The sequence below is a fragment of the Camelus ferus genome, chromosome 36 (genome assembly GCF_009834535.1).
Source record: "Camelus ferus isolate YT-003-E chromosome 36, BCGSAC_Cfer_1.0, whole genome shotgun sequence".
Classification (NCBI taxonomy): domain Eukaryota; kingdom Metazoa; phylum Chordata; class Mammalia; order Artiodactyla; family Camelidae; genus Camelus; species Camelus ferus.
Genome location: NC_045731.1, coordinates 17,801,625 through 17,923,223, shown reverse-complemented (window position 1 = coordinate 17,923,223; position 121,599 = coordinate 17,801,625). Strand labels below are relative to the sequence as shown.

General features: G+C 34.8%; 6 protein-coding genes and 8 pseudogenes across 6 annotated transcripts; 7 read left to right on the top strand and 7 right to left on the bottom strand.

Annotated features, from left to right (window-relative positions):
* Positions 1-4,199: 4,199 nt before the first annotated feature.
* Positions 4,200-5,507, bottom strand: LOC102517230 (olfactory receptor 8H1). The gene has a single exon (XM_006189657.2). The coding sequence runs from the start codon at positions 5,317-5,319 to the stop codon at positions 4,372-4,374; it is 948 nt and encodes a 315-aa protein (XP_006189719.2). The 5' UTR covers positions 5,320-5,507; the 3' UTR covers positions 4,200-4,371.
* Positions 5,508-12,740: 7,233 nt separating this feature from the next.
* LOC116661686 (olfactory receptor 8I2-like) lies at positions 12,741-14,969 on the bottom strand. The gene is given in 3 exon segments (XM_032474192.1): positions 12,741-13,105; positions 13,108-13,678; positions 14,955-14,969. Coding segments are annotated over 3 exon segments (951 nt in total).
* Positions 14,970-26,856: 11,887 nt separating this feature from the next.
* LOC102516483 (olfactory receptor 1052-like) lies at positions 26,857-27,967 on the bottom strand. Its single transcript, XM_014563653.2, is given in 2 exon segments — positions 26,857-27,495; positions 27,498-27,967. Coding segments are annotated over 2 exon segments (996 nt in total). The 5' UTR covers positions 27,898-27,967; the 3' UTR covers positions 26,857-26,899.
* A 9,984-nt stretch (positions 27,968-37,951) lies between these two features.
* Positions 37,952-40,256, top strand: LOC102516232 (annotated as a pseudogene).
* Positions 40,257-43,387: 3,131 nt separating this feature from the next.
* LOC116661685 (olfactory receptor 4A15-like) lies at positions 43,388-44,362 on the top strand. The gene has a single exon (XM_032474191.1). The coding sequence runs from the start codon at positions 43,388-43,390 to the stop codon at positions 44,360-44,362; it is 975 nt and encodes a 324-aa protein (XP_032330082.1).
* An 8,777-nt stretch (positions 44,363-53,139) lies between these two features.
* On the top strand, positions 53,140-54,303 carry LOC102519853 (annotated as a pseudogene).
* Positions 54,304-60,402: 6,099 nt separating this feature from the next.
* Positions 60,403-61,332, top strand: LOC116661684 (olfactory receptor 4A47-like). The gene has a single exon (XM_032474190.1). It carries the CDS (start codon positions 60,403-60,405, stop codon positions 61,330-61,332), a length of 930 nt encoding a protein of 309 aa, XP_032330081.1.
* Positions 61,333-67,405: 6,073 nt separating this feature from the next.
* On the top strand, positions 67,406-68,332 carry LOC102505252 (annotated as a pseudogene).
* Positions 68,333-74,786: 6,454 nt separating this feature from the next.
* On the top strand, positions 74,787-75,562 carry LOC116661726 (annotated as a pseudogene).
* Positions 75,563-77,826: 2,264 nt separating this feature from the next.
* On the top strand, positions 77,827-78,895 carry LOC102507478 (annotated as a pseudogene).
* A 9,469-nt stretch (positions 78,896-88,364) lies between these two features.
* Positions 88,365-89,294, bottom strand: LOC102507728 (annotated as a pseudogene).
* A 10,899-nt stretch (positions 89,295-100,193) lies between these two features.
* LOC116656671 (olfactory receptor 4C46-like) lies at positions 100,194-101,441 on the bottom strand. Its single transcript, XM_032474236.1, is given in 2 exon segments — positions 100,194-100,577; positions 100,580-101,441. Coding segments are annotated over 2 exon segments (924 nt in total). The 5' UTR covers positions 101,214-101,441; the 3' UTR covers positions 100,194-100,287.
* Positions 101,442-108,677: 7,236 nt separating this feature from the next.
* LOC116661724 lies at positions 108,678-109,884 on the bottom strand (annotated as a pseudogene).
* Positions 109,885-118,160: 8,276 nt separating this feature from the next.
* On the bottom strand, positions 118,161-119,091 carry LOC102515927 (annotated as a pseudogene).
* Between the last annotated feature and the right edge of the window lie 2,508 nt (positions 119,092-121,599).

The window sequence follows — 121,599 nt, the reverse complement described above, 5'->3', positions numbered from 1 at the left end:
TGATGTCTTTGCAGATGCCACCACTCCTCATCGCCCAGGCTTAAGGACCAACGTACAGAAAGCATCCCTACTACGCTCACTTTTACTTCTGCTCCCAGCAGGCCTCATTTTTATTGCAAGGATATGTGCCCTTCAATGATCATTTTTTCCTTAATTTCTTCCTCCTTCCCTTCCTTTCTTTCTTTTTGTTTCTTTCTTTTTCATTTCTCCATTATTATTATTTGTGTTTTGTGAAAATCCTTTTGATTCCAGTCTTAGAACATAGAATACAACTTACATATATTTCCCTAAACTGGGATTACTAAGTTTAAGAACAACTTGACAGTATAAACAGAGCATTTCTTAATGAAACAAATCCTCCCCAATTTTTCTGCATTTCTTTTTCCTATTTGGAAAGCTCTCCCCACTGCTACTTCACATGATCCTTTCCTTTAAATCTCTCTTCTTAGTGAAGATCTTATATGACAGTTTATCTGCTTTATATCTCCTCACATTCCTTGTTTATTAAATGCATCATTGCATTTTTAATTATTTTGCATAATATGCAGTTTAATTTCTATTTGATTTGTTGTCTAATCTATTTTCCAGAGTCTAGAACAATGTCTAATACATACTGTTCCTCATAAATATTCCCTTAATGAATGAATATTACAGGTTAAAAAATGTGAAACCATTTTTTTCTTAATTCAACTCAGGGAAACTTGTAAAATAGAGACAGCATTTTTTGTGTCAATGTTAGTTATTGTTTAGATTTTCTGGTTTATTATTTCCTTAAAATATTTTCCTCTTCTTTTCATTAGTCTATTTTGCTCTTCTTTTCTAGTCTTCTGTATTGGATATGGAGTTTCCAAGGAACACTATGTCAGTGACGTCCCTCATTTTTTAAATATGTCATATTTTTGCTATAAATCTATCTGGTATTTTTCTTATTTGTCTTTCATTTGGGAGTGGTTTAGTAACTTATCTTTTAATGCCTAACTGAAATACTTATTTGTAACTGAAAATGTTTTTATTTGTCATTCATTTCTAGACAGAATAAAATTTTTAAATATTCTGAATTCAGAATATTGTTTTCACTAATTATGGCAGTTTTTATACATACTGCAAGTACACTGGAAAAGAAACTGAAATCCTTCTTATTTATGGTCAATGCTTAATATCTATCTATTAATTTCAATAAAATAATCACATTTAATGAGTGCTTTAAGTTTTTAAGTCCTCTTCAATGTTTTCTTGATTAAAAAATTTTAACTGCTGTGTATTAGGCTTTCCTAATATTGGTATGATTCCATGTATTTTTGTCTTTTCATTTCCTCTGTGAGAAGTTTCCTGTTTTAGAATATTTGTTGCTACATGACTATTTGCAAAGATGACAATTACCTCTAAGTTTTCATTATGAATTGAAGTCCTTCAATACAAAGTATCCTTTTCTATTTATTTTAATCTTTCCTGCAATCTGCATTTTTGACATTAAAATGACAACCAATGTTTTGTTTTCATTTGTATTACCTAAATGCACATTTGCCCATACATTTATTTTTAACTTTCTGAAACAATTTTTAATATATTTGCCTTTAAAAAAACTATCTGGAAAGTCTTATTTTAGAGATATGTTATGTGCAAATATATTCTGTATTTTGAATCAACATTATACACTGATAGATTGGATGTGAGATATGTGAGACAATTTCAGGATTATTTGTGTGTCTTTGCCTAAATGAGTACAAAGGTGGCTTCCCTTTACATATGACTAACATTTAGATATTGCTGGTACCTACCTGCAAGCTATCTTGTGAAGATAAACCATGTTAATTTTATCTCTAAAGCCCTTTGAACGTTGTCTGGCACATAGGAAGAGCCTAGCAAAGTATGTTATCACCATTATATCTATCCATTTTTTTTTTGAGGCAAATACAGATATTTATGTTTCTGACATGCTCTATTCTTGTCTTATTTTCTTGATCATATTTTTATTAAATAGCATTTTGGCATGGCACCATGAAAAAGAGTATTATGTTGTACGTTGCTTCAGGCTACATTTTACATAAACTATGATATGCACTAATGTAACAAGGAATGTTCAGGGCAAATGCAAATAGTCCAAATCTTTCTTATTGCCCATAGATTGTATTACACCTTTGTAATGGTATAGTAACCATGGTTTCTAAACTGAATTGTAAAGAGGATAGGGTAGTCTTAATTTAATTAGAATTTAGTTGAATTTAATTGTAATTTTCTCTACTTAAGTGTAGTCCACAAAATCATAGAATCTGTAGACCATATTTGCCAACACAAAACAACGGGATACATTTCCTAATCATAGAAATAATTGAAAGCAAAGTAAAAGCATAGTTTATAAAAAAGACCAGGAAAATGAAAAGGGTCTGTAAACGTATGAAACAACATAATGCTTACAGAAGATGAGAGAGGAGCCAAAGAAGCATAATTTAGACAATTGCAAGACAAAACAAATAGTGTTAGCTGTAAATATAGAGGCTAGACAGCATGGATATCAGAGCAAAAATAAGTCGTAATAGTTTTAAATGGCATTCATATTAGATGAAGAAATATTTAAAATAAATTAAGTAAAGGAAAATAATTTATATTTAAAAGACTTGAATAAATTAGTTGACAGTTTTGAATTTGTAAAAATTTTTTAAAAATTAACTCCTAAAAATTTGCACTTTTACATCTTATTTTTAATATTTAACAAATATTTAAGAAAAATCATCAACTATAATTTTATAAACAATATAAATTTCAAAAAATAAAATTTTTACAATCATTTTTTAGTAAAAGCAATCTATATAGTTACCAAAATTCACACTCAAAAAATCTAATACTTGGAAAACAGAAAAATATGTTCTTAAATAGCCTTTAAATAGCAAAAAACATGAAATTTCCAATTCTAGATTATGTAGAAGAAAAATTTAAAAATAATGGAAATTTTAGAAGATTATCTGACTAAAGTTTTTGAGTTGCCACAAAACTTGAATTCATAGTAAATTCATAGCTTTACAATTTATCTTTGTTAAAAGATTTAAAAGAAATGAGTCAAACATTTAATTCAATATTTACTTTAATGATTATAACAAACCTACAGAAATCAGGAGAAAGGTAATGATTTTTTTGAAAAACATACAGATTTTCAACAAAGAAGCAGTTTACTGAAGCTTGCAGATGAATCACACAAAGCTTGCACATAAATCACACAATTAAATGCTTTCAGGTAGCCACCACTGCATGCAGATTTTTAACGTGATGAATTTCAAACATGTCATGTCCAAAGCATTGCAAAGTAACAGTCTGAATTTTTCTCATGTGCAAAGAACACATTCATCTTAGGTCTCAATGACAAAGGAATAATCAATGGTTAAACTCGTAACTGTACACAGAAAGCTTCAAAAACCTACATAGGAAATATCAGAAATATTGCTTAAGTTTTTAATATATACATGTACATATGTAACTATCCATCTAGAAGAACATATACAAAGCTGTTAATAACTGTTAGGACATTTCCAGTATTTTAAATTTTTCAATATTTTTCAAATTTTCTCCAATGGTAACATATACCATTCTAAGTTCAAAATTGTGAAGCGCTCAGTTTTTCCTTTGCCTTTTGTATTTTTGTTCTTCAAATCAATCGAAACTAATTTATAAAACAGAAAGAAGTGTTCTTTACAAAAAAGCTCATGTGCATTAAAAATACTCAGGAAAGTGAGTGTTCCGATTATGATGGCCAGCATTTATTAGTACCGCCTTAAATGTTTTATATCCATTATCTGATATAATATTTATATTAACTATATGGATGTGGAATTGTTACTTATGTCATGTGTTCGAAGACACTTGAGACTGAAAAGATTCAGTGATTTATTAAAGGGTTATGCAGCTAAAAGGACAGCAGATACAGAGTCTGAATTCTGGAGTGTTTGCTTCCAAAGCAAATGCTCATAATCACTCTGCTATATTGCTTCTCCATAAAATATGAAATAATCGATAAAAGTGTTATCATTGTTCCTCCAATGGAGCTTATTTCCAAAGTGAAATTCTCTGAAGTTGGAGTATGCATGGGAATTTGTATGATACAGGTTAAAAGATGACAACTGTATTTTGTTTCATTTTGCAAGTCAGTTGCCCTTAAAAACAAGTATTTAAACCAGAGATTTAACATTTCATAGTTTCCAATTACTATGTGAATTTCTAAAGGCATATTCCTGGTAATTCCCAGATCATAAATGGTCAAATGAAAGATAGCACAACAGAAGGAAAAAGAAAAAAAAAGGATTCTACTGTCTCTGGAAAGAGAGCAAGGAAATACACCATAAGCAAGAAAAAATAGATGAATTTAAAAGTTTAGCATCACTGTTATTTTAATTGCCTGGATCCCTCTCTCTTCTGAGTGACTCTACAGAAAGCATGTTTTACTTCTTTGTTCCTAAGACTATAAATGAATGGATTCAGCATGGGGATCACAATGGTATAAAAAACAGAAGCCACCTGATCCTTTCCCAAGGAGTAAGATTTACTTGGTTTCAAATAAGTGAAAATCATAGTGCCATAAAAGATGGTGACTCCCAGGAGATGTGAGCCACAGGTAGAAAAGGCTTTTTGCTTTCCGGAGGTGGAATTAGTTTTCAGGACAGTAGACAGGATGAACACATAGGACACAGATATTGTGATAAGAGACACCATTAGGGTGGTGCCAGCGACAATGAATATCATGATTTCGATGTCATGTGTGTCAGTGCAGGACAGGGCTAAGATTGGGGATGTGTCACAGAAGAAGTGCTGGATTATATTGGATTCACAGAAATGCAATCTGCTTATGCAAAGGACATTGACAAAGGAGTCCAGAAAGCCAATCAAATAGGACCCAAGGATGAGGAAGCAGCAGCGTCTCAGGGACATAACTATGGGGTAATGCAGAGGGTTGCAGATGGCTACATAGCGATCATAGGCCATTGAGGAGAGAAGGAAACATTCAGTGGCACCCAGGAAGACAAAGAAGTACAACTGGGTGAAGCAGTTCATCCGTGAAATAGACTTGGTGGAGGTCAGTAAGTTCTCTAAGGTTTTAGGGGTGATGACAGTTGAGTAACTGAGGTCAAGGAATGAGAGGTGACTGAGGAAAAAATACATGGGGGTGTGAAGCTGGAGATCCAGGCGGATTATCAGTATCATCCCCGCATTCCCCACCATGGTGATCAGGTATATCAGGAGAAACAGCGTGAAGAGGGCCAGCCGGATCCCTGCAGAATCTGTCAGCCCCCGAAGGATGAAGCTGGACACTTGCGTGTTATTCCTTTGACCCATAGTGTTCAAATGCTATAAACTGTTGAGAAATCAAAGCTAATACTTAACAGGAAGTACTTCAAAAAGATTTGGGTTTATATGAATGCCATGACATTTGTATTAGTTCAGTGTTAATAGAAAGTGATAATAATATAGTGTACAGAGTATGGAGAGAAAATCCTTAATTTGATTGAGAAATATAGGAATAGGTATAAACTGAAATTTGGATAAAATATAATAAAAGTTAATATAGTGGTTAATTACAATAACCCTGATACTATTCTATATGCTTCCTGTTATTAATGCATTTAATCTCCATAAAATTATTATATCATAAGTAGTACATGTAGCCACATTTTTTAGGTGAGAAAAAGGCAAAGAGAATATAGGTAACTTATTCCGAGTCAGTTATTCAATATTGACTCTGGAATTCTAACAAGATCGATTAACTCCAGAGAGCATGCTCATAATACTATGTTCCTATTTACAATTAATTTCAGAAAACCTGATGGATAAATTCTAGGTACATAATAAACAAAGATAGAAAAATAGTTTTAATGCATCATGTATTGTCCTTTTGTTTCCAATTTTATTTAACACAAGATGACAAATTTCAACCCTAGAAGACTCTAGTAAGGTGCATTAAAATTTTGGATCCCATATTAGTATTAATTTTCAAAACATATAATATTTTCAAAGCTTGACCCTTCAAAACAATTTTTTTTCTGAAAATATGCACATTACTTGTAAACCATGATTCCATCAATTCTATATCTCTGATTCCATGAATCCTGGGGTTATTGCAAGGTAAGATCTATATTCTGTACGTACACATGCTCTTCTGGTTATGTCCCCATTTTATTTTATCCTGACTAAAACCTTCTAATTTCGAGAACAATACTCACTGTGAGCCAATGTTGGTGAAAAAGTATCGTCTTCCAATATTATCTGTCTAGAAACATGTCAACCTCAAATTTTTCTCACAAATAAAATGTGAAAACCATTTAAGTTGAAAATTTCTGTAATATAGTATTTGTTTGTTTGGATAAGTTCTTTTTAAATTTTAGTGCATTCATTTTGTTTTATTCTGGGGTAAAAAAGAAATCCACCTAGAAATTTTGTTCAGGTCCTGATCAAATGTAAAATTTGCCAGGAAGTTATGTCTCAAAAGAATATCAGCGATCCACTGTGCATGTGAGCAGAGCAGAGTATGGCTGGCCTCTCACCCTGATGATGCCAGGGTACCTCATATATTGGGGACTGATGATAATGCAACATTTGGTCTTCCCTGTGGACCAATTTTCAAGGAAGACTGCTTGGCAGGATTCCAAAGACAAAAGTTTGAGGATTACCTGCAGTTCTGCTGGGTTTTGAGAAGCTAGTATTCTTTTCCCTTAGAAGCCACACAATGAAGAGCCCAATGGTTTGGGCTTCCTTTGTGATGCTCTAAATTTATGTCTGGGGCAGTAGAGAAACTATTTCTAGAGAAATAATTATCCTATGACTGAAGCCATCAGGGATGGAAAGATACATTTTTCATAAGGAAATTTTATATTTTAATGTGTGATGCTATTAAATGAGTAAATATATTCATAAAAACAAAATTAGAATATAACAAAATTCAAAGAATGGTAAGAAAACATTCAAAACTGATGTAACATTTTGATAAATTTCTCCCAATTACTTTTTTCATTTATAGAATGTTTATTTGTATACCTCTAGATTTGCATAAATATTATGAGCCTGTATAATCAGTACCCATCCTAATTTTATAACTAAAATTTCATAATATACTATGACCAATGTTATATTAGTCATTCATTAGACCCATAATTTCATGTATTATGCATTGATTGATATCCTATGACTAATTTCCCTCTATAAATGTTCATCAGATGTCAATGGTTTTATTGAACATTACTTATCCAAGATGAGGAAACAAAAGAAGGCTCTAAAAAGGGTTAGACTGAGAATCAGATTAAAATAGCCTTTTGAATCTTTCATTAATTCATGATAATAAAATCAAGTTTCATGTAGATTTAAAGATGACTCTTACAGGAAAGTCTGCTCAAACTCCTGAATTTCAGGAGATAATTAGTTGGTATGGATAAAGGAGGTAATTTTGCATATATTGTATCTTTGATGAACTTTGGAAGGGCAATTTTACTCATCAAAAGTTAGTGCTGCTCAAACATGTGTCAAATAATATTCATATTTTATGAGAAGGCAAGACAAATTTAAACACAAAAAAATGTTCTCTGCCTTTGGCCTCCTCTCTCCCCTCACTGTGCATTGTGTGTCTGCAAAGTGCTTCAGCCAAACTTCCCCCAACAGCAGAAATACCTGCTCAACCATAAAGAGCAATAATCTCCTAGTGTCAATAAGAAAACTCCTTAAAACATAACATTCCTCCTTGCTCTTATTAGGGGCCATGGTGACCCATGCCCCACTACTCGGTTTGTATGCTGACATCTGGGTTGTATAAACTGTCAATAATATGTTATTTAATGTACAGTCCTCTGTTTCAAAAATTTCTATTACTGTCCTTTGACTTCTATTGGGTGGAACAGTTCTTGGAAGTTTCTGAGAGGTTGTTCCCAAGTTATAATCCTCAATTTGTCTTGAATAAAATTTTCCAACTATTTATTAGATTGACTGATTAATTTTTCATCAACACAGGCTTACTTGGAGATTAAGAGGCCAGCATAAACCTATTTGACACTAGGTAACTTTGGAAGTCAAGCCAAAAGAGAGACTAATGGTAATTTCCAATGCAAATGCCACCTCAATAACCATGGTAATTGCAAAATTACCAGGAGCAAGTTTTTCTTGCTTAATATTTTCCCAATTTTGAAGTAATTTTGTCCATGTTTAGTCTTGTTGATGATTTCAGGCTATTCTTATACCATTTATTGTGTCATTACAGAAATGAAAGTCTGATCAGAGATTTTAAATCCTTTTTAATTTAATGATGATATAGTTTAATGCCTTAGCTCATTACAGCTTTAACTATGCATATATATATATATATATATATATATATATATATATGTTTTTTTCTTTCTTTCTTTCCTGGGTTATTCTAGTTATTTTCATTTTCTTTTTCCTTTGACACATGAAAGAATGATTCTTCTTACTTTTTTGGTTAAGTGTTATTAAATTACCATTTTGCTTTCTAATTAACTAATGGTTACCTGTTTTATCACTTTTTCCCTTACTTTATTAGATTTGTGGGGGACAACAAATAATTTTCCTTCTACCCTTCTAGGTTTTTAGCTGAGACCCACTTTCTGTAATAAAAAACCAAATAAGAGGAGAAAAACAAACAGAAATTTAATAACATGTATACCATTTGTAAACATGGGACACACCCAGGACAACTGAGGAACATCCTCCCCAAATGGTCCAGCCCACCACCTTAAGTACCATCTTCACTTAAAGACACAAGAAGATATTGGCAGGAAGAATAGGAACCAGGAAAAGCATTGGAAACAAGAGTGTGTTTGTTAATGCATATTCAATTTCCTGCCTTCTTCATTGATAAGAGTTTCTAGAGATTTAAGCATCTTTCTCTTCCTGGTACAGAGACATCCTTACAAATGGAGATATCTTTTTTAAATGTAAATGTCTCTTACAAAAACATAATTTCTATTTAATTTTCAGAGCTTCTCCTGTGTCTATTGCTTCTTGAAAATAACCAGCTCAAGACAACCTTTATGGCAAAGAGGCATAGTTTGGCACAGAAAATTCTGCTCCCCTTCATACTGAATTATGTTTTTTCTCTAGCACCTGTTAATACTTACTTGTTTCATTTTCTTTTGATACCTGTTTAGTAATACAGGAATTTAATATCTGCATTATTCATCTGAGTGTTACTTTAATTTTAATTTATATGTAGAGATATTAATTATTATCATTGTCATATAGTATATAGGTAATTTAAGATAAATTTTAAATTTTCCTACTTGACTAAGACAATTCAAGACTTAAAAAAATTTGTTCTTAATTTTCAAGCTGAAAAATCTATATTTTTAACCTTTAAATAACAATTTTAAATTGTATTGCATTGCAGTCAGAAAATGTAAGTCCTTTCAGTTAAATTTTGTAAATTTATTGAAATTGATGGATTAATTGAAACCATTAGTATAAATGATTCATAGATGCTGGGGAAAAAAGTCAAATGTTGATATGAAGTCTGGCCTTATCCATTATAGTGTTATAGATTACAAATTCTAAGCTAGGTTGAAACAAATAAACAAACAAACAAACAAACAAAATACAAAATTTTGTGATATGTTAGAGGGTAAAAAGTACAATAAAAATAAATACAATGTAAAACAGCTTAGAGGATGGGGGTTCTGGAATAAGGGCATGAGGAAACAATCAGAAGTAATATAATCAAGATAGGCTGAAATTTAAAAAGTTGGAATTTAAGCAAAGATTTGAAGGAGGGAAGAGTTGGTCATGCAGGTTCATTGTAGGAAAGAGGTTCGGATAGGGGATCATCCATGCCAAGGCCCTGTGCAGGGAACAGTCCATAGAATTTGAGGGACAGAAAGGACTATCTAGTAAGGGTGTTATTCTATGATGAGAGGGGGGTGACAGGAGCAGTATTTGTATGTCAGTGGTGGTAAGTGCTGTGGAGAAAAACAAGTGGAGAGGATGCACGGAGACAGTTGGATTTTTCCTTCTAAAAATACATTTCTTCAAAGAAATCTTCAGTGATCAGGTCACACTGAAAGAAGTGAAGTAGAAAATTATACAGATATCTGGAAGAAGTGGTAAACCAACAAGTGTAATAAAAAATGTTTGATGGAAATACTTTATCCTAATGTTTTCCATCACTTTATTATGGTAAAATTTGTGTAAAAACTATAATATCCTGGAGTTTATATGTTGATTCACTCTGATAATCTTTGTTTTTTTAGAGGAATTTGTTACACTTTATAAATATATTTTATTTTTATAGATATATAATGTATATATTATATATTATTTAATTATAAAAATATATATTTATATTTTATAAATATAAAATTATTTATTTTTTCTCTAATATATTTATATTTTATAATACCGATATTTCTATACTTTCTTTTTCTGAGATGTATTTTTTCTTTCTTATTTACTTTCTTTAGCTATTTTTAGATAGTTTTTCTACCATCCCCTTCCCCCATATTTTGAAAAGGCAAATATCCTGTGCAAAGCCCTAAGTTATTTTACACTGCTTTCTCCAATTCTCAGATAATAATCTGAAATTCATTTCTGAATGGACCTCTAATTTTTGTGTAATGGCACAAGAGTAAGTCTGACTCTACCTGCTATCAAAAAGCCAGTCTTGTTTTATTTTCATGGAGGAATTTGTTTCTTCAGGAATTTCTGCAAAGGTTCTTAAAAATAAAACAAGTTAAGAAACAATTTTACTTTTTTCTTTATTTTCATAGAAAAAGGTGGTGAAAGGTGATGAAATGGAACACAATCTTAAGGAACACAGATGGTTGACAGGAACATTACAAAGGCACTGCACGCTTACTAGACTGACTAAACTGAGTCAGATGGAATTCCTGACCTTCATGGATCTGTCACCATGCTCCAAAAGGAAAGAAAATATTTACTTACATATTTCATATGTGGTACATTTGCTACACATTTTGTTGTGGAGCACAAGTCGAATAAACAAACTTCTCTCAAAGAGTGAAGGACAGTTCTCTCAATCTTGGAAAAAAAAAGAACTATTATAAGCACACACATTTTCTTTTAAAAGCAGCTCATCAAATTAATCTTCAGTTCCTTATGTTACCACAAAAAGTACAGACCCCAGTTCTCATCATACTCAAAACATAAGTTTACAGTTGGGAGATGGTGCATTGTGTAGCAAGAGATTTTAAAAGATTTATTTAGAAAAGGAAAAGTGCACCCCCAAGGATGGTAGGTGGGCTGCCCCAAGGGAGGAAAGTGCTCGTTTTTGTCAGCACTTTCCCTTATGCCCTCGCTCAGAGGTGGCCTTTTGATTGATTGACAGCTTTTACCCCTGGAGTGCTTAGTCCTGTCTGGCCCCTTTGTGCACATCCTTACCCATGGTGCACACACCCCATAGGAGGTGGCAAACAGCAGTGTTAATTAGAATACAGTGAACATTGGATCATGTCTGGTCAAGTCTTTTCCGCTACTACGCAGTCGGGGCTGTCGAGTCCTACCCGGTTTCTTGCTGGCACTCATTTAGAAAAAATAAACCCCCTTTAAGCTGCATGTGGGCATAATGTCATTTTCCAGACCGTCCTCCCTCTCCCCCACCCATCTGCCTGGTGCCCCCACTTGTCTAACTATCTGACACTTCCAACATACATTTTAAAATGTGATTGCCCAGCTCCTCTGGTTATGACTCAATGATTCATGCACAGGAAAGCAGTCCTGAGGGTTACATCTTTTCCATAAATCCATTAAATGGGATTTATGTTGAAGTCTCTTTTCAAAGAAAAATAAAACAAAATCCCATTCCTCCTTCTAATACTATAGACTTAATGAAGCTTTTTCTGCCTGATTTGAAGAAATGAGAGTCTCCATCGATACCTCCAAAACGCTTCAGGAATTTTGTTACAGTTAGTGCTTCATTTATACACACACACAGACACAGACACACACACACAGACACACACACACACACACACACATTTAAGTTTGTCAAGTCTTTGAACTTAGGAAGGTACATTATTGTTGCTATGAAGTAGAACTCTGCTGTTTTTGATGAAGACCATACTCCGCTTCATAGACCCATAATTTTCTATGTAATCAAGGATCATGATCAAGATAAATGATCAAAATTTTAACTGTTAGGACAAGAGGAACCCACATTACCTGGAGATTTCTCTGTACTACCCAGTGTCGCTTGTCATCACTAGTATTTACACCTCACTGAAATGACTTCAACCACTACCCCCTCCAACCCTGGAATTACATTTGCTTTTGTTAACTCTGTACCCTTTCCTTTGCTCTTAGGCCATCAGCCATCATTTCTTGTTAACGATATTTAAGAGTCATCGTCTCAATCTACTACTCATTTTCTACACTCAGCTTGATGATGGCTGAGAAAACAGAACGTCAAACCATATGGACAGTCAGTATAATTGCTGTTTAACGTGTGTGGTGTGATGGCATGCTCACTGCAAGAATGTGCAGGGAGGGACTCAGTCCCTGCTTTCCTTACTTGTTTGTGCATGTCTATGTCTGAATAATTTATGTATTGAAATGAACTCCTAAGACAGAGATTCAGTATTCCATATAAACAAATAAAATGATAATTCACCTCCTTTATGTCATGATTCTAAGTTATTATTCAGTTTGTGTTATGCCTTTGGACTTACTCTAGTCTTTTCCTAATTGTTGTAGCAATTGAATGCCTGAAACCATCCAACTTTTCTTTAATTGCAACAAGCAGAAATTTGTCATTTAAAAAGTTTTCTATGTATGACTCTCAGGAGAGCCTTTTTTACGTCTTTGTTCCTCAGACTATAGATGAGCGGATTCAGCATTGGGATGACCACCTGTGCCTGGGTCAAGGATGATGTGTTATTGGGCTGCAGATATGTGAAAATCAGGGACCCATAGAAGACGGCCACACCCAGGAGGTGGGACGCACAGGTGGAAAAGGCTTTCTGTCTGCCTACCGCAGACTGGATCTTGAGGATGGCTGAGATGATGGGCGTGTAAGTGATGGTGATAATGAAGAGGGAACTGAGAAGGGTGAAACCAGCTAAAACAAAGATCACCATTTCTGTGCTGAAGGCATCTCCACACTACAGGGCCAAAGAGCTGTGGTGTCACAGAAAAAATGGTTGATGCTGGCATTACAGAATGCCAAATTGCTTATCATGCAGATGGATATCAGAGAATTTGTGAAGCCTATTGTATATGGCATGACTCCCAACCAGCTGCACACTTTCTGGGACATAACCACTGAATACAGTAAGGGATTGCAGATTGCCACATAGCGGTCATAGGCCATTGACCCCAGAAGAAAACACTCGCTACACACCAAACCCACAAAAAAGTTCATTTGAACAAAGCAGCCAATGAAGGAGATGGTTTTCTGTTTTGACTGGAAATTCACCAGTGCCTTGGGGATTACAGTAGAGGAATAAAATATGCCTATGTGTGCTAAATTGCTAAGGAAAAAGTACATAGGAGTGTGAAGCTGAGAGTCAATTCCGATTAACATAATTAGCCCAAGGTTCCCCCATACAGTGAATAGGTATATAAAGAGAAATATCCAGAAAAGGCTGACTTGCAGTTCAGGGTGATTTGCAAATTCAGAGAGAATGAAGAAAGTCACCTCCGTGAAATTGTTCCCAGCCACTTTTATCAGCCTAGGCCTTTGACTTACCTGCTGAGTAACAGTGATAGAAGTTAGAGAAGGATTCAACCCTAAAGATAACCAGCATTGACTTAGACTCCCATAATGAAAGAGTGACAGGTGGGGAGCAAATATTTAATGACTTTAATTTAATTGAAAATTTATATATAATTTTCTTTTTTTTTAAGAGAATTGACATGCTGATTAAAAAAAAAAAAATTCCAAGTTCACAATCCTGTGGAACTCATTGCACTCAAAGATATTTATGGAGCGTGACATTTGAAGGATTCCTCCTGAAATATACCATCTTCAACCCTACTGTATCTCTGGGCCCCAAACCGTATACTTGGGAATTTACCTACTGGATTAGTTGTAAGGTATTCTCAGAAAATATAAAGTTGTTTAGGAAAGGAGGCTCTGTGATTTGTGAATTCAATGATATCTTTGTGTGTCAGTCTTCTTAATGACACTTTTCAGGGTTATTATAAGAGCTTAATAATATCTTAGATGGGCACAACAAATATTTCCTTGGAATCAATAAAGCTTTCTTAAATTTTATAAAATACATATACAAATTTTTATATGATTTATAAAATATATTTTATAAATACATAAAGCATATAAAGCTTACACACAGATAAAACAGGAAAGCAATTTTTTGCTTTTTTATACGTTAATGCTAAACTTCGGTATACTTTTTTCTACCACATGTCCTTTCTTTCTGTTGGTTCGCTACTACCAAACGAGGAAATTACCCTGTCACATAGCCAGATTGTTTGATGTGTGTGGTTAGTGACCATGTTTGTTTCCAGCATGAAGCACCTGGTTATCTACAACTTCAGGTAATATCTAATTCATTGCCAAATAGCAATTTTCAAAAATAAAAAGCCTACAAATGGTAAAAGGAATATGATTTGTTATATTTAAAACAATTAAAACATAAGGTGATTTCACTAGAAATTAGAGAACTTATTTGCCCAACTCAATTGACACAAGTATGTGATAAATAAAACTGAAACTAGCATGATATTACTGCAAGTTCATTTGAGACATTTAGCACTCTGCTTGGTTAAGTATACTTAATCATTTAGGGTCTCCCACGTTCACAACGCTCCTATTTGTTTATCCATTCATTCCTTTAAGTAGCATTTAGTCCATGAAGACATTTTGTCTTGCCTGGCATTATTCTTAAAGCTTACTGGAGATGCAGGCATGTAAAAAGAAAATGTTTCTCAGTGTAAGAAACACACACACACACACACATGCACACACACAACAAAGAAAAGAATGATAAAATTAGACTTACCTGGTATTGAGTCATCAAACAGAAAACCCCTTCTCTCTCAGCTCTCTTCCATCTATTTTCAGGTTTATGTTCAGACAATAAGAAGAGAAAACATTTTGCAACCTTTGCAAAATCCACCATTAGTTTTTGGCATATGGCTAGATCTCTCTCCTCTATAAATCTGAATCCCATGAATTCTCAGTATAATGGCTTGTGTCTGTTGTGTTTGCTGTTGCTGCTGCTGTTAGCACAGGGCTCTGTTTCCTATATAATGCACCCCTATTGGTATTAGGAATTTTATGGAAAAATGTGGATAGTTTTGATGACAGTTCTGGATAATGCATGTATTATCTTCCATTGATAGGATAAAAATAACAGAATTAACAAAATAATTATTTATTTTTGTGTGTCTTCTTGAGAATTAAAATCTATTTTTTTTTAGGTCAAACTTAGATTTGTATTCAGGATTAATTTTGTTCTTAGTGTATTTCTAAAGCAGTCCCATTTAAAAAAAGGATTGTCTTCTGAAATCTAGTATACCAGCATCTCTTTTTAAACTTGCAAAGTTATATGATAAAGAAATTGGTCAATTAGCATTGTTGATCTCTTGAGGGTTGTATTTTAATTGTGCCCCAAGGTTTGTTTTTAATTTTCCTAGAATGCATCTCCAGTGGAAAAGTTCGGAAGTAAATGTTCCTCAGCTGTGTGTATTTAGTTTAAATGACTATAGACATACTGAGTAATGTAATTAATGTAGTTTTAAAAATTATCTTTGTTTTGATTTATGTATGTGTGTGTATATATATATATCTCAAACATCTTTTATAAAGCATTACGAAATATATGTGAAATACATGACATTAGAGAATATCAGATAACCATTGCTCCTGCCTGGGGTTTTGCTGGTCTCTCAGGTAAAGCAGTGAGCATTTCCAGCTACTGATTTAATAGTGTTAGTATACGTTGAGATTATGTTACCACCTATGTCAATCTGTCATGTATGTATTTATTTTTAAAACAGGCATTCTGTGATTTTTAACTGACTGTGCTTAATGGTGCATACACACAAAATAGGCTGAGAATATGTATGTCATCTAGGAAAATAAGCAAAAAAAAAACCTAAAGTAAAATTAAAGGTCATGCTCTCAGTTTCATGTTCAGCTGATAGGTCAGTACTTTGAAAAAATTTAATTACATTATTATTTCATTTGTTGTTGTTGTTGTTGTTGTTGTTGTTGTTGTTGTTGTTTTTAAGCAATTTCCTAAGCCACACCCCTATAATGACTGAATTGGTAGGTCTGAGATTGATCCAAAAAAGTAACTTTTTCAGAATGCCTCAGGTCCATGGACTATTTTCAGACACTAGCTTAAAAGGATCTCACAGACTTGCCTAATTAAGTGACTGTTCTACTGTTATCATTATATTCTCTTATTTTACTTCTTTTTTAGAAGATATTTACTATGATAAATCATATGTTGAGACAAGACAGACTCTTCATTGGGGAGGAAAACCATGCATCTCTAATCCTACTTGACACATTAGAGATTTAAAGAAAAAGAATAAAATCTATTATAAATGGGCCATATCACTTACTGGTGATCAACATATTTAGATATTAGGACAAAAGAAATGATTAGTACTCTTTTTACCCTCTAGTATGTGTCTTGAGAAAAGAAAACTTTGAAAATACTGAATAATATACCTGTAATCTCAAATTTCCATCCATTTCTTACTTATTCTTTCCATATACTTTAAGCACTATTAAATGACAGATACTATGATTTGTGTGGGACTGCAAAGATGAGAATATTGTCTCTACTTTCAGGCTACTTAAGGTTGATTGCTTCTTTCAAGATTCAAGATTCAAAATTTGTCTCAGTTCTTTAATAATCTGATATTTGTTGAGTTAATAGGTTCATACCTACCAGTGTATACCTGATATTAGGGCTAGAGTTGACTGCTCTATAGGATTAATGGGCATGTAGTAAATGCTTACTTAATTCAATTCATATTTCTTATAAACCCATTTTAAGTTCTAGTTGTTAACCAGCTATATTTAACTTTTTAGTTAATTTTATTCAACTTCCAGAGTTTCAACATGCTCTTTACTCAGTTTCATGAATGTTAACATCTTACATAGTCATTAACACAAAGAAGTTCACACTGATACAATAATGTTAACAAAACTACACATTTTATTCAATTTCACCAGCTTTCCCCCAGCGTCCTTTTTTCTCTTCCAGGATCCAATCCAGAATATCACACTGCAATTAGTGTCATGTCTCTTTAAGTGTTTCTATCTGTGACTTTCCCATTTTCTTTCCTGTTCTTTCATGACTGACACTTTTCAAGATAACTGGTCAAGTGTTTTACCGATGTCTCTCGATTTAAGTTTGCCTGATGTTTTCTTATGATTAACTTGAAGTTAATCATTATGAGAAAAAGGTACCAGTGAGGTGATATGCATGTCCTTTTCATATAATTAGAGGATACAGGATGTTAAGTAGTATTACTAGTAATGTTAAACTTGATCACTTAAAGTACTGTCTGCAAGTGCAAACTGGAGGCTATAGCTTGAGTGGTAGAGCACCTGCCTAGCATGCATGAGGCCCTGGGTTCAACCTCCAGTGCCTCCTGTGAAAATAAATAAACAAATTTGATTACCTCCCACCTGACAGAAAAGAATTATAAAATAGTGCCTGCCAGACTTCTTTACTGTAAAGTTATGATTCTTTTTTTTAAACTTTTTTTATTGAGTTAGTCATTTTACAATGTCATGTCAAATTCTAGTGTAGAGCACAATTTTTCAGTTATACATGAACATACATATATTCATTGTCACATTTTTTTTGCCATGAGCTACCACAAGATCTTGTATATACATCCCTGTGCTATACAGTATAATCTTGTTTGTCTATTCTGCATATGCCTGTCAGTATCTACAAATTTTGAACTCCCAGTCTATCCCTTCCCACCCTGAAGTTATGATTCTTTACTACATGATTTATATAAACTAACATGTATACAGAATATTAATAAATTTTACTTAATTTTCTTTCCTATGTAATTTACATAAATTATATAAATATGGAAGACAATTTAGATTATGTAAATATTTTGTTTATACTTGTTGGCATCTATCAACATATTGCCTCTAACAATTATGGTGGTGTTTTCATAGTAAATTTCCATTTCCCTTAGTCTTTCAACATATTTTAATTGAAATGAGTCTGTAAGGAAGAGTCATCATTTCTTATTTATTTGTTTATAGCAGTATATACTCTTTGATAATTAGTTTGTTTTGGGGGGTTATTATCCAATACCCCCATCACTTCCATTGCTGCTCAATTCATTCTAGCTTTGCTAATGGAACCGTCATTGAATTAACTCCCACGTGCTCTGCTCTTTGTTTGTTTGATTCATCTCCACTTCTTACATCCTGACAGTGCAGTGTGCTCCAGGTTTATGATATATTTTCCTGGACTATGCTCTAGAAAGTGCCACTTCTCAAAGGATCCCTGTTATTATTATATTATAAATTTTTAAATAAAGATAATGACATTGATGAAGTCATTAAGTTTTATATAAATATTTTGGAAAGTAATTTAGTAAAGTGTCAAGATAAAAAATATGCATTTCATCAAAGAATTCAATTATTAGACAACTATCAGGATGAAAACAAGTAGAAAAATGAATAAGTTTTACACACAGACTTTATCATTTTGCTATAAATTACTTTGTAAGACATTAAAACCTGAAGTGTACAACCCAGGAGGTGGATATTTTGGCTGGCCCAGTGTACATTAGAACTTTAGTTTGTGATTATGAGACATCATTCAGCACTTTCCACATCCTAACGAATCTCTCATTAAGTAATAGTTTTGCTTTTGAAATCTTGGTTTAACATTAACAGTGATTACTTATTTTTTTGAAAATGCATGGCAGTTGTGGTGATATGCAATCAGAATATTTAACAATGGGATTATTATGGAAGAAAATATAGGCCACATAGAAACAATGAAATACAATTTGCTTTAAAATACTTTGATACATATTGACATAAGTTTAATTGTCAAGTAATAAGAAAAAAAAAAAGAAAAGCCCACAGACTTACAGAGTTTGACAGATAAGGTTTATTGCTAGGCACTATGGGTTATTCCATTTGATAAATATCAGCATTCTTTCCACAAATTTGAAACTGTTGTTCACTAAGCATTGCAAAGGTGTCACCAGCAAAGACTGTGTTCTCTCTCTTAACAACTGTAGTGATGACAGTGGTGCAGGACCGAGTTTCTGATGCATGTCTGAGTAAGTGGGACTATAATATGAACATAGCAATGTGGGAATCTAAGAGTCATTTTGTTTAAAAAAAAACTTTCAGCATTTTCAAGTGGCTGTACTATTTAATGGAAATTTCCTAAAGGCTGATTTTTTGTGTGTGTGTGTGAATTCCAATATACACTGATATAACAGAAAACCTCTGCATTGCTATTTTGGTATTTCTGTTAAACAACAGGGAGAAATAGAATTGTCATAAAAATAAACACTTCTGTGCCTGTGGCATTATTTTTAAAGTAAAATATTCAAATTTTAAAAGTTCCAGGTAAATATGGCAAACAAAATGCATGCAGAAAATTGTGTTTCCTTGTGTAAAATGGGAGAAGGTCTGTGGACAAGTACACAAATATATGTGTGTTTGAACGCTACTTCTCAAATGTTGGATGCTGTCTGATCTCGGGTAAGCTTTTAACTCCCTTGATCACTTGTTTCCTCATCTGTAAAATGGGTCAGCTCTTCTAGAGCTGTAAAGAGGGAAGACTGATTTCACTCTCTGTAACTGATTCTTTTTGAAGTATCTGTATGCGCATGTGTGTGTGTGTACGTGTGTGTTTCTGTATGTGTGTTTGGGTGATTGTCACCTACTGGTTCTTCTATATCCAATTAAAACTGAAAATCATATTCTGTAACTAACCAAACTGTAGAAGATGGTGTCAATTTATTACCTAAGAAGTTAGTAGAGATTCAAAGTAATAATTGAGGAATCGAAAGAATCTAAATTATGCAATGGCACAAAATTATTTTAAACTGGAGCCACTTGGGATTCAGTCGATGCAGAGAGATGTTTTCTCTGAGCCTCCTTTATCTGACTAAAGGCAGAACTTCTGAGAATGAAGCTGCCATAAATCCTCTCTCCCTGGACTGCTTTGTCTTGAAGAGGAAGTCAGAAAAGACCACTTGCTCCTGCATAAACAAATGATGTCACAGAATTTCCTGTCTCTCATTTGCTCCCTTAGAAACCCATTTGTTTTTCCCATAGAAGCCATGTCTCCTTCTCTCTTTCCTATATTGTTGGGAGATAAACTTCATCTCTAATTTTTGAGCTAGCCACTTTTTTTGGTGCACTCATATACATATGAATGCACTTTGTCTATTCTCCTGTCAAGCTGCCTTTTGTCAGTTTATCTTTTTTAATTAAATATATTTATTTATTTATTTTTAATGGCTGTACTGGGGATTGAACCCAGAACCTCATGCATGCTAAGCATGTGCTCTACCACTGAGCTATCAGTTTAATTCACAGGCCCTTAATTAGTAAACCTAAAAACATGTAGCATCAATCAATATTTCTTAAATTTTTTCTTGAAATTTTATATTCATTGAGCAAATTTTTTTGCATAATAATTCTTTTTATTGCTTCTTTGTCCTCTGTGTTTCTTATACTGTATATCAGGAGATTTAATATTGGTGGCAAAAGGGTATAGAACACAGACAGGATTTTGGCTCTATCCTGTGGGTAGCTAGAGCTGGTCCCCAGATAAGTAAACATCACTTTTCCGTAGAAAAGAGTCACTACCATTAGGTGGGAGGCACACGTGGAGAAGGCTTTGTATCTGCCCCTCAAAGACTATCTTCAGGACAGTGAGAAGGATGCTCAGATAGGAACTAACCATCATCAGAAAGGTAGCCACTGACACGGTCCCAGAAAGGACTGTAAACAAAGCCTCATTGTACTGGGTATCAGAACAGGAAAGTTGGAACAGCAGTGGGATATCACAAAAATAATGGTTGATGACATTGGGACCACAGAAGGACAGACTGAGCAAGCCACTCAAATGGGTGAGTGAGTAGGTGCAACCTACTAGGTAGGACGCAGTCACCAGTTGGATGCAGAGTGTAGGGGTCATGAGACCTTTGTAATGAAGGGGGCGGCAAATGCCATTGCAGCCAGAAAGAAGTATTCTGTGGTCAAGAGCATGCTGACAAAGGAATACTGAAGGGGGCAACTGCAATAGGAGATGGCTCTCTGTCCTGCTATGTAGTTCATCAGCATCTTAGGGATAAAGACCAAGGAATAGCAGAAATCCAAGAAAGCCAACTGGCTGAGGAAAAATTACTTGGGAGAATGGAGCTGGGCACTAGCCAGGATGACTGCAATCAGCCAAACGTTGCCCAACACAGTGATGAGATAAATCAAGAGAAACAGCACAAATAGGACATATTCAGTTCAGGGTCATTGGTCAGCCCCAGGTGGATGAACTCAGTTATCTCACCGACATTTCTGTTAGCCATTTATGTGGCTCCTTTCTGATGGGTCTACAGAAAATGAGAGGAAACAGAAAATAAGTAAAAGGTGCAGATTGAACATGAATTTGTTCTACCAGCATCTTTAGAAAACTGCATGGTTTTGGTTAATAATAATAATCCATAGTCAATTCATTTCTTGCAAGTATGAAAGTTAGCCTGATTCAGAACCGTATTTGGATCAAAGTCTCACCAGGGGCTGTGAACTGGTAGTAGGTTCCACATAAGAACCCCTGGAGAAAGTAAACTCCACGTGAAAAGCTGTAATAGTGATCTTAGTTCAACAGATACAGTTCAGAGGTGGATGTTGGATAACAGTGCGTCTCAGATTCCAGAACACAAGACAAGGACCTCATGTTTTAAGGAAGAAGATCCCTTAACAAAGAACAAAAAACTTAACGTTTAACAGGTAAATTCTTGGGGCATCTGGCAAAATTATTCTCTATGACATCTTTTTAACTTAGACTAAAATACACATGACATGTTAAACAATATAAATAACAAGCGGGCAGAATATACATATATGTGTATATAATGTCATCTAATACAATTGATCATTATCCATAGAAATGGAAAATGAGAATTAGGTGTGTCCAGACTGAATGAAACAACTTAAAACATTTTCTCTCAATATGATGTCACTTATTCGTTAAAACTCAGTTATTCCAGGAAGTCATTCTTTGTTATGCCAAAAGATATTTATCATTCCACGGTTGGAATTCTTATAGCATTTATTACCAAATGGCCTAAATTAGACCACAGCAGATTTTTCTGCCTTAAGATTGAGTCAAACACGTGTTTGAACCCCTACAGTCAAGAAATCTCAACTCTAGATGGGGTGGATGTAGCTCAGTGGTAGAATGAGTGCTTAGCATCCATGAAGGCCTGGGGTCAATTCCCAAAACCTCTATCGATGTAAATAAATAAATAAACCAAATTACTGCCCCCCCACACACACACACAAAGAAAAAAAGATTTTAAGTCTAAACTTTAACTTCAAGGACAATGCATGTGATTTTGGCACATTAGCTCACATATGAATCTGGGGTTTTATCCAGGAAAAGTTAAATCATTAAATCAATTTTATTTTAGCTTTTATCTTATCACCCAAACTATGTGAGAAGCAACATTCTGATATCTAATATATTTGGGAAACACTTGGCTAAATAACTTTTAAGGAAAGCTTTCTTTACTGCAGGACTTATAGAAATGCATAATATTTGACTGTGCTTTGCAAGTTCCAATAAGATAAATAAATACAGAACACATTTCATATTAATTTGACAGTCAGATCTATCTTCACTAAATATTAATGAAGATGATGTTCCATAATCTGTGCTTTGGGAATAATATTTCCTTGATATTGAATACAGAGTGTGTGGGCTTGGATTTCTAACCTTTATTATCAGTGTTATACAAAGAAAGTTATTTGATGACAATTCTGCATATCATGGTGTCAGATAACTTTATGTCCGTTGGCTAGGAGACCATCCCGAGTCTAATTTTTCTCACACTGGATATAGAAGATATAAAAAGAATGGCTAGTCACTTTATACCACGTTGAGCTGTGATTGCAAGTCTAACTCTTGGTTTCCTAGCCTAACTATTAGATTCATGTCTAAACCTTTCTCAAGCAGTAGTTGTAAGACTTAAATAAGAAAATATGTGGAAACAGGGTGGCTCACCATGGGTACTCTCAAATGTTTGCTGTCTGTTCAAAGTAAAACAAATAAGGAAAACAGACTGGACTCTGCTGACCTACTGGACAGATGCCTTTGACTAAAGTGATTATTTGGATTTTTGCTTTTTTGGTTTAGTTTTGATGAGTTAGCTTTGCCTTGACTTTGTTTTTAAACAAACCAATTTGTTACTTTGATGATGAATTTCTTCTTATTTCACTGATTTTGTATTTCTCTTTAATTTTCACTTCATAACTGGTACATTTCATCTGGACTTCCTTTCACTGTAAAGTCAGTTATGCAGAATAAATTAGTCTTTGAGTCTAAAATTTAGCTCTGCTAACAGGACCAAATAAATGGCTGCTCTTTTCCTCAGATTTAACACAATTCAACAGTTTGCAATAGTCAATCTCAATGAATTTCTGTAAGTAAATTCCCTCCTGTAACTGGCACAAGTATGTGACGCTATAAACACAGCTACCTGAGGAAATACGGAATAAGCCCTCTAATGACCTCAAGCAAGCCGGTTGACCTGGTCATGGTCTAACTGGGTTTCAATTATCTCAGTAACTGGGACGGATTCAAGGAGACGATTATCTTCACATTTCATTCACAGTGTCTATTGAGAGTTGCTCTGTTTGAATACAGGGAAAGGCATTTATAACTCCTTTGTTAGAGCACACGAATGCAATCCCTACCTGGTGTTGAGAGGAATCCTGGTCACTCCTATTGGTTTCCTGACTTGTGCTTATATTTGGCTTAGGGCATTTGGGGGATGCCATCCACAGGGGTCCTGTGAGCACCTGGTCTCAACAAACAGCTAGAGTCCTGGGAGAGTAATGTCCCAGCATGATCTTGTCAAATGATAGCAATTCACGTATTTGGCCTTTTCTCTGTTTTAGAGAAAATTGTCACATGTGTCTTATCTCACTTAGATGAGTCTCTACAAGGAAAAAATGAATTATTAAAAAATGAACTCCACTGGTGTCTATAGTTATGATTTACAGAACTTAATAATATGTACATTGGCTTTATATATGTTTATAATACTGGTTTTAAAGAGCACTAAGCTCCCGCTGTTGGGGGCCATGTTCTTCTATAAATACATTGTTACTGATATGAACATGGAAAACACACACATTTACATCTGAGAGAGCTCAAAAGAAGGGGGAGCAATGACTAAGCAGAACTCAGGTCTGTGTGTGTTTTTATACACTGGATTGCCTTTTAATATTGGGGTAATTCAGTCAGTTAGGACACTAAAATAAATATCAGGTTCAACACTTTTGTCACAATAGCGGCTGAACATAAAAATAAATTTTAGAAATACTGAGTAGGTTGATATTTGGGGGATAGACTGGGAAATAAAAAGGAGGTAGCTGTAGAGTGAAATGGTAGGCTAAACTTAAAAGAGGGGGACGGGATATTCTCTTGTAAGACTAAGTCCCTAAGATGAGTCAAGTGCACCAAACCAATACACACAGCATGAGAAAAGGTGGGGAAAATCTGCAGTAATTTTAAAATGAAGCAATACTGAAAACAGACCAACACACAGGGGATGTTAGAAGGAGTTTTATTAGCAAGAGTATTTCTTTTTCCTTGTCAACTGTTCATTTGCTATTGACTAATTATATCTGCCATTTAAGGACATTTGGAACCTGCTAAACTCAATTTCACTTCCTTTCAGAATATTTCATTTTAATGGTGTATTAAAGTTAAAATTTATAAATTTTAATATTTATACATTTCATATTAATGGTACATTACTCATTTTCCAATCTACGTTCTACACGTCTGCACACGCACCCTCCATTTGCCTCAGAATTCTAGGACCGGAATGTTTTTTCTCATTTAAGCATCAAGTCCCTGTTTTATAGTATAGTAGTTGTTTGTTAGGGTTAGTTGAAGGTCAGTACTAGAAAGAAACAAAAATCTTTCTTTTCCATAAAGTAACACCCCCTACACACACACACTCATACTTAGTAAACTGTGTTCTTTTGTCTGCATGCTGGGAGGCCACCCCCTTCTCCTATAGGGTGTATATTGTAATAGAATTTATTAAAAATTGTAAACAGCTCAATTTATTTTTCTGAGTTTCAATTCTTTTGCCCCTATAATATTTCTTGTGTTTCATACTCTCAGATATAAGACACTTAATGCTCCCGAAAAGTTGTGATGAATTATGTAAAATTATCGTTATTATTTTATTTTTATCTTATTCTGAAAATGAAGACTTACATACAAATACATTTACATCAATGCCTCATACATAAATGCAGACTTGTAGCACCCAGTTTTAAATAATATATTAAATGATTTTGGAAAATTGTGAAGGACTGTATATATAAATGTTATATGCTGTCCTTGGTGGTGGTGGTGGTATGATTGTTTTATTCTGGAAAGTAAACTTTCATATGAATTTCTTTTCATGAATGTCTAATACAATAAGCATTTCAATTTCCTAACTTCACAGACACTGGAACCATTCATTTATGTGATTTTGGCTGTCACTGAGAAGAAAAAATACAGATTAATCCAGGCTCACTGCCTTGTAAAAACATGAGTTAATAATATAGAGCATCCAGCTGTCTCTGCACTGCTTAGCCAAACTGCCACTATTTATGTCAGTATTTAGAACAGACTCCAAAAATTAAATATAATTTTATTTGTAAATACAAGTATTCTTTACAATACTGTTTTTATTTTCCAGGCAGGATACTTTGCAGCAATTTGGGGAAAAGAGATCATTATGAAGCAATCAGTATTTAGGGTTCTAATTTTATCATTATGTCCCTGTACATATAATTTGAATCACTGGGAAACAATTGACCTCACATGCTTTCCCTGCTTAGAATACAGAGCAGCAGTTGTCTCCTACCTAGATGACCTTCAGGGAAGTTTTTCATTTAATGTCTAAAGAAGATGTTGGAAGAGACTTAAAGGAAAAGGAGAATTGAGTCTGATTAGTGAATATTCTCTGATTAACTTGGAGGCGTCCTTCCTAAATATGAAGACAAGTTCTTCAGCGTAAGTTTTCTCTGAGAATTAGTGGCTCTTCCATGGGAAATGGTAATAAAGCTGTGGCATTCCATCTTGCTCAGTTTCATGTGTAGTAACGGACACCAAGGGCAGGAAAGGAGAAATGGTTTAGGATAACCTCTGTGAGTGGAAAGGTGTCAAAACCAAGTCCTCCCTCTATTTTTGAGCACGTCTTTTATTTTGTAGAATACCTGAATATAAATAATCAAGGCTAATTCTTGGAGCATGTATCTACCAGTTTTACTCGATAATTCAAAAACTAGTACTTTCTGCTTTTAAAGTATTTTGCTTTTTTCTATGCTCGAGAGAAAACCTGTTAAGAGATATTTTGCTATTTATGAATATTATGTTTGTATCTCTGTGTGTGTTTGTGTGTCTATATATCTGTGTGTATATACTCATTTCTACCCACATACAGGAATGAAAATGTTAACAACTGTCCAGAAATAACTAACCTAGATTTAGGATGGTTTATTAGGTTAGTTTACACAGTAACCAGCCAACTATGACATTATTCCAGGCCTTTTTCTTCCATTGTAAAGCAGAAGTTTCCAATTAAATAAACTCTAAGAGCTCTTTGGATTCATAGTTTTAGTAAATTCATATAAATTTCATTATCCAAGGCACTTGTCTGTCTATTATTTTAGAGCACGTATGGTATGAAATTAACAAGGAATATATTTCATTTCTTTAACTCTTTTCACAGCATCCTTCACTTCTTTATTTCTTAGGCTATAAATCAATGGGTTTAACATAGGGATCACCAGAGTATAAAACACAGATACCACATTTTCTTGTTCTAAGGAGTATTGGGAGCTTGGCTGAATGTAACTGAAACTTATAGAGCCATAAAACAAGGTAACAGTTGTAAGATGTGAAGCACATGTGCAGAAGGCTTTGTGTCTTCCTGCTGCTGAGTGGATTCTCAGGATGTCAGCGACGATGAAGACATAGGAGATCATCACAGTCAGGAAAGTGGTCATGGCAATAACTCCAGAGAAGATTAGAAGCAACAGCTCATTCACGGATGTGTCAGAACATGACAGCTTCAACAGTGGGGGAAGGTCACAGAAGAAGTGCCTGATGACATTGGGCCCACAGAAAGACAGTTTCAGCAAACCAAGCATGTGTGTCAATGAGTTGATTAAACCTACACACGATCCAATTACTAGAGCGACATAGACCATTTTTGTCATAGCCACCGTATAAAATAAAGGGTTCACAATGGCCATGTAGTGGTCATAAGCCATAGCTGCCAGCAGAAGCCCTCCATGGTCAGAAGTGACACGAATAGAAAATATTGCACAATGCACACAGAGAATGAAATCGTCTCCCGTTCAACGAAGAAGTTCATCAACATTTTGGGTGCAAAGACTGATGAATAGCAGGCATCAACAAGTGATAGGCAGCTAAGGAAATGATACATGGGTGTCTGGAGTTTGGGAGTTATCTGGATGAGAAAGAGCATGCCTAGGTTCCCCACCAAGGAGATGGTGTAGGTGAGCAGGAACAACAGGAAGAGGACCACTTTCATGTCAGCACGATCTGTCAGTCCCAAGAGGATAAATTTGGTCACCAGTGTGAAATTAACATCAGCCATGTGCTTACTTTTCTTGGGACTTTTTAACAATAAGGAGATTGGAATAAATTGAGAAGTAACCATGTGGCATTATCAAGACTATCTGGAATCCCTAACTAGTGACTTGAGTTGTTGACTTCTCTGCTCTACTTATTTTAAGAATAAAATTATAAAATTTTAACTAAAATTTTCTAGTCTCTTTAAGCACTGTTTATTTGCCTGCTCCATTGGGAAATTCCATGCATGAAGAAAGAAAACATTAAGGTCTCAGTTAGGGATGAATTCAGAAGACATTCAAAACCTTAAGTGAATTTCATTCTAAAATATGTAAAATCTAGTTTATAAAGCATAAATGACTGAAGTTGAAAATTTAATCTGTGGTACCATTGAAGCTCTCTTTGAAACATCTTCCTTGGGATCTCATAGTAGCCAATGTCAACTATATCAATATATAAGAATAAATGGTATTGTGACATTTAAACTTGAGTTTTCCCACTTAATGACTTCATGTTAAGTTCACACTCCACATTTTTTTTTAAACTGGGTTATGAAGAAAGGCATGTCCCCAATATGAATAAATTCTGGAGTCATTCTCCAAAAATAGCCAGAGGCAATAGCTCCTGAAAAGAGTGCTCATTAGGCATGTGGGGAGAGGGAGCTCTGAGCTGGAATATGAAAATGGTGAACAGTAACTTATAATTGGCCTTTGATATCCAATAGAAATACCTTACTCAGGAGACTCAGGAAAAAGAGTCTTTAGCTTTTTCTGACAAAAAGTAAAGCAAGCTTATAAAGTAAAACAAGCCTACAAACCATTCAGCTACTGCTTTGTAATACTTTGTTTTCCTTGACATTGCAACTCCTTTCTTAGAATATACAATACCTTTTTCACTTAAGCCAAGCATATTTATTGATTGTGACCTCATTTTGCCTGTAAAATTGAACTATTTTTTAATATTTATTTTCAAAATAAATATTTTAAACAATTTAGGATACTAGTGACTTTACCTCTGCAGAATATAGGATGATATATATATATATTTTTGGTGTCTTAATCATCCTTTTCACTTAGGAGATGCTATTCCTTGTGTACAGAGATAAAACTTAGAATAAGAATAACATTGCAAGATTACTGGATTAATATGAAATAAGGAAACATCTATGCTACATCTAGAGTATCTAGAGTGACAGATGAAACATCCCCATGGGAATACAGAGTCATGATTTAGATTGCAATTCATCCTTTAGGAAATATTCCAGATTGAATTTAAACACTGATTTTTCATTACTCCAATAGAAGTTGCATAACAATTTTGATGCTAATATAGAAAAAGAGACTGAAGTGTAAGACAAAAGGTGGGAATAACAGTCAAGTTACAAATTTCTCCCTCCCCTATAACTTGAAGTCTTCATCACATTAAAATCTGAACCTTTTTTTCTTCGTTTTTTTTTTTTTTTTTTTGGTTATTTTTAACTGATTAGCAGAATGTATGTAGACTGGATATTTAAATAAGTGAATTTTACTTACCAGTGGAAGAAAAAAATAGTCAACACCTTAGTTCATTTATGAACCTCATCAACACTGATCCTCATAGCTTATTTTTCTCTATTTCCCAACCAAAACAAACAAACCCAAATCACACAAGAATAGTGAATTGACTGATATTTTCAGTGATACATATATTGGGTAAATAATAGTAGTTACTGAGTAGCAAGATTGAAATTCAAACTTATTTAAATGTGAGAACCAAAGCCACAGACTCCAAGCTGTGAAAGCAAGAGAAAGATGATCAAAAACAATCATGTTAGAAGATAGATTTTGTTAAAAAGTTCAGTTATATATCTCCCTTCGTTCAAATGGAAATACAGTCCCTGGAGTTAATCTTGTGATCCAAAGATATATTAAATATATTATTAAAAGTTCCTCTGTGCTTCTTGAGGGATTTAAGAAACTCTCAATAACTTAATGGCTCCCTTAAGGCATTTGATTTCCTGATTGTTAAAAAGAATAGAAGGAAAAATGGGCAAGTATAGAGAAAGAACAGAAATCTACAATCTCTGAAAATTAAAAAAAAAAAAAAAAACTGCAATAGAATTGGTAGTGATGCCTGCTCCACACCTCAGCAAGGGAAGCTTTTCAAAAGAACCTATTATTTGGAACTAATTGTCAAACACACACACATACACACACACACACACACACACACACACACACACAAGCAAAGTGGGATGTCAGTGGGCTTTAATGTAGTAGAGCAAGACTAGATAGAAAACAATTTTAATCCTTTACTTCTTTGGATTGCAAAAAAGTCATACAAGAAAATTAAAACTACTGCTTCTTAAAAGGCTACCTTGTAGTGAATCCAACCACCTATCTCTTGAATTTGATTCTTCCAGTCTAGTTATGTGTCTGTGGATAGAAAATTTGAGGGGGGGTGGCTTTAAAATGAATTATGATGGATTCTGGTAGCAGTATTTCACACTCTTCCATTACATAGACATCTAAATAAGAATCATCCTTTATTGCTTATTCTAAAAATAATTACATTTTTCTTCCTAAATGCAAATTTCCTAAATCCCTAAAGTAAAAGCTGATGGGGCAGGTGGTAGTGTTACTAGGTCCCAAAATCATTCTGCTCACTGCTCAACAGGCCAATAAGTTGGGAGACAAAGTGTTAGGGCAAGGAATTACAACTTATTTGGAAAGCCAGCAGACAGAGAAGAAGGCCGACTAATGTCCTGGAGAACCATCTTACCCAAGTCAGAATTCAGGCTTCTTTTATACTAAAAAGGGGAGAGAGTATGGTTGATTGTTGCAAACTTCTTGGTGTCAGAATCCTTCGTTCATGCAGCTGCCCACATAGGTCAGGTCATGGTGTCCCAGAAGACCTCCAACAAGACCAATGTTATTTTCAACTCTGCAACTTTTTATTTATATAAATGGGAAAGAATTATACCCTTAAAAGTCAGTGCCTTGAGAATGGGCTCACCTTTATATTTCAGGCTGTAGGCAACATTCTTTTACAAAAGGTGCACAATCAGCATGACTCAGCACGGGAAACAGAGCACAGGGTTAGAGCCAAAGAAACAGGTCTAGCAAGGAGTCAGATTTGTTCTTCCCTCTTACAGTAGGAGGGGGGTTAGGTGAGATTCTGTGGCTGAATTAAGCCAGAAGATAAGCCATTATTTTAGAAGGCCTAGGACATTTTTTTAAGTACCTGATGCAGTCTCTGTTTTAATTTTTAAATATAAAATTCATTTCCAGTCCACATATGAAAGTGTGAAGGAAAAGCCAGGCTGGGCTAACAAGATAACTCACAAGTCTAGGAATGTGAAGGAAAAGCTGGGCTGGGATGGCAGGATAACTCACACATCTAAGTATCGGAATACTGATCTGAGTTCTGCTGGACTAACTCATAAATCTAAGTTAATTAGTGTTGGTTTGCTGTTCATGTTTTTTTTTTTGCGAGCCATCTGGATTTTCAAAGAGATGTATCTGGCTTTGGAATGTTGGTTTGCTGCCTCCCTGCCTCCACTTTTGTGATAATGATGCTGCTAAAGCTATTCCATGCCTATTGGCCGAATACCCCAAGCTTGTACTTTACCCTATAAAACCTCATGTGCACGTCTTGGAGGTGCTCAGAGTTTCAGAGCAGAAGCCCCTCTGAGTCCGCCAGTGTAATACATCTGTACTCCAACCCTCCGAGTGGTGCTTGTTTCTTGGCTGGCTTGTCATTTCCCTAACACTCCGACATTTAAAATAAATCTTGATCTTACCTCTTTTTTATAGGAACTTGCTTTTGCTAATATTAGATTGTAATTTATATGATCTCTATATCAGAATTGAACTTATTCAATTAAATTAATTAATTAGCCAATACTATTCATGATACAAAGACATCACAATATGAGAATGCATGTGTAGTGTATAAAGGAATATATCTTTTAATTTGAGGGAGAGACAGGTCTAAAAATCAGTTACAAACTTCAAACTTACTGGAAAACATTGGATGAACTTGCTTCCTATATCACTGAGGACTAGCTAACAGAAGAGAGAATTTTTATTTACCAATTTGGCAGCACCCATTCAGTTATATGCTACCTCCCTCCTGAGTCTTATACATGCATTTTCTGTACTCCAATCCAAAGGCAACCAACCTCATATACACTGGACCTCATCTCCTTATATTTTACATGAATATGTGGGAGCCCATGACTTGGTTAACAAATTGCAACAGAGCCCAGCCACTTGTCACCTTTAGGAAGAACAAATGTGCTTTAGTAACTGCTTTGTTAGCAGGTGTCTGTGCATCGCACTCCTGTCTCCTTGTCATAAAAAGCAGGGGCAATCCCTTGCTTGCATAGTTGAGGTGTTAGATAGCACTGTGCTCATTGCAAAGCAATGACCCAGGCCCTCAAACTATAAATGTTGGGTGTGCCTGATGTTTAGATAGTCTGTTATGCCCAAGACAAGGAACTGGCTGGCCTGGTGGTCTGCTTTTTAATTAACATACCTAAAGAATATACCTTGTTCCCCTCTCCCTGTGACTTCCCTAAAGATAAACTAAACCTTTGTACTCATTGTGATTTCTACAAACTCCATCTCATCCTGTCTTTCCCTAAATTCCTGCATTCCATCACACAACTGTTAGTGATTTTTCCTTTGATTGTACACAATAAATGTGGGAGCATTTGAGAGGTTTGTGGAGTTGGTCCCTGACTCCCTCTTGCTCTCATGACTTTCCACAGAGTCTCGGGTAATTCATTCTGTCTCAGTGGGTCTTCTGCTGGTCAGAACCCTCATGAAGGTATTGGTCAAAAATCTCTTCTATGTCTCTTATTTCATCTATATTTGCCATTTCTCTGAATCATTTTACATCAGCAAAAAGCAATCTGTTACCTCACTCATTCTTAAAATAAAATCTTTCCTGGTTCCATTCCCTTTATCTTCTATGACTTCATTTCACCCTCTCTTCTTTGTAACAAAAATCAGGAGGTTCTATCATGTTTGTCTCCCATTTCTTTCCTTCCACTCTCTTTAACCCTATTCAGTCACACTTCAATTACTAACACTGAAAATGCTCTTTTCAATGTCACCAATGACCTCTGCATCACTAAATATACTTGTTATTGTTCACTTCTCATGGTAAAGAATCCATCAGCAACATTTCACCCAATCTTCCTTGACACACTTTCTTCAGATGACATGATTCCCCAATTATTACCTCCAGCTCAGAATTTTTTCTTGAGGTTGAGACCTGGAAATCGATCTTCCTCCATGTTATTTCCTCCTGAATGACTAATAGATTTCTTAACTAAGTCTGTGTCTTGGTTCTTCCCTCATCCCCAAACCTACTCCACTCACAACATTCTCTGTCTTAGCTGATGGTACATTTGGTCTCTCCTCTTCATCCCACATCCAGTATATTAGGAAATCTTTTTGCTCATCCTTCAATATATATCCCAAATTCAATCACTTCTAATCACTTTTAGACCTGCAACAAATTACTATCTTCTTTCCCTGAATCCTTGCAATTGCCTCAAACCTACTCTCTTTGCTCTATTTTAGCATCCTCTGCCAAATAATACTCTATCCTCAATAGAACACTCACAATTATCTTTTAAACTCATAAGTCGGATCACATCACACCTCTATTCAGTACTCAGCAAACAGTCTCCATGTAACCCAGGGTAAAAGTCAAAACCCCTACAATTAGTAAAAATTGTTTCTCTTTTATTCCACTCCTTACTGACGGCTCTGGCACCATTCTGTGCCTCTTACTGGTGAGGTGTGTTGTTGCTGTTGTGCCTTTACGTAGGCTGTTCTCCCTACATAGCACACTTTCTCCCAGACATCTGTATGACTAACTCACTTCATAGTGGTAAATGGAAATAACTAATATGTTAGTTAGTTCTGACCTTGGACCTGGACAAGCAGAGACACTCTTCTTATCTCTACATCTTGAAGTGTCTTCTGAGAAATTTTCTAAGTTCTCTTTCAGTGTCAGGGACTGGGAAGTGCCTTCTAGTGGGGCACTCCAGCCAGGATTAGACTGCCTGGGCCTCATCCCTGCTTTCCCCTCCAGGTGCTCTTTGGTGTTCTATCCCTCACCTGGGGTCCACCAGATACCCCTGGTTACTGGATCTGCCTCTGTGAGGTTATCTCTGGCCCTGTGGCCAGGACCTTAGTTCCAGGAGGGCCGTCTAGGAAGTAAATGTCTTCTATGAGCTGGTTCATTATTTCTTTCATAATATTGTACTAAGCTGATTACTAGATTGGTGTTTACATGCTGCTTTTGGGTGACACAGGGCACATTCAACGATCTGGGTTATAAATGGTCCTCTATTGACCTTTGGCTTGGGCCAGATGTCTGGGCCCTTCTTAGCTGTCACTTATCTGAGGTCTGACTGCATTGTCACCACCTACAGTAGTAGATGCAGACATCTTACATCCTGTGCATCTCTCCTGCAGATACCCAAGTAGGTCACCCCAGCCCTTCTACAAGCTCTGTGCCATGTGTCAGTCAGGTCTTCAGATGTGGCTGTACTTAAATCTTGCAAGGCTTTGAAAGCATTTGTTCTCAATGAGGATTGTTCCTCTCTCGCCTCCACGGATGTGGTGGAATTGTGCTCTCTTGTGTTGTTTCTAAACCATGTGTGATGAGGAGTATCATTAGCATGAATGGGAGCACTTTTCTTTGCCTGCATTCAGGTTTTCCATTTGCTCTGCCTGCTGGTGGTGGTGTGTGGATGACAGGGCTGTGGTCAGTGGTGAAATCTATCACTTTCCAGAAATGCAGCCATTGTGGTATTAAGAGTTCAAGGGAAGTCATGGCTGGAGGATAATTCTATATACTCCTAAAATTCCAAGTCATTAATTTAACATGACTGGGGAATGAATTATTGTTCATATTTTCCTTCAGACTGTGGTCCTCAGGTTTGTACTTGTGCTCATTAATAAAGAAATATTACTGAGAAAGTAACTGGAAGGCAGTATTCATGGGCAGTCCCATAAATTATGCAGCATCATTAGTTATGATGTAAAACAGCAAACTATCATCCCCTCCAGGAGTGCAGTCCATGTCAGATGGTTCTTCCATGTCAGGAAAAACACCTAAAATTTTAATTAAAATAAAATAACATTTGTCCCTGAATACAATAGTCTAGTGAATTCTAGGCACTCATGGACTTTTACTTTTCTAATGAATCAGTTCAATACTGGTTTTTTTCTGTGGGGTGTGAATACACATAAAAATAGGTAGGATTCAAGAATGTATAGAACAGCAAACTCCTTGGCATAGACTCTCTCTGAAAGGCCTCATAGACTAAGTCCAGGTTTTCCATCAATCTTCAATCCCAGTGCTACATTCCATCAGAGAAAACAGGCCTGTCATTCTTTAAAAAAAAAAAAATGGAGAGGGTTAAGTTTGTTTAATCTCTAGAAATTGTGCTTTTATTTTTAAAAGTCATGGCATATTAAGATCAGGTACTGAAAGAAGAAAAGAACAACTTGGATTAATGTAAGCATTTTTGTACATGTATGTATAAATTTTGTTATTCTGGAATAAGAACGAATTTCTCCTCTAGTCACCAAATAGCATATATTTGTGTGGATTGATGGTGTATCTCATCCCAGAACTCATCTTTTGCATTTTATAAGTATAAGAGCATTTCACCCCAATTCTGCAGAGACACTATATTCTGACCCAGTTTACACAGTTTTCTATTTCTGAACATGATGGGAAATAAAAGCATCTTCAAATAGAAGCCCAGGAGAAGATAAAAAAAGAAAGAAAGAAAGAAAGAAAGAAAGAAAGAAAGAAAGAAAGAAAGAAAGAAAGAAAGAAAGAAAGAAAGAAAGAAAGAAAGAAAGAAAGAAAGAAAAAATATCTAATTGGTTGGGGACATAAACATTTTGCAAACACTTGAATAGGTCAGACCACAGATAACTGTGTCTTGGAAAATTGTAATGATGGGAAATTTATAAACCCTGAGGGGAACTGAGAGGTGGTTCTGCAGGATTATGACCTTTCAGGGAAATCTGAACACGACCATTTGGAAGTCAATGAGGAAACTTCTGCTTCTTTATTTATGTTTAGCTTGAGACCATGTTGAAGACAGTGCTTGAGAAGCAGTGGGGAAAATTCTTTATCTCATCAGCCAGAGCTGCCTGTCCTCATTCTTAGAAGTAGACGTGAGACTTGGAACCATAGTTCTAGCAGATGGGCTTTCCTCCATAGAGAATAGAAGATTGTCATTATCAGAATTTTCAAGGAATGGAGACATGGTGAGATTTATCATTTGCATTTGTGCATATTCCAAGAGGGTTTTAAATTGGGATGTAGTACTAGAAGTATGGGTGTCTTGATGCAGGCTGCCAAGTTTAAGGCAAGCTAGGGTCTATCATGAAACTGTGTACACTGGGCTAGTTATATAACCATTTTTTGGCCTCAGAATCTTCATTCTTAATGGGAATTATATACTAATAACCTCAAATGATTTAGAAACAAAATAATAATGTGGCTTTGATTGGACAGCATTTGACACATTTTAAATGCTCAATAAATAACAGCCATTTGAATGCAAACTTACTTTGGAGTCCAGGGCTCCTTGTTACTGCAAGTCTAATGGAGTTAGACCTACCTTCAGTTTATCTTCTCCAACTTCAATCCAAATAATTGTGAAATGCAACAAGTGAATATTTTTGTCAGAGCTAGTCAATAGTTTTATTTATTCTTTCATAGCATACATTTATCATTCATCCTCTAACATTGTCCCTTTTCCTGGTGATTTAGATTAAAAAGTGGGATTATTCTGAGGCTACGTAAATAATACTGATGTAGGAGCACAGTAATGCAAGTGCTGTTTACCACTCACAGCACTATTAATACGTAACGTAGCATTTAATGTTCCTGCAACGAAACACTAAGGAATGGCCTAGGGCATGAAGGGTAAGGATGTTTTACTCAAATCGCAGAGTATAGCCTTCTTATTTTAAATTCATCTACTTAATTTTCTCTAAGTGCATTTAATGTTGCTAAACAAAAATTGGCACTTGCCATCTGCCTTTACGAGTATTGGATTACATTGGCACTTGTCATCTAATTTTGTTTTGATTAAATCAGGAGCCACTGCAGCCAATGAACCTCCAACACACCCTGAAAGAAGTTCAGGATGGAGGTCAGGAATGAGGCATTCTGTGTTCAAGGAAAACTGGCTGAATGGGCCTTCAGATAGTTAGATATTTTCAGAAGAAGATTTTATATGTCCAACTTCTTGCCTTTTCTCATATCTAGAAAAGCACTAAAGTCATTACCAGTGACATTTGTTCCTCATGATGAGGAGAAAGCCTCTGCCTAAGTGTGTGCTTGGCAGCATGTGCCCCCTTCACTGAAAAATATGGTACTGAGTATCCCCCTGACTCTTTGAAGCAGTTTCTCAGAGCTTTCTGGGATGCTGTCTCCTGGGCTAGAATCCTCATTTTGCCCCAAATAAAAGAACCCACAATTCTCACATTGTGGGATTTTATTTCAGTCAACAATGTCATAAATAGAACTATATTTCTGCCAGGATTGTTCAAGAGTATTTAATTGGGTGAAGTTCTGAAGTGCTTTAGGGCCATTGATCGTGGATTTGTCTCTCTCTTAAAATGAGCTAAATCACTAAGACAGCAGATGGAAATAAGGCCCAGGCATCCATCAGGAAGGACTCAGCTGGGAACGCTGAAAAGTTATTTTTTTCAAAATTCCAGAAATAGAAAGAGTATAAAAGTTGAGACATTTAGGGAAATTGGCTGAGCAATATTGAAGGGAGAGAAAAGGATCTGATATATGAAGAGAACATATTTCTTAGATTAACAGGGAAAAGAATATGCTTAAATAGACAGATAAAGAATAAATCAGTGCTGAAGTAAATACTAACCCTGGACTAAAAATGCAGTAGATTTAAGGAGCTTAACAGGGAGGTTAATTAGAATGGGATAATATCTTAATTTAATATTGTCATAAAATTACAAAACATTATAATGGCAATTCTACTACTAATTTTAAGAGTTTTGAATCTTATATATACTTCAAAATTGAAACAGGAATTTGCATTATTTTCATAATGATACTAGAATAGTATCATTGTCAAAATGAATGGGAAGGAAGCAGTGGGCAATGGGAATAGTGGGGAGGCAAAGTTTCCAAGGTTATAGCCCCAAGACATGGCCCAGGGCCTGTGGTTTGAGGGGCCCTGAGCAACCTCTGTTAGAGCCCCAGCATTTAAAGAACATGGCTGTCAAGAAAGGAAAGACCATGAAATCATCTAGGAAAAATGTGAACAGAACATGGCATCTTGTATAAGAATACATGCAGTTAAAATTGATATCAGAATGAGTACAGAGGTTAGGGAGGGCTGTACCAATAATTCGGCTATCTGTGGATGGTTTAGTGTAGCTGAAATTTTGTAGTTTGTTAGTTCCACCTATGAAAATTAATTCTACTGGGTAGAATAAAATTATCATTAAACCCCATCTTCTTTTTCTGAACAGTTTAGATGATGGAAGATATAGTGTTGTAGGTTTTAAACCTGATTTTTGATGTTAAAACTTTTTATAATTATATCAATATAGATAATTGAATAGAAAATAAACCCATTGTTCTCTGCCTATTTTTTCTCATTCTTTATGCTTCATTCCTTTTCTCACAAAATTAAATCTGACTTACATTCTTAAAGTATTCTGATCCTAACAAAATCATATATAGCTTCAAATTTGGATTTTATTAGTGGGATTAATCTGGCCAGAGTTTCCTAATTATTCACTGGAACTCTAACCTTTGTGAGATATAACTCTCATGTATCCTAACTGGCAATGACAGTCAAACTATGGCCACTGCAAGTCTAAAATTGGAGAAATAATTTTTTCTTAAAGCATAACCCAAGAAAGATACTGAAGAGGTCAGGAATAATTGTGCAAACTGGTGTCCAAATCAAAAAATAGTCTTGGTCAAGGGAGAATCTCCAGAAGCATTATTTCTAAATTATATATGAGTATTGTTTTTCAGTAATTGAGATGCATACACATTATATGCATGCACATAAGCTAACATATGCATATGCTTAATAAAATATCTTTAGAATCTCTGTCATATGAAGAAAGAGCTTCAAGACATTAAAGTGACCTGATCGAGATCATAAAGCAAAGTCGCTGGTGCTCAGAACTTGGCAGAGAGAATAATCACTTAAGGGCTTTCCCCCACCAAAAAAAAAAAAAAAAAGAAAGAAACTTAGTCCCCCTAGAAAGACCTTGAATCAATGTCCATGCTTAAAGCATAAACATCAGCATTAAAAATAAAAAAGCTTCCCAAGTGAGTATAATTTATGGGCAACTTTGAGAAACACTGAGTTCTAGGTGTTGATGGAATTAGAAACCTGAAAGTTGTGATTTTGAGTCCAAATACACTGGTATTGCCAAGTCACCATTTCCCCAATTTTCTTTGCAGATGAACCATTTCTCAGCTGTGTCTGTCCTACATTCACCATAAAAGCAGCATTATGAATAGGAGCATTAGTGAGTTCATTCTGTGTGGGTTAACACAGGATGTTCTAAAGGAGAAAGTAGTACCTGTGATCTTCTTGCTTCTATACCTTGCAACTCTGTTGGCAAACTTCCTTATTGTGATGAACATAAGATGTAGTCAGACAAGTGGGAGCCCATGTACTTCTTCCTTTCCTGTTTATCCTTTGCTGATGCCTGTTTGTCAACAACCACTGCTCCTAGGTTGATTGTAGATTCTGTATGTGAGAAGAAAGTCATCTACAATGAATGCCTGACCCAGATCTTTGCAGGTCACTTCTTTGGGTGCATGGAGATCTTGGTGATAATTCTCATGTCCTTTGATCATTATGTGGCCATTATTAAGCCCCTGAGATACACAACCATCATGATCCAGCGTGTCTGTGGTGCATTGGTGAATCTGACCTGGGTGGGGTCTTGCATCCATTCTTCAACACAGATCCTCTTGGCTCTGAAATTATCCTTCTGAGGTCCCAATGTTACCAATCACTATTTCTGTGATATGCAGCCTTTACTGGAACTTGCCTGCATGGATATTTATGTCATCAATCTACTCATTGTGTTTAACAGTGGGTCCATATGCATGGTGAGTTTCATAATGCTGCATATCTCCTATGTTTTCTTCTTACATTCTCTGAGTACTCAGAGTGCAGAAGGAAGAAGGAAAGCCCTCTCCGCCTGCACCTCCCACATTATTGTTATCATCGTATTCTTTGTACCATGTATATTCACATACATTCACCCTCTAACTGTATTTCCAGTGGACAAGATGGTGGCTGTGATTCACACGATTGGGACACCTTTGCTCAACCCTCTGATTTATACTCTGAGGAATGCAGAAGTCAAAACTTCCATGAGAAAGTTATGGTGCAACAAACTCTGACTTAGGTGGTAAAGAGCAGAAGACACCAATTGCTAATTCTGTCACAGTTTAAATAAAACTGGATTGATAGAAAAGGCAAAATGTTCTCATCTCAGTGTGGACAATATTATCCTCTTCCAATGGGACCTTGTATGGAATAGGCAGACTGAGCACAGAGCAAAGATCTATATTGTTTTAAACCAATGTCTCATAGAGTGACAAACCATTAAGTACAGTCATATTTGTGGAAGCCCAAGCCTGTTCCTCATGTCTGCTGTCTGCATTGATATTTCTGCTCTTTTGAGGCTTGTGAGCCAGATCTTATTGTTTCTCTAGTTTACCTTATTTATTTATATATTGTTCTGGTTTGTATTTTTCTTTTTCATGTTTATTATCCAAATTTAACAATTTATTACTAATTTCTGCCATCCACTTTGTTGGCAAATCAGTTACTGTTGCCTCATGTTACATAAAATTTAAAGAGGAAACTTTTACACCATATATATATAACACATTTGGAGAAAGAAAAGGTTTTTAACAGGAGACATTCACCCATGACTTGAAATTTGATGTTGTTATGAGTTGAATTGTTTCCCTTAAGAAAAAAGAAATGTGTTGGAGTCAATTCACAGTACCTCCAAATGTGACCTTTATTTAGAGATAGGGTCTTGTGGTGTAAGAACCTGGCAGCTTTCTGGAGTGTAATGTAAGCACCTGACATTAAGCTTTTGATTGTCCAGCCATTCATTTCAAAGATACTCATCTTAATAAATACATTGGCATAATTAGATACTGATCCAGGCATTTTGTCCATGAAGTTCCCCTTTTACAAAGCCCTGGGTGACCTATAATTGACCATTTGAGTGACCTTGCTTTCCCCTTCCTATGATTTAGTCCTTCTCTTATGTTTTAAATTAACTAATAGAGAGAGACCCCAAGAAGATGTAGGCATTCCACCCTTGACCTCAGTGAGGGCAGAACCCCAGGTTCTCTTCTCTCTCTCTCTCTGAACCTGTGGCATCCCTGTGTGACTTCAGGCATGCAGTGTACTGTACTCTTCATGACCACTGAGGAATAAACCTTGTTTTTCCAAAGTTCCCTGCTGGGTGTCACTTGTCATAAAAAGCACAAGATTCCATCCAGTGACAACATTGGTTCTGGTTGGGAAAACCTCTATGGGGGCTCCCCACAAGTGGTAAGCTCAGATAAGTGTGGCCAGGGATTCCTAGTTAACAGCATTATTCTCCATAGACTGAGACTGACACAAAATAGCTATTCAAAGAGGTAATGAAGTCAATTTTTTTTCCTATCAGGGTGAAAAGATGACATCCTTTTAAGAATGGATACAAAAATTTTAGGAGGTCATTTGCTAGACTTAAAGCAATGCATAAAAAAAGGGGAAAAAAAGCAGACAAAAAACCAGTGTAAGAATGTCTCACAGAATCTCAAGTCAACTGGTCTGGCCATACTGACATAGTAAAATGAGAAGGGCTAAACAATTGAATGGTATTTTTCTAATTTGAAGCTTGTAGGAAAAGACCTGACTTGAAATAAATTTCCCTGGGAAATGGCTAGTTGCTATCTTCCTATGTAAACATAGATTTGCTTTCCTTTTTGTAACATTATCCTAACAAGGTAATTGGGGGGAGGGTTGTCTGTGTGTGCTACTTGGAATTTCTTTTAAACAATTCACATTGCAAGTAAAAAATGTCTTCTGAATCATCAGAAAACTCCAAGGAGAAAATGGACAGAGAGCTAAATAAAATCAAACATCTCCTCAAGAAATAATGCAGCCTTTCACCCTCTGCTGTGATATTAGATGAAAGAAGAATCCCAGATATCTATGAATGAGTTAAAAAGTCTCCCTTCAGGTAGTGAACAAGGTTCCACAAGGTAAGACTAAAATAAATAGTAGAAACCAGTCTACACAATTGTGTAAATTTATTATGTAAGAAAGTAAATCATTTTGAAATAAATCAAACTTAGATCCCATTTCTAGTTTGACCTTAAAAATGGGTGACCTTGGGGAAATTCATGAGATGTTCTGAGCCTTGTCTTCAAATATGAAATGAAGATTACTGTTCTTGTTAATGTAAATGTTAGATGTGATACGTTAAATTGTGAGTGCATGATTGGAAACCATTGTAGGAGATGTGAGCAATTGAGTGATATAATCAGAATAAGATTTAAAGAGAATCATTTGAGCTGTTTCAGGAGAACAAATTGTTGGAAGCCAGAATAAAATTGCAGACTTGACAGGAGGCTTTAGCTGTGGGCCAGGAAGAAGATGGGAGATAGCAAATGATCAAATTTGTGACATATTTTGAAACTAGAGACAACCAGATCTGTCAAAAGAATGAATGAGTAATATGACCAATAACAGGGTGAATAACACTATGAAATTTATTGACTGAGCAATTATAATGGACGTGGTACCATTTAATGAGATGGGAAACACCTTATTTATTGTGGAAATTTAAAGTATTATTTTATAAATACTAAACTGACATCCAACTGGAGATGTCCAAAATTGAGATGTTCTTCAGAGAAGTGTTAAAATTAAGGGTAGAGATAGGGGCTGGAGATACAAAACTGGAGGAAAGACCCTCAGAAAGATGTCTCAGTTCTGAGACTGTTCAGGGCAGTGACCTTCTATTCACAGTTTGATCTACTCACACTAAGTATGTAAATTAGCTTAAATGGGACTCAATATTACACCTTTGTGAATTTATAAATGGTGTACCCTTTCTTGGAATTCCCATCCCATCTTTTCTTGTTCTTTGCTTTTTCTTTAGAACTGAGCTAAGCATTGCTTTTTCCAGGAAGTCTTCTCTGATTTCAGTTTGACTGACACATTCCTACGCCATGAACCTTAGCTTGTGTGAATATACTTATAATGCTAATTATTACACGAGTCTGGGCTGTTCTGATACCTAGTCTTTAATATATCCCTGAAGTCAGGGAACTATGCCTTATTCAGTTTGGTATTCACAATATCTTTGACACATTGGACTCAAATATATACTCCATACAATTTATTTTAATTGAATGGATAAATTAAAGGTTAAATTTGTAATGCATTTGAGTGTTTTCCCTATTGTTTTGTAGGTAAATCACATCAAATATGTGAAGTCAGCTCCTCTACAGACTAGATGAAATCAAGGAACAATGTAACTGAGTTTGTCCACTTGGGACTCACTCAGAGCCTCCAGGGTCAGAAAATATTATTTGTTGTGTTCTTGTTCATCTACATGGTGACAATGGTGAGCAACCTACTCATTGCTATAACTGTGGTGGTCAGTCCAATCCTGAATTCCCCTAGGTACTTCTTTCTTGGCTATTTATCATTTATGGATGCTGTTTATTCTACTACAGTCACCCCAAATATGATTATAGACTTACTCAGTGAGAAGAAAACCATTTCATTCCAAGGCTGCATGACTCAGTTTTTTATAGGGCACTTACCTGGTGGTGCTGAGATTTTGCATCTGATGATCATGGCTTATGACCGCTACGTGGCCATCTGCAAACCTTTGCATTATTTAACAATCATGAATAAGCAAGTGTGTGCTCTGCTGCTGCTGTTGACTTGGGTTGGTGGGTTTTTACATGCTGTAGGTCAACTTCTCTTTGTATACAACCTTCCCTTCTGTGGCCCCAATGTCATTGATCACTTCCTCTGTGACATGTGCCTTTTTTTAAAACTTGCCTGCACTGGCACCTACATTATTGGCCTCACTGTGGTTGCCAGTGATGGGGCAATGTGTATGGTCATCTTTATGCTCTTACTCATCTCCTATGGGGTCATCCTGCACTCCCTGAAGACTCTGAGTCTGGAAGGGAGGTGCAAAGCCTTACCTACCTGTGGCTCCCACATTACTGTGGTGGTCCACTTTGTCCCCTGTATTTTTATGTATGTGAGACCTCCTTCTACCTTACCCATTGATAAATCCTTGAATTTTTTTTGCACCATAATCACTCCTATGTTGAACCCTCTAATCTATACTCTGAGAAATGGAGAGATGCAAAATGCAGTGAAAAAGCTCTGGACCAGAAAAAGAAAAGAAGGCAAAATAGATCACCTATTTTCAATGAAGAATTGCTCTTTCCAGGTAAGCCATGTGTGATTCTTTAATTGCAGTAAATTTCTCCTCAGATTTGATAACTTGGGCATGATGAAACCATTTATTATGTGAATACTTCCAATGATCAAAATATACTTTTAAGATTTTCATAATTTGCTAGTTCAAAGTATGCATTTTGTTTTTAAATATATTTTTAGGATTTTCACAATCCTTAGGAAAATGTATTTAGTTTTAGATTTTCACAATTTCTTAGGAAAATATATTTAGCTTTGGGGTATATAATGATTATTGAGATTGTAGATTTATGTTCTATATGATGAATTGAGCTATTTTAAGACTGTAAATTTATTTTAGTTAGTAGAAGATATTCTCATGTTTCTCTTCTAAATAATATAATCTTTCAGAATTATGGGACTTGATACAGATTTCAGAAAAATTAAATAAAAATAAGACATAAAAACTTGGTTTATTCTTCCCGTAGATAGCCCATATTAATATTTGAAGTCTGTATCTTAATTTTTGTAGCTGCAAGATACTTTACATACATTATTTTATTCCTAATGTTTATGTTAATGTTGAAGAATAATGATGTTTCAGAGTTGTAATATTAATCATAAGGAAACTAGGTATATAAAAACGATCTGAATGAACAAAAGATATATACAGAAAAATAACCAAATCATACTAATTTTTCCAATTGGGCAATCACATTATCTTCTCAAGTGAAGCAGATTTGTATGGAGTTATATTTCATAAAGATGATCCATTATCTTCCCAGATACTTTAGGATGTCTGTTTACACCTTTGCTCTTTTTCAATAGTCCTACTGCTTTTTTGTTTAAAGTGTTTCATAGCCTTCTGTAAATACACAGGCTCTGCCTTTCATGTATGAATGTAGCATAATCCATAATCCATAAACTAAAAAACTTGACACGTGATATCTTGATCATCATTGTTAAGAAAGATGCTGACAATATATGCCATTCTTATCTCTCTTGTTAATGAAAGGTAGTTTACTTGGTAGTAAAGAGTTCAGAATATATTGTTTTACGTAAAAGACATCATTCATAACATTCTCTCTCTTTCTGAATCAGACTTGAAACAAAATATTATCATTATCAAATACCAGAAGTATGTGGTCAAAGAACTTACTATTCTGCCTCCCTTGCTTAGCCTGGATTCATCAAGAGCTAAGGCTTTGGAGCAATCATTTCTTTTCACTGGTGAATCACACTGTATGAGAAACTTTATGTCCTGCTTTTTATATTACATGAAGATTTAATATACCAAATTCTTATAAAAAAAAAAGCAATATTGACCAAATAATATCAAATATTTGAGTTGATCAGAATTTATATAATTCATTCCTCTACTTCTGGTTGTTGCTGTAAACTGAAAGTTTGCATCACCCTTCAAATTCCTAAGTTAAGTCCTTTATAATGTGGTGGAATTTGGAGGTGGTCCCTTTGAGCTATGATTAATTTAGGAAGATGGATCCCACATGAGTGGGATTCATGCCCTTATAAAAGATATCCCAGCGTCTCTTGACACATCTGCCATATGAGGGCACAGCAGATGGTGTCTGAGTACTAGGAAGTGGATCCTCACCATAAGTGGAATCTGCTGGCATCTTAATGTCTGACTTCTGAGGCTCTAGAATTGTGAAAGATTATTGTTTACTGTTTAAGCCACCATGTCCATGGTGTTCTGTAATAGGAACCCAAATGGCCAAGACAGAAATGTAGTTAATTTTTAAATTTGCATAGTTATTTCAAGTGATGAGATAAGAATCTTTGTTAATTTTCTTTGTTCATTGGTGTATAAGATCCCTGAAGTCAGGAAAATTACTTAATTGTATTTGTGTTCTCTGCTCCTTGCACAATGTATGAGACATAGAATTCACCCCTCAACTTTGTCAATTATATGTGTCCTTGAGTTCTTGAATTATTGGGATGAGAATTTTTACTGATAAATTTTGATTAACTATACATATATTTGCTACAAATTTATATTTATATTGTTATGTTTTTATGTTATAATTATGAGTGTTTTTATATAAAGATGTTATATTTTAATATTTTTTACTTTTCAATTTTGTCTATCACATCAGTTTTGGAAAATTCCATTTCCTTCCAGTGATTTTATAAATTTTAATCTTTTTAAAAAAACATTTTAAATGCAATTTTTAACACATTTTAGATTTTTTTGATGTGAAAAAATAGCTAAGCCTCTTTTCCCTGAACAAGTAAAATAATCTGCAAATACAATTATTAATTTTAGTAATACTATGGAAATTTTAATTTAATATGTCAGGTTTTACACCATCTAGAGGATCCAATTTCTGGCTGTTTCTCCTCCTCATGCCCCTCCTTTCTTTTCTTCTCTGCTTTCTTCTTTGTTATATTCCTCCACCAGTAACATATTACAGTGATTAAGGAATTTTAATGTGTATTTATACCTAGTAGGGGTTTGTTCCCATACTCATTTTTTCTAAAGCTTCTTACAATTCCTAAATATTTGTTTTTCCTGATAAACTTTAAGATAATTTTGCCAAGTTTGAAAATTTCCCATAAAATATATATTTAGGATGTCATTAATCTAAATATTTATTTTGAGGAAAATGCCATGTTTAATATCTTGTTTTCCCATCCAGAAAAAGACATGTATTATGAAGGACTGATTGATGTCTCAATAAAAATAATCTCTCTGGAGTATACATAAATCCTGCTTTTTGGTTTTCTTTTAAACATTCTTATTTACATTTGATTCACATTTTCAGTGAACTTGTCCTAAAGGGCTTACTATCTTGCTGGCATGAAACACAGTACAATTCCCAAAGCCACAGGGTGTATGTCTTATCCAAATATTCATAGGCCTGTATCCAACAATACATAAGTATGTATTTCACCATGCATTTAGATCTGTATCCAACCTCATGGGTCTGCATCTGACAAAGTATGGATCAGTGTTTGACTACTGATGTGAATGGATTTGCATATGTACACCCACACAACAGGTGACAAGTGACATCAGAGTGCACTTCCATGGTAGACAGCTCCTGTGGAGGAAAACTCAACAGCTCCTCCCCTAGAAGAAGCACTCTAGCCCCACCTGCTTTACACCATACCTCAGAAAAGCATCTGGGGGCTTCTACCCCCAAAATTGGGGAACAGATGTGGCCCCCCAACAGGTCTGTGACAACCACAGAGCAAAGAGGAAGCCTGCTTAACATCTAGTGCAGACTCTGGTCACCATGACACCAACTACACTCCCTATCAATGGGGATAATAGCACACACAAAGAAAAGATGTAGCAGGCATCCATACTAAAAGCAGCCCTTGCAATAAAAATATTAGGTGTACACATGCAACACGGGGATGCTCCCACATAAAAATAGCCCTTCAAGATCACAGTAGATAACTCTTACTCCTAAATTCACAGAGTCAGAGAAATGTAAGTAAAATGAAGAAACAGAGGAACTGCTCCAAATTAAAAGAACAAGAGAAGTCCCTGAAAGAACAAACAATATAATAGACCTTGACAGTCTACTAGATACTGAATTCAAAAAAGAGTTGATAAAAGCACCAAAGGAAATGAGAGAGCCTATGAACAGAAATGCAGAATATTGCAAAAAGGAAATAGGAACTATAAGGAGGAGCCAATTAAATACAGAAAACTCAATTGCTGGAATAAAAGCCAAGTTAAAGGCAATCAGTAGCAGACTAAATAATGCAGAAGGATGAATAAGTGATTTAGAAGACAGGATAATGGAAATCACCCAATCAGAACAGCAGAGAGAAAATCAAATGAAAACTAATGAAAGCAATATAAGAGATCTATGGGATAATATAAAGCTTGCCAATCTATGCATCATAGGGGTCCCTAGAAGGAGAAGTAAGAGAAAAGGTGGTCAAAATGTATTTAGAGAAATTATGACTGAAAACTTCCCAAACCTACAGAAGGAAACAGATATCCAAGTACAGGGAACATAGAGGGTTCCAAATAAGACGAACCCAAACAGACCTACATCAAAATGTATTATAGTTAAAATAAAAATTAAAGATAAAGAGAAGATTCTAAAGGCAGCAAGAGAAAAACAAAGAGTTGGTTACAAGGGAACTCCAGTAAGACTATTGGCAGATTTCTTTATGAAAAAGTTGCAGACCAGAAGGAAACAAGATATACTCAAAAACCTGAAAGGGATTCTATGTCTATGAGTCTTTTTCTGTTTTGTATTTATGCTTTTTTGTTTTGTTTTGTTTTTGTTTTTTAGATTCCACACATGAGCTATCTCATATGATATTTTTCTTTCTATTTCTGGCTTACTTCACTTAGAATAACATTCTCCAGGAGCATCCATGTTGCTGCAAATGGCATTATGTTGTTGGTTTTTATGGCTGAGTAGTATTCCATTGTATAAATATACCACTTCTTCTTTATCCAGTCATCTGTTGATGGACAGTTAGGCTGTTTCCATGTCTTGGCTATTGTAAATAAGGCTGCTATGAACATTGGGGTGCATGTGTCATCCTGAAGTAGGGGTCCTTCTGGATATAAGCCCAGGAGCGGGATTCCTGGATCATACGGTAAGTCTATTCCTAGTCTTTTGAGGAATCTCCACACTGAAAAACTGCAACCTAGGATATTTTACCCAGCAAGATTATCATTTAGAATAGATGGAGAAATAAAGAATTTCTCGGACAAGTAGAAACTAAAAGAATACAGCAATACTAAGCCTATCCTAAAATAAATATTGAAAGGCCTTTTCTAAATAGAAAAAAACCCAAAATCTACAGAAAACAGAAAACACAAATGGAAATGCAATGATAGCTACAATGCAAATGAATAAACATGAAGATGTAAAACAGCACATCAAAATCATAAAATATGGGGGATGTGAGTAAGAAAATGTGGATTTATTTTTAGAAAATGTTTGAACTTATATGACGACCAGTCTAAAGCAAGTAGATACAGTAATGAGTTAAAATACTTGAATAAGTATATCTTTGAGGAAAAAATGATAATTGTATATTTCACTCCTTTCCACATAAAAGTAAACTATGCCTGACCTTCTTTTGATAGTAAATTTCGTATGGCAACATAAAGACATGCAATTTGCAATTAAGTTTTGAAAGGATTATGAGCAATTCTAGATGTTAACACAGATTGTAATGTTACAATTAAAATCATGTGGTACTGATTCAAAAATAGCTACAATATAAATGATTAAAAGAACTTATAAAATAACCTGGTTTCACACATACATTTAAAATAAGGATATTTCTATTAGGATACTTTTGGTTCTAAATAATAGAAAAATCAATCGAAATTGTTTTGAGATTTAAGGATATTTATTGATTGACTAGCATAACTGCAAACTTCAAAATTATGGAAGCTTCAGAGTTGGTTAATGGCCTGAAGTATAAGATGACTAAAGTTTACTGAGCACATACTTTATGTTAAACATCTAGGAGTGTATTCTAAAGTTTTGGGGCACAGTCTCCCAGGTGGCACCAAATCTCAGCCTTCAGTAATCCATGCCAATATTCCATTCAGTTAATGCTTCCAGGTGATGAGTAATATGGTCACAGCTGTGAATTCTATGTTGGTGAGTGATTTGTTTTACTTTATTTAGTACAAAATGTGTGTCCTGGTTAGAGATAATAATCAGTGGAGTACCAGGGCAATGAATCACAGATTATGCTCCATGAATAATAAAGCAAGCTGAAGTACTGGAGATAGAAGGGATACACACACACACACACACACACACACACACAGATACACATTCAAAATATATGATGATAAGAATCTGTCTCTTCCAGGTTGAGGAGTTTTAATAGAGTAAGGTTTTTGACTGATTGCCCTAGAGTATTTTGCCCTATGGGGGAGTCATTGATGCAATTTATTAATGGAATTTTGGACGTTCAGCCGTGACAGTAGCCAGACCATGACTGGTGACATGTAGATCCTGTTGCTCACTCAGACTGTGTAGATCACTCATCTCTGTTATGGTGACCACCAAAGTGGCTGAAGAGGCTGACTGATGTCCACAAGACAGGTCATGTTGTCAACCAGATTTCTGAGATTTTCTCTGATAGAAACTTTATATGATGAACAGACCTTTTTGCATTTGGTCAGTTCCTAGTGATCCATCCACATACCACCCCTCCAGATTGCTTTGCCATCCATCCTTCCTGTTAAATTTTTACATTATTCTAGACATGGACCCTGTTGATGGGAGGCAATATTACTTAATTTATTTTTACTGTCTGTAACAGTGGTAGCCATTTCCTATCTTTTGAATCTCAGCTTAAACATCACCTTTCAGGAAGGGACTTCTATGATTACATTATCCGTAGTAGAATTCCCCCCCTTATTTCAGCTACAGTACCTTATTTCTTGCCTTAGAAGTAGTGCATAAGACTACAACTGCTTTATTAAATTGCCTCCTTCTTTATTGGCTAACTCTATTACAAGAATATAAGATCCATGAGGGAAGAATCTTTTATATGAAACTTTTTCCATTTCATTCATTGTTTTGTCCTCACTCACGGCACAGTTTTGTACTGACATTGGTACCCTAAATATTAAAAAAAGATACAATTAATAATTGGATAAATAATTAGTTATTGTACTTGAATTGATAAATTTTTATTCTGCCAAATGTCAAGGCAGAATAAATTGAGTACTAAATAAAAAAGAAAGAAAAGCTTGTTGTGGCAAGTGGGAATATACATGATAAATTAATATTCACTGAAGCAAAATGATTGGACTGATATTTATTCTTGTCTAGCAATATTCAGAAAATGACTATAAAGCTGGTTTTTTTCTCTCCAGGTTACATCTTTTTTACCTTAATTCTGCGATGTGGTTTACTAGGATCTTTATATAACAGATGTAATTTTAAAGTTTAATAGAAAGTCCCAGTGAATTTAATTAAGCAAGAATCAATCTTGGACACATTCTGATCTAAGACTTAATGATGGATATAACTAACAGAGATAAAATGTCCATTGTTCTTTACCTCTTTTGGGAAGATAGATTATATCCTTTTAAGAACTGATATAAAAATTTTAGGAGGTTCTTTGTTAGACTTAAAACAATGCATTAAAAGGCAACAACAATAGCAACACAAGGAAGTCTCTCAAAATCTCCAGTCAAGTAGTCTGGCTGTACCAACATGGGAGAGTGAGAAGGGCTAAACAATTGAATGTTATTTTTCTATCTTGGAGTTAATGGGAAAAGAGGTAACTGAAGACAACTTTCCCTGGAAAATGGCACTTGCTATCTTTATATATAAACACAGGATTCACTTGTCTATTTGATAAATTATTCTAACGTGGTAAACTGTTGTCTTTGTGTGCTCTGTGGAATTTTTTTTAAAACACTCTATAGTGCAATTAAAAACATTCTTATGAATAACCAGAAGAATCCATGGAGGAAATGAACAGACAGCTGAATGAAATCAAACCTATCCTCAAGTAATAGTACAGCCTTTCACACCTCCTTTGTCATATTGGATGAAAGAAGAATTCCAGGATTTATGGGTGATTTAAAACGTCTTCCTTCAGATTGTAAACAAGCTTCCACAAGTAAGACTAACAGTAAATAGTGGGAAACAGGAGTCACAATTGTGTGACTTTCTTTATTATGTAAGACATAAATCATTTTGCAATAAATCAAATGTAGGTACTAATTCTAGTTTTATCACTTAAAAATGTGTGCATTTGGAAAAATTAATGAGATAGTATGACCCTCATTATATAAACTGTAAAATGGTGATTACAGTACTTGTTCCTGTAAATACTAATTGTGATGCATTAAATTGCTGAGAGCGTGATTGGGATCAACTGTGAGAGTTTTGAGCAGTTGATTGATATAATCAGAACAAGATTTGAAGAGTATAATTTGAGCTGATTCAGGAGAAAAACTGTTGGAGGACAGAATTGAAGTGGACAGACATGACAGGAGGCTACTGCAGTGGACCAAGAAGGAAATGAGGGGTAAGGAATGGACAAATTTATGATATAGTTTGAAAATAGAGATCACATAATTTGATAAAGTTATCAATGAATAATACTGAGAGCAAAAAGAGAGTGAAGAATCCTTTAAGATTTTTGTCTGAGCAAATACATTGAAGGTGGTGTCATTTAATGAAATGTGAAACAACTTTTTAATTGTGGAAAATTTAAAATTTATGTTGTATTTAGTAAGTTGATATCCAACTTTAAATGTCAAAATAGAGGTGTTTCTTATAGAAATGTTAAAACTTGGGTAGAGAGAGGGACTAGAGACACAAATTTGACTGCTTTAACATTTTTTTTGTTCAAGAAAGGGAGAAATATCCAACCAAAGACCCCAAGAAAGAAGTCTCAGTGAGTTCTGAGAGAATCCAGGACAGTGACCTTCTACTGATACTTTGATCTACTCACATTGAATATATAAATTAGTTTAAATGGGTCTCAATATTATATCTTTGTGATTATTCTTTGTTGTTATTGGGGGTGGTAATTAGGTCTATTTATTTTTTTTAATTTATTTTTAAAGGTGGAACTGGGTATTAAACCCAGGACCTTATGCATTCTAAATCATGTGCTCTACCACTTCAGTTATACCCAACCCCATATCTTTACAATTATAAATGTTGTACTGTTTCATGCAATTACTTTCCCATCTTTTGTCATTCTTTTACTTTTCCTTTAAAACTCAATTGAAGTATTACTTCCTCTAGGAAGACTTCTTTGATTCCAGTTTGACTGATATAGTCCTACACTGTGACCCTTAGCTGTGTGTGAGTATCCTTATAGTGACACTTACTACATGGGTCTGGAATTTTCTGATCTCTCATTATTTGTCATACCACTGAGTGTAGGGACCTACTACTATTCAACTTGGTAATCATAATGTGATTGATGCATTGGACCCAAATACATTCTCTACACACATACTTTTAATTGAATGGATAAATAAAAGACAAAGTTTAAAAAGCATTTAATAAATTTCCCCCTTGTTTTATAGGTAAACTGCTTCTAATATGTGAACTCAGCTCCTGTACAGACTAGATGCAACCTAGGAGCAATGTAACTTATTTCATCCTCTTGGGCCTCATACAGGATCCAAAGGAGCAGAAAGTCCTTTTTGTTATGTTTTTGCTCTTCTACATTTTGACCATGGGGGGCAACCTTCTAACTGTTGTGGCTATAACTATCAATAAGACCTTGAACTCACCAATGTACTTTTTTCTTGCTAGCTTATCATTTATGGACATGGCTTATTCCTCTTCTGTTTCCCCAAGATTGCTTTCAGACTTGTTCTTTGAGGAAAATACCATATCCTTTGAATCTTGCATGGCTTTTCTGTTTATAGAGCATATTTTTGGTGGATCAGAGGTCTTCCATCTCTTGGTGATGGCCTATGTCCACTATGTGGTCATCTGTAAGCCCCTGCATTATTTGGTTATCATGAGGCAAAGGATGTGTGTTGTGCTGCTGGTGGTGTCCTGGGTTGGAGGATTTCTGCACTCAGTCATTCAACTTGGCACTATTTATGGGATCCCATTCTGTGGCCCCAATGTCATTGATCACTTTTTCATGTGATATGTACCCCTTATTGAAACTGTTCTGCAGTGACACCTATGTCATTGGCATCTTAGTGGTGGCCAATGGAGGACTGATCTGCACTACTGTGTTTCTGCTCTTACTCATCTCCTATGGAGTCATCTTGCACTCTCTAAAGAACCTGAGTCAGGAAGGGAGAAGGAAAGCCCTCTAGACCTGTGGTTCCCACATCACTGTAATTGTCTTTTACTTTGTTCCATGTATTTTCATATATGTAAGACCTGCTAAGACCTTCCCCCTTGACAAATCATTGACTGTTTTATACAATCATAACCCCCATGCTGAATCCATTAATCTACAGTCTAAGAAATTCTGAGATGACTAATGCTATGAAGAAACTCTGGAGAAAAAAAAGCAGATATAGTATTAAGTAAGTTCTTTGTCAATCATGAATGAAACTCATTTAACCTTAGGACCAATCTTCCTGAATGTAAAAGTCTTCATAAATCTGGTGGAAATTTCCTTTTCTCTAAAGGAATTGCAAAAATTATATTAAAACATGAACTGTATGTTCATGCGATCAATGACAATTTTCCTGCTAGAATATAAACTGTATAATGTCTGGTTTATCACAAAACCTAGAAAGGTGGGGTGCATTTACAATAGGGAATCTATAATCAATATGTAATTAATTAATTAATGGAATGTTTATAGTTACACTAATTTTAAATTAATTCCTTATTTACTTTGTAACTTTTTCACAGTTAGTTTATTTTACATCAGAGTCTTACCTTTTATCTTCATTTTTTATTGTTCTATTTAAAATACTTCATGCTATATAGACTATTTGTTCAATTTCATTTGCTTTACATTTGAAATTTTTAGTATAGTATTTTAATTTTTCAAATAAACTTGGAAGTATGATGGATAATAATAAATATTAGAAGTCGAACCCATGCAAACTGAAATACTGTAGAACAGAACTCTTCTCCATCCCGTGGCGTTGTCTCCTAGTTCTCCCAGTTGCAGTCACTACTCTGTTCTAGAGAGTTTTCAAGTAGTAATCTTGCAAATATAAGCATACTTTCTTACATGAGCGTGTTTATGTCCTTGTGTATAAATTTTGCATTTTACTACTACTGCTCCTGAAGATCTTTGTGACCGGTCTTATATAGATCTAACTCATACTATTTAACTTCTGTCATACTATTTAACTTCCTTATAAAGATACACTCAAATTTAAATGCCCAGTCCTCTTCAGGTTTTTCCCATCTTTTTCTAGGATAAATAATTGTACAATGCAGTGTTTTTGAAATTTTTGAAGTATGAGTCCTGGAAGGGAAATTTTTGAGTCAACTGGTTTATATATTTATAATGTTGGTGTTCATAGTTATTGTCAAAATAGCCATCCACAATCCTGTACTAAACTCACTATTCCTTTCATTCTGGAAATTCCACATTTGATGAGATTCTCAGAAACCAGTGCTTGGTAAACTTTGTGGTATTTGACAATCTCATTAAAGAAACTGTATTTCACTTGTATACTTTAATTATAAATAAATAAATATAATTAGAATTTGGACATATATTGATGTGTTTAAGGTGATATGTATTTCTTTTTCATCAATTACTTATTAATGAATTTCATTTGTTTTATTAGATTGCTAATATTTCCCATACTGATTTTATGATTTAATTAAACACTAAGGAATTTATCCCATTTACCATATATGTGGAGTTATTGTTTTTCCAGCTTGTGATTAGTTTTTGATATATTTATACTGTGCAGAATGTTTTTGAACAAGTAGAAATAATTTTGCATTTACATAATTAAATCTTTCAATATTTTCTTTGGATTTTGTCTTGCTTAGAAAGAATTTTCCTATTTCAATGACTATACTATTTTCCATATTGGTTGCATTAATTTATATTCCAACCAAGAGTGTACAAGGGTCCAAAGTTTCTAAATCTTTACCAACATTGCTTTTCTATAAGGATATTACTTTCACTCATTAGGGCTCTGCTCCCATTATCTAATCATTTCCCAAAGGCTCCATTTGAAATATCACCACTAACATACTTCAGCGGTCAAGGAATTTTAATGTGCATTTATACCTATTAAGGATATTACTCCCCTAAATACTTCTTCAGAAGGTTCTTACCATTTCTAAATTTTTGCATTTTATGATAAATTTTTCGGTTATTTTTCAAAGTTTGAAAACTTCCCATAAATATATTTAGAATGTCATAACTCTACATTTTTGTTTAGAGGAAAATGATATTTTAATATCTCATTTTCTCATTCTGCATTCAGACATATATTGTGAAGAATTGATTGATGTCTCAAAAAATTTGTAATCATTTCCATAGAGTGTAAGTAAAATTTGCCTTTTTTTTAATTTAAACAGAGGACCCTCTGATGTAGATTTGGTTAACATTTTTAGTGATTTCAAGAAAAGTTTAGTGTCTTTTGCTGACATTCTGAGTTATAGTATAGTCCCAAAAGTCACAGATAATATGTCTTTATTTGAACACTCATAGAAACTGACACATTGTAACTAATGGTACTTCAAATAAAAAATAAAATAAACAAATGTAAAAATAGATAATGTGAACAGACCAACCAGTAGAAGTGATATAGAATTAAAAATAAAAAAGTTCCCTGCAAATAAAAGTCCAGGACCAGATGGCTTCACTGAGGAAATCTACCAAGCATAGGAAGAAGAACTTATACTGAACCTTTCCAAACTCTTCCAAAAGGCTTGAAAGGGAGGGACAATCCCAAAGTCAATCTATGAAGCCATCATCACTCTGATATCAAAGCCAGACAAAGACACTGCCAAAAAAGAAAATTATAGGCCACTATCTTTGATAAATTTAGATGCAAAAATTCTCACCAAAATATTAGCAAACAGAATCCAACAACACATAAAAAAGACTGTACACTATGATCAAGTTAGATTCATCCCAGAGACAAAGATGGCTCAACATATGCAAATCAATCAGTGTGATTCACCACATTAACAGATGAATGGACAAAAATTACATGATTATCTCAATAGATGCAGAAAAATGCACTTGATAAATTCAATACCCATTTATGATACAAACTCCTACTAAAGTGGTAGAGACAGAACACATCTTAACATAATAAAAACTATTTATGACAAGCCCACCACCAGCATAATACTCAATAGTGAAAAGTTGAAATCCTTCCCACTAAAATCTGGAACAAGACAAGGATGCCCACTCTCACCACTTCTATTCAGCATAGTATTAGATACCCTAGCTATAGCAACCAGACTAGGAAAAAAAATGAATTTAGGATGGATTTTTCTTTTTCTGCAAAGAAATTTTTGGGTGTTTTGAAAAAGGTTGCACTGAATCTGTAAATCAATTGAGGTATCATTGCCATCTTAACTATATTAAAAATGTAGCTCATAAATGTCTTTCCATTTACATGTGTCTTCTCTAATGACTTTCAGTAACATCTGCAGCTTTCAGTGTTCAAGACTTTCATCACATTGCTTACATTTACTCAAGTATTTTATTTTTGATGCTTTTGCAAATGGAATTGTTTTCTTAATTTCCTCTTTGTGTTGTTCTTTGATAGTATAAAAATTCAACATCCTTTCTTGATGAAAAACTTCATTAAATTGGGTATAGAAAGAAAGTACCTCATGTAATTAGTGTCACACATGAGAGAACCACAACACACATCCACACATCATACTAAACATTAAAGTTCAAATGCTTTTACATTAAAATCAGGAGCAAAACTAGACTCTCATCACTCCTTTGCAACATAGTACTGTAATAAAAATTCCTTTTAATTTTTTTTGTTTTCTATATGTAGACCAGGATATCTCTGAAATGAGATAATTTTGCTTAATCTTTATTTAATATTACTATCTGTAAGAGTGCTTCCACTGGTAGTCACGTCCTGTCCTTTTGTGCTCAGCTTAAACATCACTTTTTAAGAAAGGCATTTTCTGATTACATTTTCCACAGTAAGTTCCTTCCTCTCTTCTCTATAACAATGTTTAATTTGCTGTCTTAAAAGAATGGCAGTGGACTACAACTGTTTTACTAAATTTTCTCTTTATTGCCTGACTGTATTATAATAATATAAAATCCATGCAGATAGGAACTTTTATATGGTTATATTTCCCTGTGCTATACATTGCTTATTAATTCCACCCATAGCACAGTTTGTATATTAAAAATGAGTACCCTAAATTTTATATAAAAAACAATTCATAATTGTATAAATAATTAGTAATTATATTTGATTTGGTGATAGAATTTTTATATATTTGAGCAAACATCAAGGCAGAATAGATTGAGTACTAAATAAAAAGAAAGAAAAACTTGCTATGGCAAGTGGCAAAATATATAATAAATTAATCTTCATTGAATCAAACTGTTTGTGCTGATATTATGTTTTTATTACCAACAGTGTCAACATGATTCTCAAGCTGATTATTTTCTCCATTTTCCATCTTTTTGATCCTAATTGTGTGATGTGGTTTAGTAGTATCTTTACACATAGATGTACTTTTGAAATGTAGTGGGAAATCCCAGTGAATTTAATTAAGCAAGAATCAGTCTTGGACACATTCCAGTTCTAAGACAATGATAAATGTGGCTACAAGGGAGAAAATGTCCAATGATCTGACCCACTGAGGAAAAGAGGTGACATCCTTTTAAGAACCAATATATATTATTCAGGATGACCTTGGTTATACTTAAAGCAGTGCATAAAATAAAATAAAATAAAAACAGCCCCACAATGTCTAAAAATCTCAAGCTGACTATTCTGGCCACACTGAAATGATCAAATGAGGACTAAACAACTGAATGGTATAATTCTGTTTTGAATTTAGTAGAGAAAGAAGTTACTTGAGATACATTTCCCTGGGAAATGGCTAGTTGCTATCTTCCTATGTGAACATGAATTTACTCTTTTTTTAATAAATTATCCCAACATGGTGAATATTTGTTTCTTTGTGCATGATGTGGAATTTCTTTAAAATTATCTATAGTGCAAATAAAAGTAGTTTCTGAATAACCAGAGGAGACCATTTAGGAAATGAACAGACAGCTGAATGAAGGAAAATATATCCTAATAATACAGCTCTCTAATTATCTCCCCTCTGAGGCCATATTGAATGAAAGAGGAATTCCAGCTTTTTGTGAGTACTTAAATCATCCTCCAGACTGAACAAGACTCCACAAGGAAAGACTATTATATCACTTCTTTATCATATAAAAATTAAATCTTTTTGAAATAAATCAAACTTAGATTCCAATTCTAGTTTAATCACTGAACAATGTGTGACCTTGGGGAAATTAATGAGATGTTCTGAGCCTTCCTTAATTCTTCAAATAAAAATGGGAATTACTGTTCTTGTTAATGTAAACATTAAATATGATATATTAAAATGTGAGTGAATGATTTGCAATCCACTGTGGGAGTTTTGAGCACTTGAGTGATATAATCAGAACAAGATTTAAAGAAAATCATTTGGGCTTCTTCAGGAGAACAAATTATCAAAGTCCAGATAAAACTGGAGTGACTTGGCAGGAGGCTATTGCAGTGAGCCAAGAAAGAAATGGAAAGGGAATAATCAAATTTGTTATATACTTTTCAAGTAAAGACAACAACATTAAAAAAAAGGATCAATAAGTCATATGAGAGCAATAAGGGAAAAATATCACTGAGATTTTCTGTCTGAGCAATTAGATTGAAGCTGGTACCATTTCATGAAATGGAGAATACATTTCATATTTTGAAAATTTAAAATTTTGTGTTATATTTACTAAATTGATATCCAATTGTGCATGTCCAAAATTGGAGACACTGCATACAAAAATTGGAAAACAAGTGTAGAAGTAAAGGCTGGAGACTCAAATTTAACTGCTTCAGCATTTATTGTTCAGGAAAAGGAGAAATATCCAACTAAAGGCCACATGGAAGAAGTCTCAGTGAGTTCTGAGACAACCTAGGACAGTGAACTTCTGTTTATACTCTGACTTCCTCACATTGTGTATGTAAATTAGTTTAAGCGGTCTCAATATTATACTTTTGTGACTTTATAAATTATGGACCTGTTTATGAAATCCTCTTCCCATCTCATTCTTTTACTTTTCCCTTAAAACTCAGCTAAAATATTGCTTCCTCTGGGAAGCCTTCTCTGATTTTAGTTTCACTGATACATTCCTACTCTGTGACTCAGCTGTGTGTGAATACCTTTATAGTGGCACTTATTAGATAGATCTGTCATATTTCATTCATCATAACACCTGTCATATATTATATCTATGAGCGTAGGGAATGATGCCTTATTGAACTTGGTAATTACAATGTCTATGACACATTGGACATGAATAGATATTCTATACACATCCTTTTAATTGAATGGGTAAAAGAGATTAAACTTACAATGCATTTAAATATTTTCCACTTGTTTTGTAGTAAATTGTTTCTAATAATGTGACCTCAGCACCTGTACAGACTAGATGGAACCAAGGAACAATTTAACTTATTTCATCCTCTTGGGACTCACACAGAATCCAAAGGAGCAGAAGGTCCTTTTTGTTATATTCTTGCTCTTCTACATTTTGACCTTGTTGGGAAACCTGCTCATTTTTGTGACAATAACAGTAAGCAAAACCCTGAACACACCGATGTACTTTTTTCTTGCTAGCTTATCATGTATGGACATGGCTTATTCCTCTTCTATTTCCCCCAGATTTCTTTCAGACTTGTTCTTTGAGGAAAATACCATATCCTTTGAATCTTGCATGACTTATCTGTTTATAGAGCATATTTTTGGTGGATCAGAGGTCTTCCTTCTCTTGGTGATGGCCTATGATCGCTATGTGGCCATCTGTAAGCCCCTGCATTATTTGGTTACCATGAGGCAAAGGGTGTGTGTTGTGCTGCTGCTGGTGTCCTGGGTTGGAGGATTTCTGCACTCAGTCATTCAACTTGGCACTATTTATGGGCTCCCATTCTGTGGCCCCAATGTCATTGATCACTTTTCATGTGATATGTACCCCTTATTGAAACTGGTCAGCAGTGACACCTATGTCATTGGCATCTTAGTGGTGGCCAATGGAGGACTGATCTGCACTACTGTGTTTCTGCTCTCACTCATCTCCTATGGAGTCATCTTGCACTCTCTAAAGAACCTGAGTCAGGAAGGGAGACGGAAAGCCCTCCAGACCTGTGGTTCCCACATCACTGTAGTTGTCTGCTTCTTTGTCCCCTGTATTTTCATGTATGCAAGACCTGCTAAGACCTTCCCCCTTGACAAATCTTTGACTGTTTTTTATACAGTCATCACCCCTATGCTGAACCCATTAATCTACAGTCTAAGAAATTCTGAGATGACTAATGCTATGAAGAGCCTCTGGAGAAAAAAAAGCAGATTATGTATGAAATAAGCTCATTATCATTCATGAGAAAACTCATTTAACCTTAGGACCAATCTTCCTGAATGTAAAAGTCTTCATAAATCTGATACAAATTTGTTTTTTCTAAAGAAGTTACAATAATTATATTAAAAATGAACTATATTTTCATGCTATCAATGACAATTTTCCTTTTACAATATAAACTGCTTAAAGTCTCACTGTACCTAGAAAGGTGGGATGCATTTACAGTAGGGAATCTATAAATAATAATATGTAATTAATCAACTAATGGAATTTTTATAGTTATACTAATTTTAAACTAATTCCTACATTTACATTTATAACTTCTTGATCTTTAGTTTTATTTGACTTCAGAGTTATACATTTCTTCTTTTTTTATTGTACTAGTTAAATTATTTAATGCTATATAGAGTTTTCAATTTCGGTTGCTTTATATATGAACATTTTAGTATAATATTTTAATTTTTAAAATAAAATCTGAAACTATGATGGATAATAATAAATGTTAGAAATAGAACCCAAGAACAATGAAATACTGTGGAACAGAACTCATCTCCATCCCATAGTATTGTCTCCCATTTCTCCCTGTTGCTGTCACTATTCTGTTCCTGAGATTCTTCAAGTAGTAATCCTTGCAAATACAAGCATACTTTTTTCATACATGAATGTGTTTATGTCTCTGTGTACAAATGTTGCATTTTACTACTGAGGCTCCTGAAGATCTTTATGTACCAGTCTATATAGATACAACTGATACTCTTAAATTTCCTTATAAAGATACACTCAAATTTAAATGCCCAGTCCTCTTCAGGTTTTTCCTGTCTTTTTCTAGGGTAAATAATTCTGCTATGCAGTGTTTTTGAAATTTCTGAAGTATGAGTCCTGGAAGGGAAATTTTTGAGTCAACTGGTTTATGTATTTATAATGTTGTTCACCATTCTTGTCGAAATGCCATCCACAAGTTTGTACTAAACTCACTATTTCTTTCATTCTGGAAAATACACGTTTGATAACATTCTCAAGAACTAGTGCTTGGTAAACTTTGTGGTATTTTACAATCTCATTAAAGAAACTGTTTCACTTGTATACTTTAATTATAAATAAATAAATATAATTAGAATTTGGACATATATTGATGTGTTTAAGGTGATATGTATTTCTTTTTCATCAATTACTTATTAATGAATTTCATTTGTTTTATTAGATTGCTAATATTTCCCATACTGATTTTATGATTTAATTAAACACTAAGGAATTTATCCCACTTACCATATATGTGGAGTTATTGTTTTTCCAGCTTGCGATTTGTTTTTGATATATTTATACTGTGCAGAATGTTTTTGAACAAGTAGAAGTAATATCGCATTTACATAATTAAATTAAATTTTAAATCTGTCCATATTTTCTTTGGATATTGTCTTGCTTAGAAAGAATTTCCCTAGTTCAATGCCTATACTATTTTCCATATTGGTTGCATTAATTTATATTCCAACCAAGAGTGTACAAGGGTCCAAAGTTTCTAAATCTTTACCAACATTGCTTTTCTATAAGGATATTACTTTCACTCACTAGGGGTATGCTCCCATTATCTAATCATTTCCCAAAGGCTCCATTTGAAATATCACCACTAACATACTTCAGCGGTCAAGGAATTTTAATGTGCATTTATACCTATTAAGGATATTACTCCCCTAAATACTTCTTCAGAAGGTTCTTACCATTTCTAAATTTTTGCATTTTATGATAAATTTTTCGGTTATTTTTCAAAGTTTAAAAACTTCCCATAAAATATATTTAGAATGTCATAACTCTATATTTTTGTTTAGAGGAAAATGATATTTTAATATCTCATTTTCATTCTGCATTCAGACATATATTGTGAAGAATTGATTGATGTCTCAAAAAATTTGTAATCATTTCCATAGAGTGTAAGTAAAATTTGCCTTTTTTTTAATTTAAACAGAGGACCCTCTGATGTAGATTTGGTTAACATTTTTAGTGATTTCAAGAAAAGTTTAGTGTCTTTTGCTGACATTCTGAGTTATAGTATAGTCCCAAAAGTCACAGATAATCTGTCTTTATTTGAACACTCATAGAAACTGACACATTGTAACTAATGGTACTTCAAATAAAAAATAAAATAAACAAATGTAAAAATAGATAATGTGAACAGACCAACCAGTAGAAGTGATATAGAATTAAAAATAAAAAAGTTCCCTGCAAATAAAAGTCCAGGACCAGATGGCTTCACTGAGGAAATCTACCAAGCATAGGAAGAAGAACTTATACTGAACCTTTCCAAACTCTTCCAAAAGGCTTGAAAGGGAGGGACAATCCCAAAGTCAATCTATGAAGCCATCATCACTCTGATATCAAAGCCAGACAAAGACACTGCCAAAAAAGAAAATTATAGGCCACTATCTTTGATAAATTTAGATGCAAAAATTCTCACCAAAATATTAGCAAACAGAATCCAACAACACATAAAAAAGACTGTACACTATGATCAAGTTAGATTCATCCCAGAGACAAAGATGGCTCAACATATGCAAATCAATCAGTGTGATTCACCACATTAACAGATGAATGGACAAAAATTACATGATTATCTCAATAGATGCAGAAAAATGCACTTGATAAATTCAATACCCATTTATGATACAAACTCCTACTAAAGTGGTAGAGAGAGAACACATCTTAACATAATAAAAACTATTTATGACAAGCCCACCACCAGCATAATACTCAATAGTGAAAAGTTGAAATCCTTCCCACTAAAATCTGGAACAAGACAAGGATGCCCACTCTCACCACTTCTATTCAGCATAGTATTAGATACCCTAGCTATAGCAACCAGACTAGGAAAAAAAATGAATTTAGGATGGATTTTTCTTTTTCTGCAAAGAAATTTTTGGGTGTTTTGAAAAAGGTTGCACTGAATCTGTAAATCAATTGAGGTATCATTGCCATCTTAACTATATTAAAAATGTAGCTCATAAATGTCTTTCCATTTACATGTGTCTTCTCTAATGACTTTCAGTAACATCTGCAGCTTTCAGTGTTCAAGACTTTCATCACATTGCTTACATTTACTCAAGTATTTTATTTTTGATGCTTTTGCAAATGGAATTGTTTTCTTAATTTCCTCTTTGTGTTGTTCTTTGATAGTATAAAAATTCAACATCCTTTCTTGATGAAAAACTTCATTAAATTGGGTATAGAAAGAAAGTACCTCATGTAATTAGTGTCACACATGAGAGAACCACAACACACATCCACACATCATACTAAACATTAAAGTTCAAATGCTTTTACATTAAAATCAGGAGCAAAACTTGACTCTCATCACTCCTTTGCAACATAGTACTGTAATAAAAATTCCTTTTAATTTTTTTTGTTTTCTATATGTAGACCAGGATATCTCTGAAATGAGATAATTTTGCTTAATCTTTATTTAATATTACTATCTGTAAGAGTGCTTCCACTGGTAGTCACGTCCTGTCCTTTTGTGCTCAGCTTAAACATCACTTTTTAAGAAAGGCATTTTCTGATTACATTTTCCACAGTAAGTTCCTTCCTCTCTTCTCTATAACAATGTTTAATTTGCTGTCTTAAAAGAATGGCAGTGGACTACAACTGTTTTACTAAATTTTCTCTTTATTGCCTGACTGTATTATAATAATATAAAATCCATGCAGATAGGAACTTTTATATGGCTATATTTCCCTGTGCTATACATTGCTTATTAATTCCACCCATAGCACAGTTTGTATATTAAAAATGAGTACCCTAAATTTTATATAAAAAACAATTCATAATTGTATAAATAATTAGTAATTATATTTGATTTGGTGATAGAATTTTTATATATTTGAGCAAACATCAAGGCAGAATAGATTGAGTACTAAATAAAAAGAAAGAAAAACTTGCTATGGCAAGTGGCAAAATATATAATAAATTAATCTTCATTGAATCAAACTGTTTGGGCTGATATTATGTTTTTATTACCAACAGTGTCAACATGATTCTCAAGCTGATTATTTTCTCCATTTTCCATCTTTTTTATCCTAATTGTGTGATGTGGTTTAGTAGTATATTTACACATAGATGTACTTTTAAAATGTAGTGGGAAATCCCAGTGAATTTAATTAAGCAAGAATCAGTCTTGGACACATTCCAGTTCTAAGACAATGATAAATGTGGCTACAAGGGAGAAAATGTCCAATGATCTGACCCCACTGAGGAAAAGAGGTGACATCCTTTTAAGAACCAATATATATTATTCAGGATGACCTTGGTTATACTTAAAGCAGTGCATAAAATAAAATAAAATAAAAACAGCCCCACAATGTCTAAAAATCTCAAGCTGACTATTCTGGCCACACTGAAATGATCAAATGAGGACTAAACAACTGAATGGTATAATTCTGTTTTGAATTTAGTAGAGAAAGAAGTTACTTGAGATACATTTCCCTGGGAAATGGCTAGTTGCTATCTTCCTATGTGAACATGAATTTACTCTTTTTTTAATAAATTATCCCAACATGGTGAATATTTGTTTCTTTGTGCATGCTGTGGAATTTCTTTAAAATTATCTATAGTGCAAATAAAAGTAGTTTCTGAATAACCAGAGGAGACTATATAGGAAATGAACAGACAGCTGAATGAAGGAAAATATATCCTAATAATACAGCTCTCTAATTATCTCCCCTCTAAGGCCATATTGAATGAAAGAGGAATTCCAGCTTTTTGTGAGTACTTAAGTCATCCTCCAGACTGAACAAGACTCCACAAGGAAAGACTATTATATCACTTCTTTATCATATAAAAATTAAATCTTTTTGAAATAAATCAAACTTAGATTCCAATTCTAGTTTAATCACTGAACAATGTGTGACCTTGGGGAAATTAATGAGATGTTCTGAGCCTTCCTTAATTCTTCAAATAAAAATGGGAATTACTGTTCTTGTTAATGTAAACATTAAATATGATATATTAAAATGTGAGTGAATGATTTGCAATCCACTGTGGGAGTTTTGAGCACTTGAGTGATATAATCAGAACAAGATTTAAAGAAAATCATTTGGGCTTCTTCAGGAGAACAAATTATCAAAGTCCAGATAAAACTGGAGTGACTTGGCAGGAGGCTATTGCAGTGAGCCAAGAAGGAAATGGGGGAAAGGGAATAATCAAATTTGTTATATACTTTTCAAGTAAAGACAACAACATTAAAAAAAAGGATCAATAAGTCATATGAGAGCAATAAGGGAAAAATATCACTGAGATTTTCTGTCTGAGCAATTAGATTGAAGCTGGTACCATTTCATGAAATGGAGAATACATTTCATATTGTGAAAATTTAAAATTTTGTGTTATATTTACTAAATTGATATCCAATTGTGGATGTCCAAAATTGGAGACACTGCATACAAAAATTGGAAAACAAGTGTAGAAGTAAAGGCTGGAGACTCAAATTTAACTGCTTCAGCATTTATTGTTCAGGAAAAGGAGAAATATCCAACTAAAGGCCACATGGAAGAAGTCTCAGTGAGTTCTGAGACAACCTAGGACAGTGAACTTCTGTTTATACTCTGACTTCCTCACATTGTGTATGTAAATTAGTTTAAGCGGTCTCAATATTATACTTTTGTGACTTTATAAATTATGGACCTGTTTATGAAATCCTCTTCCCATCTCATTCTTTTACTTTTCCCTTAAAACTCAGCTAAAATATTGCTTCCTCTGGGAAGCCTTCTCTGATTTTAGTTTCACTGATACATTCCTACTCTGTGACTCAGCTGTGTGTGAATACCTTTATAGTGGCACTTATTAGATAGATCTGTCATATTTCATTCATCATAACACCTGTCATATATTATATCTATGAGCGTAGGGAATGATGCCTTATTGAACTTGGTAATTACAATGTCTATGACACATTGGACATGAATAGATATTCTATACACATCCTTTTAATTGAATGGGTAAAAGAGATTAAACTTACAATGCATTTAAATATTTTCCACTTGTTTTGTAGGTAAATTGTTTCTAATAATGTGACCTCAGCACCTGTACAGACTAGATGGAACCAAGGAACAATTTAACTTATTTCATCCTCTTGGGACTCACACAGAATCCAAAGGAGCAGTAGGTCCTTTTTGTTATATTCTTGCTCTTCTACATTTTGACATTGTTGGGAAACCTGCTCATTTTTGTGACAATAACAGTAAGCAAAACCCTGAACACACCGATGTACTTTTTTCTTGCTAGCTTATCATTTATAGACATGGCTATTTCTCTTCTATTTCCCCGACTGCTTTCAGACTTGTTCTTTGAGGAAAATACCATATCCTTTGAATCTTGCATGACTTATCTGTTTATAGAGCATATTTTTGGTGGATCAGAGGTCTTCCTTCTCTTGGTGATGGCCTATGATCGCTATGTGGCCATCTGTAAGCCCCTGCATTATTTGGTTACCATGAGGCAAAGGGTGTGTGTTGTGCTGCTGCTGGTGTCCTGGGTTGGAGGATTTCTGCACTCAGTCATTCAACTTGGCACTATTTATGGGCTCCCATTCTGTGGCCCCAATGTCATTGATCACTTTTCATGTGATATGTACCCCTTATTGAAACTGTTCTGCAGTGACACCTATGTCATTGGCATCTTAGTGGTGGCCAATGGAGGACTGATCTGCACTACTGTGTTTCTGCTCTTACTCATATCCTATGGAGTCATCTTGCACTCTCTAAAGAACCTGAGTCAGGAAGGGAGACAGAAAGCCCTCCAGACCTGTGTTTCCCACATCACTGTGGTTGTCTGCTTCTTTGTCCCCTGCATTTTCATGTATGCAAGACCTGCTAAGACCTTCCCCCTTGACAAATCTTTGACTGTTTTTTATACAGTCATCACCCCTATGCTGAACCCATTAACCTACAGTCCAAGAAATTCTGAGATGACTAATGCTATGAAGAAACTCTGGAGAAAAAAAAGCAGATTATGTATGAAATAAGCTCATTATCATTCATGAGAAAACTCTTTTAACCTTAGGACCAATCTTCCTGAATGTAAAAGTCTTCATAAATCTGATACAAATTTATTTTTCTCTAAAGAAGTTGCAATAATTATATTAAAAATGAACTATATTTTCATGCTATCAATGACAATTTTCCTTTTACAATATAAACTGCTTAATGTCTCACTGTACCTAGAAAGGTGGGATGCATTTACAGTAAGGAATCTATAAATAATAATATGTAATTAATCAACTAATGGAATTTTTATAGTTATACTAATTTTAAATTAATTCCTACATTTACATTTATAACTTCTTGATCTTTAGTTTTATTTTACATCAGATTTCTACATTTCTTCTTCTTTTTTTTATTGTACTAGTTAAGTTATTTAATGCTATATAGAGCTTTCAATTTTGGTTGCTTTATATATGAACATTTTTGTATAATATTTTAATTTTTAAAATAAAACCTGAAACTATGATGGATAATAATAAATGTTAGAAATAGAACCCAAGAACAATGAAATACTGTGGAACAGAACTCATCTCCATCCCATAGTATTGTCTCCCATTTCTCCCTGTTGCTGTCACTATTCTGTTCCTGAGATTCTTCAAGTAGTAATCCTTGCAAATACAAGCATACTTTTTTCATACATGAATGTGTTTATGTCTCTGTGTACAAATGTTGCATTTTACTACTGAGGCTCCTGAAGATCTTTATGTACCAGTCTATACAGATACAACTGATACTCTTAAATTTCCTTATAAAGATACACTCAAATTTAAATGTCCAGTCCTCTTCAGGTTTTTCCTGTCTTTTTCTAGGGTAAATAATTCTGCTATGCAGTGTTTTTGAAATTTTTGAAGTATGAGTCCTGGAAGGGAAATTTTTGAGTCAACTGGTTTATGTATTTATAATGTTGTTCACCGTTCTTGTCGAAATGCCATCCACAAGTTTGTACTAAACTCACTGTTTCTTTCATTCTGGAAAATACACGTTTGATAACATTCTCAAGAACTAGTGCTTGGTAAACTTTGTGGTATTTTACAATCTCATTAAAGAAACTGTATTTCACTTGTATACTTTAATTATAAATAAATAAATATAATTAGAATTTGGACATATATTGATGTGTTTAAGGTGATATGTATTTCTTTTTCATCAATTACTTATTAATGAATTTCATTTGTTTTATTAGATTGCTAATATTTCCCATACTGATTTTATGATTTAATTAAACACTAAGGAATTTATCCCACTTACCATATATGTGGAGTTATTGTTTTTCCAGCTTGCGATTTGTTTTTGATATATTTATACTGTGCAGAATGTTTTTGAACAAGTAGAAGTAATATCGCATTTACATAATTAAATTAAATTTTAAATCTGTCCATATTTTCTTTGGATATTGTCTTGCTTAGAAAGAATTTTCCTAGTTCAATGCCTATATTATTTTCCATATTGGTTGCATCAATTTATATTCCAACCAAGAGTGTACAAGGGTCCAAAGTTTCTAAATCTTTATCAACATTGCCTTTTTATAAGGATATTACTTTCACTCACTAGGGGTATGCTCCCATTATCTAATCATTTCCCAAAGGCTCCATTTCAAAATATTACCACTAACATACTTCAGTGGTCAAGGATTTTTAATATGCATTTATACCTACTAAGGATAGATTCCCCCAATTACTCCTCTAAATACTTCTTCAGAAAGATCTTTTCATTCCCTAAATATTTGCATTTATCATATCATAGTTTTTCAAAGTTTGAAAACTTCCCATAACATATATTTATAATATCATAATTCTACTTACTTGTTTTGAGGAAAATGGCATGTTTTAATATCTTGTTTTCCCATTCTGAATTAAGACATATATTGTGAAAAACTGATTATGAAATGTCTCAAAAATTTGTAATCATTTCCATAGAGTTTAAGTAAAATTTGTCTTTTTTTCTTCTAAACAGAGGACTCTCTGATGTAGGTTTGATTAACATTTTTAGTGAGTTGGTCAGAAAAGTTTTAGCGTCTTTTGCTGCCATGAATTATTCACAGTCCCCAAATTTGTGGATATATGTCTTTATTTGAGCTTTCATAGAAATTGACACATTTTAACTGATGGTACTTCAATTAAAAAATGAAGTAAAATAAGAAGATATAGATAATTTGAACAGAACAAGCACTAGAAGTAAAATAGAATTACCAGTAAAAAAGTTCCCTGCAAATAAAAGTCCAGTACCAGATGGCTTCACTGAGGAAATCTACCAAGCATAGGAAGAAGGACTTATACTGAACCTTTCCAAACTCTTCCAAAGGGCTGAAAAGGAGGGGATACACCCAAAGCCAATCTATGACACCATCATCACTCTGATATCAAAGCCAGACAAAGACACTGCCAATAATGAAAATTACAGGCCACTCTCTTTGATAAATATAGATGCAAAAATTCTCATCTAAATATTAGCAAACAGAATCCAACAACACATAAAAAAAATTGCACACTATGATCAAATTAGATTCATCCCAGGGACACAAGATGGCTCAACATATGCAAATCAATCAGTGTGGAAGACCACATAGACAGGTGAATGGACAAAAATAAATAATTTTCTCAATAGTTGCAGAAAAATGCTTTTGATATATTCAGTACTCATTTATGATAAAAATAATCCTGCTAAAGTGGCAGAGAGGGAACACATTTCAACATAATAAAAACTGTTCATGACAAACCCACAGCCAGCATAATACTCATTGGTAAAAATTTGAAAGCCTTCCCACTAATATCTGGAACAAGACAAGGATGCCCACTCTCACCACTTCTATTCAGCATAGTATAAGTTGTCCTAGCTATAGCAACCAAAATAGAAAAAAAAAATGAATTTTAGGATGGATTTTTCTTTTTCTGCAAAGAAATTTTTCGGTATTTTGATAAAGGTTGCACTGAATCTGTAAATCAATTTAGGTAGCATTGACATCTTAACAATATTAAAATTCTAGCCCATAAATGTCTTTCTATTTACATGTGTCTTCTTTATTGTCTTTCAGCAACATTTTGCATCTTTCAGTGTTCAAGACTTTCATCGCCTTGCTTACATTTACTCAGGAATTTTATTCTTATTAATACTGTTGCAAATGGAATTGTTTTTTTAATTTTCTCTTCATGTTGTTTCTTGATAATATAAAAATTCAACATCATTTCATGATAAAAAGTCTCATTAAATTGGGTATAGAAGGAAAGTACCTCAACACAACTAGTGTCATACATGACAGAACCACACCACACATCACACTCAACATTCAAGTTTGAAAGTGTCTACATTAAGATCAGGAGCAAGACAAGACTCTCATTGCTCCTTTGGCAACATAGTATTGCAATAAAAATTCCTATTAAAATTTTAGTGTTTTCTATGTGTAGAGCCAGTCATCTCTGAAATGAGATAATTTTGCTTAATCTTTATTTAATATTACTGTCTGTAAGAGTGCTTCCACTGGTAGTCACTTCCTGTTCTTTTCATCTCAGCTTAAACATCACTTTTTAAGAAAGGTATTTTCTGATTACATTTTCCACAGTAAGTTTCTTCCTTTTTTCTCTATAACAATGCTTAATTTAAAACAAACAAACCAAAAAAATAAAAATAAATAAAACGCTTAATTTGCTGTCTTATAAGAATGGCATTGGACTACAAATATATTATTAAATTTTCTATTTCATTATTGTCTGGCTACAGAATAAGAATATAAAATCCAGGTAGATAGGAACTTTTATATAAGTTTATTTTCCTGTGTTATTAATTTTGTGTTCTCACTCATAGCACAGCTTGTGTATGAAAATAAGTACCCTAAATATTTTATTTAAAAAATTGTATAAATAATTAGTAACTATATCTGATTTGATGATTAAATTTTTTATACATTTAACCAAACAATAAGGCAGAATAGATCGAGTACTAAGTAAAAAGAAAGAAAAACTTGCTGTGGCTAGTGTGAAAATATATGATAAATTAATCTTCATTGAATCAAAATGATTGGGCTGATATTTTGTTTTTACTTGCATTAGTCTCAACATGATTCTCTAGTGGATTATTTTCTTCATTTTCCATCTTTTTGATCCTAATTGTGTGATGTGGTTTAGCAGTATCTTTACACACAGATGTACTTTTGAAATGTAGTGGGAAATCCCAGTGAATTTAATTAAGCAAGAATCAGTCCTGGACACATTCCAGTTCTAAGACAATGATAAATGCAGCTACATGGGAGAAAATGTCCAGTGATTTGACCCCATGGGGGAAAAGAGGTGACATCCTTTTAATAACTGATATATATATTTCAGGATGACCTTGGTTAGACTTAAAGCAATGCAAAAAATAAAATAAAAGCAGCCCCACAACTGTCTAGAAATCTCAAACTGACTAATCTGGCCACACTGACATGATCGAATGAGTAGGACTAAACAACTGAATGGTGTTTTTCTATTTTGAATTTAGTAGAGAAAGAAGTTCCTCGACATAAATTTCCCTGGGAAATGGCTAGTTGCTATCTTCTTATGTAAACATGAATTTACTTGTCTTTTTAATAAATTATCCCAACATGGTGAATATTTGTTTCTTTATGCACACTGTGGAATTTCTTTAAAATTATCTACAGTTCAAATAATAGTAGTTTCTGAATAACCAGAGGAGACTATATAGGAAATGAACAGACAGCTGAATGAAGGAAAATATATACAGCTCTCTAATTATCTCCCCTCTGTGGCCGTATTGAATGAAAGAGGAATTCCAAGTCTTTGAGAGTAACTTAAGTCATCCTCCAGACTGTGAACAAGCCTCCACAAGGTAAGACTACCAGTAAGTATTGGCCACCAGGCTCACCATTATATCACTGTCTTTATCATGTAAAAATTAAATATTTTTGAAATAAATCAAACTTAGAATCCAATTCTAGTTTAATCACTGAACAATGTGTGACATTGGGGAAATTAATGAGATGTTCTGAGACTTACTTCTTCAAATAAAAATGGGAATTACTCTTCTCATTAATGTGAATATTAAATGTGATATATTAAAATGTAAGTGAAAGATTTCAATCCACTGTGGGAGTTTTGAGCACTTGAGTGATATAATCAGAACAAGATTTAAAGAAAATCATTTGGGCTTCTTTAGGAGAACAAATTATTGAAGTCCAGATAAAAGTGGAGCGACTTGGCAGGAGGCTATTGCAGTGAGCCAAGAAGGAAATGGGGGAAAGGGAATAATCAAATTTGTGATACACTTTCCAAGTAAAGACAGTAGCATTTTTTTTAAGTTATCAATTTGTCATATGAGAGCAATAAGGGAGTGAATAATACTGTGAGATTTTCTGTCTGAGCAATTACATTGAACGTGGTACCATTTCATGAAATGGGGAACACCTTTAGTGTTGTGGAAAATTTTATATTTTGTGTTATATTTACTAAATTGATATCCAACTGTGCATGTCCAAAATCGGAGACACCACATGTAAAAATTGGAAAGCTAGTGTAAAAGTAAAGGCTGGAGACCCAAATTTGACTGCTTCAGCATTTATTGTTCAGGAAAAGGAGAAATAGCCAACTAAAGGCCACATGAGATAGGCCTCAGTGAGTTCTGAGCCAATCTAGGACAGTGAACTTCTGTTCATAGTTTGAGTTCCTCGCCCTGTATATGTAAATTAGTTTAAGTGGGTCTCAATATTACACTTTGTGACTTTATAAATTATGGACCTGTTCATGAAATCCTCTTCCCCTCTTTTCTTGTTCTTTCGCTATTTCTTTAAAACTCAGATAAACATTGCCTCCTCTGGGAAGCCTTCTCTGATTCTAGTTTGACTGACACATTCCCACTCCATGACCCTTAGCTGTGTGTGAATATCCTTACAGTGAAACTTATTACAGTGAGTCTGGAAGTGTCTGATCCCTTGTCATATATTACATCACTGAGGATTGCAAATGTTGCCTCATTGAACTTGGTAATTACAATGTCTATGACACATTGGACATGAATAGATACTCCATACATGTAGTTTTAATTGAATGGGTAAAATAGATTAATTGTATAATGCATTTAAAGATTTTCCACATGTTTTGTAGGTAAATTGCTTCTAATAATGTGACCTCAGCACCTATACAGACTAGATGGAACCAAGGAACAATGTAACTTATTTCATCCTCCTTGGCCTCACACAGAATCCAAAGGAGCAGAAAGTCCTTTTTGTTATGTTCTTGCTCTTCTACATTTTGACCTTGTTGGGCAACATGCTCATTGTCATGACTATAAGTGTCAGTAAGACCCTGAACACACCGATGTACTTTTTTCTTGCTAGCTTATCATTTGTGGACATGGCTTATTCCTCTTCTATTTCCCCGATTGCTTTCAGACTTGTTCTTTGAGGAAAATGCCATACCCTTTGAATCTTGCAGGACTTATCCATTTATAGAGCATATTTTCAGTGGATCAGAGGTCTTCTTTCTGTTGGTGATGGCCTATGATTCGCTATGTGGCCATCTGTAAGCCCCTGCATTATTTGGTTATCATGAGGCAAAGGGTGTGTGTTGTGCTGCTGCTGGTGTCCTGGGTTGGAGGATTTCTGCACTCAGTCATTCAACTTGGCACTATTTATGGGCTCCCATTCTGTGGCCCCAATGTCATTGATCACTTTTCATGTGATATGTACCCCTTATTGAAACTGGTCAGCAGTGACACCTATGTCATTGGCATCTTAGTGGTGGCCAATGGAGGACTGATCTGCACTACTGTGTTTCTGCTCTTCACTCATCTCCTATGGAGTCATCTTGCACTCTCTAAAGAACCTGAGTCAGGAAGGGAGACAGGAAAGCCCTCCAGACCTGTGGTTCCCACATCACTGTGGTTGTCTGCTTCTTTGTCCCCTGCATTTTCATGTATGCAAGACCTGCTAAGACCTTCCCCCTTGACAAATCATTAAGAGTGTTTTATACAGTCATCACCCCCTATGCTGAACCCATTAATCTACAGTCCAAGAAATTCTGAGATGACTAATGCTATGAAGAAGCTTTGGTGGAAAAATGCAGGCAGATCAAGTATTAAATAATTGCTGTATCCATCATGAAGTTGGTAATTTAGCATTAGGTCCTATCTGTTTGGAATGTAAAAAACTTCATAAATGTGATGCAAAATTTATTTTTTCAAATGATTTAGGATAATTATTCTTGAAGAATAAATTGCATGTTCATGCTATTAATAACAATTCCTTAATAGAATGTAAACTGTATAATGTTTCATCACTGTATCTAGAAAAGTAGGATGCAATTATAGTAAGGACATCAATAAGTAATTTTTAATGAATTAATGAAATTTTTATCGAGTTACACCAATTGTTAATTTTTTTACCTTTTTAAAAATTAAATTTTTGTATTGATGCATAGTTTATTTACAATGCTGTGTCAATTTCTGGTGTACAGCATAATGATTCAGTTGTACATATAGATATTCCTTTTCATTTTTTTTATTATAAGCAATTGCAAAGTTTTGAATATAGTTTTCCTGTGTTATATAGTGGAACATTTTTTCTTATCTATTTTATATATAGCAATTGTTAATTAATTTCTGCATTTACTCTTACTAGTATCTATTAATTCATTTTATTTTTAGTCAGATTCTTATTTTTATAATCTTCATTCTATATATTATATTAAATATTTACTGTTTCATTGACTATCTTTATTCCATTTTATTTGCCTTATACATGAAATTTTTAGTGTAATATTTTGTTTTTAAATGAAAATTATAACTATGATGGAGAATTATGTTTTAATAATAAAATTTATGCAAAATGGAATAGTGTTGAATAAACCTCCAACCTATCCCAAACCAGTTTCTTCCAGTCCTTTCAGATACAATCACTATAATTTTCTTCCTAAGATTCTTGAAGAAATAATATTTTCAAATTAACCATTTTTCATATATGTGTGTATATTTATGTTTCAGTGTATAAATTTTATTTTTTTCACTCAACCCCCTGTAGGTCTTTATGTGCCAGTTTATACAGATGAAACTCATCCTAGTTTCTTCATACTGATTAAATTCTTCATAAAGCAGCACTGAAATTGATGTATCTGGTCCTCTTTATATTTTCCCCAGTCTTTTTTGATGTTAAATAATTCTACAAAAGCAATGTTTTGAAATTTTTTAGTATGAGTTCCTAGAAGTGAAATTAACTCAATTGTTATATGTATTTAAAATGTTGATGTTCATATTTATTGCAAAAATGCCATCTATTTGGGCACCTACTTACATGTTTAAAATGATTTTATTCTTTCTCTATGAATTGCTTACTAATGCTGCATGTATCTTGTTCATTGTGTTCTTAGAGATGATGTCAGTGTGTGAAGAGCAAGGGAGAAGACAGAAGAGCACAGAATGTGAATTGAAACGCTGTCTTCTTATGCAGATAACCCAGGACAGGTATTTATACACAAGATTCTGAACTAGGCTTTACATTTTGAAAGAGTACATTGGTGGTGTGAGAATTCACTCTTTCAGAAGCTCTCTTTTGTCATTCTCACAATCAGCCATGCTAGTGTTCCTCTGATTTACAAAGATATGTGGAGGTTGAGTCTATCCTGTCATGCTCTTTTTGGATATTTTTGAGTTACAATGATCTGGGATAAACTGACCTTCTCTAACATAAACTAGTCTTAAGGAATAATTTCAACTGTAATTAATTGGAGATATTTTCATGGGCAGATATTTGTAAATCTGCTGATATTCTGAGTTAATATGTTCTCTACACATTGCTTATTAATCTGTTAAAAATTAAAAGATGATGTAGCATCTGTAGACCTTGATTGAATGGCTTTCAAGAACATGAAGTAATACTGTAGCAAGCAAGCTCTTCCTTCAATTCTCACTTTTCTGTTCCCAGTTGAGCTTCAGTGTACTAACATATGTTTGTTGGCCATTGAGATACACTCTTCCCTTAATTTTTAAAATATATTTTAAATTTCTTTTATATTTAATTTATATTTTCATTTGTTAATTGCTTAGAGATCTTTGTCTATTTTAGATATTACCTCTATGTAAATCTTCTACAATGTAAATCTTTCTCCAGACTGCTTTCATGTATTTATATTGTGCTATCTAAATTTACTACATACTTAATTTTTTTGAAATTGTTAAATATACCTCTTAGGAATTTCAATGATTGGTAAAGAAGACCTCCCACCCATAGAAATGAAAGAGTTATCTCCTTAATATGTGAAGAGTAAAACAAAGTAAACCTTGCTTTAATCTTTTATTAAAATTTAACCCATTTAAATTTTTTGTATAAGGCATTAGCTATATGTACAACTATATTACCCTCCAAATAGGAAGCAAATTATGACAAATCAGTTATTAATAATGTGTTCTTTCCCCCATATGTCTCTTAATTACTTGCCTCTCCATTAGTCTGAAAGATTTTTCAGGTTAGTGATGAGGTTTTAATCAGCCTTACATGATAATACTTGAAAGTATGGAACATAAACCATATTGCTTATATGTGGAAAGAATAAACAAATTATCTTAAGACTTCAGAAAGTCACTAGTAAGAATTATATTTGTAGGTAGCTTTGTTCTGAACTCTGAAATAAGACATACAGAAGACTCTATGGAACAAAGGAGGAATGTGACTGAGTTTGTCCTCTTGGGGCTCACTCGGAGCCCTCAGGGTCAGAAAATATTATTTGTTGTGTTCTTGCTAATGTACATTGTGACAATGGTGGGCAACCTACTCATTGTTGTGACTGTGGTGGTCAGTCCAACCCTGGATTCCCCTATGTATTTCTTTCTTGGCTATTTATCATATATGGATGTTCTTTATTCTAACACAATCACCCCAAATATGATTATTCACTTACTCAGTAAGAAGAAAACCATTTCATTCCAAGCCTGCATGGCTCAGCTTTTTATGGAACACTTATTTGGTGGTGCTGAGATTTTACTCCTGGTGATCATGGCTTATGACCGCTATGTGGCCATCTGCAAACCTTTGCATTATTCCACAATCATGAATCAGCGAGTGTGTGTACTGCTGCTGCTGTTGGCCTGTGTTGGTGGGTTTTTACATGCTGTAGTTCAACTTCTCTTTGTTTACAACCTTCCCTTCTGTGGTCCCAATGTCATTGACCACTTTGGCTGTGACATGTACCCCTTGTTAAAACTTGCCTGCACTGACACCTACATTATTGGCCTCACTGTGGTTGCCAATAATGGGGCAATGTGTACGGTCATCTTTATGCTCTTACTCATCTCCTATGGGGTCATCCTGCACTCCCTGAAGAATCTTAGTGCAGGAAGGGAGGCACAAAGCCTTGTCCACCTGTGGCTCCCACATTACTGTGGTGGTCCTCTTCTTCATCCCTTGTATCTTTCTGTATGTGAGACCTCCTTCTACCTTACCCATTATTAAATCCTTGACTGTGTTTTACACCATTATCACCCCTATGTTGAACCCTCTAATCTATACTCTGAGAAATGGAGAGATGAAAAGTGCCATGAAAAAGCTCTGGACCAGAAAAAGTACATGAAGCAGCAAAGATATATATATCATCTATTTTCAAAGACTTTTTCTTTCCAGGAAACATATATGTAATTACTGAACTGCAGTAAACTTCTCAGGTTTAGTAACTTGGACGTGATGAAAAACATTTATTTTGTGAATACTTCCAATGATCAAAATATACTCTTAAGATTTGCATGATTTGATAGTTCAATACATATGTGTATATAGTTTGAAATACAATTTTTAAGATTTTCAGTTTCTTAGGAAACTATGTATACATTTGGGTGTAAATGTCTCCATTGAGAACATAGATTTATGTACTATATGATGTTAAGCTATATTTAATACTATAAATTTATTTTAGTTAGTGGAAGATTTTCTCTTGTTACTCTTAGATAATGTAATCTTTCTCATAATTCATAGGACTCATTATAGCTTTCAAAAAAGAATAGCAATACAACATAAAAATTTATTCACTCTCTTTCCCTAAAGACAACTTATGTTAATATTGAGGTATGTGTATTATTTTTGAGTCTGCAGGACACTTTGCATGTATTATTTTGCTTATATTTCTTAGCAAGTTAATATTGAAGAAACATGATGTTTTGGTTGTAATACTACTCATAAGGTGGCTATGTTAATAAAAATTATCTGAATGAACAAGGTGTATATGCAGAAAAATAAACAAATCTTACTTCTTTTCCCAATTGTATAATCATATTTTCTCTTCAAGTGGAGCAGATTTGTCCGGATGTATATTTTCATTAAGATCAATCATTAATCTTCCCAGATAGTGTAGAATATCTGGGAACACATCTGCTCCTTTTCAATCTCCCCAACTGCTCTTTTGCTTACAGTGTTTCATAGCCATCTATAGAGATGCAAACTCTTCCTTTCATCTGTAAATTTAGTATAAACCATGATCCATGTGCTCCAAGCATGAACTACAGAACATGATACCAGATACTATGGGTGCTATTGTTAAGGAAGATGTTGACTATATATACTATCTTATCTCTCTTATTAATGAAATACTGCTTACTAGGTAATAAAGAGGCCAAAATATATTGGGTTTTTTGAAGACATATTCATAAAATAGTCTCTCTCTCTGAATCAGTGTTGAAATAAAATATTATCTGCCTCTAAATGGTCAATAGAATGTGGTCAAGAAAGCTTGCTATTCTGCTTCCAATTTTTAGTCTTGATTTATGGGGGGCTAAGTCTTTGGGGCAATGGATGGTTTTTATTAGTAAGTCACAATGTATGAGAAATCTTATATCCTGACTTTTATACTTGTTAAGTGGAGATTTTTTATATCATCTCAAAGTTTTTTCAACTACAATACTATCCTCCAAAAATTTCAAACATTTGAGTTGATCAGATTTTATGTAATTCATTCTTTCACTTTTAGATGTTGCTATGGAGTGAGAATTGTGTCCCTCTCCAAAATCAGAAGTTAAATACTTTATAATGTGGTGATATTTAGAGATGGGACCATTAGGAATTGATTAGGTCGTGAAGATGGAGTCCTCATCATTGAGATAAATTTCCTTTTAAAGAGATCCCAAGAACTCACTTGACCCTTCTTCCATGTGAAGACACTGCAAAACGGCCACTGTCTATCAACAGGGAAGGGACCTAACCAGATATGCAATCTGCTGGCACCTTAATCTTGGACTTTTGAATCCCTAAACCTGTGAAAAATAACTGTTTATTGTTTAAACCACCCAGTCTAAAGTTTTCTTTGTTAGTAACCAAATGGACTAAGTCAGACATTTAGTTAATTTTCAAATGTTTGTAGTTATTTCAATTGATGAGATAGAAGTCTTTATTAATTGTGTCTGTTCATTGGTCTATAATTTCCCTGAACTCAGGTAAATTTTCTTAATTGTCTTTGTGTTCTCTGTTTCTTGAACAATACAGGGGACCCAGAATCTAGTCTATAGACTTTGTCAATTAGTTGAAACCTTGATCTAGTGAAGTGAGTAATTTTTTCAGATAAATTTTGATTAACACACTCTACATTAAAGATATATATATATAAAATATTGCTACAAATATTTACTATTCTTTGACATTTACTACAAATATTTATAATTATTGTGTCTTTTATGCTATAATTATGAATGTTCTATATAAAGATATTATTTTAACATTCTTTTACTTTTTGATTTTTTTCTATCACATCATTCTTAGTAAATTTCATAACCTAATGATTTTATCAATTTTAATCTTTTTTCAAAAATATATACAACCTTTGAAAATATTTTATTTTTTAACCCACCTATAATATATTTTTGTTTGTGATAAGGAAATAACTAAGTTAAAATGGCATAATAATCTTCCATCATAATTATTCATTTCAGTATCAATTTTAAAATTTTCTATTTAGTACATCAAGTTTTACACTGTCAAGGGTACTCATTTTGAAGTAGGGTTCCTTCTGGATATACGTCCAGGAGCAGGATTCCTGGGTTATATGGTAATTCTATTCCTAGTCTTTTTTGGAATCTCCATACTGTTTTCTACAGTGGCTGCACCAAACTGCATTTCCACCAGCAGTGTAGGAGGGTTCCCTCTTCTCCACAGCCTCTCCAGCATTTGTCATTTATGAATTTTGGAATGATGGCCATTCTGGCTGGTGTGAGGTGATACCTCATAGTAGTTTTGATTTGCATTTCTCTGATAATTAGTGATATAGAACATTTTTTTCTTGTGCCTATTGATCATTTGTATGTCTTCCTTGGAGAATTGCTTGTTTAGGTCTTCTGCCCATTTTTGAATTGGGTTGTTTGTTTCTTTCTTATAAGTTGTATGAGATGCTTATATATTCTGGAGATCAAGCCTTCCCAAATGTTCATAGCAGCCCTATTTCCAATAGCCAAGACATGGAAACAGCCTAAACGTCCATCAACAGATGACTGGATAAAGAAGATGTGGTATATTTATACAATGGAATACTATTCAGCCATAAAAACTGACAACATAATGCCATTTGCAGCAACATGGATGTTCCTGGAGAAAGTCATTCTAAGTGAAGTAAGCAAGAAAGAGAAAGAAAAATACCATATGAGATCACTCATATGTGGAATTAAAAATAATAATAACATAAATACTAAACAGAAACAGACTCATAGACATATAATACAAACTTGTGGTTACCAAGGGGGTGGGGGGTGTGAAGGAACAGACTGGGATTTCAAAATTTGTAGATATTGACAGGCATATATAGAATAGATAAATAAGATTATACTGTATAGCACAGGGAATTATATACAAGATCTTGTGGTGGCTCACAGCAAAAAAAAGTGACAATGAAATGTGACAATGTTCATATATAACTGAAAAATTGTGCTCTACACTGGAATTTGACACAACATTGTAAAATGACTATAACTCAATAAAAAAAAGTACTCATCTTGGGGGGTCATTCTCCTCATCTTCTCCACCTTCTCCAAAACTTTAGGGTCATTTTGTGAAGTTTGAAGACTCCCCATAAAATGTATTTAGAATGTCATAACACTACATGTTTACTTTAAGAACTACAATTTACTATTTTGTGTTTCTATCCAGGAGGAAAAAAAAACACACATTGTGAATGATTGATTGATGTCTCAATAAAAATTTATAATCATCTTCACAGAGTATACATGAATCCTGCTGTATGTTTTTCTTATTTAAAAAGAGGCCCCTCTTATTTACATTTGATTCATATTTTCAATGATCTGGTCAGAAAGGTCTTTGTGTCTTTTTCTAGCATGAAATACAGCACAGTTCTCAAAGTCTCAGGCATGTGTCTATTTTGAAACAATCTTAGGCCTGTATCAACAAATACACAGGTATGTATTACACCACAGCTCAGATCTATATCAGACCTCATGAGAATCTCTATGGCCACTTGTACATAGATTTTCAATAGTATGTAGGTCTTTATACAATTGTGTGTGTGTGTCTAAATGTGAAGACACATAGGTGTGTATATGATGGCACATAGATCAGTATCTGACTACCTATCTGAAAGCATTTGTTTATGTACAAGTATATGTATTTGATGTGCTCACACACAGGCCTGCATCTGTCCACACATAGAGCTATTTTGCCTTTCACTGGTCTGTATCTGACAGTATATGAATTTAGGCAGAACTTGACTAAACAATTCTTCTGTCCCATGTGGCATGGACTGAGGTCACTCTCTGGCATTCAGCTGATTGCTGGGCTTGTAAGAAGGGTCAAAGATTATTTCACTTATATGAATGGTTCCTTGGCAGGGATTGCTACAAGACTGGGTTCTTCTGGGTCTTTTTCCTTCTCCATGTGATATAAGACAATGTACAATGTCTGTCCAGTGTGGTTGTCAGACTTGTAAAAGGGCAGCTTAGGGCTCCAAGAGGGAAGAGGAAAAAGCTATCAGGTATCTTAAGTCTCATCCCATCATAACATCAGGTTGAAGTCCGGGATCTCAAGCTCTAAATCCTCACTGTTTCTACACATTGAAGAAAACAGTCAACAAGATGAAAAAGTAACCTATGGGATGGGAGAAAATATTTGCAAATCATATGTTTCATAGTAAGTTAATATTTAAAATATATAAAGAACTACAACTAAATAACATCAAAAATAAATAATAAAAGTGGGCAAAGAATTTGAATAGATATTTTTCAAATAAATAGGTACTTTTCATACAAATGGCCAATATGGACATGAGAAGTTGCTCAACATCACTCATCAACAGGGAAATGAAAATCAAAATTAAACTGAGGTATCATCTTACACTCATTAGGATGGCTATATGAGATACATAGCAGACAATACATTTTGGTGAGGGTGTAGTGAAAATGGAACCCTACTATACTTCTGTGTGAATATAAATTTGTTCAGCAACTATGCAGAACAAAATGGAGCTTTTCAAAAACATTAAAAATAAAAATACCATATGGTTCAACAGTCTCATGTCTGTAAATATATCCAACAATATGAGAACAGGAATCTGCTAAGTTATCTCTACTCTCAAGTTTACTGCAGCATTATTTATAATGAGTAAGACATGGAAACAACCAAAATATCCACTAATGAATGGATAAAGAAAACACTATATATACCTTTATATATATATATATATATATATATATATATATATATATATATACACACACACACACACATGTACATCCATTTTTGTCAAAAAAAAGTATACCTTAATTCAAAAACTAGTTTTTTGTTTTGTTTTGTTTTGTTTTGTTTTTCTGGATGGAGACATAAGGGAGACACTAATAATGGCTATAGATATTTATGAAATGTTTGTAGAAAGGGAGATTTGAAAAAGGAATTTTGTGCCTCTTCAGGCTGAAATTAGATTAAATTCAATTAGGTGATTGGATTATTAAATTAAAAGTAGGCTGGTACAGGTGCTAGATTTGGTTCCTCTCTGTAGACAGATTAAATTGACTTAAATCCTGCTTTTGAATAACAGATTGTGTGAACTTCCTTGCCTCTGAGTGGTCTGCATTTGCTTTTGAAATCTTTTGTCACTTCGTTAAGTGAATACATATTCACAGTGACCTACGATCCTATTTGACTAAGTGTTTTGAAACTTTCAGATGTTGTTGACAAACTTTCTGTCAAAATCTAATTAAAGTTCTTTTGACTTTCAGTTACTTTGTGATGCTTCAGAAGGCCATCCTGACTGGTGTGAGGTGATACCTTGTTGCAGTTTTGATTTGCATTTCTCTGATAAGTAGCTATATTGAGCATTTTCCATGTGCCTCTAGGACATTTGTACTTCTTCACTGGAGAACTGCTTGTTTAGGTCTTCTGCCCATTTTTGAATTTTTTTTTTTTTATTAAGTGGTATGAGCTATTTACATATTCTGAAAATTAAGCCTTTGACAGTCGCATAATTTGCAAATATTTTCTCTCATTCCATAGGTTGTCATTTTGTTTTGCTCATGGTTTCTTTTGCTGTGCAAAAGCTTATAAATGTATAAGTCCCTTTTGTTTATTTTTGCTCTTATTTCTATTGCCTGGGTAGACTGGCTTAGGAGAACATTGCTAAGATTTATGTCAGAGTATGTTTTGCCTATGTTTTCTTTTAGGAAATTTATCGTGTCTTGTCTTATATTTAAGTCTTTAAGCCATTTTGATTTTAGTTTTGTGTATGGTGTGAGGGAGTGTTCTAACTTCATTGATTTACATGCTGCTATCTAGTTTTCCCAACACAACTTGCTAAAGAGACTGTCTTCTCCATTGTATATTCTTGTCTCCTTTGTCAAATATTAATTGACCATAGGTCTGTGGGTTTATTTCTGGACTCTCTATTCTGTTCCATTGATCCATAGGTCATTTTTTCTGACAGTATCATGCTGTTTTGATTACTGTGGCTCTGTAGTATTGTCTGGAGTCTGGTAGAGTTATTCCAGCTTCAATTCTTTCTCTTCAATATTGCTTTGTCAATTCTGGGTCTTTTGTGATTCCATATAAATTTTAGGATTGTTTGTTCCGGTTCTGTGAAAAATGCCCTGGGTAACTTGATAGGTATTGCATTAAATCTGTAGATTGCCTTGGACAGTATGGCCATTTTAATGATATTGATTTTCCAATCCAAGAGCATGGGATATCTTTCCATTTTTTTAAGTCAACTTTAATTTCCTTAATCTATGTTTTGTATTTCTCCTCTTATAAGTCTTTCACCTCCTTGGTCATATTTATTGCCTAAATATTTTATTGATTGAATGCAATTTTAAAAGGAATTGTTTCTTTACTTTCTTTTCCTGCTAATTCATTGTTTGTGTGAAGAAATACAATTCATTATTGTGTGTTAATCTTGCATCCTGCTGTATTGCCAAATTATTTTATCAGGTCTCATAGTTTTTGTGTGGAGCCTTTAGAGTTTTCTACATATAGTATCATATCATCCACATATAGTGACAATTTTATCTCTTCTCTTATAATTTGAATTCCTTTTATTTATTTTTCTTGCCTGATTACTGTGACTAGGACTTCCAAGACTATGTTGAATAGAAGTGGTGAGAGTGGGCATCCTTGTCTTGTTTCAGATTTTAGTGAGAAGGCTTTCAGTTTTTCACCATTAAGTATGCTGGCTGTAGGTTTGTTATAAACAGCTTTTATTATGTTGAAATATGGTCCCTCTATACCCACTTTGGTAAGTTTTTTTTCTTTTTTTAATCATAAATGGGTGTTGAATTTTATCAAATGCTTTTTCTGCATCTATTGAGATGAGATGATCATGTGGCTTTTGTCTTTTCTTTTGTGGATATAGTGTACCACATTGATTGATTTGTGTATGAAAGAATGTTTTTTTAAAGGAGGATGCATTCTTGTGTAGCCTGCACACCTAATAATTTTGTAATGCGGTTTGTTTTTACTATGGATGTTTGCCATGTCTTTCTTCCATGTGTGTTGGCTGTTATTCCCTTGATTGTAGATGTGGGCAGTGTTGTGGTGACCAGAACCTTCCCTGCTTATTGAGTGGGGCCTCCTTTTTGTTCTGTGGTTCTCATGGCTCTGACAGGGGCCAGATCTTTCCCCCTTTTGGTGGAATGGAGGCTTCCAGACCTGTTTCTGAGCTGTGGTGCATAGCTGGTGGGGTTTGAGTGCTTTAAGTACTCTTTGTTGACTCTGCCTTTGTCCCTGCTTTGACCACGGGAATGTCAGTGCTCTGCTCTAGTGTCCCCCAGGTTCTCTGCTCTCAGTGCTACAAGTGCAGTTTTGCTGACTTCTGGGTGGCACACCTGGATCATGGTGCTCTGTCAGGTCAGCACCAGCTCCAGCACCTTGCTAGTCTTAGAGTCCTGCACTGGTAGTGCCCCCAGCCCTCAGTGACTACATGTTAGTGCTACTGTGTCAGTGCTGCCCCCAGCACCAAACATCACCCCTACACTCACCCCAATGCACAGCCCCTGCGCTCTCATTCCAGCGATCCTCAGGTTGGGCCACTAGGTCAATGCTGTCCCAAGTGCCACATCTGCAGATGTAGGTGGGCTCACAGTAAATGGCCACACCAGCCTTTTCCCCAACGGCATGCCAGAACTCCACTCTTTGCTCATTTGTCTTAGAGGCTCAGGTCCACAAAAGCACCTGCAGAGCAAAGGGGTCCCCTCTGCCTTGGGGTTGTAAACAAATCTCATTCCTGTCTATGAAGCTGAGGAGCCCCTGGGTACAGATTCAAGTTTCAATCCCACCTCAGCCTGGGAGCCGCACACCAGTGGATTACACTGGCCTGGGATGAGCCCTGCATCTCTTCTCCCAAGAACGTGCCAGCAATGCTGCTGCAGGTCTGCGGAGACAAAGCTATGACCCAGCTGCATCGCACCCGGCTTCTCCCCAAAATGTACACCTAGTAGTGTTACTTGCTTTGTTTCTTCTTTTATTTTTAATGGGTGACACACACTATTCTGTTCTGTATACCCTCCAGGCCACAGCACCTGAGGCTGCCTCTGTACAGGCTGCCTCTGTGCAGTCAGCCCCACTCCTCTGTCTCAGGCAGCCTGTCCCAGCCCACACCTGCCAGCTGGCATCGAGGGTTGGGGGTCACAGGGGCCCTTTGTTCCAGTTTCACTTAGGGCTGCTGTGCACAGATTCAAGCCTCAGAGCTTACCCCTGTGTCCCTGCTGACCTCTCCATTGGAGATGGGGAGTCCCAGCATAAGAGCGCTTTTTCTCCTTTGCTTCTTCCTCCTCATGGTACAGGTTGTGCACTAATTTCCTGGTTCTTCTTTTTTTATCCTGCCAGACTTGTGACAAATTTTGTCTTTTGAAATAGGTGATGTTCTGTCAAAGTTCAGCAGGTGTTCTGAGTAAATGGTTGGGTCCCTGGATGTCTCTCTTGGAGTATTCATGAGAGAAGGTTAGCTAAGAGCATCATTCTGCTCTGCTATCTTGTCTACTCCCTAAGCTAAGCTACTTTTAAATTTATATCCATTCAATACTATTTATTAAGCACCTACTAGGAGAACAGCAATATTCTACCCTAGCATGAACAAATAAACATAACCCCTGACCTCACAGGGATTACCACCTTGTGGGGAAAACAGAGAAAATGAAAGCAGCAAATAACTTAGGTTAGTTTGTGATTGTTGATATTCAGGATAAAACCAGATGAAGAGAATTACTGAGGGGAGCTAGAGAAAGTCATCAGGAAAGATTCATCTAAGAAGGTTGAAGTTCAACTGAAAGTGGAAAAAATGAGATTTGGACAGGCAAGTGAAAACTCTGGAAAAGAGCACTCCAGCAGTAAGCTGCATAAGAAAAACAAAATCTAGAACTGAGAAATGCTTGAATTATTGAAAAAGCAGGTTAAAAAAGGAGAGAGACAGAGACAGAGAAATGTACTGGAGATGTGGGCAGTAACATGATCTTAACCTGACTCGCATGATTAAAACCTGTCATTGGCTGCTGTCTCCTCAAAGGATTGGAATAAATTGGGATGGGGAGGGTAACATCTCATTGTCCTTCAGAAAAGATTGGTTCTAGCTTATAAGTTAATGACTACACAAGGTCCCTTCCTTCATCCACAGTTTCCTCGTGGCATTTTTCACCTCTGTGTTCCTCAAGGTGTAGATCAATGGATTTAACGTAGGTGCAACAATGGTAAAGGACACAGCCATTGCCTTGTCTATGGGGTAGGTGACCACAGGTCTCATGTACAAGAAAATGCATGGCACAAAGAACAAGACGACCACCGTGAGGTGGGAGCCACAGGTGGAGAGAGCTTTACGCCGTCCTTCAGAGCTGCAGGTCTTTAGGGAGCAGAGGGTGACCACATAGGAGGTGATGAGGATAAGAAAGATGGACACACACATCACCCCATTTTTGAGGATGACTAAGAGGCCCAGGATGTGGGTGTCCATGCAGGCCAGTTTCAACAATGGAAACAAATCACACATAAAGTTGTCTATGACACTGGGGCCACAGAAGGGGATTTGATACATGAAGAGAAGCTGTATAACTGCGTGGAAAAATCCCACCAGCAAGGCCCCTCCCAGCAACAGGCAGCACACCCGAGGCCTCATGATGATCATGTAGTGCAGCAGCTTACAGATGGCCACGTAGCGGTCATAGGCCATGGCAATGAGAAGGATGATTCCCACTCCACCAAAGAAGTGCTCTGCAAAGAGCTGGGTCATGCAGCCTTTGAGGGAGATGACAGTGCTCTCAGAGAGGGAGTCCACAATCATCTTGGGGGCAATGACAGAAGATTAGGTGGCATCCATGAGGAACAAGGAGGAAAGGAAAAAATACATAGGTGATCTCAGACTCTGATCTGTGACCACGGTTACCACAATGAGGAGGTTTCCCAAGATGGGACACATACATGATTAGAAACACAGAAGAGAGTATTTTCCTCAGCTCTGGATTCTTTGTAATGCCCAAAAGGATGAATTCAGTCACGTTGTTGGGATTCTCCATTTACTGTGGACTGACGTAAACTTATCAGTCTGAGCTGGAAAATCTACAAAGAATGTTATTTTTAATTAGGTATAACTGAAAGTTTTGGACATTCTTTTGCACTCTGTCTCATACCCGTCATGTCCTATCTTTTTACCTGGACACCAATTCAACAACCAGCTGATAAAAATTATATCCTGAGACCAGCTTGATCCTACTAATCCATCCAAAATCTTCTATCTCCAGTTTATATCTAGCTATCCTTCCTGACACTTGTTGCTTGAGACATTTAGAAGACCATTCTTCATCACTCTGGTGCAAACACATACCTGATAATATGAATAATTAATATATCTCAAGGAAATCCTAGATCTTTAGTAGGAGGAGCCAGTGGATAAACGGTAAGCAACTTACTACAATCTTAGATTCACTATCTTTCCTTCCCTGTTTCACTCTCCCCCATTCACTACCTCCCTTCTGTTTTCCAAAATGAACCACCTACACTCAAGCCCTTCTCTCAGACACTGTCCTTCAAGAACCCCAAGCTAATGATCTGACCTTAATTATCACTAGACACACCTAATAACCAAGAACTTGGAAAAATTCATCTTATTTCATTTATGTATTTCATATAATTATCAATCACCTAAAATATGCTCATTGAAGATCTTACAAGACAGATAGGTTGTAGCCCAAGGACTCTTCACTTATTAAGAACTGTACTCTTTCCATCTATATTTCTTCCCCTCAAATTGGAATATTATTATTACTGTGAATATTCAATAAATCCCTACTCTGTACCAAGCAATGGAATATTCTGTGAGACAGTTTCTTCATTTTAGAGATGACACTGAGTCAAAAAGTCATGAAAAAAATGAAACCACATACCCACAGGTAGTAAATATTGAAGCCAAGTTCAAGTCCAGCTTTTCCTGAATCAAAATCAACACCAATAACAAGTGATATTGCTTCTTTTATGATGAGTGCTTGGTGTGGAATAGATACTGATCATTTAATAACTTCAATATCACAACATTCCACTGAGATAAATATATGCTTCCTAGTGCTTATTTCATTCAATAGTTATATAATAAAATTCAGTGAGAAATCCAATGATAATTCTACAATAAAGACCATGTTTTATTTATAAATATAATCCAATCCTGAAACTACAAGTTATAACCTTTAACTAAGTTTTCAAGATTCTAATTATTTTCCAGATATGCAAAATTGAAAAAAAATACCTTAAATCTCTTTCTCTGCTCCAGGAAGACCCAGATCCAACTTGTCCAACACCATCCTTGCAGATAAGCTTGAATCAGTGTCAATCATTTATTCCATTTTTTTGTGTGTGTGTAGAGCCACACCCAGATGAAACAAAGGATTCTAAATAATAGTGAAAAAAGCAATAAAACATGACTCATCTATTTTGTACTCCCTATGTACCAGCAAGTTGCTTGGTCTGCTATTTGCATTATTACATCTTTTTATCACACATGGGATGGGTACTGTCACAAATTTTACCTTGAGGATGAGGACAATAAAGCTCAGACACATTATGCTTCTCTTCTGAAATATGTGGAGATTACAAATCCAGGTAATCTCATTTTGAATCACAAATTCTAAGTGTTACACTACACCAATGAATAGTGAACAATAGTCTCAACTGGCTAAATACAAGTGATATTAAAGTCAAATGATGTGGTAAAAGAACTGGTTCAGTAGCAAAGTTCTCTTTGCTTGGGATACTTAAGCAGAGGCTGTCTGTCCCTTGATGAGAATGTAGTTGAGATCATTGCTTTAAATGGGGATGTAAACTACAGGTTCTCTAAGAAACTTCTCAACACTCAAAGACCCATTCTTAGACTCATTTCTCTTATTAAACAAAGGATATATTTTCCAGGACACTTTGCAAATCTGCAGTTTAGATTAACTCCAACCTCTCCCATATCCAGGCCAAGAATTAAAAAAAAAGAAAAAAAGTTAATAGCCCTATGGGAAGAAAAAGGACATATTCTCAAAAAATCAGGGTATTTTCAAGGACAATTTTCATATCAGTTTTAACTCCTTATGTGGATGTTTAGGGATAGATAATTGATTCTCTATCCACAAAATTTTGAATGGTGTGCTGTGTGCATACCAATTATTTAATTAAATTTATATAAATCCATGAAATTGAATTCATTTAAAGAAAATTTCACTGAGCCACTGGCACCCAAGCAAACTGGTGCTAGCCTATGTCTCCAGAACCAAGTACGGTTCTCAGAAGCCTGGCTGCCATTCCTCTGACAGTGAGGTTCAGAATCCCATTTCGCATCTTCCATCTTTACCATTTTTATCCCTAGACATGTTTTAGCCAAAACCAAGAGCTGGACCATACCTGGACTCCCAGTTGAATGTTGAATCACTGCCTTCAAATCCTCTTTGTGATGTTGTCTGTTTCCTTCCAGTGTTCCTGTGAAATGCCATTGCTCAAAAGAGTGCTCATATAAAGAAGTGAGGAATTACATTTCATCAATTGTCTAATTATTACCTAGACTGTATATATTTCTGTTTCATAGCATGTATATTAATGCAAAAGATTCAAGGCAATGCCTTCTCCATAAAGAGGGAGACAAGACTTGCATGAGCACTCCTGAAACAATGCACGTACAAAATAAGTTCCAGAAGGGAAAATATCAGTATGATCTACAAACTTCAAAAAAGATGAAGTGAGCTAATCCTTGACACGAGCATTGAGAATATTAGAAATTTGTAAATTTAGAAACTGAACAAGAAGGACAACTATACAAAAAAGGCATGAAGAAAGAAGGGGAAACACGGTGTAGAGTCAAAATTCAGGGACTTTTGACATCAGAAAACCTGGGTTTCATTATGGACCTTCCAGGGATATAATTAACCAGAAGTTATTTATTCCCCTAAATCTCAGTTGCTTTTCAGAGTTGTGGTATTAAACATTAAGTTCCTAGAATTATAGCTTAAATTTTAATATTCAACCTTATAAACAGTAAAATGTAATAAGAATGTGAACTTATATTCGTTTAAATGTTTATTAAGTAGTATAATGGCCTGGCACGTTTTGTGTTTCTCATAAAACTTAGTCCCATTCCCACCCCCCCATTAATCCCGGGTATGAAGTGTCTTGAGTAGATGCACCCAGCCAGACTGGAGTTCAGTTAGGGATGGGTAGTAAGAGCTATAATCCTAAAGAAATCTGTGTAAATTTTTGAATTTTCACATTAGAGTTACTTCTGTGTTCTGAGTACTTATAATAAGTCAGACAACCTCTCTGTGCCTCACTTTTATTCTCTGTAAAATTAAAAAAAAAAGACACCTATTGTGCAATTTTGTTGTAAAGAATAAGTGATTTTCTAAACATAAAATGCTTAGACCAGCTTCCTTATTTCTTTTCCCAGCAAGAGGAGGATGATACAGACCACAAACTATTTTAAAACAGGTCCCTTGCCTATGGACCATGTGTTTACATATGTTTGCATTAAATGCTCCATGGCCAGCAGGATATCAGTCCAATGACTCCTCCACACTTGGCAATCATATAGCTTTTTAAACTGACTTTAAGAGAAAATTCTTCCAAACTTGTTCTCTAAAACACAATTTTAACAAAAAGTAGAATAGTTCAAATAAAAATAATATACTTGTATAAAAATTTAAAGTAAATTTAAAATGGACCCAAGGAACATAGTTTATATAGGTAGATAGAGTGACAGAAATTTAAAGTCCAAGAACCTCTCCCAACCATAAGTGCTCATTCTCATTCAACCCTTTATTAACAACTTAGTAAATGCTCCTTAGAGATTGCATTTGTATGTAGGTATATACGCAGTCATGTATGTGTTTTACTCTATGTCAAAGTACATAAGTATATACTAATGCATTTGAAATTCTAGTTGCACTTTGTACGGGCACTATTTGTCAGTACTTATGATTTTTCCTTCGTTTTAATTGCTACATATCATTCCTATTTTATGGTTACCACATGATTCCTTTAATAAGTCCATGTTTGCTCAAAATTTATTCTAATAGTTTGCCTTATACACAGGGTTACAATGAACATAACTTACAGAAATCACTACTTGCTTGTTTGAATATTTCTGTTGGAGAAATCTATGTCATCACCAAACAAAACAAATATGCATAGATTTAAATTTGGTAGATCCTGTAACACTGCTCTCAACATCCTGAAGCATCTTTCATTCCCATAAATTGTGTATTAAAGAGTAATTTTCCCCACAGCCTTACAGACACTAAATATTATCAACATTGAATATATACTTTTTTTAAAAATGAGGTAAAAATTTAAATCATTTTAATTTACATTCATTTAATCATTCATTCACAGAATTTCACTGTGAGATAAAAAATGAATGTTGGCCTCCAGATAAAGCTAAATTAAATGCAATGCAATATCTATATAGAGATATATAATCTATACACATATCTAAGTGTCTAACTCAAACTAACAACAATAATATATTATTTAGTATAGCTTATGTATTAGAAATTTTTCTAATATTTTATACATGTTTTCTCACTTCATCTTCACAATTAGCTATGATGAGACATACAGTATGGCTGAGATGAAGCAAAATAATTAATGTGCTTAAGAATATACAGTTAGCAAGTAATAAATACTGGATTTGAATCCAAGGAGACAACTTTAGAGTTGATTGTGTTTCTTGTGTCTAAATTTCTTATGGAGCTAGATGATTTATTCAGTAAAATCCTGGATAGCAGGAGGGTGACAGCAGTGTATTTAGGGAGTGTCCCTGTGTTGTCATTTTTAAGGAGCAGTAGGGCCTTGTGCTGCTCACAAGGCCTGTGCACTGAGCATGTGCATCACTAAGACTGTCTCTAGTGCAGGGCTTTGCAGGCTTATTTCAGTCAGTTAGTCTTCCTAACTCACTGTGATTTCCTTGAAAGATGAATAGACATGGAATTATCTACAGTAGAACTTTCCCTGGAAAAAAATTAATATGCATTTGTAGATATAAAAATTAATTCTGTCTTGGAATGCTTCCAAAGGGAACAAGCTTAATTCCTGAGCAACCTAATGCATCACCCATAGCACTGACTTACATGTATATACATATATGCATGCACATATATATTTAGTTCAATGTATTAGTTTCATTAAATAACTATAATAAATATATACTGACCAAAACAGAAAGTCTTTCCAAAACTGATTAGTGAAAGAATAAAGTTAAAGGAAGTTGGTACCAGAGGAACACAGAAATATATACTATATATATTATTATTATATATATTACTTATATAATACATATACAGAGAAAATTGCTGAAAAAGTGGGAAACATAAAATCTGTCTTGAAGTGTCCTATACATTCCAGCTACTCCTGTTCCTCCTTTTCCTAACATATCATCTCTGAAACATAAACAAACACTTATTTACTAATCTCATAATCTGGATAGAGTCCAAAAGGTAAACACTTAAATTTCCATAATGCCAACCAAGAGGAATGTAAATTAAGCTAAAGACTGTCGATAGCTCAAAGCTCTCCATCTTGAGGCTAAAATTTGTTTATACAGAAAAAACAGGTGATCTAGTAGCACATTTAAAATATAGTTGTGCATGTATACAAGTGATTCAATTATTTCAGTGATTTCAAAATAGTACTTCAAATTAATAATATCATGTTTAATACTCAAAACATTTCTAAAATCACCTCCACAACTCAGTCTGATGTGGTCTCTGTGACCTCTAAAACCAGCCACCTCATGGTCCCTGTAAGTGTGAGGCAGAGATTGTAAAAGTAAATTTTCTAGAATCAAGTCAGGGTAACCAAAGGCCTCACCTCATCAAGGATGTACTCATACAAAGTTTTATGTACAAAAAAGGTAGGACTCATAATACATTAGCATTTCAACTTAGCAATTCCTAACACTGAAGTGAGTAAATCGGGACTTACACTGGAAACAAATCATCCAAATACTTAGTGGGAAGTTATTTTGACACAACCAGGATTTCTACTATTTTTGAAGAATTTTCAAATGACACAGGATTTCAACATGTGCAGACTTGCATCATTTCACCTGCATCCCTCTGAGGCTGTGTCTCTGCTGACCGAGGCACTAATCATCATACCAGTGAATGTCCATCTGTCCCTGTGATGATCCACTTCTCCCAGGGGCAGAGCTTCACTGGAGACATGCCAACCCAATGCTCTACCAGCTCAAAGCCAGATCAAGGTATTAAAAGTTCACTTATTTTTTCCACAACTAAACTCTCTTTTTCAATAGAAGAATGGCCACACGATGATCCATCTCCCTGTATTAACAAATGAAAATGTCAGTAGGACTTGTTTTTGGCCACCTAGCTGGTACCAGAACTGAATTTTTCTGTCACCCAATCTGGTGCTGTCTACATCTCTCAAGGCTATTATTAAAATTGTGTCACATCTAACTGCAGGACAGTTGCCATAATAAAGGATTTTAAAATGTTTCTTAGCCAGAAAAATAACTAAATCTTTTCTCACTGCAAAAGAATTAGTATTATCAAATGATTTGTTTTCAACTTAGAAATATTTGGGGTTATAGCCTTCATTCATTTCTACCTTTAAAAGTAAAAGTACCAATACCGTACACTTAATAATACCCTTCATAGATTACAACTGGGTCATTAATATATTTGACCGTACACTCTGGGAAGTCCCTGGAGAAGGAAGACTCTTCCAGTTTTACTGAATATGATCCTCACAGGTGACTGGCCAACCTCTTTGTTTAGATTGCCCTTACTAAGATTCTAAGTTACCCCATATGCTAATGTAATTATTCAGACAAGGTTCAAGGCAATATTCCTCAACTGTTTTTCCACTATTGCCCCACAAAGGTGCTTTTTTTTGGCATTTAGACCCTTAGTCACTTCACCCTCTAAAATAGTAATGCTACAAACGTACAACTTATTTTTATGATTTATTTATATCTGTGTATTATATATAAATACATATACAGTAAAAAAATATTCATACCCCCCCAAACAATTTTTACCTACTTGGGAGAAATAGCACTCCCGTCAAATGCACGTTTTAAAAAACAAACATTTAAAAAAATAGAAGGGGTTTAATGTGCTTATTTAAATTTTGACCATACTGAAATTCTGTGGTGCTTCAACTACACAAATCTATACCCAAGGCTTCTCATTTATCAAATCCATTACTAGCAAAATTATATTTTTGTTTTTTCTTTTTTTGTTTACCTGATTATTACCCATCTACTCCCTACTGGAATTTACTTTCCACACAAAATACAACCCTGTTTGTATAATTTTACCTTGTATACCCAGCTCCTACAATTCTCTTCCATTATAGGCACTGAACAGTCTTTTTTGGTTCAATAAGTCAAAATTTCCTAAGCTGAACTGGCCATGGAGCCACTTTCCCAGTAATAAATGCTAACAGAATGGGACAACAAGGGGAAAAGCCCAAGGGAAATAGCACCTATTCAGCTGTTGAAGGTGCTACCCTCAGTCCCAAATAGAGGATCAGTCTCCTCGATGATTGAGTGGCTCACCTTTCCTCCAAATATCTCTTTCACCCAAGTGTCACTTCCTTTGAAATTCAACCATTTGAATTTCATTTCTTGAGCCTGTTACATCCCACTTTTCATGATGCCCACGAAGGGTAGTATATCTGCACAAATGAGATCATTACATGGCTTTTGGCTGACATGAGAGAAGTCAAGAGAGTGCAAGTATCCTGTTAAATGGAAGTTGACATGTAGCTAAAGAGAAGAAACCCCCTCACCCAGCCCCCATAAACATAAATAAATAAATAAGGGAAGAACACCCAACAGCAATCTTCACAGTGTAGCCAAGATCAGATCCGAGCTTTGGTGTTTTTACATCATGACACTGTTGTGGGTGAATACGTTCTTCCCTTGCACAGGAAAGAATTCGAGAGCAAAGCATGGCAAAGTGAAAGCAAGTTTATTTAGAGAGATACACACTCCACAGAGTGTGGGGTCTGTCTCAATTCTGAAGGGAAAACAGCTTAGGAGATACACACTCCATAGGCAGAATGTGGGCCGTCTCAGAAAGGGAGAGAAGATGAAGGGTGTGGGGTGTTTAGTTTAAAGTGAAAGTAGGTACACAGTCCATAGACAGAGTGCGGGCCGTCTCAGAAGGCAAGAGAGACAGCGACCACGAGGTGCAGACTTGTTAGGTTTCAAGGACTCGGTATTTTCATATGCTAATAAATAGGAGGATTATTCCAACTACTTTGGGGAAGGGGTGAGGATTTCCAGGACACACCCCCCCACCCACTTTTTGACCTTTTATGGTCGGCCTAAAAATTGTCATGGTGCCTGTGGGCATGCAATTAGGCTCAAGGTCTACTGGAAGTTGAATCTTCCACCATCTTCATTCTAACCAGTTTGTCCCATCCTCAAGTGCTGTGTCATTCCTTCAGTGGTTGTGCCCTGCACGCTTTCCTCCCACTTCAGTATCAAGGAATAACGTGAAGTAGGAAGAGTGAGGAAACAAAGTCTGAAAGATGATACTGTTACTTATCTTCATTGAGTCTTATTTACTTCTTGTATGAAATGGAGTAAAAACCTCGCTAATGATACCTTTGCTATATTAAGAAAATTAAAGTATGTAAAGAACCTATCAAAATGTATGCCTCATGGTTGGCCTTCAACAATAATTAGCTCATTCCCTTCAACTAATGCCTAATATTTTCACTAAATTAAAAGTCCAGATTAAACCAAAGTATCCTGACACAACATATCCAAACAATACTCATCTCATTAATTTCAGAAGAAACATACTTACTTCCTTCTAGGTTTTTTCTTTAAAGAATCGGAAATAATCAGATAGCAGTTTGTCCTCAGGAGAGATTTTTGATGGTGAGTGTAAAGAAACATCTTAACAGGGCTTAAACTTACTCACAAATTAGCAAGACTTAAACAACTGAGAACTCCAGAAAGTCTTACATTTTGTCCTTCAGTTCTTGTATCTTCCAAGTTTGCTTTTGACAATGTATAATTTTGCCTCAGTAATCTCAGCCCCCTTGCTCCCCTTCAGTGAGCCCTTGTTATAGCCTCTAAGACACAATCATTGGCCTTAGTTTCCCTCTTCAATTCCTCTGTTTGGTCCTAGAGTAAAAATGACTGTTACTCAATACTTTACCTATCCTTACACCTGGATTACTCTCATCTCCTACCTAAGAGTCATAAGGACAAAATGAACTACATGTCATTTAGTCTAGATTCTGTTGAAATGGTTAGTTCCCACCAGCAATTGTAAACTTGATCATTTTATAGATGAAATGATGACTATATCATCTTCCAGGCTTAGATTTTGGAGAAAATGTTCTGTTTCTTATGAATTTGAGACAGCCATGCACATTTTAGTAAACACAGTTGCCCCAGTACCATGCTCTGGCTTTATTGTATTGTCAAATTATGGAAAGAAGTAGCTCCATTTGACCAGCAAGTTTGTGAAGGTACATTTGTGAGAAATAACATGAGTTGGAGTGTTGCAATCAGAGAAAGTCTAATTTATAAAGAGTTATGTAATAATACGGAATGATCTAATATTCTCCACATGTATAGAGTAGAGTTGCAGGTATCCCTCACCTTCCAAAAGTTCGCTTGAGCCACTTTGCTTTAATGAAGGCCAACATTAGGACTTGTTTCCACTGACTGAAAGAAATCAGTAGGGGTTGTTTGCTTTAAAACTTTTTTGTTACCATATTAATGTTGATCTTTTGTAAAAGTGAAGTGACATAAGTCAAAATTTCAAAAAGAGGAAAAACTTGTAGTGCTGAAATTAATACCTACAGATGAGACAAGGCTACAACAAGTTTGACAACATTTTCTGGAAGGTCAAAGTGAATCATTAAGACTTTTAATATATATATAACTTTTCTTATCTATAAACAGAAACATACCAGATACAATTGTGATTCATTGAAAGTAAGACTGAGTTTTAAAGACCTAACTGGAATTTTGTAGCTAAAACCTTTGAAAGGAAGGTGCATTTCAGTGTAATAGTTTCTGGCACAATTTATAGGGTAAGCATGTGTGATGTGATGCAAGTAATTAGTAAAATTCTCTTGGCTTCAATTTGCTTCTCTGTAAAACGGGACCCTAATAATGGAATTACCAGTTTAGTGCATGGATGAATCAACTGAAGTGAAGATGTCTGATAGATAATAAGGTGTTCATTTAGTGTAAAAGTATGTATCAGACCTATAGACTAATAGCTTTGAAACCAAAATATATACCTTTTTGTTTAATTGAATGAAAGTAAGTTTACACTTTTTGTTTCACATGGCTCCTGAAGTCTTAATATCACAAAAGTAAACATTTTCTTTATAGTCAAGAAAAATTGTGAGCCATAGGGATGCTTAAGAATTTAAAACCAAATTAATAGGAATCTGTAATTTCTGGTTTATTTGTTGTGCTATGAAAAGATAGAAAGGAGAGAGAGATTTTGAATTATTCTTTCCTCCTTTTGTGAGGTCTCCCTTTTTGCTTTTGGTAAATGCATAGTGCAAGGGGAAAAAATCAGCAGTGACTCCTTCAAACAACTGTCTCTTCCCCACGTACCTATCTAAGAATTTCTATTCCTTACTTACTTTGCCAAGAATAACCAAAAACAAGAGTTCTGAGATGAAGGTGCTATGGAAAAGCCAATTTCATCCAACAAACATATATGAAAAATTTGGCAAAGTAGCAGTAAGACTCTGGAGTAAAATATATTCTACAATCAAACTAGCAGTTTATTGTTGTTTTTACCATTGGTTATTCTGAAGCTATGAACATGAACATTAAAACTTTGGTAAAGTGCATTACAAGTCATCAAAATGCCTAATGAGTGTCTCGTCAAAATAAAATACTCAACAAAATTTAGTCTCTGAGCCATTTTTTTCTGTCAGTGACTGCAAAATTTCTTATTTTTTTTCACAATTTACAACATGTATAACCCTCCCATGTATATAAATCATGAGTTTCTTGGCATCATGAACAGCCTAAGTTACTCTCCTCTTCAACAAACTCCTCATGGCATTTTTCACCTCAATGTTTCTCACTGTGTAAATGATAGCATTTAACATAGGAGTGAGGATTGCAAAGAACATAGTTACCAACTTGTCCACAGGATAGGTGGCCACAGGACGTGCGTAGGTGAATATACATGGGACAAAAAAGAGTATCATAAGTGTAAATTGGGAGCCACATGTTGAGAGGGCCTTGTGCCGTCCTTCAGAGCCGTGGGATTTCAGGGAGCTCAGGATGACTATGTAGGAGATGAGTAGCATAAAAAAATGAGTAAGAACATGCCCCCACTGTTAGCAGTCATTACCACCCCAAGCCTGTAGGTGTCGCTGCAGGGAAGTTTCAACAGTGAGAAGAAATCACACCTGAAGTGGTCAATGACATTGGGACCACAGAAGGTCAAGTCAAATGCAAAAACAAACTGCACAGTGGCATGTAGGATCCCCCCAAGCCAGGCCACCACCACCAGGAACTGGCAGAGCCACTGTTGCATGATGGTCATGTACTGAAGAGGCTTGCAGATTGCCATGTAGTGGTCATAGGCCATGACAACCAGGATGATGATCTCTGATCCTCCTAGGAAATGTTCCACAAAAAGCTGAGTCATGCAGCCACCCCAGGAGATGGTTCCCCTCTGGTACAGTAGGTCAATGAGCATTTTAGGAGTTGTGACAGAGCTGAAGAGGACATCTATGAAGGACAAGTAGGGGAGAAAGAAGTACATGGGAGCTGAAAGTACAGGGCTGAGGGAGATGGTGATGACCATGAGCAGATTGGCCAACACTGTAAATAAGAAAATGAGCAAAAAGACAATAAACAGTATTTTCTGCAAGTGTGGATTCTGCGTGATTCCCAAGAGAACAAACTCAGTCACGTTGTTGGAAGGCATGAGGAGATCCATTCAGCAAGTTACACCTTCCTGGGGACTCAATTATCTAAAAGAATAGGGAATGATACTTATTAATCATGAAAGAATTGTGATCTGAAATTTTTGGTAAAAGAAAAAGCAGTCACTGTACCTGTGGATCATGTCCCTGACACTCCTGCCTCAGTGCTTGTTTCAGTTCTCTCTTACGTCCTCCATGATGTTCCCATCTCTTCAGACACCTCGTACCTGTCACCTGTAAAACATCTATAGGGCAACATTTGGTCAGTAATTTACTGAGAAAATCCTAGGCTGTCTACACAATATCTGGATTCTCTTTCTTGTTCCAGCTCCATGTGACTCTGCTAAGTCATCTCTGTGTTCCATGGTTTTGATTCCTCCTCTGTGTCTGTGGGCTTGCAAATTGTAATTCTCAGGTGTATATTGTAACCTGAAAGCTGCTGCACACACGTAAGAGGTATTTCCTCTTCCATGAGAATTTATATTTGAATCCTCACTTTAACTGTGGAAAGAAAGATATCATCAATAAATATCTACCATAAGCAGGTACTTTTGGGAAATGTATTATGTCATTGGCAACTCACTCTCCTTGGTACCTACCAGAACACATAAGGTATTCACTGCACCTACCACAGTGCCTGGAATAATGTCTGCACTGCCTGAAACTCACTAGGTTATGAGTGAAGCTTGGTGAATTGTCACTCTCCATGGGTAATAATACACCTGCTTCCCCAGACCATAAACCTACAATGAATTCAAGTGTTCTCGTCCTCCTGCTCTGTTTATCACACTCTCTACTTTATGAGAAACATAAATAAACATTTGAAAGTAATCTGTATTCCAGTTTAACATTTTCAAATACACTTATAGGGTAAATATGAAATATTAATTGCCTCTAAGAAAGAATATATTAGTGGATCATTTTACTTTCTAGGTAATTATAGTGTTTGCAAATCAATAGTTTTTATTCTTCAAAATTTGTTCCACATATAATTTAACATAGTCATATTTGGTAAATTTTGAGTTTTCATATTTTTGATTTAAAAAGAAAAACTCTTGCATAGGTGTTCAACACACAAGGATCTATCAAGGAAAAAAATCCCTATTTTCAAAATTCTAAAAATAAAAATTTAATGTGGAGAACAAAAAGAAATAATCTGCTAGATAAGGTGGAGAGGTAGGTAATGCACTAGATATTTACACATGTACACACATAATCCTGACACATGCAAAATCTATTACTTTAAATGCCTATGTCAAATTCACTCATTCAAAAAATATTTATTGGATACTTACTATATATATTAATGTATGTTTTTTTACACACTCATGAGAAGTGTCCTTGTTAAATGTCCTTAGTGACTGAAATTTCATTACCAAACAGCAGCAACCCATCCCTCCATGATGTGAGTGACCTTCCCACCCCTTTATGTTTCTGCTACAGGCATTCTCATGCCTACTTCTCCCATCTTTCCACAGCATCCATCTTCCATCATTCCTGGTTACAGGACACTGCATTACTAATAGAATGAGGACATTTAGGGACATAAATTTCCCAAAGAAAAGAGGAAACATAAACAAAATAAGATGTATTCTGCCTAAAATATGTCTTTTCATTACAAAGATATTTAATTTTCAATTTATTTTTTTTAATTGAGTTATAGCTAGTTTACAATGTTGTGTCAATTTCTGGTGTATAGCAAAATTCTTCAGTCATACATGAATAAACATGTATTCATTTTCATATTCTTATTCACCATGACCTACTACAAGATATTGAATATATTTCCCTGCACTATACAGTATAAAGTTGTTTATCTATTTTGTATATGCCAGTCAGTATCTGTGAATCTCAAACTCTTAGTTTATCCCTTCCCACCCCTCCCCCGGCAACCACAAGTCTGTATTCTATGTCTGTGAGTCAGTTTCTGTTTTATATATGAGTTCATTTGCCTTTTTAAAAGAGCTTTATTTTTTAATTTCCCAAGCTGGAAAATGTATCCATATGTGAAAACAAAGTGCATCAGCTTCATTGCATTCCCTTATTCTCTGGTTGACTTACCCTATAGGTCAGAAGAGAGTATATTATACATATAGTAAGAATTAGACATAATTAATAAAATCAGTTTAGAAATAACTAAAGAAATAAAAATTAATTTTTTCTTTTATCTTTGGCTCCACAATACACTTTCTAGAAATAAACCCTAAACAAAAATATTCTTAAAACATAAAAATAATTATTTATAAATGTATTCAACACAATTATTAAAACCTGTGGAAAATTTAGAAACTACATGGACTGTTCAACATTGGAAAGATGGATAATTAAAATATAGTGCATCTCTTTGATTGATGTGTAGTTTTTAACAGAAGTGTTTTAAAAATTGTGTAATATCATAGGATATACTTACATTGTATTATTAAGTAGGAAAAAATGATGCAAATTTGCAGTATATAATTATTATAACTAATTTAATTCTAACTATATTATTCCTATAACTAATTTAAATACATATCACTGAGAAAATAAATCCAAGTATTTTTTGTTCAAAGTTGGTGGTATTGTAGATGGGTCGATCTTTCTTGATGTTTTGCAAGTTGAAGAGGGGTTAAAATCTCAGATTGATGAGGATGACAGTGATTATATAATTTGTAAGATTCATTTAAACTTGAAAATCTATGATTATGTGGTTTCTTGGGGAAAAGGAGATCTTACCTATGAAGTTGTCTAACATAGCTCCATGGCCAGGGTCCCAGGTAGCTGTTAGTTCACCAAGAAAGAAGTAAAGTAGTAAAATGAAAAATGCCAACTAGCTCAGTTACAATCAGTCTTTGCTGATTTACCTTTAGATAAATTATTTCTCTTGAGCCTTAAAAGTGCTACCACATATCCTGTTTGCAGGCCAGTTTGGTGAAGTTTCTTAGCTGTGGCTGATTGGACCTCAGGGGTCTTTCACCATCATTAGGAGGTCTTGTCAGCAACATGAGAACTTCACAATAGAATTATTGTAGCATTCGTCTTTAATTTTGAACTCCTCATTAAGCCTACATGAAGACAAAACACTATGATAAAAAAATGTTTACCATTTCTAAGTTTAAGTATTTGATAACAAATGTGTATAATATGGAGGTTGACTCTTGCCTATTGTATGAATTAAAAATTTGGGTGGTTAACTATCTGATTTAAACATTTTCATGAATGTATTCTATATTTCAATTGATCTACAATTAACGCTAATCACAGCTTTAAATATTGTTTTCAGACGTACATTAAGTGACAATTATGAACCTTATTATAATATTAGCACTTTATGCCTAATAAAGTTCACAGCAATTTTCAAAGTAGTTGGACTTGTCTCATTCTGCAACTGAGATGATATGATAATGACAATGATGAAAATAATTGCATCCTTCAATTACATTCAGAGATGGTGGAATGCATTTATTTCAATTATTTAAACTTAATCTCATAATATTTCTATGGAATAGAAAAAAAATAAGCATCAATACTCACAATTTACAGCAAGTTTATATTACAACAGGAAAATGAACACCATTTGTGGTGGGGAAATAAGAAGCCAGGCCACTAAATTCTGGGCCAGGATTCTTATGTTTCATTTATAGTTTTGTGACTCAAGTGTCCTGATACTCTTATGCTGCCACCAATTGTAAGGCCTATTACAATTATCTACTAAAATAAACAAAATTGATATTTGAAATTATTTTAAAAATAGATTCAGTCCAATTCAACTTATGGATATTCCTATACAGAACCACACTAAATCACCATGTTCCAATATGCTTGAATTAATAATAAGAAAAAAAATTGTACATAACTCTGGATTGGCTCCAAAGAATGTGGTCACTGTGAGCAGCATGTGTCACCAAGGGAAAGAGTTTAAGAAAACTGAAACCACATTAGTAAACCTGGTTTGACTAGACACTTTAATATTATAGTGCCAAAAATAATACTTGTAATGTTAGATGCTGAAGATTGTATGAATGAGGGTCTGAAACCATCTATAAAACTATGGGGAGTATGGATTTTCCTGAAGTGTCATCATGAGAATGTCTTTCAACTTGAATTTTTCTTTCAACTCTGGAATGAAAGCCAGAGTCAGATAAAAGAATTAGCAGGTACAGACAATCATCATTCCAACCTCATAAAAGCTTGACATCCATTTGCAATGGCCCATTAAGTGTCCTTCCATCCTCTACTTAAATAGCTACAGTTTTGGGCAGAGAGATTGCTTTAGAAACCCAACCCCTGTCTAGTGTATCTCCCCAAGCCCTAGAGAAGCAAAGCTTGGAAGGAGAACAGAGATAGGTTTAAAGCAGTGAACATTGTCCAGGAAAATAATTTTTCAAAAAAGGAGTTCCTGGAGCTATACCAGGAAAGTCTGTACCCAGAATACAAATCCAAGGCCAGAGTGTTGTAAACTCTGAAGAGACAGCACCACAGATTCTCAAACTTGAAGAGTAAATCAGAAAGAAAGCAGAAGAAAGTTTATATAGATTTTACCACAGTTGATCAGAAATTAGGTGAGGAATGGATTAACCTTGATAGGTTCAGGGACTAATTTCACAAAAACAAGATATCTGCCAAAGTGTTTTGATGACATTTCACTAAGTAGAGGAACATGTTCTCAATATAACAAAGCACACAAGAGCAGAGTTCATGCTGTGTTAGTCCAATCCAGAGACAATTTTATCACAGAAGAACATCTCTGAAGTTGTTTACCAGAAACAGAAAAGTTTTGGGAGGTGGACTGTGGTCTCATAACTCTTCCAATTTTACCTCCAATTGAAGTAGAAACAAAAATAACTATATTTATGGCAATAAACATATTGGTTCAGGCCAAATCACAGAACGTGGAAACACCTTCCAACTTACCCAAACTACTTGTACAAATAGGGGAGGCTGTTTAAGGTTATCAAAAAAAAAAAGATGGCATAATGTGAAATAAAACCCATATCTCTTGATGCTGAAGATGGTGTTCTTACTCTCCATCATGTTTTCATAACCATAATATGCTTGCTAAATAAGTAATTTAGGAAAAGGCAATTGGCAAAGATGTAAAGAGAAGAAGTCACTCCACCACCCAAAAAATAAGAATGCCTCAATGACAGTCTCCACAATGTGGCCAATGTTCAGATCTGTGTTTTGGTATTTTCACATCATTAAAACAAGGAGAATGGAGTGGGAAGAATAGATAGGCAGAGTCTAAAGACAACATATTATGGCTTAAGTCTATTGAGTCTCATTTTCTTCTTTTATGAAATGGAGTAAAATCCTCTCTAATAATACATGTTGCTACATTAAGAAAGTTAAAATATATAAAGAACTTCTCAAAATCTATGCTTCATGGTTGGCCTTTAACAACAGTTATCTCATTTCCCGTGCTAATTTCTTAATAATTTCACTGAATTAAAAATCCAGATAAAACCAACATATTTTTTACACACCAGAGCCAAACATTATTTATGTCATTAATTTACATCATTAATATATCCTTTATATGTTATTTTAAATATCAGAAATAATCAGGTGATACTCTGTCCTCAAGAGAGACTACTGATGACGAGTGCAAAGGAATATCTTAACAAGCATTAACCTTACTCACTAACCAGTGAGACTTTATCCAGTGAGACCACCAGACTGCCTTATATTTCCTCCTCTGGTTCTTGCACCTTCCCAGTTTGCTGCTGACAGTTTATAATTTGTGCCTAATTCATCCTCTCACCCCTCCACTGAGCCCTTGGGATAGCCCCTAAGACACAGTCACTGGCCTTAGTTTCCCCTTCAAATCCTCCATTTGGCTTTAGAATAGAAATAACATTTAATCAATACTTTTTCTATCCGTAGCCTTGGATTACTCTCATCTTCTATCTAATAATCATAAGACAAAGTGTACCACACATCATTTAGTTTAGATTATGCTGAAATGTTTAATACTCACCAGCAATTGCAAATATGACCATTTAAATAGACAAGGTGCTGGGAAAAGGTTCTGTTTCTTATGAATTGGAGACAGTCATGCCCACCTTAGTAAACACAATCACCCCAGTACCATGCTCTGGATTTACTTTATGGTCAAATTATGGAAGAAATAGCTCCATTTGACCATTGAGTTTGAGAAAGGGACATCTGTGAGAACTCCATGTGCAAGAGTGGTGCAGTCAGAGAAGCTTTGTTTTATAAAGAGTTGTGTAATAAAACAGAATGGGCTGGTATTCTCCACGCACATAGAGGAGAAGTGCAGTTACCCCACTTTCTGAAAGTTCACTTTAGGCACTTTTTTTTTATAAAGACCAACATAAGTACTTTAGTACTTGTTTTCAATACACAAAATAAATCTGAAGGTGATTCTTCTTTAATAGAAGAAATCTGTCGCCATACTAATGTTGGTCTTTTGTAAAAGTGAAATGCCATAGCTCAAACTTACAAAAAGAGGAAAAGAAATGTGTAGTGCTGAAATGGACAGCTACACATGAGACAAGGCTACAGCAAATCTGACACCATCTTCTTGAAGGACAAAGTTGTTTTATTAAGATTCCATATAATTTTTTAATCTGTAGACCTAAACATACCACAGACAGTTGTGTTCCAGTTGAAAGAGAGTAAGATTGAGTTTTAAAGACCTGTGTTGGAATTTCATAGCTGACATTTGTGAAAGAAAGATGCATTTCAGTGTAACAGACCCTGACACACTATATGGGGTAGCCATGCATGATGTGAGGCAAGTAAATTAGTAAACCTCTCTTGGGTTCAATTTACTTCCCTGTAAAATGGAGATGCTGATCATGGAATGACCAGTTGAGTTTGTGGATGTGACTCTGCCTGATAGAGTCATAAAGTGTTAATTTAATGCCTTCCAAGAAAGAAATAAAGCAGTATGATATGTGTATCAGACTCATAGTTCATTACTTTTGGAACCTAACCATAGGCTATTCTGTTGAATTTTGGTAAAAAAATGATTATCTATGTTTCAATTGGTTCCTCTAGTCTTGCTATGTAAAAATAAAACATTTCCTTTATATTCATGAAAACTGGGTGCCACAGGATATTTAAGAAAAAAGGAGCAAACTAAAAGTAATTTCAAAATTTCTGGCTTGTTTTTTTTTTTTTTTTGCCAAAAAAGAATTGGGGATAGATTGTGAATTATCTTTTCCTTCTTTTGAAAGTATCTCCCTTTTTACTTTTGGCAAATTCATAGCATACACACACATACAAAATAAGCAGTGATTCCTTCATGCAAATGTCCTTTCATCACATATCTAAGAATGAGAATAAGAATTTCTATCCCTTAATTGGTCACCACAGGCTAAGCAAAAATAGAAAGATTTCTGAGATTAAATTCCTGAGGAAAGGCGAACTCCATCCAAGTAATATACCTGAAGAATTTTGTAAAGTAGAATGAAGACTCTAGAGAAAAACATACTCTATATTCATCATACTAGGGGTTGATGGTTATTCTCTTCATTGGCTATTCTGAAGCTTTAATTCTGAACATTGAAGCCTTGGTAAAGTATATTACAAATTATCAAAACATCTTAAAAATGACTAGCCAATATTAAAAAATTGACAAACACTAGTTTATAGACCTTTTTTTTCTGTCAATGATCTGCAAAATTTCTTCGCTTTACTGCACAATTTACAACATGTATAACCCTCACGTGTATATAAATCATCAATTTCTTGTCATCATGAACAGCCTAAGTTACTCCCCTCTTCAACAAACTCCTCATGACATTTTCACCTCAATGTTTCCCACTGTGTAAATGATAGGATTTAACATGGCAGTGAATATTGCATAGAATATGCCCATAAACTTGTCCACAGGATAAGTGGCCACAGGACATTTGTAGGTGAATATACAAGGGACAAAAGAGAGCACCACTACTGTAAAGTGGGAGCTGCAAGTAGAGAATGCCTTGTGCCGTCCTTCAGAGCTGTGGGATTTCAGGGAGCTCAGGATGACTATGTAGGAGATGAGTAGCATGAAAAAAATCAGTAAGCACATGCCCCCACTGTTGGCTACCACCACCACTCCAAGCCTGTAGGAGTCACTGCAGGCCAGTTTTAACAGTGAGAAGAAATCACACCTGAAGTGGTCAATGACATTGGGACCACAGAAGGTCAAGTCAAATGCAAAAACAGTCTGCACAGTAGCATGTAGGATCCCCCCAAGCCAGGCCACCACCACCAGGAACTGGCAGAGCCCCTGTCGCATGATAGTTGTGTAGTGCAGAGGCTTGCAGATGGCCACAAGGTGGTCATAAGCCGTGACAATGAGGGCTATGACTTCTGATGCTCCCAGGAAATGCTCCAAAAAGAGCTAAGTCATGCAGCCACCCCAGGAGATGGCTCCCCTCTGGTACAGTAGGTCAATAAGCATTTTAGGAGTTGTGACAGAGCTGAAGAGGACATCTATGAAGGACAAGTAGGGGAGAAAGAAGTACATGGGAGCTGAAAGTACAGGGCTGAGGGAGATGGTGATGACCATGAGCAGATTGGCCAACACGGTAAATAGGAAAATGACCAAAAAGACAATGAAGAGTATTTTTTGCAAGTGTGGGTCCTGCGCGCATCCCCAGAGAACAAATTCAATCACATTGTTGGGAGATTTGAGGAGGTCCATTCAACAAGTAACACCTTCCTGGGACCTGAATTACCTACAAAAGTTATGAAATATTACCCATCAATCATGAAAGGATCATGGCCTGTATATCTCTAAACATAAAAACAGAGCAGTCACTGTACCAGTGGAAAGTGTCCCTGACACTACTGCCTTGGTGCTTGTTTCACTTCTCTCTTACTTTCTCCTTGATGTTTCCATCTCTTCAGACACCTAGTACCTGTCACTTGTAAAACATCTATAGGGTAACATTTAAAGGTTAATTTACTGAGAGAACACTGGACCACCTATGTGAGATCTGAATTCTCCTTCTGATCTAACTCCATGTGACTCTTCTAAATCATCTCTCTGTCCCATGGTTCTGAGCCCTACTCTGTGTCTGTGAGGTTACAGACTGTTATTCTCAGGTAGATCTTGTAAGCTGAGAGGTGCTGCACACAGGTAAGGGTTATTCCCTTTTACATAAGAATTCACATCTGAACCCTCAGCTCTAACTGTGGAAAGAAAGACACCATGAATGCAAATCTCCCATAAGCAGGCAGTTTAGGGAAATGCATATAAGTAGTTGTCAACACGCTGTCCCTGGTATCTACCAGAACACATAAGCTATTCAGGTGTGTTTCCTCAGTGCACCTACCACAGTGCCTGGCATAATGTTTGCACTGCCTGAAACCTGTTAGGTGATGGGTAAGTGCTTGGTGAATTGCCATTCTCCATGGATGAGAATACACCTGCTTCCCCAGGCCATAAATGAACCAGGAATTCAAAAGTTCTCATCCTTCTGCTCTGTTTACCATCTCTCTCTAGCTTATCAAAAAACATTAATAAATATTTGAAAGGAAGTTGCCTTCTAGGTTAATACTTTCTGGCACAGATTATGGGGTAATATGAAAATATTAAGTGTCTCTAAGAATGAATGTATTATTGGGCCACTTTGCTTTCAAAATATATGATTGTTAATTGATATTTTCTATTCTTCAAAATTCTGTATCACAGACAATTTATCAGAGTCATGTTCAATAAACTTATAGCTTCAGTAGACCCGGATTAAAAAAAAATCCTGTATAAGTGTTCAGTACACTAGGACCTATCAAGCAAATGAAAATCTTATTGTCAAAGTTCTAAAATCAAAAATTTTATATGGAGAATAAAGAGAAATAATTTGCTAAATAAGATAGAGAGGTAATGTACTATAGACATAAATATATATTAACACACAAAACACAAACACAAAAATCTGTTACTATAAGTACCTTTACAAGTTCAGTCATTCAACACATATTTATGGACACTGACTGTGTATATTAATGTATGTGTGTGTTCACAGAATATTGTTTAAAATTGTCTCAGTGAAATGCCTTTAGTAATACCTTCCCTGACATTTTATTACCAAACAACAGCAACCCATCCCTCCATGATGTGAGTGACCTTCCCACCCCTTTATGTTTCTGCCACAGGCATTCTCATGCCTTCTTCTCCCATCTTCCCATAGTATCCATCATCCATCATTCCTGGTTATAGGACACTGCATTTCGAATAGAATGGGGAAATTTGGGGACAGAAATTTCCCAAAGAAAATAAAAAACATAAATATAATACAATGTATTGTGCAAAAAAAGTCTTTTCCTTTCAAAGATAAATGAATAAAAAGCATTATTTTTTAATTATGCAATATGAAAAACTTCACATATGTGAAAACAAAGTGTGGCAGCTTCATTGCATTCCTCTGTTCTGTGGTTGACTCCCAACAGACCAGAAAAGAGAAGATTGAACATAAGGTAAGAATTATATTTAAAAATTATGTTTAAAAAGTGTTTTAGAAATAACTATAAAGAAATAAAAATTACTTTTTCTTTTTTCATTAGCTCCACAGTACTCATTCTAGGATTAAACTCTAAAAAACTATTTTTAAAAGCTAAAAGTCTTTATTTACAAATATGTTCAACACAATTATTAAGAGTTGTGGAAAATTTAGAAACTACATGAGATGTTCCACATTGGGGAAATTGATCATTAAAACATAGTGCATCTCTTTGATTCATGTGTGGTTTTTAACAGTGTTTTTAAAAATGATACAGTATCATTAGAAAAGTCTGATTATTACTAAGTGGGGAACATTTTGTATGAAAATTTGTTATATAGTTGATCTCATTTGATTCTAACTAATTATCTTATTCTTCTAATTGAAATATATATCAATAACAAAAAAGGCCCCAAATATTTTCACTTCTAAGTTGACGATGTTGTAGTTGAGTCGATCTTTCTTGAAGTTTCGCCTGCTGAAGAGGGACTGGAATCTTAGACTGGGGAGGATGAGGGCTGACTCTACAATTTGTAAGGGCCTTTTAACCCTGACAGTCTATGATGATGTGATTTCCTGGGAGGGGGCGGGGAATCTTACCTATGACCTTGTCTGACATAGAGCTCCATGGCCATGGCAAAAGGCAGCTGTTAGTCCTCCAAGAAAGCACTGAAGTTGTAAGATTAAAGTTGCCGAATAGCTCAGCTACAATAATTGTCTTTGCTGACTTATAAATAGTACATTTGGATAAGGTCTTTCTCTTTAATTTCAGACGTGCTACCATGTTTCCTGTTTGTAGGTCAATCTGAAGAAGTTTGTTAGCTGTGGCTGATTGAACCCCAGGGGTATTTCACCTCCATTAGATCTTCCAACATCCCAACTATTTCATGAAACTGAACTGAACTTCAGAGGGAAAATTATAGCATTCATTTTTATTTTGAACTCTTCTTAAATCTACCTGAAGACAAAATATTATGACAGAAAAATAATAGGTTGACCATTTATGAATTTAGGTATTTGAAACAAATGAGCTTAATATTATGTCTGAATATTTGCTATTATATAAATTACTCATGTAGGTGGGTAACTCTCTGATTTAAAGTTTTTTATTATATGATTTTATTATCAATCTACCTGTTATGCAAATCAGAAATTTTAACTATTATTTTCTGAAGTACATTAAGTGATAATTATTAACCCTATTATAATATTGACACTTCACATCAGGTAAAGTTTATGGTACTTTTTCAAAGTGGTTGTATCTTGTGTGAATTCTGGAATTAGATTAACAAGATAATGATGAAAATAATTTCACTCTTTAATTATATTCAGAGGTGGTAGAAATACATTTATTTCTGTCATTGTTTCATTTTATAATTAATGTTGCAATGAAAATGAGAGTACAGCTATCTCTTCAGATTCCTGGTTTCATATCCTGGCTATGAAATATACATAGGATATGCACATACACATAGGATTGCTGAATCATACATTAGATTTATCGTTAATATTTTGAGAAATCTCCATAATGTTCTTCATGGTGTCTGAACAAATTTATATTCCCACCAAAGAACAGTAGAGTTCCATTCTCTGTACATCCTCACCAAAATATCTGCTCCATGTCAAATAGAGCCATCCTGACAAGTGTGAGGTAACGTGTCAGAATGGCTCTGACTTCCATTTTCCTGTTGATTAGTGATGTTGAGCATATTATTCTCATATTCTTATTGGCCATTTGTATTCTTGTATGGAAAAATATCTATTCAGGTGCTTTGCTCAATTTTAAATCATTTTTTTGTTGTCACAATTTTGTTGTAGAAATTCCTTATATATTTTAGATATTAACTCATTATGAGACATATGAATTTCTCTCAATCACTAAGTTACCTTTTCGTTCCTTCATTGTTCCCTTGAATATAAATATTAATCTGAATTTAAAACTTGATATCCTGGACTTCAAGCTGATGTTATGATGGGATTGGCTTAACTGAGCTGATCAACTTTACCTCCTCTCTCTGGGAGCCCTAAGCTGCCATTTTACATGTCTGACTACCTCACTGGGCAGACATTGTCTATATTACCCTACATCTACATGTATAAGAAAGAGACTCAATACAGTCTAGTCTTGTAGTCATCCCTGCCAAGGGACCATTCATACAGTTGAAATAATCTTGGACATTCCTTAAGTGTCAGGCAAAAGATGAATACCAGAGTGTGACCTAAGCACATGCCACAAGGAGCAAAAGAATTGTTCAGTCAAATCCTAACCAAATTCATCTGCAGTCAGATACAGATAAGCAGATGGCAAGATAGCGCTGTGTGTTGACAGATATAAGCCTGTGTGTCATCAAACATACACATGTATATGGCAAGAAACAGCCCTGTGTGTAGACAGATGCAGTCCTGTGTGTGATCACATCAAATACATAGGCATGTACATATACAAATGCATTCATGTTGCTAATCAAATATTGATCCATGTGCCATCCTATACCAACCCAGTGTGTTCACACAGAGGCACATATGTGCAGTTGGATGTAGACCTGAATTTCATTGAATGTAGACATACATGTGGTCATAGGGATTTACATGAGTTTGGGTCAGATCTGAGTGTGTGGTGGGATACATGCTTGTGTAGATTTGGATAGAGGCCTATGAATGTTTGAATATAGACATTTTGAGAGAGGTAAATAGACAGGCTTACTGACACTAGCTGGCTATCAGCAAGGGGAAGGAAGTGCCAGGCTGTTGCAAAACAGGACTTTTTCTCTTATCCCACAGCTGACTCCTTGATCTCAAGCACACAGCCACACAACAAGACACTCATGTCCCACAACTGCTGTGTCAGTCCCAAGGACACATCCTGGTATCTCTTTCTTTGTTCTCTTTTTCCACTGAAGTTTCTGCTTCAGGGCTGAGGTCCATGGGAGGAAAGAGTCTATAATAGAAGCAGATTGGCACCACTGGGATGAAGATTATGATGGCGAAGCCTTTCATAAAAAGACCCTGTGACCCATTTGGGGGATGAAGTCTCAACAGTCTACCTGGATGACTGCTCCTGACTTGATTGGTTTTTTTTTTTCTCCCTTTCCTCTCTGAGCAATGAAGCAGCTTTTCACTTTGACCCTCTGCCTCTGCTGAGAATTCTTTCTCAACCTGGTGGGCTTACCAACTTGAGGGCCTTTGTATCCACTAACAATATGTCCTTGGCTTTGAGAATTGTCCTGTAGTTCAGGACAGGAAAAATCATTAAGCCCCTTCTGATTAGCTCATTGAAAATGTGAATCAAATGTAAATAAGAGAGTCTTCTTTTTAAATAAAGAATCATAATGTAAGATTTATTTACACTCTACAGTGATGATTACAAATTTTTACTTAGACATCAATAAATCTTTAACATTATATGTCTTACTTGGAATGGGAAAATAAAATATTAAAACATGTCATTTTCCTCAAAATAAATATATAGACTCCTGATATTCAAAATATATTTTTATGAGAAGATTTCAAACATTTCAAAATTACCCTAAATTTTAGGTGAGGAAGGGAAAAGTGGGAGAAAAAGGAGAAAGTGCCCCAAATTTGAATCTTCTTGATGGTGTAAAATCTGATGTACTAAATGGAAAATTTTCATATTATTACCAAAATCAATAATTATGTTGGCAGATTATTTTCCCTGTTTGGGCTTAGATATTTCCCCATCATAAACAAAAATGCATTTTAGGTGGGAAAAAAATAAAATTGAAAAGCTGTCATTTAAATAAAGATTAAAATTAATAAAACATTTGGAAGTATGTGGATTTTCCAAGTGATAGAAAAATCAAAAGTAAAAGAATATTAAATAACACATGTATATAGGGACACTCATAATTCTAAAATAAAAATATTTGTAGGAAATTTCAAGGAAGAGTGAATATTTGTAGCATACATAAACATATATATACATTTACATATATTTATATATACACACATACATATATTTACAATTTAACATAGAAAGATTTCATCAAAATTTATCAGAAAAAAATCACACTCCAATAGATCAAGAATTGAAGTTATGGACAAAGTATAGAGTAAATTCCATGTGCCATATGTTGTGTAAGAAACAGAGAGCACAAAGGTAAGTAACTTTCTTTGACTTCTGGGAGATTTAGACCAACAGAGAAAATTAACAAACACTCTTATCTCATCCCTTGAAATGACTACACAAATTTGAAAATTAACTAAATATCTGTCTTGGTCCATTTGAGCTGCTAATACAGAATATCATACACTGGGTATCTTAAACACTAAACATTTATTTTTCACAGGTTTGTAGGTGCAGGAGTCAAAGATTAAGGTGCTGGCAGATTCCATATCTGGAAGGTCCCCTCCCTAGTTCATAGGCAGCCATTTATTTGTTGAGTCCTCACATGGCAGAAAGGTCATGTAAGCTCTTGGGGTCTCTTTATAAAGGCATTAATCCCATTCATGAGGACCCCACTTCCATGATCTAATCATTTCTCAAAGAGCCCTACTCCAAATACCAGTACATTATAAAGGATTTAATTTATAATTTTGAAGAGGGACACAAATCCTCAGTCTATAGCAGCATCCAAAAGGGGAGGAACAAATTATATAAGATCTGACAAATTCAAATGCTTGGTAGTATTTTGTGCATTGTATTGTATTTGTGAAGACTTTAGGATAATATAAGAACTTTCTCTGTAGTAGGGATAATATCAGAATATGAGGTTTTTTCATACAGTGTCATTTACTGGTGAAACACACCCATTGCTCTAAAGACTTGGCCCATCATGAATCCAGACTAAATAATGGAGGCAGAATAATAGAGTTTTTTTGTAATAGGGAAGAACAAATCTGACTCCATGCTAGATTTGTTCCTTTTGCTTTAACCTTTTGCTCTGTATCCTGTGCCTAGTCATGCTGGTTCTGCATGTTTTGTAGATGAATGTTGCCTACAGCCTGAAATATACAAGATAGTGTATTCTCAAGACTCTGACATTTAAGCATGTAACACTTTTCCATTCACATATAGATAATCTGTTGCAGAATAGAGAATAACATTTGTCTCATTGGAGGTTTACAGAGACATCATAACTGATCTACCTGGACAGCTTCAAGAACAAAGTATTTCAACACCAAGAAGTCTGTAACACTCAGCCACGCCCTCTCCCCTTTATCCCCTTCTTAGTATAAAAGGAACCTGAATTGTGATTTCAGGTAAGATGATTCTCTAAGACTTTAGTTCTTCATCTACTCAGCCTGCTGGATTTCCAAAAACAATTGTTATCCTGGTGCCAACACCAGGCCTCCCAATTTACTGGCCTGTCATGTGGTGAGCAGAACAAGTTGGGACTGGGTGACATGTTGACCACATATTTCTGATGATTTAGAGGCAGGTAATATTTTGCTTCAAGCTTCATTCACAGATGGAGAGGATTTTATGAATGATGTCTATCAAAGAAAACAATATATTCTGGCCTCTTTATTACCTAGGAAATTGTATTTCATTAGCATGAGAGATAAGAAGGGCATATATTGTCACCATCTTTCTTAAAAATGATATCATCCAAAATGTCTGGTGTCAGGTTCTAAAATGCATGTTTTAAGCTCATGGATTATGGTGAATGCTAAATTTACACAAAAAGGAAGACCTGGATCTCTACAGAGTTTATGAAACATATAAGCAAAAAAGGAGATGGTGATATTGAAAAATAACAGAGGTATGATCAGATATTTTAAACTATTTGGGAAGGCTAATGAATCATATCTATGAAAATATGGCTCCAAACAAAGCTGCTCCACTTGAGGAGATAATATGATTACCTAATTAGGAAAAGAAGTAAAAGTTGGTTATTTTTCTGCATATAAATCTTGGTAATTCACATTATTTCTATAAACTTAGCTTCCTTATGATTTCTATTACAACACTGAAACTATACTCTTTGATGTTAATATTCTAAGCAATACAAGCTAATTAATTGATTTAAAGTATCTTGCAGATACATGCTTTCAATATTAACATGGGCTGTCTTTGTGTGGGGAGGAGTGAATGAAATGTTTATGTCATATCTCTTCTATTATTTTTTTAAAACTGTAATGCATCATTAATTCTGAGAAAGATTACATCATTTAACAGAGAAACAGGAGAAAATCTTCCCCTAACTAAAATAAATTTGTGATATAAACTGTAGGTTAACTCATCTATAGAATATAAATCTATATTCACAAGAGAGATACTTTACATCCAAAAATTGTACATATTTCCCTAAGAAATGGTGATAATCTTAAAAATGTATTTCAAATTATATATATATACACACACATACACATATATATATTTGAACTAGAAAATTCTGAAAATCTTAAAAGTATATTTAGATCATTGGAAGTATTCATGTAATAAATGTTTTTTAACATGTCCAAGTTATTAAACCTGAGGAAACACCTACTACAGGTAAATAGTCACACATGGCTTTCCTGAAAATAGCAATTTGTCATTGAAAATAAGTGATAACATTTACCTCCTGTCTCATTTCCTTTTTCTGGTCCAGAGCTTTTTCATGGCACTTTTCATCTCTCCATTTCTCAGAGTATAGATTAGAGGGTTCAACATAGGGGTGATAACAGTGTAAAACACAGTCAAGGACTTATCAATGGGTAAGGTAGAAGGAGGTCTCACATACAGAAAGATGCAAGGGACAAAGAAGAGGACCACCACAGTAATGTGGGAGCCACAGGTGGACAAGGCTTTGCACCTCCCTTCCTGACTAAGATTCTTCAGGGAGTGCAGGATGACCCCATAGGAGATGAGTAAGAGCATAAAGATGACCATACACATTGCCCCATCACTGGCAACCACAGTGAGGCCAATAATGTAGGTGTCAGAGCAGGCAAGTTTTCACAAGGGGTACATGTCACAGCCAAAGTGGTCAATGACACTGGGACCGCAGAAGGGAAGGTTATAAACAAACAGAGGATGAGCTACAGCATGTAAAAACCCACCAACACAGGTCAACAGTGGCAGCCGTACACACACTTGCTTATTCATGATTGCTGAATAATGCAAAGGTTTGCAGATGGCCACGTAGCGGTCGTAAGCCATGGCCACCAGGAGACAAATCTCAGCACAACCAAATAAGTGCCCTGTAAAAAGCTGGATCATGCAATCTTGGAATGAAATAGTTTTGTTCTCACAGAGTAAATCTACAATCATACTTGGGGTGACTGTAGCAGAATAAAGAGCATCCATAAATGATAAGTAGCCAAGAAAGAAGTACCTAGGGGAACCCAGGGTTGGACTGACCACCACAGTCACAACAATGAGTAGGTTGCCCACCATTGTCACAACGTACATAAGCAGGAACACAACAAATAATATTTTCTGACCCTGGGGGCTCCAAGTGAGCCCCGAGAGGACAAACTCAGTCACATTCCTCCTTTGTTCCATAGAGTCTTCTGTATGTTTTATTTCAGTGTTCAGGGCAAAAAATTCTGTTAATATAATTGTTTCTAGGGGCTTCCTGAAGTCTTAGATATTTTGTTTATTCAATCAAGGAATAGACAGTATGGTTTATTATGTTCCAGTACTTTCAGTGATTATAGTAAAGGCTGATGAAAACATTATCCCTAACCTCAAAAAGCTTTTAGTCTAATGGAGCAGCAAGTAATTAAGAGATATATGTGGGACAAGAACATATTATTCAGTAAATGAGTTGGCACAATTAGCTTTCCATCTGGAAGCTAATTAAATTGTATATATAGGTAATACGTTATACAAAAATAAAAATTGATTGAAGTTCTAATAAAAAAGAAAAGAAAGATTTACTTTATTTTAATTTCCAGCATTAAGGAAGTGAACTTTTCTAACCTAGGGTTTGAAGAAACTTCTTAACCAATCATTTAAATCCCAAAGAGATATATTTAACAATTTCAGAAAAGTTTTTAAGGTCTTAGGAAAAGATACTACAATGTAAATAGACAAAGGCAGTTTGGAGAAAGATTCACATTGTACAGGATCTACACAGAGTTAATGTCTAAAATAGACAAAAATGTCAAAACAACTTATGCATAAAATAAAAATAAAATATAAAATAAATAAAAATACAAACAAACAGTTAAAGGAAGAATACATCTAAATGGCCCACAAACATGTTAGTTCACTGAGGCTGGGAACAGAAAAGTGGGAACTGAAGTAATGGCTTACTTACTACAGTATTACTTTGTGTCCTTGAAAGCCACTCAAGGTCTACAGATGCTACATCATCTTTTAATTTTTAACAGATTAACAAACAATGTTTAGAAAACATATTGATTGAGACTATCATCATATTTATAAATATCTCCTTATGAAAATATCCCAAATTAGTTACACTTGAAATTAGTTTCTAAGGCTACTTTATGTTAAAGAAGGTCTCTTTCTGTTAGAGAGGGTAATATGAAAATATTCAGGAAGAGTATTATAGAATAGAATCAATCTCCATACACTTTAGTGATCATAAACGATTAATAACATGGCTGATTATGAAAATCACAAAGGAGAACCTTTAAAAGACCGAACTCTCATACCACCATTGTACTCCGGCAAAATGTAAAGCTTAGTTCAGAATCTTGTGTATAAACACCCTCCCTGGATTACCTACACAAGGAGACAGCCATTCAATCCACATTCTGGATTCTCTGCCTTCTCTTTTGTCCTTCACCCACTGATGTCATCTCTCAGAACACAGAAAGCAAGATACATATACCATCACTGGACCTTGAACTGTTTCCATGTGACCAACCCATTCCGTGCTGGCAGGAAATCTATCTCATCTCAGTCATTCAGAAAAATATTCCTTTTCAGATAATTGGGATTTTCAAAATGAGTATCAATGGCCCATTACAAAAGAGCTCTGAATCTTGAGTCTGAACACAGAACTGAAATAGTCATTGTTGGCAGGATTTGTCCGAATCACCAACTAATGTTAATTCAACATTTTGGTTGGTGACAAAACTGTAAATTGTGTCATGAATTGTTTACATAGAAACAATTTTATTGGTGACTTATACCAATAAAAGTGAAATAGTGAAACAGCATTTGCAGTCTTTTTAGTCTCAATCAGTTATACTGTCCTGCCTTGACACAGCATTGCTGAACTTTGGGTTTCCTGAAAGATGGAGAATGATTATGTATACATACTTATATTATGTTTGGAGTCAATCATTTCAGTTCATGAATGCCTTTCCTGCAGGAAAGAACAAAGGTCCGTAAACCCTTTATCTACATTTGAACTCGTGAACATGTTATGGAGTCATTCACCTGGTGCATCTCCAAGGGTGATTCTTGTCTAATTAAATTCATTGGGACCTTAATCATAATTTTGATGGTAGACTCTGTTCTCCAGGGATGCCACCAAGATAATCACCACATAGAACAGGACTTACAGGACAATGCTCCCTAAGGAAAAGCATGAAAAGATAAACAAACAATCAAACAAAAACAAACTTGAGGTCGTGTCACCAAAAGGGAAGAGTCCAGTCTAGGCATCAATGGAATATGTAAAAATCTGTTTAAATCATGACCTTCAAAATAGGAACATCTGTTTAAGCTTTGTATTTGAAGATAACATCTGAACTCATTTCCAAAATATTATGAGTGCTAATTTCAGAACAAGACACTTAAAACTCATTTCAAATGCAGATACATTTTATCACATAGTTGGTCACATATTTTCAGACAGGCAAGTTGATAGAATGTATGTTAGTGTGGAAATGGGGAAAGAAAACTTTTGTGGGGCTATTCTACTCATCTCCAAGTGCTCATGGGGCATTCACCAAAGGAGACTATTCACTAGGCCATGACACAATCATAATACCTTTCAAAGAACTTAAATCATATAGTGTGTGTATGTGTATATATATACACATATATGTATACATATATATACACATATATATATTTTACAATAATGTAATT

Coding starts and splice junctions, on each gene's coding strand:
- LOC102517230 (XM_006189657.2), bottom strand. CDS start 5,319: ATGGGTCAAAGGAATAACACGCAAGTGTCCAGCTTCATCCTTCGGGGG.
- LOC116661685 (XM_032474191.1), top strand. CDS start 43,388: ATGAAATCAAGGAACAATGTAACTGAGTTTGTCCACTTGGGACTCACT.
- LOC116661684 (XM_032474190.1), top strand. CDS start 60,403: ATGGAACCAAGGAACAATTTAACTTATTTCATCCTCTTGGGACTCACA.